A 140,900-nucleotide genomic window follows, 5' to 3' on the forward strand; every position below is an offset into this window, starting at 1 on the left:
AGGAGAGAGGCCCAAGCAAGACGTGCCCCGAGGAGCGTCTTGCCACATGTCAACAATGGGTCTGACTGAGGGCCTCCAGGAGAGAAGCCCAAGCAAGAAGCGCCCCGAGGAGCATCTTGCCACATGTCAACACTGGGTCTGACTGAGCGCCTCCAGGAGAGAGGCCCAAGCAAGACACGCCCCGAGGAGCGTCTTGACACATGTCAACACTGGGTCTGACTGAGGGCCTCCATGTGAGAAGCCCAAGCAAGACGCGCCCCGAGGAGAGTCTTGCCACATGTCAACACTGGGTCTGACAGAGGGCATCCAGGAGAGAGGCCCGAGCAATACGCGCCCCGAGGAGCGTCTTGCCACATGTCAACAATGGGTCTGACTGAGGGCCTCCAGGAGAGAAGCCCAAAGAAGACGCGCCCCGAGGAGCTTCTTGCCACATGTCAGCACTCGGTCTGACTGAGCGCCTCCAGGAGAGAGGCCAAAGCAAGATGCGCCCCGAGGAGCGTCTTGACACATGTCAACACTGGGTCTGTTTGAGCTCCTCGAGGAGAGAGGCCCAAGCAAGACGCGCCCCGAGGAGCGTCTTGCCACATGTCACTACTCGGTCTAACTGAGCGCCTCCAGGAGATGGGTCCAAGCAAGACGCGCCCCGAGGAGCGTCTTGCCACATGTCAGCATTCGGTCTGACTGAGCGCCTCCAGGAGAGAGGCCCAAGCAAGACGCGCCCCGAGGAGCGTCTTGCCACATGTCAACACTGGGTCTGATTGAGGGCCTCCAGGAGAGAGGCCCAAGCAAGACGCGCCCCAAGGAGAGTCTTGCCACATGTCAGCACTCGGTCTGACTGAGCGCCTCCAGGAGAGAGGCCCAAGCAAGACTCGCCCCGAGGAGCGTCTTGCCACATGTCAACAATGGGTCTGACTGAGGGCCTCCAGGAGAGAAGCCCAAGCAAGACGCGCCCCGAGGAGCGTCTTGCCACATGTCAGCACTCGGTCTGACTGAGCGCCTCCAGGAGAGAGGCCCAAGCAAGACGCGCCCCGAGGAGAGTCTTACCACATGTCAGCACTCGGTCTGACTGAGCGCCTCCAGGAGAGAGGCCCAAGCAAGACGCGCCCCGAGGAGCGTCTTGCCACATGTCAACATTGGGTCTGTTTGAGCGCCTCCAGGAGAGAGGCCCAAGCAAGACGCGCCCCGAGGAGCGTCTTGCAACATGTCACTACTCGGTCTAACTGAGCGCCTCCAGGAGAGAGGCCCAAGCAAGACGCGCCCCGAGGAGCGTCTTGACACATGTCTCCTCTGGGTCTGACTGAGCGCCTCCAGGAGAGAGGCCCAAGCAAGACGTGCCCCGAGGAGCATCTTGCCACATGTCATCACTCGGTCTGACTGAGCGCCTCCAGGAGAGGGGCCCAAGCAAGACGCGCCCCGAGGAGCGTCTTGCCACATGTCAACACTGGGTCTGACTGAGCGCCTCCAGGAGAGAGGCCCAAGCAAGACGCGCCCCGAGGAGCGTCTTGACACACTTCTTCTCTGGGTCTGACTGAGCGCCTCCAGGAGAGAGGCCCAAGCAAGACGTGCCCCGAGGAGCGTCTTTCCACATGTCAACACTGGGTCTGACTGAGTGCCTCCATGAGAGAAGCCCCAGCAAGACGCGCCCCGAGGAGCGTCTTGCCACATGTCAACACTGGGTCTGACTGAGCACCTCCAGGAGAGAGGCCCGAGGAGCGTCTTGACACATGTCACCTCTGGGTCTGACTGAGCGCCTCCAGGAGAGAGGCCCAAGCAAGACGCGCCCCAAGGAGCGTCTTGTCACATGTCAACACTGGGTCTGACTGAGCGCCTCCAGGAGCAAGGCCCAAGCAAGAAACGCCCGAGGAGCGTCTTGAGACATGTCAACACTGGGTCTGACTGAGCGCCTCCAGGAGAGAGGTCCAAGCAACACGCGCCCCGAGGAGCGTCTTGCCACATGTCAACACTGGGTCTGACTGAGCACCTCCAGGAGAGAGGCCCAAGCAAGACGCGCCCCGAGGAGAGTCTTGCCACATGTCAGCACTCGGTCTGACTGAGCGCCTCCAGGAGAGAGGCCCAAGCAAGACGCGCCCCGAGGAGCGTCTTGACACATTTCTCCTCTCGGTCTGACTGAGCACCTCCAGGAGAGAGGCCCAAGCAAGACGTTCCCCGAGGAGCGTCTTTCCACATGTCAACACTGGGTCTGACTGAGCGCCTCCAGGAGAGAGGTCCAAGCAACACGCGCCCCGAGGAGCGTCTTGCCACATGTCAACACTGGGTCTGACTGAGCACCTCCAGGAGAGAGGCCCAAGCAAGACGCGCCCCGAGGAGAGTCTTGCCACATGTCAGCACTCGGTCTGACTGAGCGCCTCCAGGAGAGAGGCCCAAGCAAGACGCGCCCCGAGGAGCGTCTTGACACATTTCTCCTCTTGGTCTGACTGAGCACCTCCAGGAGAGAGGCCCAAGCAAGACGTTCCCCGAGGAGCGTCTTTCCACATGTCAACACTGGGTCTGACTGAGTGCCTCCATGAGAGAAGCCCCAGCAAGACGCGCCCCAAGGAGCGTCTTGCCACATGTCAACACTGGGTCTGACTGAGCACCTCCAGGAGAGAGGCCCAAGCAAGACGCGCCCCGAGGAGCGTCTTGCCACATGTCAACACTGGGTCTGACTGAGCGCCTCCAGGAGAGAGGCCCGAGGAGCGTCGTGACACATGTCACCTCTGGGTCTGACTGAGCGCCTCCAGGAGAGAGGCCCAAGCAAGACGCGCCCCAAGGAGCGTCTTGTCACACGTCAACACTGGGTCTGACTGAGCGCCTCCAGGAGCGAGGCCCAAGCAAGAAACGCCCGAAGAGCGTCTTGACACATGTCAACACTGGGTCTGACTGAGCGCCTCCAGGAGAGAGGTCCAAGCAACACGCGCCCCGAGGAGCGTCTTGCCACATGTCAACACTGGGTCTGACTGAGTGCCTCCATGAGAGATGCCCCAGCAAGACGCGCCCCGAGGAGCGTCTTGTCACATGTCACTACTCGGTCTGACTGAGCGCCTCCAGGAGAGAGGCCCAAGCAAGACGAGCCCCGAGGAGCGTCTTGCCACATGTCAACAATGGGTCTGACTGAGGGCCTCCAGGAGAGAAGCCCAAGCAAGAAGCGCCCCGAGGAGCGTCTTGCCACATGTCAACACTGGGTCTGACTGAGCGCCTCCAGGAGAGAGGCCCAAGCAAGACACGCCCCGAGGAGCGTCTTGACACATGTTAACACTGGGTCTGACTGAGGGCCTCCATGTGAGAAGCCCAAGGAAGACGCGCCCCGAGGAGAGTCTTGCAAAATGTCAACACTGGGTCTGACAGAGGGCATCCAGGAGAGAGGCCAGAGCAAAACGCTCCCCGAGGAGCGTCTTGCCACATGTCAACAATGGGTCTGACTGAAGGCCTCCAGGAGAGAAGCCCAAGGAAGACGCGCCCCGAGGACCTTCTTGCCACATGTCAGCACTCGGTCTGACTGAGCGCCTCCAGGAGAGAGGCCAAAGCAAGATGCGCCCCGAGGAGCGTCTTGACACATGTCAACACTGGGTCTGACAGAGGGCCTCCATGAGAGAGGCCCAAGCAAGACGCGCCCCGAGGAGCGTCTTGCCACGTGTCAACACTGGGTCTGACTTAGCGCCTCCAGGAGAGAGGTCCAAGCAAGATGCGCCCCGAGGAGCGTCTTGCCATGTGTCACCACTGGGTCTGACTGAGCTCCTCCAGGAGAGAGGCCCAAGCAAGACGCGCCCCGAGGAGCGTCTTGCCACGTGTCACCACTGGGTCTGATTGAGCACCTCCAGGAGAGAGACCCCAGCAAGACGCGCCGCGAGGAGCAACTTGCCTTATGTCAGCACTCGGTCTGACTGAGCGCCTCCAGGAGAGAGGCCCAAGCAAGACCCGCCACGAGGAGCGTCTTGCCACATGTCACTACTCGGTCTAACTGAGCGCCTCCAGGAGAGAGGTCCAAGCAAGACACGCCCCGAGGAGCGTCTTGCCACATGTCACTACTCGGTCTGATTGAGCGCCTCCAGGAGGGAGGTCCAAGCAAGACGCGCCCCGAGGAGCGTCTTGCCACATGTCACTACTCGGTCTGACTGAGCGCCTCCAGGAGAGAGGCCCAAGCAAGACGTGCCCCGAGGAGCGTCTTGCCACATGTCAACACTGGGTCAGACTGAGGGCCTCCAGGAGAGAAGCCCAAGCAAGATGCACCCCGAGGAGCGTCTTGCCACATGTCAGCACTCGGTCTGACTGAGCGCCTCCAGGAGAGAGGCCCAAGCAAGACGCGCCCCGTGGAGCGTCTTGCCACATGTCAACACTGGGTCTGACTGAGCGCCTCCAGGAGAGAGGCCCAAGCAAGACGCGCCCGGAGGAGCGTCTTGCCACATGTCACTACTCGGTCTGACTGAGCGCCTCCAGGAGGGAGGTCCAAGCAAGACGCGCCCCGAGGAGCGTCTTGCCACATGTCACTACTCGGTCTGACTGAGCGCCTCCAGGAGAGAGGCCCAAGCAAGACGTGCCCCGAGGAGCGTCTTGCCACATGTCAACACTGGGTCTGACTGAGGGCCTCCAGGAGAGAAGCACAAGCAAGATGCACCCCGAGGAGCGTCTTGCCACATGTCAGCACTCGGTCTGACTGAGCGCCTCCAGGAGAGAGGCCCAAGCAAGACGTGCCCCGTGGAGCGTCTTGCCACATGTGAACACTGGGTCTGACTGAGCGCCTCCAGGAGAGAGGCCCAAGCAAGACGCGCCCCGAGGAGCGTCTTGACACATGTCTCCTATGGGTCTGACTGAGCGCCTCCAGGAGAGAGGCCCAAGCAAGACGTGCCCCGAGGAGCGTCTTTCCACATGTCAACACTGGGTCTGACTGAGTGCCTCCATGAGAGAAGCCCCAGCAAGACGCGCCCCGAGGAGCGTCTTGCCACATGTCAACACTGGGTCTGACTGAGCGCCTCCAGGAGAGAGGCCCGAGGAGCGTCTTGACACATGTCACCTCTGGGTCTGACTGAGCGCCTCCAGGAGAGAGGCCCATGCAAGACGCGCCCCGAGGAGCGTCTTGTCACATGTCAACACTGGGTCTGACTGAGCGCCTCCAGGAGCGAGGCCCAAGCAAGAAACGCCCGAGGAGCGTCTTGACACATGTCAACACTGGGTCTGACTGAGCGCCTCCAGGAGAGAGGTCCAAGCAACACGCGCCCCGAGGAGCGTCTTGCCACATGTCAACACTGGGTCTGACTGAGTGCCTCCATGAGAGAAGCCCCAGCAAGACGCGCCCCGAGGAGCGTCTTGTCACATGTCACTACTTGGTCTGACTGAGCGCCTCCAGGAGAGAGGCCCAAGCAAGACGTGCCCCGAGGAGCGTCTTGCCACATGTCAACAATGGGTCTGACTGAGGGCCTCCAGGAGAGAAGCCCAAGCAAGAAGCGCCCCGAGGAGCGTCTTGCCACATGTCAACACTGGGTCTGACTGAGGGCATCCAGGAGAGAGGCCCAAGCAATACGCGCCCCGAGGAGCGTCTTGCCACATGTCAACAATGGGTCTGACTGAGGGCCTCCAGGAGAGAAGCCCAAGGAAGACGCTCCCCGAGGAGCTTCTTGCCACATGTCAGCACTCGGTCTGACTGAGCGCCTGAAGGAGAGAGGCCAAAGCAAGATGCGCCCCGAGGAGCGTCTTGACACATGTCAACACTGGGTCTGACAGAGGGCCCCCAGGAGAGAGGCCCAAATAAGACGCGCCCCGAGGAGCGTCTTGCCACATGTCAACACTGGGTCTGACTGAGGGCCTCCAGGAGAGAAGCCCACGCAAGATGCGCCCCGAGGAGCATCTTGCCACATGTCAGCACTCTGTCTGACTGAGCGCCTCCAGGAGAGAGGCCCAAGCAAGACGCGCCCCGAGGAGCGTCTTGCCACATGTGAACACTGGGTCTGACTGAGCGCCTCCCGGAGAGAGGCCCCAGCAAGACCCGCCCCGAGGAGCGTCTTGCCACATGTCACTACTCGGTCTAACTGAGCGCCTCCAGGAGAGAGGTCCAAGCAAGACACGCCCCGAGGAGCGTCTTGCCATATGTCACTACTCGGTCTGACTGAGCGCCTCCAGGAGGGAGGTCCAAGCAAGACGTGCCCCGAGGAGCGTCTTGCCACATGTCAACAATGGGTCTGACTGAGGGCCTCCAGGAGGGAGGTCCAAGCAAGTCGTGCCCCGAGGAGCGTCTTGCCACATGTCAACAATGGGTCTGACTGAGGGCCTCCAGGAGAGAAGCCCAAGCAAGACGCGCCCCGAGGAGCGTCTTGCCACATGTCAACACTGGGTCTGACTGAGGGCCCCCAGGATAGAGTTCCAAATAAGACACGCCCCGAGGAGCGTCTTGCCACATGTCAACACTGGGTCTGACTGAGCGCCTCCAGGAGAGAGGCCCAAGCAAGACGCGCCCCGAGGAGCGTCTTTCCACATGTCAACACTGGGTCTGACTGAGTGCCTCCATGAGAGAAGCCCCAGCAAGACGCGCCCCGAGGAGCGTCTGCCACATGTCAACACTGGGTCTGACTGAGCGCCTCCAGGAGAGAGGCCCGAGGAGCGTCTTGACACATGTCACCTCTGGGTCTGACTGAGCGCCTCCAGGAGAGAGGCCCAAGCAAGACGCGCCCCAAGGAGCGTCTTGTCACATGTCAACACTGGGTCTGACTGAGCGCCTCCAGGAGCAAGGCCCAAGCAAGAAACGCCCGAGGAGCGTCTTGACACATGTCAACACTGGGTCTGACTGAGCGCCTCCAGGAGAGAGGTCCAAGCAACACGCGCCCCGAGGAGCGTCTTGCCACATGTCAACACTGGGTCTGACTGAGTGCCTCCATGAGAGAAGCCCCAGCAAGACGCGCCCCAAGGAGCGTCTTGTCACATGTCACTACTTGGTCTGACTGAGCGCCTCCAGGAGAGAGGCCCAAGCAAGACGTGCCCCGAGGAGCGTCTTGCCACATGTCAACAATGGGTCTGACTGAGGGCCTCCAGGAGAGAAGCCCAAGCAAGAAGCTCCCCGAGGAGCGTCTTGCCACATGTCAACACTGGGTCTGACTGAGCGCCTCCAGGAGAGAGGCCCAAGCAAGACACGCCCCGAGGAGAGTCTTGCCACATGTCAACACTGGGTCTGACAGAGGGCATCCAGGAGAGAGGCCCAAGCAATACGCGCCCCGAGTAGCGTCTTGCATTATGTCAACAATGGGTCTGACTGAGGGCCTCCAGGAGAGAAGCCCAAGGAAGACGCGCCCCGAGGAGCGTCTTGCCACATGTCAGCACTCTGTCTGACTGAGCGCCTCCAGGAGAGATGCCCAAGCAAGACGCGCCCCGAGGAGCGTCTTGCCACATGTGAACACTGGGTCTGACTGAGCGCCTCCAGGAGAGAGGCCCCAGCAAGACGCGCCACGAGGAGCATCTTGCCTTATGTCAGCACTCTGTCTGACTGAGCGCCTCCAGGAGAGATGCCCAAGCAAGACGCGCCCCGAGGAGCGTCTTGCCACATGTGAACACTGGGTCTGACTGAGCGCCTCCAGGAGAGAGGTCCAAACAAGACACGCCCCGAGGAGCGTCTTGCCATATGTCACTACTCGGTCTGACTGAGCGCCTCCAGGAGGGAGGTCCAAGCAAGACGTGCCCCGAGGAGCGTCTTGCCACATGTCAACAATGGGTCTGACTGAGGGCCTCCAGGAGGTAGGTACAAGCAAGACGTGCCCCGAGGAGCGTCTTGCCACATGTCAACAATGGGTCTGACTGAGGGCCTCCAGAAGAGAAGCCCAAGCAAGACGCGCCCCGAGGAGCGTCTTGCCACATGTCAACACTGGGTCTGACTGAGGGCCCCCAGGATAGAGGCCCAAATAAGACGCGCCCCGAAGAGCGTCTTGCCACATGTCAACACTGGGTCTGACTGAGCGCTTCCAGGAGAGAGGCCCAAGCAAGACGCGCCCCGAGGAGCGTCTTGCCACATGTCAACACTGGGTCTGACTGAGTGCCTCCAGGAGAGAGGCCCAAGCAAGACGCGCCCCGAGGAGCGTCTTGACACATGTCTCCTCTGGGTCTGACTGAGCGCCTCCAGGAGAGAGGCCCAAGCAAGACGTGCCCCGAGGAGCATCTTGCCACATGTCAACACTCGGTCTGACTGAGCGCCTCCAGGAGAGGGGCCCAAGCAAGACGCGCCCCGAGGAGCGTCTTGCCACATGTCAACACTGGGTCTGACTGAGCGCCTCCAGGAGAGAGGCCCAAGCAAGACGCGCCCCGAGGAGCGTCTTGACACACTTCTTCTCTGGGTCTGACTGAGCGCCTCCAGGAGAGAGGCCCAAGCAAGACGTGCCCCGAGGAGCGTCTTTCCACATGTCAACACTGGGTCTGACTGAGTGCCTCCATGAGAGAAGCCCCAGCAAGACGCGCCCCGAGGAGCGTCTTGCCACATGTCAACACTGGGTCTGACTGAGCACCTCCAGGAGAGAGGCCCGAGGAGCGTCTTGACACATGTCACCTCTGGGTCTGACTGAGCGCCTCCAGGAGAGAGGCCCAAGCAAGACGCGCCCCAAGGAGCGTCTTGTCACATGTCAACACTGGGTCTGACTGAGCGCCTCCAGGAGCAAGGCCCAAGCAAGAAACGCCCGAGGAGCGTCTTGACACATGTCAACACTGGGTCTGACTGAGCGCCTCCAGGAGAGAGGTCCAAGCAACACGCGCCCCGAGGAGCTTCTTGCCACATGTCAACACTGGGTCTGACTGAGCACCTCCAGGAGAGAGGCCCAAGCAAGACGCGCCCCGAGGAGAGTCTTGCCACATGTCAGCACTCGGTCTGACTGAGCGCCTCCAGGAGAGAGGCCCAAGCAAGACGCGCCCCGAGGAGCGTCTTGACACATTTCTCCTCTTGGTCTGACTGAGCACCTCCAGGAGAGAGGCCCAAGCAAGACGTTCCCCGAGGAGCGTCTTTCCACATGTCAACACTGGGTCTGACTGAGCGCCTCCAGGAGAGAGGTCCAAGCAACACGCGCCCCGAGGAGCGTCTTGCCACATGTCAACACTGGGTCTGACTGAGGGCCCCCAGGATAGAGGCCCAAATAAGACGCGCCCCGAAGAGCGTCTTGCCACATGTCAACACTGGGTCTGACTGAGCGCCTCCAGGAGAGAGGCCCAAGCAAGACGCGCCCCGAGGAGCGTCTTGCCACATGTCAACACTGGGTCTGACTGAGTGCCTCCAGGAGAGAGGCCCAAGCAAGACGCGCCCCGAGGAGCGTCTTGACACATGTCTCCTCTGGGTCTGACTGAGCGCCTCCAGGAGAGAGGCCCAAGCAAGACGTGCCCCGAGGAGCATCTTGCCACATGTCAACACTCGGTCTCACTGAGCGCCTCCAGGAGAGGGGCCCAAGCAAGACGCGCCCCGAGGAGCGTCTTGCCACATGTCAACACTGGGTCTGACTGAGCGCCTCCAGGAGAGAGGCCCAAGCAAGACGCGCCCCGAGGAGCGTCTTGACACACTTCTTCTCTGGGTCTGACTGAGCGCCTCCAGGAGAGAGGCCCAAGCAAGACGTGCCCCGAGGAGCGTCTTTCCACATGTCAACACTGGGTCTGACTGAGTGCCTCCATGAGAGAAGCCCCAGCAAGACGCGCCCCGAGGAGCGTCTTGCCACATGTCAACACTGGGTCTGACTGAGCACCTCCAGGAGAGAGGCCCGAGGAGCGTCTTGACACATGTCACCTCTGGGTCTGACTGAGCGCCTCCAGGAGAGAGGCCCAAGCAAGACGCGCCCCAAGGAGCGTCTTGTCACATGTCAACACTGGGTCTGACTGAGCGCCTCCAGGAGCAAGGCCCAAGCAAGAAACGCCCGAGGAGCGTCTTGACACATGTCAACACTGGGTCTGACTGAGTGCCTCCATGAGAGAAGCCCCAGCAAGACGCTCCCCAAGGAGTGTCGTGACACATGTCACCTCTGGGTCTGACTGAGCGCCTCCAGGAGAGAGGCCCAAGCAAGACGCGCCCCGAGGAGCGTCTTGTCACACGTCAACACTGGGTCTGACTGAGCGCCTCCAGGAGCGAGGCCCAAGCAAGAAACGCCCGAAGAGCGTCTTGACACATGTCAACACTGGGTCTGACTGAGCGCCTCCAGGAGAGAGGTCCAAGCAACACGCGCCCCGAGGAGCGTCTTGCCACATGTCAACACTGGGTCTGACTGAGTGCCTCCATGAGAGAAGCCCCAGCAAGACGCGCCCCGAGGAGCGTCTTGACACATGTTAACACTGGGTCTGACTGAGGGCCTCCATGTGAGAAGCCCAAGCAAGACGCGCCCCGAGGAGAGTCTTGCCAAATGTCAACACTGGGTCTGACAGAGGGCATCCAGGAGAGAGGCCAGAGCAATACGCTCCCCGAGGAGCGTCTTGCCACATGTCAACAATGGGTCTGACTGAAGGCCTCCAGGAGAGAAGCCCAAGGAAGACGCGCCCCGAGGACCTTCTTGCCACATGTCAGCACTCGGTCTGACTGAGCGCCTCCAGGAGAGAGGCCAAAGCAAGATGCGCCCCGAGGAGCGTCTTGACACATGTCAACACTGGGTCTGACAGAGGGCCTCCATGAGAGAGGCCCAAGCAAGACGCGCCCCGAGGAGCGTCTTGCCACGTGTCAACACTGGGTCTGACTTAGCGCCTCCAGGAGAGAGGTCCAAGCAAGATGCGCCCCGAGGAGCGTCTTGCCACGTGTCACCACTGGGTCTGACTGAGCTCCTCCAGGAGAGAGGCCCAAGCAAGACGCGCCCCGAGGAGCGTCTTGCCACGTGTCACCACTGGGTCTGATTGAGCACCTCCAGGAGAGAGACCCCAGCAAGACGCGCCGCGAGGAGCAACTTGCCTTATGTCAGCACTCGGTCTGACTGAGCGCCTCCAGGAGAGAGGCCCAAGCAAGACCCGCCACGAGGAGCGTCTTGCCACATGTCACTACTCGGTCTAACTGAGCGCCTCCAGGAGAGAGGTCCAAGCAAGACACGCCCCGAGGAGCGTCTTGCCACATGTCACTACTCGGTCTGATTGAGCGCCTCCAGGAGGGAGGTCCAAGCAAGACGCGCCCCGAGGAGCGTCTTGCCACATGTCACTACTCGGTCTAACTGAGCGCCTCCAGGAGAGAGGCCCAAGCAAGACGTGCCCCGAGGAGTGTCTTGCCACATGTCAACACTGGGTCAGACTGAGGGCCTCCAGGAGAGAAGCCCAAGGAAGATGCACCCCGAGGAGCGTCTTTCCACATGTCAGCACTCGGTCTGACTGAGCGCCTCCATGAGAGAGGCCCAAGCAAGACGCGCCCCGTGGAGCGTCTTGCCACATGTCAACACTGGGTCTGACTGAGCGCCTCCAGGAGAGAGGCCCAAGCAAGACGCGCCCGGAGGAGCGTCTTGCCACATGTCACTTCTCGGTCTGACTGAGCGCCTCCAGGAGGGAGGTCCAAGCAAGACGCGCCCCGAGGAGCGTCTTGCCACATGTCACTACTCGGTCTGACTGAGCGCCTCCAGGAGAGAGGCCCAAGCAAGACGTGCCCCGAGGAGCGTCTTGCCACATGTCAACACTGGGTCTGACTGAGGGCCTCCAGGAGAGAAGCCCAAGCAAGATGCACCCCGAGGAGCGTCTTGCCACATGTCAGCACTCGGTCTGACTGAGCGCCTCCAGGAGAGAGGCCCAAGCAAGACGTGCCCCGTGGAGCGTCTTGCCACATGTGAACACTGGGTCTGACTGAGCGCCTCCAGGAGAGAGGCCCAAGCAAGACGCGCCCGGAGGAGCGTCTTGCCACATTTCAGCACTCGGTCTGACTGAGCGCCTCTAGGAGAGAGGCCCAAGCAAGATGCGCCCCGAGGAGCGTCTTGACACATGTCTCCTATGGGTCTGACTGAGCGCCTCCAGGAGAGAGGCCCAAGCAAGACGTGCCCCGAGGAGCGTCTTTCCAAATGTCAACACTGGGTCTGACTGAGTGCCTCCATGAGAGAAGCCCCAGCAAGACGCGCCCCGAGGAGCGTCTTGCCACATGTCAACACTGGGTCTGACTGAGCGCCTCCAGGAGAGAGGCCCGAGGAGCGTCTTGACACATGTCACCTCTGGGTCTGACTGAGCGCCTCCAGGAGAGAGGCCCATGCAAGACGCGCCCCGAGGAACGTCTTGTCACATGTCAACACTGGGTCTGACTGAGCGCCTCCAGGAGCGAGGCCCAAGCAAGAAACGCCCGAGGAGCGTCTTGACACATGTCAACACTGGGTCTGACTGAGCGCCTCCAGGAGAGAGGTCCAAGCAACACGCGCCCCGAGGAGCGTCTTGCCACATGTCAACACTGGGTCTGACTGAGTGCCTCCATGAGAGAAGCCCCAGCAAGACGCGCCCCGAGGAGCGTCTTGTCACATGTCACTACTTGGTCTGACAGAGCGCCTCCAGGAGAGAGGCCCAAGCAAGACGTGCCCCGAGGAGCGTCTTGCCACATGTCAACAATGGGTCTGACTGAGGGCCTCCAGGAGAGAAGCCCAAGCAAGAAGCGCCCCGAGGAGCGTCTTGCCACATGTCAACACTGGGTCTGACTGAGCGCCTCCAGGAGAGAGGCCCAAGCAAGACACGCCCCGAGGAGCGTCTTGCCACATGTCAACACTGGGTCTGACAGAGGGCATCCAGGAGAGAGGCCCAAGCAATACGCGCCCCGAGGAGCGTCTTGCCACATGTCAACAATGGGTCTGACTGAGGGCCTCCAGGAGAGAAGCCCAAGGAAGACGCGCCCCGAGGAGCTTCTTGCCACATGTCAGCACTCGGTCTGACTGAGCGCCTCCAGGAGAGAGGCCAAAGCAAGATGCGCCCCGAGGAGCGTCTTGACACATGTCAACACTGGGTCTGACAGAGGGCCCCCAGGAGAGAGGCCCAAATAAGACGCGCCCCGAGGAGCGTCTTGCCACATGTCAACACTGGGTCTGACTGAGGGCCTCCAGGAGAGAAGCCCATGCAAGATGCGCCCCGAGGAGCATCTTGCCACATGTCAGCACTCTGTCTGACTTAGCGCCTCCAGGAGAGAGGCCCAAGCAAGACGCGCCCCGAGGAGCGTCTTGCCACATGTGAACACTGGGTCTGACTGAGCGCCTCCAGGAGAGAGGCCCCAGCAAGACGCGCCACGAGGAGCATCTTGCCTTATGTCAGCACTCGGTCTGACTGAGCGCCTCCAGGAGAGAGGCCCAAGCAAGACCCGCCCCGAGGAGCGTCTTGCCACATGTCACTACTCGGTCTAACTGAGCGCCTCCAGGAGAGAGGTCCAAGCAAGACACGCCCCGAGGAGCGTCTTGCCATATGTCACTACTCGGTCTGACTGAGCGCCTCCAGGAGGGAGGTCCAAGCAAGACGTGCCCCGAGGAGCGTCTTGCCACATGTCAACAATGGGTCTGACTGAGGGCCTCCAGGACGGAGGTCCAAGCAAGTCGTGCCCCGAGGAGCGTCTTGCCACATGTCAACAATGGGTCTGACTGAGGGCCTCCAGGAGAGAAGCCCAAGCAAGACGCGCCCCGAGGAGCGTCTTGCCACATGTCAACACTGGGTCTGACTGAGGGCCCCCAGGATAGAGGCCCAAATAAGACGCGCCCCGAGGAGTGTCTTGCCACATGTCAACACTGGGTCTGACTGAGCGCCTCCAGGAGAGAGGCCCAAGCAAAACGCGCCCCGAGGAGCGTCTTGCCACATGTCAACACTGGGTCTGACTGAGTGCCTCCAGGAGAGAGGCCCAAGCAAGACGCGCCCCGAGGAGCGTCTTGACACATGTCTCCTCTGGGTCTGACTGAGCGCCTCCAGGAGAGAGGCCCAAGCAAGACATGCCCCGAGGAGCATCTTGCCACATGTCAACACTCGGTCTGACTGAGCGCCTCCAGGAGAGAGGCCCAAGCAAGACGCGCCCCGAGGAGCGTCTTGCCACATGTCAACACTGGGTCTGACTGAGCGCCTCCAGGAGAGAGGCCCAAGCAAGACGCGCCCCGAGGAGCGTCTTGACACACTTCTTCTCTGGGTCTGACTGAGCGCCTCCAGGAGAGAGGCCCAAGCAAGACGTGCCCCGAGGAGCGTCTTTCCACATGTCAACACTGGGTCTGACTGAGTGCCTCCATGAGAGAAGCCCCAGCAAGACGCGCCCCGAGGAGCGTCTTGCCACATGTCAACACTGGGTCTGACTGAGCGCCTCCAGGAGAGAGGCCCGAGGAGCGTCTTGACACATGTCACCTCTGGGTCTGACTGAGCCCCTCCAGGAGAGAGGCCCAAGCAAGACGCGCCCCAAGGAGCGTCTTGTCACATGTCAACACTGGGTCTGACTGAGCGCCTCCAGGAGCAAGGCCCAAGCAAGAAACGCCCGAGGAGCGTCTTGACACATGTCAACACTGGGTCTGACTGAGCGCCTCCAGGAGAGAGGTCCAAGCAACACGCGCCCCGAGGAGCGTCTTGCCACATGTCAACACTGGGTCTGACTGAGTGCCTCCATGAGAGAAGCCCCAGCAAGACGCGCCCCGAGGAGCGTCTTGTCACATGTCACTACTTGGTCTGACTGAGCGCCTCCAGGAGAGAGGCCCAAGCAAGACGTGCCCCGAGGAGCGTCTTGCCACATGTCAACAATGGGTCTGACTGAGGGCCTCCAGGAGAGAAGCCCAAGCAAGAAGCGCCCCGAGGAGCGTCTTGCCACATGTCAACACTGGGTCTGACTGAGCGCCTCCAGGAGAGAGGCACAAGCAAGACACGCCCCGAGGAGAGTCTTGCCACATGTCAACACTGGGTCTGACAGAGGGCATCCAGGAGAGAGGCCCAAGCAATACGCGCCCCGAGGAGCGTCTTGCCTTATGTCAACAATGGGTCTGACAGAGGGCCCCCAGGAGAGAGGCCCAAATAAGACGCGCCCCGAGGAGCGTCTTGCCACATGTCAACACTGGGTCTGACTGAGGGCCTCCAGGAGAGAAGCCCATGCAAGATGCGCCCCGAGGAGCGTCTTGCCACATGTCAGCACTCTGTCTGACTGAGCGCCTCCAGGAGAGAGGCCCAAGCAAGACGCGCCCCGAGGAGCGTCTTGCCACATGTCAACACTGGGTCTGACTGAGCGCCTCCAGGAGAGAGGCCCAAGCAAGACGCGCCCTGAGGAACGTCTTGCCACATGTGAACACTGGGTCTGATTGAGCACCTCCAGGAGAGAGGCCCCAGCAAGACGCGCCACGAGGAGCATCTTGCCTTATGTCAGCACTCGGTCTGACTGAGCGCCTCCAGGAGAGAGGCCCAAGCAAGACCCGCCCCGAGGAGCGTCTTGCCACATGTCACTACTCGGTCTAACTGAGCGCCTCCAGGAGAGAGGTCCAAGCAAGACACGCCCCGAGGAGCGTCTTGCCATATGTCACTACTCGGTCTGACTGAGCGCCTCCAGGAGGGAGGTCCAAGCAAGACGTGCCCCGAGGAGCGTCTTGCCACATGTCAACAATGGGTCTGACTGAGGGCCTCCAGGAGGGAGGTCCAAGCAAGACGTGCCCCGAGGAGCGTCTTGCCACATGTCAACAATGGGTCTGACTGAGGGGCTCCAGGAGAGAAGCCCAAGCAAGACGCGCCCCGAGGAGCGTCTTGCCACATGTCAACACTGGGTCTGACTGAGGGCCCCCAGGATAGAGGCCCAAGTAAATCGCGCCCCGAGGAGCGTCTTGCCACATGTCAACACTGGGTCTGACTGAGCGCCTCCAGGAGAGAGGCCCAAGCAAGACGCGCCCCGAGGAGCGTCTTGCCACATGTCAACACTGGGTCTGACTGAGTGCCTCCAGGAGAGAGGCCCAAGCAAGACGCGCCCCGAGGAGCGTCTTGACACATGTCTCCTCTGGGTCTGACTGAGCGCCTCCAGGAGAGAGGCCCAAGCAAGACGTGCCCCGAGGAGCATCTTGCCACATGTCAACACTCGGTCTGACTGAGCGCATCCAGGAGAGAGGCCCAAGCAAGACGCGCCCCGAGGAGCGTCTTGCCACATGTCAACACTGGGTCTGACTGAGCGCCTCCAGGAGAGAGGCCCAAGCAAGACGCGCCCCGAGGAGCGTCTTGACACACTTCTTCTCTGGGTCTGACTGAGCGCCTCCAGGAGAGAGGCCCAAGCAAGACATGCCCCGAGGAGCGTCTTTCCACATGTCAACACTGGGTCTGACTGAGTGCCTCCATGAGAGAAGCCCCAGCAAGACGTGCCCCGAGGAGCGTCTTGCCACATGTCAACACTGGGTCTGACTGAGCACCTCCAGGAGAGAGGCCCAAGCAAGACGCGCCCCGAGGAGCGTCTTGCCACATGTCAACACTGGGTCTGACTGAGCTCCTCCAGGAGAGAGGCCCGAGGAGCGTCTTGACACATGTCACCTCTGGGTCTGACTGAGCGCCTCCAGGAGAGAGGTCCAAGCAACACGCGCCCCGAGGAGCGTCTTGCCACATGTCAACACTGGGTCTGACTGAGTGCCTCCATGAGAGAAGCCCCAGCAAGACGCGCCCCGAGGAGCGTCTTGTCACATGTCACTACTCGGTCTGACTGAGCGCCTCCAGGAGAGAGGCCCAAGCAATACGTGCCCCGAGGAGCGTCTTGCCACATGTCAACAATGGGTCTGACTGAGGGCCTCCAGGAGAGAAGCCCAAGCAAGAAGCTCCCCGAGGAGCGTCTTGCCACATATCAACACTGGGTCTGACTGAGCGCCTCCAGGAGAGAGGCCCAAGCAAGACAAGCCCCGAGGAGCGTCTTGACACATGATAACACTGGGTCTGACTGAGGGCCTCCATGTGAGAAGCCCAAGCAAGACGCGCCCCGAGGAGAGTCTTGCCACATGTCAACACTGGGTCTGTCAGAGGGCATCCAGGAGAGAGGCCCAAGCAATACGCGCCCCGAGGAGTGTCTTGCCACATGTCAACAATGGGTCTGACTGAGGGCCTCCAGGAGAGAAGCCCAAGGAAGACGCGCCCCGAGGAGCTTCTTGCCACATGTCAGCACTCGGTCTGACTGAGCGCCTCCAGGAGAGAGGCCAAAGCAAGATGCGCCCCGAGGAGCGTCTTGACACATGTCAACACTGGGTCTGACAGAGGGCATCCGGGAGAGAGGCCCAAGCAATACGCGCCCCGAGGAGCGTCTTGTCACATGTCAACACTGGGTCTGACTGAGCGCCTCCGTGAGAGAAGCCCCAGCAAGACGCGCCCCGAGGAGTGTCTTGCCACATGTCAACACTGGGTCTGACTGAGTGCCTCCAGGAGAGATGCCCAAGCAAGACACGCCCCGAGGAGCATCTTGTCACATGTCAACACTGGGTCTGACTGAGCGCCTCCAGGAGCGAGGCCCAAGCAAGAAACGCCCGAGGAGCGTCTTGACACATGTCAACACTGGGTCTGACTGAGCGCCTCCAGGAGAGAGGTCCAAGCAACACGCGCCCCGAGGAGCGTCTTGCCACATGTCAACACTGGGTCTGACTGAGTGCCTCCATGAGAGAAGCCCCAGCAAGACGCGCCCCGAGGAGCGTCTTGTCAAATGTCACTACTCGGTCTGACTGAGCGCCTCCAGGAGAGAGGCCCAAGCAAGACGTGCCCCGAGGAGCGTCTTGCCACATGTCAACAATGGGTCTGACTGAGGGCCTCCAGGAGAGAAGCCCAAGCAAGAAGCGCCCCGAGGAGCGTCTTGCCACATGTCAACACTGGGTCTGACTGAGCGCCTCCAGGAGAGAGGCCCAAGCAAGACACGCCCCGAGGAGCGTCTTGACACATGATAACACTGGGTCTGACTGAGGGCCTCCATGTGAGAAGCCCAAGCAAGACGCGCCCCGAGGAGAGTCTTGCCACATGTCAACACTGGGTCTGACAGAGGGCATCCAGGAGAGAGGCCCAAGCAATACGCGCCCCGAGGAGCGTCTTGCCACATGTCAACAATGGGTCTGACTGAGGGCCTCCAGGAGAGAAGCCCAAGGAAGTCGCGCCCCGAGGAGCTTCTTGCCACATGTCAACACTGGGTCTGACAGAGGGCCTCCATGAGAGAGGCCCAAGCAAGACGCGCCCCGAGGAGTGTCTTGCCACATGTCAACACTGGGTCTGACTGAGCGCCTCCAGGAGAGAGGCCCAAGCAAGACGCGCCGCGAGGAGCATCTTGCCTTATGTCAGCACTCAGTCTGACTGAGCGCCTCCAGGAGAGAGGCCCAAGCAAGACCCGCCCCGAGGAGCGTCTTGCCACATGTCACTACTCGGTCTAACTGAGCGCCTCCAGGAGAGAGGTCCAAGCAAGACACGCCCCGAGGAGCGTCTTGCCACATGTCACTACTCGGTCTGAATGAGCGCCTCCAGGAGGGAGGTCCAAGCAAGACGCGCCCCGAGGAGCGTCTTGCCACATGTCAGCACTCGGTCTGACTGAGCGCCTCCAGGAGAGAGGCCCAAGCAAGACGCGCCCTGAGGAGCGTCTTGACACATGTCGCCTCTTGGTCTGACTGAGCGCCTCCAGGAGAGAGGCCCAAGCAAGACGTGCCCCGAGGAGCATCTTGCCACATGTCAACACTGGGTCTGACTGAGTGCCTCCATGAGAGAAGCCCCAGCAAGACGCGCCCCGAGGAAAGTCTTGCCACATGTCAACACTGGGTCTGACTGAGCACCTCCAGGAGAGAGGCCCAAGCAATACGCGTCCCGAGGAGCGTCTTGCCACATGTCAACACTGGGTCTGACTGAGCGCCTCCAGGAGAAAGGCCCGAGGAGCGTCTTGCCATATGTCACCTCTGGGTCTGACTGAGCGCCTCCAGGAGATAGGCGCAAGCAAGAAACGTCCGAGAAGCGTCTTGACACATGTCAACACTGGGTCTGACTGAGTGCCTCCAGGAGAGAGGCCCCAGCAAGACGCGCCCCGAGGAGCGTCTTGCCACATGTCAGCACTCGGTCTGACTGAGCGCCTCCAGGAGAGAGGCCCAAGCAAGAAGCGCCCCGAGGAGCGTCTTGCCACATGTCAACCTTGGGTCTGACTGAGGGCCTCCAGGAGAGAAGCCCAAGCAAGACGTGCCCGAGGAGCTTCTTGCCACATGTCAACACTGGGTCTAATTGAGCGCCTCCAGGAGAGAGGCCCAAGCAAGACGCGCCCCGAGGAGCGTCTTGTCTCATGTCACTACTCGGTCTGACTGAGCGCCTCCAGGAGAGAGGTCCAAGCCACACGCGCCCCGAGGAGCGTCTTGCCACATGTCAACACTGGGTCTGACTGAGTGCCTCCATGAGAGAAGCCCCAGCAAGACGCGCCCGAGGAGCGTCTTGCCACATGTCACTACTCGGTCTGACTGAGAGCCTCCAGGAGAGAGGCCCAAGCAAGACGTGCCCCGAGGAGCGTCTTGCCACATGTCAACAATGGGTCTGACTGAGGGCCTCCAGGAGAGAAGCCCAAGCAAGAAGCGCCCCGAGGAGCGTCTTGCCACATGTCAACACTGGGTCTGACTGAGCGCCTCCAGGAGAGAGGCCCAAGCAAGACACGCCCCGAGGAGCGTCTTGACCCATGTCAACACTGGGTCTGACTGAGGGCCTCCATGAGAGAAGCCCAAGCAAGACGCGCCCCGAGGAGAGTCTTGCCACATGTCAACACTGGTTCTGACAGAGGGCATCCAGGAGAGAGGCCCAAGCAATACGCGCCCCGAGGAGCGTCTTGCCAGATGTCAACAATGGGTCTGACTGAGGGTCTCCAGGAGAGAAGCCAAAGCAAGACGCGCCCCGAGGAGCTTCTTTCCACATGTCAACAATGGGTCTTACTGAGGGCCTCCATGAGAGAAGCCCAAGCAAGACGCGCCCCGAGGAGTGTCTTGCCACATGTCAACACTGTGTCTGACTGAGCGCCTCCAGGAGAGAGGCCCAAGCAAGACGCGCACCGAGGAGCGTCCTGCCACGTGTCAACACTGGGTCTGACTTAGCGCCTCCAGGAGAGAGGCCCAAGCAAGATGCGCCCCGAGGAGCATCTTGCCTTATGTCAGCACTCGGTCTGACTGAGCGCCTCCAGGAGAGAGGCCCAAGCAAGACCCGCCACGAGGAGCGTCTTGCCACATGTCACTACTCGGTCTAACTGAGCGCCTCCAGGAGAGAGGTCCAAGCAAGACACGCCCCGAGGAGCGTCTTGCCACATGTCACTACTCGGTCTGACTGAGCGCCTCCAGGAGGGAGGTCCAAGCAAGACGCGCCCCGAGGAGCGTCTTGCCACATGTCAACACTGGTTCTGACAGAGGGCATCCAGGAGAGAGGCCCAAGCAATACGCGCCCCGAGGAGCGTCTTGCCAGATGTCAACAATGGGTCTGACTGAGGGTCTCCAGGAGAGAAGCCAAAGCAAGACGCGCCCCGAGGAGCTTCTTTCCACATGTCAACAATGGGTCTTACTGAGGGCCTCCATGAGAGAAGCCCAAGCAAGACGCGCCCCGAGGAGTGTCTTGCCACATGTCAACACTGTGTCTGACTGAGCGCCTCCAGGAGAGAGGCCCAAGCAAGACGCGCACCGAGGAGCGTCCTGCCACGTGTCAACACTGGGTCTGACTTAGCGCCTCCAGGAGAGAGGCCCAAGCAAGATGCGCCCCGAGGAGCATCTTGCCTTATGTCAGCACTCGGTCTGACTGAGCGCCTCCAGGAGAGAGGCCCAAGCAAGACCCGCCACGAGGAGCGTCTTGCCACATGTCACTACTCGGTCTAACTGAGCGCCTCCAGGAGAGAGGTCCAAGCAAGACACGCCCCGAGGAGCGTCTTGCCACATGTCACTACTCGGTCTGACTGAGCTCCTCCAGGAGGGAGGTCCAAGCAAGACGCGCCCCGAGGAGCGTCTTGCCACATGTCACTACTCGGTCTGACTGAGCGCCTCCAGGAGAGAGGCCCAAGCAAGACGTGCCCCGAGGAGCTTCTTGCCACATGTCAACACTGGGTCTGACTGAGGGCCTCCAGGAGAGAAGCCCAAGCAAGATGCGCCCCGAGGAGCGTCTTGCCACATGTCAGCACTCGGTCTGACTGAGCGCCTCTAGGAGAGAGGCCCAAGCAAGACGCGCCCCGAGGAGTGTCTTGACACATGTCTCCTCTGGGTCTGACTGAGCGCCTCCAGGAGAGAGGCCCAAGCAAGACGTGCCCCGGGGAGCATCTTGCCACATGTCAACACTCGGTCTGACTGAGCGCCTCCAGGAGAGAGGCCCAAGCAAGACGCGCCCCGAGGAGCGTCTTGCCACATGTCAACACTGGGTCTGACTGAGCGCCTCCAGGAGAGAGGCCCAAGCAAGACGCGCCCCGAGGAGAGTCTTGCCACATGTCAGCACTCGGTCTGACTGAGCGCCTCCAGGAGAGAGGCCCAAGCAAGACGCGCCCCGAGGAGCGTCTTGACACATTTCTCCTCTGGGTCTGACTGAGCGCCTCCAGGAGAGAGGCCCAAGCAAGACGTTCCCCGAGGAGCGTCTTTCCACAAGTGAACACTGGGTCTGACTGAGTGCCTCCATGAGAGAAGCCCCAGCAAGACGCGCCCCGAGGAGCGTCTTGCCACATGTCAACACTGGGTCTGACTGAGCGCCTCCAGGAGAGAGGCCCGAGGAGCGTCTTGACACATGTCACCTCTGGGTCTGACTGAGCGCCTCCAGGAGAGAGGCCAAAGCAAGACGCGCCCCGAGGAGCGTCTTGTCACATGTCAACACTGGGTCTGACTGAGCGCCTCCAGGAGTGAGGCCCAAGCAAGAAACGCCCGAGGAGCGTCTTGACACATGTCAACACTGGGTCTGACTGAGCGCCTCCAGGAGAGAGGCCCAAGCAAGACGCGCCCGGAGGAGCGTCTTGCCACATTTCAGCACTCGGTCTGACTGAGCGCCTCTAGGAGAGAGGCCCAAGCAAGACGCGCCCCGAGGAGCGTCTTGACACATGTCTCCTATGGGTCTGACTGAGCGCCTCCAGGAGAGAGGCCAAAGCAAGACGCGCCCCGAGGAGCGTCTTGTCACATGTCAACACTGGGTCTGACTGAGCGCCTCCAGGAGTGAGGCCCAAGCAAGAAACGCCCGAGGAGCGTCTTGACACATGTCAACACTGGGTCTGACTGAGTGCCTCCAGGAGAGAGGCCCAAGCAAGATGCGCCCGGAGGAGCGTCTTGCCACATTTCAGCACTCGGTCTGACTGAGCGCCTCTAGGAGAGAGGCCCAAGCAAGACGCGCCCCGAGGAGCGTCTTGACACATGTCTCCTATGGGTCTGACTGAGCGCCTCCAGGAGAGAGGCCCAAGCAAGATGTGCCCCGAGGAGCGTCTTTCCACATGTCAACACTGGGTCTGACTGAGTGCCTCCATGAGAGAAGCCCCAGCAAGACGCGCCCCGAGGAGCGTCTTGCCACATGTCAACACTGGGTCTGACTGAGCGCCTCCAGGAGAGAGGCCCGAGGAGCGTCTTGACACATGTCACCTCTGGGTCTGACTGAGCGCCTTCAGGAGAGAGGCCCAAGCAAGACGCGCCCCGAGGAGCGTCTTGTCACATGTCAACACTGGGTCTGACTGAGCGCCTCCAGGAGCGAGGCCCAAGCAAGAAACGCCCGAGGAGCGTCTTGACACATGTCAACACAGGGTCTGACTGAGCGCCTCCAGGAGAGAGGTCCAAGCAACACGCGCCCCGAGGAGCATCTTGCCACATGTCAACACTGGGTTTGACTGAGTGCCTCCATGAGAGAAGCCCCAGCAAGACGCGCCCCGAGGAGCGTCTTGTCACATGTCACTACTTGGTCTGACTGAGCGCCTCCAGGAGAGAGGCCCAAGCAAGACGTGCCCCGAGGAGCGACTTGCCACATGTCAACAATGGGTCTGACTGAGGGCCTCCAGGAGAGAAGCCCGAGCAAGACGCGCCCCGAGGAGCGTCTTGCCACATGTCAACACTGGGTTTGACTGAGCGCCTCCAGGAGAGAGGCCCAAGCAAGACACGCCCCGAGGAGAGTCTTGCCACATGTCAACACTGGGTCTGACAGAGGGCCTCCAGGAGAGAAGCCCAAGGAAGACGCGCCCCGAGGAGCTTCTTGCCACATTTCAGCACTCGGTCTAACTGAGCGCCTCCAGGAGAGAGGCCAAAGCAAGATGCGCCCCGAGGAGCGTCTTGACACATGTCAACACTGGGTCTGACAGAGGGCCCCCAGGAGAGAGGCCCAAATAAGACGCGCCCCGAGGAGCGTCTTGCCACATGTCAACACTGGGTCTGACTGAGGGCCTCCAGGAGAGAAGCCCACGCAAGATGCGCCCCGAGGAGCGTCTTGCCACATGTCAGCACTCGGTCTGACTGAGCGCCTCCAGGAGAGAGGTCCAAGCAAGACGCGCCCCGAGGAGCGTCTTGCCACATGTCACTACTCGGTCTGACTGAGCGCCTCCAGGAGAGAGGCCCAAGCAAGACGTGCCCCGAGGAGCGTCTTAACACATGTCAACAATGGGTCTGACTGAGGGCGTCCAGGAGAGAAGCCCAAGCAAGACGCGCCCCGAGGAGCGTCTTGCCACATGTCTACACTGGTTCTGACTGAGGGCCTCCAGGAGAGAGGCCCAAATAAGACGCGCCCCGAGGAGCGTCTTGCCACATGTCAACAATGTGTCTGACTGAGGGCCTCCAGGAGAGAAGCCCAAGCAAGACGCGCCCCGAGGAGCGTCTTGCCACATGTCAGCACTCGGTCTGACTGAGCGCCTCCAGGAGAGAGGCCCAAGCAAGACGCGCCCCGAGGAGCGTCTTGCCACATGTCAACACTGGGTCTGACTGAGCACCTCCAGGAGAGAGGCCCAAGCAAGACGCGCCCCGAGGAGAGTCTTGCCACATGTCAGCACTCGGTCTGACTGAGCGCCTCCAGGAGAGAGGCCCAAGCAAGACGCGCCCCGAGGAGCGTCTTGACACATTTCTCCTCTTGGTCTGACTGAGCACCTCCAGGAGAGAGGCCCAAGCAAGACGTTCCCCGAGGAGCGTCTTTCCACATGTCAACACTGGGTCTGACTGAGTGCCTCCATGAGAGAAGCCCCAGCAAGACGCGCCCCGAGGAGCGTCTTGCCACATGTCAACACTGGGTCTGACTGAGCACCTCCAGGAGAGAGGCCCAAGCAAGACGCGCCCCGAGGAGCGTCTTGCCACATGTCAACACTGGGTCTGACTGAGCGCCTCCAGGAGAGAGGCCCGAGGAGCGTCGTGACACATGTCACCTCTGGGTCTGACTGAGCGCCTCCAGGAGAGAGGCCCAAGCAAGACGCGCCCCGAGGAGCGTCTTGTCACACGTCAACACTGGGTCTGACTGAGCGCCTCCAGGAGCGAGGCCCAAGCAAGAAACGCCCGAGGAGCGTCTTGACACATGTCAACACTGGGTCTGACTGAGCGCCTCCAGGAGAGAGGTCCAAGCAACACGCGCCCCAAGGAGCGTCTTGCCACATGTCAAGACTGGGTCTGACTGAGTGCCTCCATGAGAGAAGCCCCAGCAAGACGCGCCCCGAGGAGCGTCTTGTCACATGTTACTACTCGGTCTGACTGAGCGCCTCCAGGAGAGAGGCCCAAGCAAGACGTGCCCCGAGGAGCGTCTTGCCACATGTCAACAATGGGTCTGACTGAGGGCCTCCAGGAGAGAAGCCCAAGCAAGAAGCGCCCCGAGGAGCGTCTTGCCACATGTCAACACTGGGTCTGACTGAGCGCCTCCAGGAGAGAGGCCCAAGCAAGACATGCCCCGAGGAGCGTCTTGACACATGTTAACACTGGGTCTGACTGAGGGCCTCCATGTGAGAAGCCCAAGCAAGACGCGCCCCAAGGAGAGTCTTGCCAAATGTCAACACTGGGTCTGACAGAGGGCATCCAGGAGAGAGGCCAGAGCAATACGCTCCCCGAGGAGCGTCTTGCCACATGTCAACAATGGGTCTGACTGAAGGCCTCCAGGAGAGAAGCCCAAGGAAGAAGCGCCCCGAGGACCTTCTTGCCACATGTCAGCACTCGGTCTGACTGAGCGCCTCCAGGAGAGAGGCCAAAGCAAGATGCGCCCCGAGGAGCGTCTTGACACATGTCAACACTGGGTCTGACAGAGGGCCTCCATGAGAGAGGCCCAAGCAAGACGCGCCCCGAGGAGTGTCTTGCCACATGTCAACAGTGGGTTTGACTGAGCGCCTCCAGGAGAGAGGCCCAAGCAAGACGCGCCCCGAGGAGCGTCTTGCCACGTGTCAACACTGGGTCTGACTTAGCGCCTCCAGGAGAGAGGTCCAAGCAAGATGCGCCCCGAGGAGCGTCTTGCCACGTGTCACCACTGGGTCTGACTGAGCTCCTCCAGGAGAGAGGCCCAAGCAAGACGCGCCCCGAGGAGCGTCTTGCCACGTGTCACCACTGGGTCTGATTGAGCACCTCCAGGAGAGAGACCCCAGCAAGACGCGCCGCGAGGAGCATCTTGCTTTATGTCAGCACTCGGTCTGACTGAGCGCCTCCAGGAGAGAGGCCCAAGCAAGACCTGCCACGAGGAGCGTCTTGCCACATGTCACTACTCGGTCTAACTGAGCGCCTCCAGGAGAGAGGTCCAAGCAAGACACGCCCCGAGGAGCGTCTTGCCACATGTCACTACTCGGTCTGACTGAGCGCCTCCAGGAGGGAGGTCCAAGCAAGATGCGCCCCGAGGAGCGTCTTGCCACATGTCACTACTCGGTCTGACTGAGCGCCTCCAGGAGAGAGGCCCAAGCAAGACATGCCCCGAGGAGCGTCTTGCCACATGTCAACACTGGGTCTGACTGAGGGCCTCCAGGAGAGAAGCCCAAGCAAGATGCACCCCGAGGAGCGTCTTGTCACATGTCAACACTGGGTCTGACTGAGCGCCTCCGTGAGAGAAGCCCCAGCAAGACGCGCCCCGAGGAGTGTCTTGCCACATGTCAACACTGGGTCTGACTGAGTGCCTCCAGGAGAGATGCCCAAGCAAGACACGCCCCGAGGAGCATCTTGTCACATGTCAACACTGGGTCTGACTGAGCGCCTCCAGGAGCGAGGCCCAAGCAAGAAACGCCCGAGGAGCGTCTTGACACATGTCAACACTGGGTCTGACTGAGCGCCTCCAGGAGAGAGGTCCAAGCAACACGCGCCCCGAGGAGCGTCTTGCCACATGTCAACACTGGGTCTGACTGAGTGCCTCCATGAGAGAAGCCCCAGCAAGACGCGCCCCGAGGAGCGTCTTGTCAAATGTCACTACTCGGTCTGACTGAGCGCCTCCAGGAGAGAGGCCCAAGCAAGACGTGCCCCGAGGAGCGTCTTGCCACATGTCAACAATGGGTCTGACTGAGGGCCTCCAGGAGAGAAGCCCAAGCAAGAAGCGCCCCGAGGAGCGTCTTGCCACATGTCAACACTGGGTCTGACTGAGCGCCTCCAGGAGAGAGGCCCAAGCAAGACACGCCCCGAGGAGCGTCTTGACACATGATAACACTGGGTCTGACTGAGGGCCTCCATGTGAGAAGCCCAAGCAAGACGCGCCCCGAGGAGAGTCTTGCCACATGTCAACACTGGGTCTGACAGAGGGCATCCAGGAGAGAGGCCCAAGCAATACGCGCCCCGAGGAGCGTCTTGCCACATGTCAACAATGGGTCTGACTGAGGGCCTCCAGGAGAGAAGCCCAAGGAAGTCGCGCCCCGAGGAGCTTCTTGCCACATGTCAACACTGGGTCTGACAGAGGGCCTCCATGAGAGAGGCCCAAGCAAGACGCGCCCCGAGGAGTGTCTTGCCACATGTCAACACTGGGTCTGACTGAGCGCCTCCAGGAGAGAGGCCCAAGCAAGACGCGCCCCGAGGAGCGTCTTGCCACGTGTCAACACTGGGTCTGACTTAGCGCCTCCAGGAGAGAGGCCCAAGCAAGATGCGCCCCGAGGAGCGTCTTGCCACGTGTCACCACTGGGTCTGACTGAGCTCCTCCAGGAGAGAGGCCCAAGCAAGACGCGCCCCGAGGAGCGTCTTGCCACGTGTCACCACTGGGTCTGATTGAGCACCTCCAGGAGAGAGGCCCCAGCAAGACGCGCCGCGAGGAGCATCTTGCCTTATGTCAGCACTCAGTCTGACTGAGCGCCTCCAGGAGAGAGGCCCAAGCAAGACCCGCCCCGAGGAGCGTCTTGCCACATGTCACTACTCGGTCTAACTGAGCGCCTCCAGGAGAGAGGTCCAAGCAAGACACGCCCCGAGGAGCGTCTTGCCACATGTCACTACTCGGTCTGAATGAGCGCCTCCAGGAGGGAGGTCCAAGCAAGACGCGCCCCGAGGAGCGTCTTGCCACATGTCAGCACTCGGTCTGACTGAGCGCCTCCAGGAGAGAGGCCCAAGCAAGACGCGCCCCGAGGAGCATCTTGCCACATGTCAACACTGGGTCTGACTGAGTGCCTCCATGAGAGAAGCCCCAGCAAGACGCGCCCCGAGGAAAGTCTTGCCACATGTCAACACTGGGTCTGACTGAGCACCTCCAGGAGAGAGGCCCAAGCAATACGCGTCCCGAGGAGCGTCTTGCCACATGTCAACACTGGGTCTGACTGAGCGCCTCCAGGAGAAAGGCCCGAGGAGCGTCTTGCCATATGTCACCTCTGGGTCTGACTGAGCGCCTCCAGGAGATAGGCGCAAGCAAGAAACGTCCGAGAAGCGTCTTGACACATGTCAACACTGGGTCTGACTGAGTGCCTCCAGGAGAGAGGCCCCAGCAAGACGCGCCCCGAGGAGCGTCTTGCCACATGTCAGCACTCGGTCTGACTGAGCGCCTCCAGGAGAGAGGCCCAAGCAAGAAGCGCCCCGAGGAGCGTCTTGCCACATGTCAACCTTGGGTCTGACTGAGGGCCTCCAGGAGAGAAGCCCAAGCAAGACGTGCCCGAGGAGCTTCTTGCCACATGTCAACACTGGGTCTAATTGAGCGCCTCCAGGAGAGAGGCCCAAGCAAGACGCGCCCCGAGGAGCGTCTTGTCTCATGTCACTACTCGGTCTGACTGAGCGCCTCCAGGAGAGAGGTCCAAGCCACACGCGCCCCGAGGAGCGTCTTGCCACATGTCAACACTGGGTCTGACTGAGTGCCTCCATGAGAGAAGCCCCAGCAAGACGCGCCCGAGGAGCGTCTTGCCACATGTCACTACTCGGTCTGACTGAGAGCCTCCAGGAGAGAGGCCCAAGCAAGACGTGCCCCGAGGAGCGTCTTGCCACATGTCAACAATGGGTCTGACTGAGGGCCTCCAGGAGAGAAGCCCAAGCAAGAAGCGCCCCGAGGAGCGTCTTGCCACATGTCAACACTGGGTCTGACTGAGCGCCTCCAGGAGAGAGGCCCAAGCAAGACACGCCCCGAGGAGCGTCTTGACCCATGTCAACACTGGGTCTGACTGAGGGCCTCCATGAGAGAAGCCCAAGCAAGACGCGCCCCGAGGAGAGTCTTGCCACATGTCAACACTGGTTCTGACAGAGGGCATCCAGGAGAGAGGCCCAAGCAATACGCGCCCCGAGGAGCGTCTTGCCAGATGTCAACAATGGGTCTGACTGAGGGTCTCCAGGAGAGAAGCCAAAGCAAGACGCGCCCCGAGGAGCTTCTTTCCACATGTCAACAATGGGTCTTACTGAGGGCCTCCATGAGAGAAGCCCAAGCAAGACGCGCCCCGAGGAGTGTCTTGCCACATGTCAACACTGTGTCTGACTGAGCGCCTCCAGGAGAGAGGCCCAAGCAAGACGCGCACCGAGGAGCGTCCTGCCACGTGTCAACACTGGGTCTGACTTAGCGCCTCCAGGAGAGAGGCCCAAGCAAGATGCGCCCCGAGGAGCATCTTGCCTTATGTCAGCACTCGGTCTGACTGAGCGCCTCCAGGAGAGAGGCCCAAGCAAGACCCGCCACGAGGAGCGTCTTGCCACATGTCACTACTCGGTCTAACTGAGCGCCTCCAGGAGAGAGGTCCAAGCAAGACACGCCCCGAGGAGCGTCTTGCCACATGTCACTACTCGGTCTGACTGAGCGCCTCCAGGAGGGAGGTCCAAGCAAGACGCGCCCCGAGGAGCGTCTTGCCACATGTCAACACTGGTTCTGACAGAGGGCATCCAGGAGAGAGGCCCAAGCAATACGCGCCCCGAGGAGCGTCTTGCCAGATGTCAACAATGGGTCTGACTGAGGGTCTCCAGGAGAGAAGCCAAAGCAAGACGCGCCCCGAGGAGCTTCTTTCCACATGTCAACAATGGGTCTTACTGAGGGCCTCCATGAGAGAAGCCCAAGCAAGACGCGCCCCGAGGAGTGTCTTGCCACATGTCAACACTGTGTCTGACTGAGCGCCTCCAGGAGAGAGGCCCAAGCAAGACGCGCACCGAGGAGCGTCCTGCCACGTGTCAACACTGGGTCTGACTTAGCGCCTCCAGGAGAGAGGCCCAAGCAAGATGCGCCCCGAGGAGCATCTTGCCTTATGTCAGCACTCGGTCTGACTGAGCGCCTCCAGGAGAGAGGCCCAAGCAAGACCCGCCACGAGGAGCGTCTTGCCACATGTCACTACTCGGTCTAACTGAGCGCCTCCAGGAGAGAGGTCCAAGCAAGACACGCCCCGAGGAGCGTCTTGCCACATGTCACTACTCGGTCTGACTGAGCTCCTCCAGGAGGGAGGTCCAAGCAAGACGCGCCCCGAGGAGCGTCTTGCCACATGTCACTACTCGGTCTGACTGAGCGCCTCCAGGAGAGAGGCCCAAGCAAGACGTGCCCCGAGGAGCTTCTTGCCACATGTCAACACTGGGTCTGACTGAGGGCCTCCAGGAGAGAAGCCCAAGCAAGATGCGCCCCGAGGAGCGTCTTGCCACATGTCAGCACTCGGTCTGACTGAGCGCCTCCAGGAGAGAGGCCCAAGCAAGACGCGCCCCGAGGAGCGTCTTGCCACATGTCAACACTGGGTCTGACTGAGCGCCTCCAGGATAGAGGCCCAAGCAAGACGCGCCCCGAGGAGCGTCTTGCCACATGTGAACACTGGGTCTGACTGAGCGCCTCCAGGAGAGAGGCCCAAGCAAGACGCGCCCGGAGGAGCGTCTTGCCACATGTCAGCACTCGGTCTGACTGAGCGCCTCTAGGAGAGAGGCCCAAGCAAGACGCGCCCCGAGGAGTGTCTTGACACATGTCTCCTCTGGGTCTGACTGAGCGCCTCCAGGAGAGAGGCCCAAGCAAGACGTGCCCCGGGGAGCATCTTGCCACATGTCAACACTCGGTCTGACTGAGCGCCTCCAGGAGAGAGGCCCAAGCAAGACGCGCCCCGAGGAGCGTCTTGCCACATGTCAACACTGGGTCTGACTGAGCGCCTCCAGGAGAGAGGCCCAAGCAAGACGCGCCCCGAGGAGAGTCTTGCCACATGTCAGCACTCGGTCTGACTGAGCGCCTCCAGGAGAGAGGCCCAAGCAAGACGCGCCCCGAGGAGCGTCTTTCCACAAGTGAACACTGGGTCTGACTGAGTGCCTCCATGAGAGAAGCCCCAGCAAGACGCGCCCCGAGGAGCGTCTTGCCACATGTCAACACTGGGTCTGACTGAGCGCCTCCAGGAGAGAGGCCCGAGGAGCGTCTTGACACATGTCACCTCTGGGTCTGACTGAGCGCCTCCAGGAGAGAGGCCAAAGCAAGACGCGCCCCGAGGAGCGTCTTGTCACATGTCAACACTGGGTCTGACTGAGCGCCTCCAGGAGTGAGGCCCAAGCAAGAAACGCCCGAGGAGCGTCTTGACACATGTCAACACTGGGTCTGACTGAGCGCCTCCAGGAGAGAGGCCCAAGCAAGACGCGCCCGGAGGAGCGTCTTGCCACATTTCAGCACTCGGTCTGACTGAGCGCCTCTAGGAGAGAGGCCCAAGCAAGACGCGCCCCGAGGAGCGTCTTGACACATGTCTCCTATGGGTCTGACTGAGCGCCTCCAGGAGAGAGGCCAAAGCAAGACGCGCCCCGAGGAGCGTCTTGTCACATGTCAACACTGGGTCTGACTGAGCGCCTCCAGGAGTGAGGCCCAAGCAAGAAACGCCCGAGGAGCGTCTTGACACATGTCAACACTGGGTCTGACTGAGTGCCTCCAGGAGAGAGGCCCAAGCAAGACGCGCCCGGAGGAGCGTCTTGCCACATTTCAGCACTCGGTCTGACTGAGCGCCTCTAGGAGAGAGGCCCAAGCAAGACGCGCCCCGAGGAGCGTCTTGACACATGTCTCCTATGGGTCTGACTGAGCGCCTCCAGGAGAGAGGCCCAAGCAAGATGTGCCCCGAGGAGCGTCTTTCCACATGTCAACACTGGGTCTGACTGAGTGCCTCCATGAGAGAAGCCCCAGCAAGACGCGCCCCGAGGAGCGTCTTGCCACATGTCAACACTGGGTCTGACTGAGCGCCTCCAGGAGAGAGGCCCGAGGAGCGTCTTGACACATGTCACCTCTGGGTCTGACTGAGCGCCTTCAGGAGAGAGGCCCAAGCAAGACGCGCCCCGAGGAGCGTCTTGTCACATGTCAACACTGGGTCTGACTGAGCGCCTCCAGGAGCGAGGCCCAAGCAAGAAACGCCCGAGGAGCGTCTTGACACATGTCAACACAGGGTCTGACTGAGCGCCTCCAGGAGAGAGGTCCAAGCAACACGCGCCCCGAGGAGCATCTTGCCACATGTCAACACTGGGTTTGACTGAGTGCCTCCATGAGAGAAGCCCCAGCAAGACGCGCCCCGAGGAGCGTCTTGTCACATGTCACTACTTGGTCTGACTGAGCGCCTCCAGGAGAGAGGCCCAAGCAAGACGTGCCCCGAGGAGCGACTTGCCACATGTCAACAATGGGTCTGACTGAGGGCCTCCAGGAGAGAAGCCCGAGCAAGACGCGCCCCGAGGAGCGTCTTGCCACATGTCAACACTGGGTCTGACTGAGCGCCTCCAGGAGAGAGGCCCAAGCAAGACACGCCCCGAGGAGAGTCTTGCCACATGTCAACACTGGGTCTGACAGAGGGCCTCCAGGAGAGAAGCCCAAGGAAGACGCGCCCCGAGGAGCTTCTTGCCACATTTCAGCACTCGGTCTAACTGAGCGCCTCCAGGAGAGAGGCCAAAGCAAGATGCGCCCCGAGGAGCGTCTTGACACATGTCAACACTGGGTCTGACAGAGGGCCCCCAGGAGAGAGGCCCAAATAAGACGCGCCCCGAGGAGCGTCTTGCCACATGTCAACACTGGGTCTGACTGAGGGCCTCCAGGAGAGAAGCCCACGCAAGATGCGCCCCGAGGAGCGTCTTGCCACATGTCAGCACTCGGTCTGACTGAGCGCCTCCAGGAGAGAGGTCCAAGCAAGACGCGCCCCGAGGAGCGTCTTGCCACATGTCACTACTCGGTCTGACTGAGCGCCTCCAGGAGAGAGGCCCAAGCAAGACGTGCCCCGAGGAGCGTCTTAACACATGTCAACAATGGGTCTGACTGAGGGCGTCCAGGAGAGAAGCCCAAGCAAGACGCGCCCCGAGGAGCGTCTTGCCACATGTCTACACTGGGTCTGACTGAGGGCCTCCAGGAGAGAGGCCCAAATAAGACGCGCCCCGAGGAGCGTCTTGCCACATGTCAACAATGTGTCTGACTGAGGGCCTCCAGGAGAGAAGCCCAAGCAAGACGCGCCCCGAGGAGCGTCTTGCCACATGTCAGCACTCGGTCTGACTGAGCGCCTCCAGGAGAGAGGCCCAAGCAAGACGCGCCCCGAGGAGCGTCTTGCCACATGTCAACACTGGGTCTGACTGAGCACCTCCAGGAGAGAGGCCCAAGCAAGACGCGCCCCGAGGAGAGTCTTGCCACATGTCAGCACTCGGTCTGACTGAGCGCCTCCAGGAGAGAGGCCCAAGCAAGACGCGCCCCGAGGAGCGTCTTGACACATTTCTCCTCTTGGTCTGACTGAGCACCTCCAGGAGAGAGGCCCAAGCAAGACGTTCCCCGAGGAGCGTCTTTCCACATGTCAACACTGGGTCTGACTGAGTGCCTCCATGAGAGAAGCCCCAGCAAGACGCGCCCCGAGGAGCGTCTTGCCACATGTCAACACTGGGTCTGACTGAGCACCTCCAGGAGAGAGGCCCAAGCAAGACGCGCCCCGAGGAGCGTCTTGCCACATGTCAACACTGGGTCTGACTGAGCGCCTCCAGGAGAGAGGCCCGAGGAGCGTCGTGACACATGTCACCTCTGGGTCTGACTGAGCGCCTCCAGGAGAGAGGCCCAAGCAAGACGCGCCCCGAGGAGCGTCTTGTCACACGTCAACACTGGGTCTGACTGAGCGCCTCCAGGAGCGAGGCCCAAGCAAGAAACGCCCGAGGAGCGTCTTGACACATGTCAACACTGGGTCTGACTGAGCGCCTCCAGGAGAGAGGTCCAAGCAACACGCGCCCCAAGGAGCGTCTTGCCACATGTCAAGACTGGGTCTGACTGAGTGCCTCCATGAGAGAAGCCCCAGCAAGACGCGCCCCGAGGAGCGTCTTGTCACATGTTACTACTCGGTCTGACTGAGCGCCTCCAGGAGAGAGGCCCAAGCAAGACGTGCCCCGAGGAGCGTCTTGCCACATGTCAACAATGGGTCTGACTGAGGGCCTCCAGGAGAGAAGCCCAAGCAAGAAGCGCCCCGAGGAGCGTCTTGCCACATGTCAACACTGGGTCTGACTGAGCGCCTCCAGGAGAGAGGCCCAAGCAAGACACGCCCCGAGGAGCGTCTTGACACATGTTAACACTGGGTCTGACTGAGGGCCTCCATGTGAGAAGCCCAAGCAAGACGCGCCCCGAGGAGAGTCTTGCCAAATGTCAACACTGGGTCTGACAGAGGGCATCCAGGAGAGAGGCCAGAGCAATACGCTCCCCGAGGAGCGTCTTGCCACATGTCAACAATGGGTCTGACTGAAGGCCTCCAGGAGAGAAGCCCAAGGAAGAAGCGCCCCGAGGACCTTCTTGCCACATGTCAGCACTCGGTCTGACTGAGCGCCTCCAGGAGAGAGGCCAAAGCAAGATGCGCCCCGAGGAGCGTCTTGACACATGTCAACACTGGGTCTGACAGAGGGCCTCCATGAGAGAGGCCCAAGCAAGACGCGCCCCGAGGAGTGTCTTGCCACATGTCAACAGTGGGTTTGACTGAGCGCCTCCAGGAGAGAGGCCCAAGCAAGACGCGCCCCGAGGAGCGTCTTGCCACGTGTCAACACTGGGTCTGACTTAGCGCCTCCAGGAGAGAGGTCCAAGCAAGATGCGCCCCGAGGAGCGTCTTGCCACGTGTCACCACTGGGTCTGACTGAGCTCCTCCAGGAGAGAGGCCCAAGCAAGACGCGCCCCGAGGAGCGTCTTGCCACGTGTCACCACTGGGTCTGATTGAGCACCTCCAGGAGAGAGACCCCAGCAAGACGCGCCGCGAGGAGCATCTTGCTTTATGTCAGCACTCGGTCTGACTGAGCGCCTCCAGGAGAGAGGCCCAAGCAAGACCTGCCACGAGGAGCGTCTTGCCACATGTCACTACTCGGTCTAACTGAGCGCCTCCAGGAGAGAGGTCCAAGCAAGACACGCCCCGAGGAGCGTCTTGCCACATGTCACTACTCGGTCTGACTGAGCGCCTCCAGGAGGGAGGTCCAAGCAAGATGCGCCCCGAGGAGCGTCTTGCCACATGTCACTACTCGGTCTGACTGAGCGCCTCCAGGAGAGAGGCCCAAGCAAGACGCGCCCCGAGGAGCGTCTTGCCACATGTCAACACTGGGTCTGACTGAGGGCCTCCAGGAGAGAAGCCCAAGCAAGATGCACCCCGAGGAGCGTCTTGCCACATGTCAGCACTCGGTCTGACTGAGCGCCTCCAGGAGAGAGGCCCAAGCAAGACGCGCCCCGTGGAGCGTCTTGCCACATGTCAACACTGGGTCTGACTGAGCGCCTCCAGGAGAGAGGCCCAAGCAAGACGCGCCCCGAGGAGCGTCTTGCCACATGTGAACACTGGGTCTGACTGAGCGCCTCCAGGAGAGAGGCCCAAGCAAGACGCGCCCGGAGGAGCGTCTTGCCACATTTCAGCACTCGGTCTGACTGAGCGCCTCTAGGAGAGAGGCCCAAGCAAGACGTGCCCCGAGGAGCGTCTTTCCACATGTCAACACTGGGTCTGACTGAGTGCCTCCATGAGAGAAGCCCCAGCAAGACGCGCCCCGAGGAGCGTCTTGCCACATGTCAACACTGGGTCTGACTGAGCGCCTCCAGGAGAGAGGCCCGAGGAGCGTCTTGACACATGTCACCTCTGGGTCTGACTGAGCGCCTCCAGGAGAGAGGCCCAAGCAAGACGCGCCCCGAGGAGCGTCTTGTCACATGTCAACACTGGGTCTGACTGAGCGCCTCCAGGAGCGAGGCCCAAGCAAGAAACGCCCGAGGAGCGTCTTGACACATGTCAACACTGGGTCTGACTGAGCGCCTCCAGGAGAGAGGTCCAAGCAACACGCGCCCCGAGGAGCGTCTTGCCACATGTCAACACTGGGTCTGACTGAGTGCCTCCATGAGAGAAGCCCCAGCAAGACGCGCCACGAGGAGCGTCTTGTCACATGTCACCATTTGGTCTGACTGAGCGCCTCCAGGAGAGAGGCCCAAGCAAGACGTGCCCCGAGGAGCGTCTTGCCACATGTCAACAATGGGTCTGACTGAGGGCCTCCAGGAGAGAAGCCCAAGCAAGAAGCACCCCGAGGAGCGTCTTGCCACATGTCAACACTGGGTCTGACTGAGCGCCTCCAGGAGAGAGGCCCAAGCAAGACACGCCCCGAGGAGAGTCTTGCCACATGTCAACACTGGGTCTGACAGAGGGCATCCAGGAGAGAGGCCAGAGCAATACGCGCCCCGAGGAGCGTCTTGCCACATGTCAACAATGGGTCTGACTGAGGGCCTCCAGGAGAGAAGCCCAAGGAAGACGCGCCCCGAGGAGCTTCTTGCCACATGTCAGCACTCGGTCTGACTGAGCGCCTCCAGGAGAGAGGCCAAAGCAAGATGCGCCCCGAGGAGCGTCTTGACACATGTCAACACTGGGTCTGACAGAGGGCCCCCAGGAGAGAGGCCCAAATAAGACGCGCCCCGAGGAGCGTCTTGCCACATGTCAACACTGGGTCTGACTGAGGGCCTCCAGGAGAGAAGCCCACGCAAGATGCGCCCCGAGGAGCGTCTTGCCACATGTCAGCACTCTGTCTGACCGAGCGCCTCCAGGAGAGAGGCCTAAGCAAGACGCGCCCCGAGGAGCATCTTGCCACATGTCAACACTGGGTCTAACTGAGCGCCTCCAGGAGAGAGGCCCAAGCAAGACGCGCCCCGAGGAGCGTCTTGCCACATGTGAACACTGGGTCTGATTGAGCACCTCCAGGAGAGAGGCCCCAGCAAGACGCGCCACGAGGAGCATCTTGCCTTATGTCAGCACTCGGTCTGACTGAGCGCCTCCAGGAGAGAGGCCCAAGCAAGACCCGCCCCGAGGAGCGTCTTGCCACATGTCACTACTCGGTCTAACTGAGCGCCTCCAGGAGAGAGGTCCAAGCAAGACACGCCCCGAGGAGCGTCTTGCCATATGTCACTACTCGGTCTGACTGAGCGCCTCCAGGAGGGAGGTCCAAGCAAGACGTGCCCCGAGGAGCGTCTTGCCACATGTCAACAATGGGTCTGACTGAGGGCCTCCAGGAGGGAGGTCCAAGCAAGACGTGCCCCGAGGAGCGTCTTGCCACATGTCAACAATGGGTCTGACTGAGGGCCTCCAGGAGAGAAGCCCAAGCAAGACGCGCCCCGAGGAGCGTCTTGCCACATGTCAACACTGGGTCTGACTGAGGGCCCCCAGGATAGAGGCCCAAATAAGACGCGCCCCGAGGAGCGTCTTGCCACATGTCAACACTGGGTCTGACTGAGCGCCTCCAGGAGAGAGGCCCAAGCAAGACGCGCCCCGAGGAGCGTCTTGCCACATGTCAACACTGGGTCTGACTGAGCGCCTCCAGGAGAGAGGCCCAAGCAAGACGCGCCCAGAGGAGCGTCTTGACACATGTCTCCTCTGGGTCTGACTGAGCGCCTCCAGGAGAGAGGCCCAAGCAAGACGTGCCCCGAGGAGCATCTTGCCACATGTCAACACTCGGTCTGACTGAGCGCCTCCAGGAGAGAGGCCCAAGCAAGACGCGCCCCGAGGAGCGTCTTGCCACATGTCAACACTGGGTCTGACTGAGCGCCTCCAGGAGAGAGGCCCAAGCAAGACGCGCCCCGAGGAGTGTCTTGACACACTTCTTCTCTGGGTCCGACTGAGCGCCTCCAGGAGAGAGGCCCAAGCAAGACGTGCCCCGAGGAGCGTCTTTCCACATGTCAACACTGGGTCTGAATGAGTGCCTCCATGAGAGAAGCCCCAGCAAGACGCGCCCCGAGGAGCGTCTTGCCACATGTCAACACTGGGTCTGACTGAGCACCTCCAGGAGAGAGGCCCAAGCAAGACGCGCCCCGAGGAGCGTCTTGCCACATGTCAACACTGGGTCTGACTGAGTGCCTTCATGAGAGAAGCCCCAGCAAGACGCGCCCCGAGGAGCGTCTTGTCACATGTCACTACTCGGTCTGACTGAGCGCCTCCAGGAGAGAGGCCCAAGCAAGACGTGCCCCGAGGAGCGTCTTGCCACATGTCAACAATGGGTCTGACTGAGGGCCTCCAGGAGAGAAGCCCAAGCAAGAAGCGCCCCGAGGAGCGTCTTGCCACATGTCAACACTGGGTCTGACTGAGCGCCTCCAGGAGAGAGGCCCAAGCAAGACACGCCCCGAGGAGCGTCTTGACACATGATAACACTGGGTCTGACTGAGGGCCTCCATGTGAGAAGCCCAAGCAAGACGCGCCCCGAGGAGAGTCTTGCCACATGTCAACACTGGGTCTGACAGAGGGCATCCAGGAGAGAGGCCCAAGCAATACGCGCCCCGAGGAGCGTCTTGCCACATGTCAACAATGGGTCTGACTGAGGGCCTCCAGGAGAGAAGCCCAAGGAAGACGCGCCCCGAGGAGCTTCTTGCCACATGTCAGCACTGGGTCTGACTGAGCGCCTCCAGGAGAGAGGTCCAAGCAACACGCGCCCCGAGGAGCGTCTTGCCACATGTCAACACTGGGTCTGACTGAGTGCCTCCATGAGAGAAGCCCCAGCAAGACGCGCCACGAGGAGCGTCTTGTCACATGTCACCATTTGGTCTGACTGAGCGCCTCCAGGAGAGAGGCCCAAGCAAGACGTGCCCCGAGGAGCGTCTTGCCACATGTCAACAATGGGTCTGACTGAGGGCCTCCAGGAGAGAAGCCCAAGCAAGAAGCACCCCGAGGAGCGTCTTGCCACATGTCAACACTGGGTCTGACTGAGCGCCTCCAGGAGAGAGGCCCAAGCAAGACACGCCCCGAGGAGAGTCTTGCCACATGTCAACACTGGGTCTGACAGAGGGCATCCAGGAGAGAGGCCAGAGCAATACGCGCCCCGAGGAGCGTCTTGCCACATGTCAACAATGGGTCTGACTGAGGGCCTCCAGGAGAGAAGCCCAAGGAAGACGCGCCCCGAGGAGCTTCTTGCCACATGTCAGCACTCGGTCTGACTGAGCGCCTCCAGGAGAGAGGCCAAAGCAAGATGCGCCCCGAGGAGCGTCTTGACACATGTCAACACTGGGTCTGACAGAGGGCCCCCAGGAGAGAGGCCCAAATAAGACGCGCCCCGAGGAGCGTCTTGCCACATGTCAACACTGGGTCTGACTGAGGGCCTCCAGGAGAGAAGCCCACGCAAGATGCGCCCCGAGGAGCGTCTTGCCACATGTCAGCACTCTGTCTGACCGAGCGCCTCCAGGAGAGAGGCCTAAGCAAGACGCGCCCCGAGGAGCATCTTGCCACATGTCAACACTGGGTCTAACTGAGCGCCTCCAGGAGAGAGGCCCAAGCAAGACGCGCCCCGAGGAGCGTCTTGCCACATGTGAACACTGGGTCTGATTGAGCACCTCCAGGAGAGAGGCCCCAGCAAGACGCGCCACGAGGAGCATCTTGCCTTATGTCAGCACTCGGTCTGACTGAGCGCCTCCAGGAGAGAGGCCCAAGCAAGACCCGCCCCGAGGAGCGTCTTGCCACATGTCACTACTCGGTCTAACTGAGCGCCTCCAGGAGAGAGGTCCAAGCAAGACACGCCCCGAGGAGCGTCTTGCCATATGTCACTACTCGGTCTGACTGAGCGCCTCCAGGAGGGAGGTCCAAGCAAGACGTGCCCCGAGGAGCGTCTTGCCACATGTCAACAATGGGTCTGACTGAGGGCCTCCAGGAGGGAGGTCCAAGCAAGACGTGCCCCGAGGAGCGTCTTGCCACATGTCAACAATGGGTCTGACTGAGGGCCTCCAGGAGAGAAGCCCAAGCAAGACGCGCCCCGAGGAGCGTCTTGCCACATGTCAACACTGGGTCTGACTGAGGGCCCCCAGGATAGAGGCCCAAATAAGACGCGCCCCGAGGAGCGTCTTGCCACATGTCAACACTGGGTCTGACTGAGCGCCTCCAGGAGAGAGGCCCAAGCAAGACGCGCCCCGAGGAGCGTCTTGCCACATGTCAACACTGGGTCTGACTGAGCGCCTCCAGGAGAGAGGCCCAAGCAAGACGCGCCCAGAGGAGCGTCTTGACACATGTCTCCTCTGGGTCTGACTGAGCGCCTCCAGGAGAGAGGCCCAAGCAAGACGTGCCCCGAGGAGCATCTTGCCACATGTCAACACTCGGTCTGACTGAGCGCCTCCAGGAGAGAGGCCCAAGCAAGACGCGCCCCGAGGAGCGTCTTGCCACATGTCAACACTGGGTCTGACTGAGCGCCTCCAGGAGAGAGGCCCAAGCAAGACGCGCCCCGACGAGCGTCTTGACACACTTCTTCTCTGGGTCCGACTGAGCGCCTCCAGGAGAGAGGCCCAAGCAAGACGTGCCCCGAGGAGCGTCTTTCCACATGTCAACACTGGGTCTGAATGAGTGCCTCCATGAGAGAAGCCCCAGCAAGACGCGCCCCGAGGAGCGTCTTGCCACATGTCAACACTGGGTCTGACTGAGCACCTCCAGGAGAGAGGCCCAAGCAAGACGCGCCCCGAGGAGCGTCTTGCCACATGTCAACACTGGGTCTGACTGAGTGCCTTCATGAGAGAAGCCCCAGCAAGACGCGCCCCGAGGAGCGTCTTGTCACATGTCACTACTCGGTCTGACTGAGCGCCTCCAGGAGAGAGGCCCAAGCAAGACGTGCCCCGAGGAGCGTCTTGCCACATGTCAACAATGGGTCTGACTGAGGGCCTCCAGGAGAGAAGCCCAAGCAAGAAGCGCCCCGAGGAGCGTCTTGCCACATGTCAACACTGGGTCTGACTGAGCGCCTCCAGGAGAGAGGCCCAAGCAAGACACGCCCCGAGGAGCGTCTTGACACATGATAACACTGGGTCTGACTGAGGGCCTCCATGTGAGAAGCCCAAGCAAGACGCGCCCCGAGGAGAGTCTTGCCACATGTCAACACTGGGTCTGACAGAGGGCATCCAGGAGAGAGGCCCAAGCAATACGCGCCCCGAGGAGCGTCTTGCCACATGTCAACAATGGGTCTGACTGAGGGCCTCCAGGAGAGAAGCCCCAGCAAGACGCGCCCCGAGGAGCGTCTTGCCACATGTCAACACTGGGTCTGACTGAGCGCCTCCAGGAGAGAGGCCCAAGCAAGACGTGCCCCGAGGAGCGTCTTGCCACATGTCAACAATGGGTCTGACTGAGGGCCTCCAGGAGAGAAGCCCAAGCAAGAAGCGCCCCGAGGAGCGTATTGCCACATGTCAACACTGGGTCTGACTGAGCGCCTCCAGGAGAGAGGCCCAAGCAAGACACGCCCCGAGGAGCGTCTTGACACATGATAACACTGGGTCTGACTGAGGGCCTCCATGTGAGAAGCCCAAGCAAGACGCGCCCCGAGGAGAGTCCTGCCACATGTCAACACTGGGTCTGAAAGAGGGCATCCAGGAGAGAGGCCCAAGCAACATGCGCCCCGAGGAGCGTCTTGCCACATGTCAACAATGGGTCTGACTGAGGGCCTCCAGGAGAGAAGTCCAAGGAAGTCGCGCCCCGAGGAGCTTCTTGCCACATGTCAGCACTCGGTCTGACTGAGCGCCTCCAGGAGAGAGGCCAAAGCAAGATGCGCCCCGAGGAGCGTCTTGACACATGTCAACACTGGGTCTGACAGAGGGCCTCCATGAGAGAGGCCCAAGCAAGACGCGCCCCGAGGAGTGTCTTGCCACATGTCAACACTGGGTCTGACTGAGCGCCTCCAGGAGAGAGGCCCAAGCAAGACGCGCCCCGAGGAGCGTCTTGCCACGTGTCAACACTGGGTCTGACTTAGCGCCTCCAGGAGAGAGGCCCAAGCAAGATGCGCCCCGAGGAGCGTCTTGCAACGTGTCACCACTGGGTCTGACTGAGCTCCTCCAGGAGAGAGGCCCAAGCAAGACGCGCCCCGAGGAGCGTCTTGCCACGTGTCACCACTGGGTCTGATTGAGCACCTCCAGGAGAGAGGCCCCAGCTAGACGCGCCGCGAGGAGCATCTTGCCTTATGTCAGCACTCGGTCTGACTGAGCGCCTCCAGGAGAGAGGCCCAAGCAAGACCCGCCCCGAGGAGCGTCTTGCCACATGTCACTACTCGGTCTAACTGAGCGCCTCTAGGAGAGAGGTCCAAGCAAGACACGCCCCGAGGAGCGTCTTGCCACATGTCACTACTCGGTCTGACTGAGCGCCTCCAGGAGGGAGGTCCAAGCAAGACGCGCCCCTAGGAGCGTCTTGCCACATGTCAGCACTCGGTCTGACTGAGCGCCTCCAGGAGAGAGGCCCAAGCAAGACGCGCCCTGAGGAGCGTCTTGACACATGTCTCCTCTTGGTCTGACTGAGCGCCTCCAGGAGAGAGGACCAAGCAAGACGTGCCCCGAGGAGCATCTTGCCACATGTCAACACTGGGTCTGACTGAGTGCCTCCATGAGAGAAGCCCCAGCAAGACGCGCCCCGAGGAAAGTCTTGCCACATGTCAACACTGGGTCTGACTGAGCGCCTCCAGGAGAGAGGCCCGAGGAGCGTCTTGCCACATGTCACCTCTGGGTCTGACTGAGCGCCTCCAGGAGAGAGGCGCAAGCAAGAAACGCCCGAGAAGCGTCTTGACACATGTCAACACTGGGTCTGACTGAGCGCCTCCAGGAGAGAGGCCCCAGCAAGACGCGCCCCGAGGAGCGTTTTGCCACATGTCAGCACTCGGTCTGACTGAGCGCCTCCAGGAGAGAGGCCCAAGCAAGAAGCGCCCCGAGGAGCGTCTTGCCACATGTCAACAATGGGTCTGACTGAGGGCCTCCAGGAGAGAAGCCCAAGCAAGACGCGCCCCGAGGAGCTTCTTGCCACATGTCAGCACTCGGTCTGACTGAGCGCCTCCAGGAGAGAGGCCAAAGCAAGATGCGCCCCGAGGAGCGTCTTGACACATGTCAACACTGGGTCTGACAGAGGGCATCCAGGAGAGAGGCCCAAGCAATACGCGCCCCGAGGAGCGTCTTGTCACATGTCAACAATGGGTCTGACTGAGGGCCTCCAGGAGAGAAGCCCAAGCAAGAAGCGCCCCGAGGAGCGTATTGCCACATGTCAACACTGGGTCTGACTGAGCGCCTCCAGGAGAGAGGCCCAAGCAAGACACGCCCCGAGGAGCGTCTTGACACATGATAACACTGGGTCTGACTGAGGGCCTCCATGTGAGAAGCCCAAGCAAGACGCGCCCCGAGGAGAGTCCTGCCATATGTCAACACTGGGTCTGACAGAGGGCATCCAGGAGAGAGGCCCAAGCAACATGCGCCCCGAGGAGCGTCTTGCCACATGTCAACAATGGGTCTGACTGAGGGCCTCCAGGAGAGAAGTCCAAGGAAGTCGCGCCCCGAGGAGCTTCTTGCCACATGTCAGCACTCGGTCTGACTGAGCGCCTCCAGGAGAGAGGCCAAAGCAAGATGCGCCCCGAGGAGCGTCTTGACACATGTCAACACTGGGTCTGACAGAGGGCCTCCATGAGAGAGGCCCAAGCAAGACGCGCCCCGAGGAGTGTCTTGCCACATGTCAACACTGGGTCTGACTGAGCGCCTCCAGGAGAGAGGCCCAAGCAAGACGCGCCCCGAGGAGCGTCTTGCCACGTGTCAACACTGGGTCTGACTTAGCGCCTCCAGGAGAGAGGCCCAAGCAAGATGCGCCCCGAGGAGCGTCTTGCCACGTGTCACCACTGGGTCTGACTGAGCTCCTCCAGGAGAGAGGCCCAAGCAAGACGCGCCCCGAGGAGCGTCTTGCCACGTGTCACCACTGGGTCTGATTGAGCACCTCCAGGAGAGAGGCCCCAGCTAGACGCGCCGCGAGGAGCATCTTGCCTTATGTCAGCACTCGGTCTGACTGAGCGCCTCCAGGAGAGAGGTCCAAGCAAGACACGCCCCGAGGAGCGTCTTGCCACATGTCACTACTCGGTCTGACTGAGCGCCTCCAGGAGGGAGGTCCAAGCAAGACGCGCCCCTAGGAGCGTCTTGCCACATGTCACTACTCGGTCTAACTGAGCGCCTCTAGGAGAGAGGTCCAAGCAAGACACGCCCCGAGGAGCGTCTTGCCACATGTCACTACTCGGTCTGACTGAGCGCCTCCAGGAGGGAGGTCCAAGCAAGACGCGCCCCTAGGAGCGTCTTGCCACATGTCAGCACTCGGTCTGACTGAGCGCCTCCAGGAGAGAGGCCCAAGCAAGACGCGCCCTGAGGAGCGTCTTGACACATGTCTCCTCTTGGTCTGACTGAGCGCCTCCAGGAGAGAGGACCAAGCAAGACGTGCCCCGAGGAGCATCTTGCCACATGTCAACACTGGGTCTGACTGAGTGCCTCCATGAGAGAAGCCCCAGCAAGACGCGCCCCGAGGAAAGTCTTGCCACATGTCAACACTGGGTCTGACTGAGCGCCTCCAGGAGAGAGGCCCGAGGAGCGTCTTGCCACATGTCACCTCTGGGTCTGACTGAGCGCCTCCAGGAGAGAGGCGCAAGCAAGAAACGCCCGAGAAGCGTCTTGACACATGTCAACACTGGGTCTGACTGAGCGCCTCCAGGAGAGAGGCCCCAGCAAGACGCGCCCCGAGGAGCGTTTTGCCACATGTCAGCACTCGGTCTGACTGAGCGCCTCCAGGAGAGAGGCCCAAGCAAGAAGCGCCCCGAGGAGCGTCTTGCCACATGTCAACAATGGGTCTGACTGAGGGCCTCCAGGAGAGAAGCCCAAGCAAGACGCGCCCCGAGGAGCTTCTTGCCACATGTCAGCACTCGGTCTGACTGAGCGCCTCCAGGAGAGAGGCCAAAGCAAGATGCGCCCCGAGGAGCGTCTTGACACATGTCAACACTGGGTCTGACAGAGGGCATCCAGGAGAGAGGCCCAAGCAATACGCGCCCCGAGGAGCGTCTTGTCACATGTCAACAATGGGTCTGACTGAGGGCCTCCAGGAGAGAAGCCCAAGCAAGAAGCGCCCCGAGGAGCGTATTGCCACATGTCAACACTGGGTCTGACTGAGTGCCTCCATGAGAGAAGCCCCAGCAAGACGCGCCCCGAGGAGCGTCTTGTCACATGTCACTACTCGGTCTGACTGAGCGCCTCCAGGAGAGAGGCCCAAGCAAGACGTGCCCCGAGGAGCGTCTTGCCACATGTCAACAATGGGTCTGACTGAGGGCCTCCAGGAGAGAAGCCCAAGCAAGAAGCGCCCCGAGGAGCGTCTTGCCACATGTCAACACTGGGTCTGACTGAGCGCCTCCAGGAGAGAGGCCCAAGCAAGACACGCCCCGAGGAGCGTCTTGACACATGATAACACTGGGTCTGACTGAGGGCCTCCATGTGAAAAGCCCAAGCAAGACGCGCCCCGAGGAGAGTCCTGCCACATGTCAACACTGGGTCTGACAGAGGGCATCCAGGAGAGAGGCCCAAGCAACATGCGCCCCGAGGAGCGTCTTGCCACATGTCAACAATGGGTCTGACTGAGGGCCTCCAGGAGAGAAGTCCAAGGAAGTCGCGCCCCGAGGAGCTTCTTGCCACATGTCAGCACTCGGTCCGACTGAGCGCCTCCAGGAGAGAGGCCAAAGCAAGATGCGCCCCGAGGAGCGTCTTGACACATGTCAACACTGGGTCTGACAGAGGGCCTCCATGAGAGAGGCCCAAGCAAGACGCGCCCCGAGGAGTGTCTTGCCACATGTCAACACTGGGTCTGACTGAGCGCCTCCAGGAGAGAGGCCCAAGCAAGACGCGCCCCGAGGAGCGTCTTGCCACGTGTCAACACTGGGTCTGACTTAGCGCCTCCAGGAGAGAGGCCCAAGCAAGATGCGCCCCGAGGAGCGTCTTGCCACGTGTCACCACTGGGTCTGACTGAGCTCCTCCAGGAGAGAGGCCCAAGCAAGACGCGCCCCGAGGAGCGTCTTGCCACGTGTCACCACTGGGTCTGATTGAGCACCTCCAGGAGAGAGGCCCCAGCTAGACGCGCCGCGAGGAGCATCTTGCCTTATGTCAGCACTCGGTCTGACTGAGCGCCTCCAGGAGAGAGGCCCAAGCAAGACCCGCCCCGAGGAGCGTCTTGCCACATGTCACTACTCGGTCTAACTGAGCGCCTCTAGGAGAGAGGTCCAAGCAAGACACGCCCCGAGGAGCGTCTTGCCACATGTCACTACTCGGTCTGACTGAGCGCCTCCAGGAGGGAGGTCCAAGCAAGACGCGCCCCTAGGAGCGTCTTGCCACATGTCAGCACTCGGTCTGACTGAGCGCCTCCAGGAGAGAGGCCCAAGCAAGACGCGCCCTGAGGAGCGTCTTGACACATGTCTCCTCTTGGTCTGACTGAGCGCCTCCAGGAGAGAGGACCAAGCAAGACGTGCCCCGAGGAGCATCTTGCCACATGTCAACACTGGGTCTGACTGAGTGCCTCCATGAGAGAAGCCCCAGCAAGACGCGCCCCGAGGAAAGTCTTGCCACATGTCAACACTGGGTCTGACTGAGCGCCTCCAGGAGAGAGGCCCGAGGAGCGTCTTGCCACATGTCACCTCTGGGTCTGACTGAGCGCCTCCAGGAGAGAGGCGCAAGCAAGAAACGCCCGAGAAGCGTCTTGACACATGTCAACACTGGGTCTGACTGAGCGCCTCCAGGAGAGAGGCCCCAGCAAGACGCGCCCCGAGGAGCGTTTTGCCACATGTCAGCACTCGGTCTGACTGAACGCCTCCAGGAGAGAGGCCCAAGCAAGAAGCGCCCCGAGGAGCGTCTTGCCACATGTCAACAATGGGTCTGACTGAGGGCCTCCAGGAGAGAAGCCCAAGCAAGACGCGCCCCGAGGAGCTTCTTGCCACATGTCAACACTGGGTCTAATTGAGCGCCTCCAGGAGAGAGGCCCAAGCAAGACGCGCCCCGAGGAGCGTCTTGCCTCATGTCACTACTCGGTCTGACTGAGCGCCTCCAGGAGAGAGGTCCAAGCCACACGCGCCCCGAGGAGCGTCTTGCCACATGTCAACACTGGGTCTGACTGAGTGCCTCCATGAGAGAAGCCCCAGCAAGACGCGCCCCGAGGAGCGTCTTGCCACATGTCACTACTCGGTCTGACTGAGCGCCTCCAGGAGAGAGGCCCAAGCAAGACGTGCCCCGAGGAGCGTCTTGCCACATGTCAACAATGGGTCTGACTGAGGGCCTCCAGGAGAGAAGCCCAAGCAAGAAGCGCCCCGAGGAGCGTCTTGCCACATGTCAACACTGGGTCTGACTGAGCGCCTCCAGGAGAGAGGCCCAAGCAAGACACGCCCCGAGGAGCGTCTTGACCCATGTCAACACTGGGTCTGACTGAGGGCCTCCATGAGAGAAGCCCAAGCAAGACGCGCCCCGAGGAGAGTCTTGCCACATGTCAACACTGGGTCTGACAGAGGGCATCCAGGAGAGAGGCCCAAGCAATACGCGCCCCGAGGAGCGTCTTGCCACATGTCAACAATGGGTCTGACTGAGGGCCTCCAGGAGAGAAGCCAAAGCAAGACGCGCCCCGAGGAGCTTCTTTCCACATGTCAACAATGGGTCTTACTGAGGGCCTCCATGAGAGAAGTCCAAGCAAGACGCGCACCGAGGAGCGTCCTGTCACGTGTCAACACTGGGTCTGACTTAGCGCCTCCAGGAGAGAGGCCCAAGCAAGATGCGCCCCGAGGAGCATCTTGCCTTATGTCAGCACTCGGTCTGACGGAGCGCCTCCAGGAGAGAGGCCCAAGCAAGATCCGCCACGAGGAGCGTCTTGCCACATGTCACTACTCGGTCTAACTGAACGCCTCCAGGAGAGAGGTCCAAGCAAGACACGCCCCGAGGAGCGTCTTGCCACATGTCACTACTCGGTCTGACTGAGCGCCTCCAGGAGGGAGGTCCAAGCAAGACGCGCCCCGAGGAGCGTCTTGCCACATGTCACTACTCGGTCTGACTGAGCGCCTCCAGGAGAGAGGCCCAAGCAAGACGTGCCCCGAGGAGCGTCTTGCCACATGTCAACACTGGGTCTGACTGAGGGCCTCCAGGAGAGAAGCCCAAGCAAGATGCACCCCGAGGAGCGTCTTGCCACATGTCAGCACTCGGTCTGACTGAGCGTCTCCAGGAGAGAGGCCCAAGCAAGACGCGCCCCGAGGAGCGTCTTGCCACATGTCAACACTGGGTCTGACTGAGCGCCTCCAGGATAGAGGCCCAAGCAAGACGTGCCCCGAGGAGCGTCTTGCCACATGTGAACACTGGGTCTGACTGAGCGCCTCCAGGAGAGAGGCCCAAGCAAGACGCGCCCGGAGGAGTGTCTTGCCACATGTCAGCACTCGGTCTGACTGAGCGCCTCTAGGAGAGAGGCCCAAGCAAGACGCGCCCCGAGGAGTGTCTTGACACATGTCTCCTCTGGGTCTGACTGAGCGCCTCCAGGAGAGAGGCCCAAGCAAGACGTGCCCCGAGGAGCATCTTGCCACATGTCAACACTCGGTCTGACTGAGCGCCTCCAGGAGAGAGGCCCAAGCAAGACGCGCCCCGAGGAGCGTCTTGCTACATGACATCACTGGGTCTGACTGAGCGCCTCCAGGACAGAGGCCCAAGCAAGACGCGCCCCGAGGAGAGTCTTGCCACATGTCAGCACTCGGTCTGACTGAGCGCCTCCAGGAGAGAGGCCCAAGCAAGACGCGCCCCGAGGAGCGTCTTGACACATTTCTCCTCTGGGTCTGACTGAGCGCCTCCAGGAGAGAGGCCCAAGCAAGACGTTCCCCGAGGAGCGTCTTTCCACATGTCAACACTGGGTCTGACTGAGTGCCTCCATGAGAGAAGCCCCAGCAAGACGCGCCCCGAGGAGCGTCTTGCCACATGTCAACACTGGGTTTGACTGAGCGCCTCCACGAGAGATGCCCGAGGAGCGTCTTGACACATGTCACCTCTGGGTCTGACTGAGCGCCTCCAGGAGAGAGGCCAAAGCAAGACGCGCCCCGAGGAGCGTCTTGTCACATGTCAACACTGGGTCTGACTGAGCGCCTCCAGGAGCGAGGCCCAAGCAAGAAACGCCCGAGGAGCGTCTTGACACATGTCAACACTGGGTCTGACTGAGCGCCTCCAGGAGAGAGGCCCAAGCAAGACGCTCCCGGAGGAGCGTCTTGACACATGTCTCCTATGGGTCTGACTGAGCGCCTCCAGGAGAGAGGCCCAAGCAAGACGTGCCCCGAGGAGCGTCTTTCCACATGTCAACACTGGGTCTGACTGAGTGCCTCCATGAGAGAAGCCCCAGCAAGACGCGCCCCGAGGAGCGTCTTGCCACATGTCAACACTGGGTCTGACTGAGCGCCTCCAGGAGAGAGGCCCGAGGAGCGTCTTGACATATGTCACCTCTGGGTCTGACTGAGCGCCTCCAGGAGAGAGGCCCAAGCAAGACGCGCCCCGAGGAGTGTCTTGTCACATGTCAACACTGGGTCTGACTGAGCGCCTCCAGGAGCGAGGCCCAAGCAAGAAACGCCCGAGGAGCGTCTTGACACATGTCAACACAGGGTCTGACTGAGCGCCTCCAGGAGAGAGGTCCAAGCAACACGCGCCCCGAGGAGCGTCTTGCCACATGTCAACACTGGGTCTGACTGAGTGCCTCCATGAGAGAAGCCCCAGCAAGACGCACCCCGAGGAGCGTCTTGTCACATGTCACTACTTGGTCTGACTGAGCGCCTCCAGGAGAGAGGCCCAAGCAAGACGTGCCCCGAGGAGCGACTTGCCACATGTCAACAATGGGTCTGACTGAGGGCCTCCAGGAGAAAAGCCCAAGCAAGACGCGCCCCGAGGAGCGTCTTGCCACATGTCAACACTGGGTCTGACTGAGCGCCTCCAGGAGAGAGGCCCAAGCAAGACACGCCCCGAGGAGAGTCTTGCCACATGTCAACACTGGGTCTGACAGAGGGCATCCAGGAGAGAGGCCCAAGCAATACGCGCCCCGAGGAGCGTCTTGCCACATGTCAACAATGGGTCTGACTGAGGGCCTCCAGGAGAGAAGCCCAAGGAAGACGCGCCCCGAGGAGCTTCTTGCCACATGTCAGCACTCGGTCTGACTGAGCGCCTCCAGGAGAGAGGCCAAAGCAAGATGCGCCCCGAGGAGCGTCTTGACACATGTCAACACTGGGTCTGACAGAGGGCCCCCAGGAGAGAGGCCCAAATAAGACGCGCCCCGAGGAGCGTCTTGCCACATGTCAACACTGGGTCTGACTGAGGGCCTCCAGGAGAGAAGCCCACGCAAGATGCGCCCCGAGGAGCGTCTTGACACATGTCAACACTGGGTCTGACTGAGGGCCTCCATGTGAGAAGCCCAAGCAAGACGCGCCCCGAGGAGAGTCTTGCCACATGTCAACACTGGGTCTGACAGAGGGCATCCAGGAGAGAGGCCCAAGCAACATGCTCCCCGAGCAGCGTCTTGCCACATGTCAACAATGGGTCTGACTGAGGGCCTCCAGGAGAGAAGTCCAAGGAAGTAGCGCCCCGAGGAGCTTCTTGCCACATGTCAGCACTCGGTCTGACTGAGCGCCTCCAGGAGAGAGGCCAAAGCAAGATGCGCCCCGAGGAGCGTCTTGACACATGTCAACACTGGGTCTGACAGAGGGCCTCCATGAGAGAGGCCCAAGCAAGACGCACCCCGAGGAGTGTCTTGCCACATGTCAACACTGGGTCTGACTGAGCGCCTCCAGGAGAGAGGCCCAAGCAAGACGCGCCCCGAGGAGCGTCTTGCCACGTGTCAACACTGGGTCTGACTTAGCGCCTCCAGGAGAGAGGCCCAAGCAAGATGCGCCCCGAGGAGCGTCTTGCCACGTGTCACCACTGGGTCTGACTGAGCTCCTCCAGGAGAGAGGCCCAAGCAAGACGCGCCCCGAGGAGCGTCTTGCCACGTGTCACCACTGGGTCTGATTGAGCACCTCCAGGAGAGAGGCCCCAGCTAGACGCGCCGCGAGGAGCATCTTGCCTTATGTCAGCACTCGGTCTGACTGAGCGCCTCCAGGAGAGAGGCCCAAGCAAGACCCGCCCCGAGGAGCGTCTTGCCACATGTCACTACTCGGTCTAACTGAGCGCCTCCAGGAGAGAGGTCCAAGCAAGACACGCCCCGAGGAGCGTCTTGCCACATGTCACTACTCGGTCTGACTGAGCGCCTCCAGGAGGGAGGTCCAAGCAAGACGCGCCCCTAGGAGCGTCTTGCCACATGTCAGCACTCGGTCTGACTGAGCGCCTCCAGGAGAGAGGCCCAAGCAAGACGCGCCCTAAGGAGCGTCTTGACACATGTCTCCTCTTGGTCTGACTGAGCGCCTCCAGGAGAGAGGACCAAGCAAGACGTGCCCCGAGGAGCATCTTGCCACATGTCAACACTGGGTCTGACTGAGTGCCTCCATTAGAGAAGCCCCAGCAAGACGCGCCCCGAGGAAAGTCTTGCCACATGTCAACACTGGGTCTGACTGAGCGCCTCCAGGAGAGAGGCCCGAGGAGCGTCTTGCCACATGTCACCTCTGGGTCTGACTGAGCGCCTCCAGGAGAGAGGCGCAAGCAAGAAACGCCCGAGAAGCGTCTTGACACATGTCAACACTGGGTCTGACTGAGCGCCTCCAGGAGAGAGGCCCCAGCAAGACGCGCCCCGAGGAGCGTTTTGCCACATGTCAGCACTCGGTCTGACTGAGCGCCTCCAGGAGAGAGGCCCAAGCAAGAAGCGCCCCGAGGAGCGTCTTGCCACATGTCAACAATGGGTCTGACTGAGGGCCTCCAGGAGAGAAGCCCAAGCAAGACGCGCCCCGAGGAGCTTCTTGCCACATGTCAACACTGGGTCTAATTGAGCGCCTCCAGGAGAGAGGCCCAAGCAAGACGCGCCCCGAGGAGCGTCTTGCCTCATGTCACTACTCGGTCTGACTGAGCGCCTCCAGGAGAGAGGTCCAAGCCACACGCGCCCCGAGGAGCGTCTTGCCACATGTCAACACTGGGTCTGACTGAGTGCCTCCATGAGAGAAGCCCCAGCAAGACGCGCCCCGAGGAGCGTCTTGCCACATGTCACTACTCGGTCTGACTGAGCGCCTCCAGGAGAGAGGCCCAAGCAAGACGTGCCCCGAGGAGCGTCTTGCCACATGTCAACAATGGGTCTGACTGAGGGCCTGCAGGAGAGAAGCCCAAGCAAGAAGCGCCCCGAGGAGCGTCTTGCCACATGTCAACACTGGGTCTGACTGAGCGCCTCCAGGAGAGAGGCCCAAGCAAGACACGCCCCGAGGAGCGTCTTGACCCATGTCAACACTGGGTCTGACTGAGGGCCTCCATGAGAGAAGCCCAAGCAAGACGCGCCCCGAGGAGAGTCTTGCCACATGTCAACACTGGGTCTGACAGAGGGCATCCAGGAGAGAGGCCCAAGCAATACGCGCCCCGAGGAGCGTCTTGCCACATGTCAACAATGGGTCTGACTGAGGGCCTCCAGGAGAGAAGCCAAAGCAAGACGCGCCCCGAGGAGCTTCTTTCCACATGTCAACAATGGGTCTTACTGAGGGCCTCCATGAGAGAAGTCCAAGCAAGACGCGCACCGAGGAGCGTCCTGTCACGTGTCAACACTGGGTCTGACTTAGCGCCTCCAGGAGAGAGGCCCAAGCAAGATGCGCCCCGAGGAGCATCTTGCCTTATGTCAGCACTCGGTCTGACTGAGCGCCTCCAGGAGAGAGGCCCAAGCAAGACCCGCCACGAGGAGCGTCTTGCCACATGTCACTACTCGGTCTAACTGAGCGCCTCCAGGAGAGAGGTCCAAGCAAGACACGCCCCGAGGAGCGTCTTGCCACATGTCACTACTCGGTCTGACTGAGCGCCTCCAGGAGGGAGGTCCAAGCAAGACGCGCCCCGAGGAGCGTCTTGCCACATGTCACTACTCGGTCTGACTGAGCGCCTCCAGGAGAGAGGCCCAAGCAAGACGTGCCCCGAGGAGCGTCTTGCCACATGTCAACACTGGGTCTGACTGAGGGCCTCCAGGAGAGAAGCCCAAGCAAGATGCGCCCCGAGGAGCGTCTTGCCACATGTCAGCACTCGGTCTGACTGAGCGTCTCCAGGAGAGAGGCCCAAGCAAGACGCGCCCCGAGGAGCGTCTTGCCACATGTCAACACTGGGTCTGACTGAGCGCCTCCAGGATAGAGGCCCAAGCAAGACGTGCCCCGAGGAGCGTCTTGCCACATGTGAACACTGGGTCTGACTGAGCGCCTCCAGAAGAGAGGCCCAAGCAAGACGCGCCCGGAGGAGTGTCTTGCCACATGTCAGCACTCGGTCTGACTGAGCGCCTCTAGGAGAGAGGCCCAAGCAAGACGCGCCCCGAGGAGTGTCTTGACACATGTCTCCTCTGGGTCTGACTGAGCGCCTCCAGGAGAGAGGCCCAAGCAAGACATGCCCCAAGGAGCATCTTGCCACATGTCAACACTCGGTCTGACTGAGCGCCTCCAGGAGAGAGGCCCAAGCAAGACGCGCCCCGAGGAGCGTCTTGCCACATGTCAACACTGGGTCTGACTGAGCGCCTCCAGGACAGAGGCCCAAGCAAGACGCGCCCCGAGGAGAGTCTTGCCACATGTCAGCACTCGGTCTGACTGAGCGCCTCCAGGAGAGAGGCCCAAGCAAGACGCGCCCCGAGGAGCGTCTTGACACATTTCTCCTCTGGTTCTGACTGAGCGCCTCCAGGAGAGAGGCCCAAGCAAGATGTTCCCCGAGGAGCGTCTTTCCACATGTCAACACTGGGTCTGACTGAGTGCCTCCATGAGAGAAGCCCCAGCAAGACGCGCCCCGAGGAGCGTCTTGCCACATGTCAACACTGGGTTTGACTGAGCGCCTCCACGAGAGAGGCCCGAGGAGCGTCTTGACACATGTCAACTCTGGGTCTGACTGAGCGCCTCCAGGAGAGAGGCCAAAGCAAGACGCGCCCCGAGGAGCGTCTTGTCACATGTCAACACTGGGTCTGACTGAGCGCCTCCAGGAGCGAGGCCCAAGCAAGAAACGCCCGAGGAGCGTCTTGACACATGTCAACACTGGGTCTGACTGAGCGCCTCCAGGAGAGAGGCCCAAGCAAGACACGCCCGGAGGAGCGTCTTGACACATGTCTCCTATGGGTCTGACTGAGTGCCTCCAGGAGAGAGGCCCAAGCAAGACGTGCCCCGAGGAGCGTCTTTCCAGATGTCAACACTGGGTCTGACTGAGTGCCTCCATGAGAGAAGCCCCAGCAAGACGCGCCCCGAGGAGCGTCTTGCCACATGTCAACACTGGGTCTGACTGAGCGCCTCCAGGAGAGAGGCCCGAGGAGCGTCTTGACATATGTCACCTCTGGGTCTGACTGAGCGCCTCCAGGAGAGAGGCCCAAGCAAGACGCGCCCCGAGGAGCGTCTTGTCACATGTCAACACTGGGTCTGACTGAGCGCCTCCAGGAGCGAGGCCCAAGCAAGAAACGCCCGAGGAGCGTCTTGACACATGTCAACACAGGGTCTGACTGAGCGCCTCCAGGAGAGAGGTCCAAGCAACACGCGCCCCGAGGAGCGTCTTGCCACATGTCAACACTGGGTCTGACTGAGTGCCTCCATGAGAGAAGCCCCAGCAAGACGCGCCCCGAGGAGCGTCTTGTCACATGTCACTACTTGGTCTGACTGAGCGCCTCCAGGAGAGAGGCCCAAGCAAGACGTGCCCCGAGGAGCGACTTGCCACATGTCAACAATGGGTCTGACTGAGGGCCTCCAGGAGAGAAGCCCAAGCAAGACGCGCCCCGAGGAGCGTCTTGCCACATGTCAACACTGGGTCTGACTGAGCGCCTCCAGGAGAGAGGCCCAAGCAAGACACGCCCCGAGGAGAGTCTTGCCACATGTCAACACTGGGTCTGACAGAGGGCATCCAGGAGAGAGGCCCAAGCAATACGCGCCCCGAGGAGCGTCTTGCCACATGTCAACAATGGGTCTGACTGAGGGCCTCCAGGAGAGAAGCCCAAGGAAGACGCGCCCCGAGGAGCTTCTTGCCACATGTCAGCACTCGGTCTGACTGAGCGCCTCCAGGAGAGAGGCCAAAGCAAGATGCGCCCCGAGGAGCGTCTTGACACATGTCAACACTGGGTCTGACAGAGGGCCCCCAGGAGAGAGGCCCAAATAAGACGCGCCCCGAGGAGCGTCTTGCCACATGTCAACACTGGGTCTGACTGAGGGCCTCCAGGAGAGAAGCCCACGCAAGATGCGCCCCGAGGAGCGTCTTGCCACATGTCAGCACTCGGTCTGACTGAGCGCCTCCAGGAGAGAGGCCCAAGCAAGACGCGCCCCGAGGAGCGTCTTGCCACATGTCAACACTGGGTCTGACTGAGCGCCTCCAGGAGAGAGGCCCAAGCAAGACGCGCCCCGAGGAGCGTCTTGCCACATGTGAACACTGGGTCTGATTGAGCAACTCCAGGAGAGGCCCCAGCAAGACGCGCTGCGAGGAGCATCTTGCCTTATGTCAGCACTCGGTCTGACTGAGCGCCTCCAGGAGAGAGGCCCAAGCAAGACCCGCCCCGAGGAGCGTCTTGCCACATGTCACTACTCGGTCTAACTGAGCGCCTCCAGGAGAGAGGTCCAAGCAAGACACGCCCCGAGGAGCGTCTTGCCATATGTCACTATTCGGTCTGACTGAGCGCCTCCAGGAGGGAGGTCCAAGCAAGACGTGCCCCGAGGAGCCTCTTGCCACATGTCAACAATGGGTCTGACTGAGGGCCTCCAGGAGAGAAGCCCAAGCAAGACGCGCCCCGAGGAGCGTCTTGCCACATGTCAACACTGGGTCTGACTGAGGGCCCCCAGGATAGAGGCCCAAATAAGACGCGCCCCGAGGAGCGTCTTGCCACATGTCAACACTGGGTTTGACTGAGGGCCTCCAGGAGAGAAGCCCAAGCAAGATGCGCCCCGAGGAGCGTCGTGCCACATGTCAGCACTCGGTCTGACTGAGCGCCTCCAGGAGAGAGGCCCAAGCAAGACGCGCCCCGAGGAGCGTCATCGCCACATGTCAACACTGGGTCTGACTGAGCGCCTCCAGGAGAGAGGCCCAAGCAAGACGCGCCCCGAGGAGCGTCTTGACACATGTCTCCTCTGGGTCTGACTGAGCGCCTCCAGGAGAGAGGCCCAAGCAAGACGTGCCCCGAGGAGCATCTTGCCACATGTCAACACTCGGTCTGACTGAGCGCCTCCAGGAGAGAGGCCCAAGCAAGACGCGCCCCGAGGAGCGTCTTGCCACATGTCAACACTGGGTCTGACTGAGCGCCTCCAGGAGAGAGGCCCAAGCAAGACGCGCCCCGAGGAGAGTCTTGCCACACTTCTTCTCTGGGTCTGACTGAGCGCTTCCAGGAGAGGCCCAAGCAAGACGTTCCACGAGGAGCGTCTTTCCACATGTCAACACTGGGTCTGAATGAGTGCCTCCATGAGAGAAGCCCCAGCAAGACGCGCCCCGAGGAGCGTCTTGCCACATGTCAACACTGGGTCTGACTGAGCGGCTCCAGGAGAGAGGCCCGAGGAGCGTCTTGACACATGTCACCTCTGGGTCTGACTGAGCGCCTCCAGGAGAGAGGCCCAAGCAAGACGCGCCCCGAGGAGCGTCTTGTCACATGTCAACACTGGGTCTGACTGAGCGCCTCCAGGAGCGAGGCCCAAGCAAGAAACGCCCGAGGAGCGTCTTGACACATGTCAACACTGGGTCTGACTGAGCGCCTCCAGGAGAGAGGTCCAAGCAACATGCGCCCCGAGGAGTGTCTTGCCACATGTCAACACTGGGTCTGACTGAGTGCCTCAATGAGAGAAGCCCCTGCAAAACGCGCCCCGAGGAGCGTCTTGTCACATGTCACTACTCGGTCTGACTGAGCGCCTCCAGGAGATAGGCCCAAGCAAGACGTGCCCCGAGGAGTGTCTTGCCACATGTCAACAATGGGTCTGACTGAGGGCCTCCAGGAGAGAAGCCCAAGCAAGAAGCGCCCCGAGGAGCGTCTTGCCACATGTCAACACTGGGTCTGACTGAGCGCCTCCAGGAGAGAGGCCCAAGCAAGACACGCCCCGAGGAGTGTCTTGACACATGATAACACTGGGTCTGACAGAGGGCCTCCATGTGAGAAGCCCAAGCAAGACGCGCCCCGAGGAGAGTCTTGCCACATGTCAACACTGGGTCTGACAGAGGGCATCCAGGAGAGAGGCCCAAGCAATACGCGGCCCGAGGAGCGTCTTGTCACATGTCAACAATGGGTCTGACTGAGGGCCTCCAGGAGAGAAGCCCAAGGAAGACGCGCCCCGAGGAGCTTCTTGCCACATGTCAGCACTCGGTCTGACTGAGCGCCTCCAGGAGAGAGGCCAAAGCAAGATGCGCCCCGAGGAGCGTCTTGACACATGTCAACACTGGGTCTGAAAGAGGGCCTCCATGAGAGAGGCCCAAGCAAGACGCGCCCCGAGGAGTGTCTTGCCACTTGTCAACACTGGGTCTGACTGAGCGCCTCCAGGAGAGAGGCCCAAGCAAGACGCGCACCGAGGAGCGTCTTGCCACGTGTCAACACTGGGTCTGACTTAGCGCCTCCAGGAGAGAGGCCCAAGCAAGATGCGCCCCGAGGAGCGTCTTGCCACGTGTCACCACTGGGTCTGACTGAGCTCCACCAGGAGAGAGGCCCAAGCAAGACGCGCCCCGAGGAGCGTCTTGCCACGTGTCACCACTGGGTCTGATTGAGCACCTCCAGGAGAGAGGCCCCAGCAAGACGCGCCGCGAGGACCATCTTGCCTTATGTCAGCACTCGGTCTGACTGAGCGCCTCCAGGAGAGAGGCCCAAGCAAGACGCGCCCCGAGGAGAGTCTTGCCATACTTCTTCTCTGGGTCTGACTGAGCGCCTCCAGGAGAGAGGTCCAAGCAAGACGTTCCACGAGGAGCGTCTTTCCACAGGTCAACAATGGGTCTGAATGAGTGCCTCCATGAGAGAAGCCCCAGCAAGACGCGCCCCGAGGAGCGTCTTGCCACATGTCAACACTGGGTCTGACTGAGCGCCTCCAGGAGAGAGGCGTGAGGAGCGTCTTGACACATGTCACCTCTGGGTCTGACTGAGCGCCTCCAGGAGAGAGGCCCAAGCAAGACGCGCCCCGAGGAGCGTATTGTCACATGTCAACACTGGGTCTGACTGAGCGCCTCCAGGAGCGAGGCCCAAGCAAGAAACGCCCGAGGAGCGTCTTGACACATGTCAACACTGGGTCTGACTGAGCGCCTCCAGGACAGAGGCCCAAGCAAGACGCGCCCCGAGGAGAGTCTTGCCACATGTCAGCACTCGGTCTGACTGAGCGCCTCCAGGAGAGAGGCCCAAGCAAGACGCGCCCCGAGGAGCGTCTTGACACATTTCTCCTCTGGTTCTGACTGAGCGCCTCCAGGAGAGAGGCCCAAGCAAGATGTTCCCCGAGGAGCGTCTTTCCACATGTCAACACTGGGTCTGACTGAGTGCCTCCATGAGAGAAGCCCCAGCAAGACGCGCCCCGAGGAGCGTCTTGCCACATGTCAACACTGGGTTTGACTGAGCGCCTCCACGAGAGAGGCCCGAGGAGCGTCTTGACACATGTCACCTCTGGGTCTGACTGAGCGCCTCCAGGAGAGAGGCCAAAGCAAGACGCGCCCCGAGGAGCGTCTTGTCACATGTCAACACTGGGTCTGACTGAGCGCCTCCAGGAGCGAGGCCCAAGCAAGAAACGCCCGAGGAGCGTCTTGACACATGTCAACACTGGGTCTGACTGAGCGCCTCCAGGAGAGAGGCCCAAGCAAGACGCGCCCGGAGGAGCGTCTTGACACATGTCTCCTATGGGTCTGACTGAGTGCCTCCAGGAGAGAGGCCCAAGCAAGACGTGCCCCGAGGAGTGTCTTTCCACATGTCAACACTGGGTCTGACTGAGTGCCTCCATGAGAGAAGCCCCAGCAAGACGCGCCCCGAGGAGCGTCTTGCCACATGTCAACACTGGGTCTGACTGAGCGCCTCCAGGAGAGAGGCCCGAGGAGCGTCTTGACATATGTCACCTCTGCGTCTGACTGAGCGCCTCCAGGAGAGAGGCCCAAGCAAGACGCGCCCCGAGGAGCGTCTTGTCACATGTCAACACTGGGTCTGACTGAGCGCCTCCAGGAGCGAGGCCCAAGCAAGAAACGCCCGAGGAGCGTCTTGACACATGTCAACACAGGGTCTGACTGAGCGCCTCCAGGAGAGAGGTCCAAGCAACACGCGCCCCGAGGAGCGTCTTGCCACATGTCAACACTGGGTCTGACTGAGTGCCTCCATGAGAGAAGCCCCAGCAAGACGCGCCCCGAGGAGCGTCTTGTCACATGTCACTACTTGGTCTGACTGAGCGCCTCCAGGAGAGAGGCCCAAGCAAGACGTGCCCCGAGGAGCGACTTGCCACATGTCAACAATGGGTCTGACTGAGGGCCTCCAGGAGAGAAGCCCAAGCAAGACGCGCCCCGAGGAGTGTCTTGCCACATGTCAACACTGGGTCTGACTGAGCGCCTCCAGGAGAGAGGCCCAAGCAAGACACGCCCCGAGGAGAGTCTTGCCACATGTCAACACTGGGTCTGACAGAGGGCATCCAGGAGAGAGGCCCAAGCAATATGCGCCCCGAGGAGCATCTTGCCACATGTCAACAATGGGTCTGACTGAGGGCCTCCAGGAGAGAAGCCCAAGGAAGACGCGCCCCGAGGAGCTTCTTGCCACATGTCAGCACTCGGTCTGACTGAGCGCCTCCAGGAGAGAGGCCAAAGCAAGATGCGCCCCGAGGAGCGTCTTGACACATGTCAACACTGGGTCTGACAGAGGGCCCCCAGGAGAGAGGCCCAAATAAGACGCGCCCCGAGGAGCGTCTTGCCACATGTCAACACTGGGTCTGACTGAGGGCCTCCAGGAGAGAAGCCCACGCAAGATGCGCCCCGAGGAGCGTCTTGCCACATGTCAGCACTCGGTCTGACTGAGCGCCTCCAGGAGAGAGGCCCAAGCAAGACGCGCCCCGAGGAGCGTCTTGCCACATGTCAACACTGGGTCTGACTGAGCGCCTCCAGGAGAGAGGCCCAAGCAAGACGCGCCCCGAGGAGCGTCTTGCCACATGTGAACACTGGGTCTGATTGAGCAACTCCAGGAGAGGCCCCAGCAAGACGCGCTGCGAGGAGCATCTTGCCTTATGTCAGCACTCGGTCTGACTGAGCGCCTCCAGGAGAGAGGCCCAAGCAAGACCCGCCCCGAGGAGCGTCTTGCCACATGTCACTACTCGGTCTAACTGAGCGCCTCCAGGAGAGAGGTCCAAGCAAGACACGCCCCGAGGAGCGTCTTGCCATATGTCACTATTCGGTCTGACTGAGCGCCTCCAGGAGGGAGGTCCAAGCAAGACGTGCCCCGAGGAGCCTCTTGCCACATGTCAACAATGGGTCTGACTGAGGGCCTCCAGGAGAGAAGCCCAAGCAAGACGCGCCCCGAGGAGCGTCTTGCCACATGTCAACACTGGGTCTGACTGAGGGCCCCCAGGATAGAGGCCCAAATAAGACGCGCCCCGAGGAGCGTCTTGCCACATGTCAACACTGGGTTTGACTGAGGGCCTCCAGGAGAGAAGCCCAAGCAAGATGCGCCCCGAGGAGCGTCGTGCCACATGTCAGCACTCGGTCTGACTGAGCGCCTCCAGGAGAGAGGCCAAAGCAAGACGCGCCCCGAGGAGCGTCATCGCCACATGTCAACACTGGGTCTGACTGAGCGCCTCCAGGAGAGAGGCCCAAGCAAGACGCGCCCCGAGGAGCGTCTTGACACATGTCTCCTCTGGGTCTGACTGAGCGCCTCCAGGAGAGAGGCCCAAGCAAGACGTGCCCCGAGGAGCATCTTGCCACATGTCAACACTCGGTCTGACTGAGCGCCTCCAGGAGAGAGGCCCAAGCAAAACGCGCCCCGAGGAGCGTCTTGCCACATGTCAACACTGGGTCTGACTGAGCGCCTCCAGGAGAGAGGCCCAAGCAAGACGCGCCCCGAGGAGAGTCTTGCCACACTTCTTCTCTGGGTCTGACTGAGCGCCTCCAGGAGAGGCCCAAGCAAGACGTTCCACGAGGAGCGTCTTTCCACATGTCAACACTGGGTCTGAATGAGTGCCTCCATGAGAGAAGCCCCAGCAAGACGCGCCCCGAGGAGCGTCTTGCCACATGTCAACACTGGGTCTGACTGAGCGCCTCCAGGAGAGAGGCCCGAGGAGCGTCTTGACACATGTCACCTCTGGGTCTGACTGAGCGCCTCCAGGAGAGAGGCCCAAGCAAGACGCGCCCCGAGGAGCGTCTTGTCACATGTCAACACTGGGTCTGACTGAGCGCCTCCAGGAGCGAGGCCCAAGCAAGAAACGCCCGAGGAGCGTCTTGACACATGTCAACACTGGGTCTGACTGAGCGCCTCCAGGAGAGAGGTCCAAGCAACACGCGCCCCGAGGAGCGTCTTGCCACATGTCAACACTGGGTCTGACTGAGTGCCTCAATGAGAGAAGCCCCTGCAAAACGCGCCCCGAGGAGCGTCTTGTCACATGTCACTACTCGGTCTGACTGAGCGCCTCCAGGAGATAGGCCCAAGCAAGACGTGCCCCGAGGAGTGTCTTGCCACATGTCAACAATGGGTCTGACTGAGGGCCTCCAGGAGAGAAGCCCAAGCAAGAAGCGCCCCGAGGAGCGTCTTGCCACATGTCAACACTGGGTCTGACTGAGCGCCTCCAGGAGAGAGGCCCAAGCAAGACACGCCCCGAGGAGTGTCTTGACACATGATAACACTGGGTCTGACAGAGGGCCTCCATGTGAGAAGCCCAAGCAAGACGCGCCCCGAGGAGAGTCTTGCCACATGTCAACACTGGGTCTGACAGAGGGCATCCAGGAGAGAGGCCCAAGCAATACGCGGCCCGAGGAGCGTCTTGTCACATGTCAACAATGGGTCTGACTGAGGGCCTCCAGGAGAGAAGCCCAAGGAAGACGCGCCCCGAGGAGCTTCTTGCCACATGTCAGCACTCGGTCTGACTGAGCGCCTCCAGGAGAGAGGCCAAAGCAAGATGCGCCCCGAGGAGCGTCTTGACACATGTCAACACTGGGTCTGACAGAGGGCCTCCATGAGAGAGGCCCAAGCAAGACGCGCCCCGAGGAGTGTCTTGCCACTTGTCAACACTGGGTCTGACTGAGCGCCTCCAGGAGAGAGGCCCAAGCAAGACGCGCACCGAGGAGCGTCTTGCCACGTGTCAACACTGGGTCTGACTTAGCGCCTCCAGGAGAGAGGCCCAAGCAAGATGCGCCCCGAGGAGCGTCTTGCCACGTGTCACCACTGGGTCTGACTGAGCTCCACCAGGAGAGAGGACCAAGCAAGACGCGCCCCGAGGAGCGTCTTGCCACGTGTCACCACTGGGTCTGATTGAGCACCTCCAGGAGAGAGGCCCCAGCAAGACGCGCCGCGAGGAGCATCTTGCCTTATGTCAGCACTCGGTCTGACTGAGCGCCTCCAGGAGAGAGGCCCAAGCAAGACGCGCCCCGAGGAGAGTCTTGCCATACTTCTTCTCTGGGTCTGACTGAGCGCCTCCAGGAGAGAGGCCCAAGCAAGACGTTCCACGAGGAGCGTCTTTCCACAGGTCAACAATGGGTCTGAATGAGTGCCTCCATGAGAGAAGCCCCAGCAAGACGCGCCCCGAGGAGCGTCTTGCCACATGTCAACACTGGGTCTGACTGAGCGCCTCCAGGAGAGAGGCGTGAGGAGCGTCTTGACACATGTCACCTCTGGGTCTGACTGAGCGCCTCCAGGAGAGAGGCCCAAGCAAGACGCGCCCCGAGGAGCGTATTGTCACATGTCAACACTGGGTCTGACTGAGCGCCGCCAGGAGCGAGGCCCAAGCAAGAAACGCCCGAGGAGCGTCTTGACACATGTCAACACTGGGTCTGACTGAGCGCCTCCAGGAGAGAGGTCCAAGCAACACGCGCCCCGAGGAGCGTCTTGCCACATGTCAACACTGGGTCTGACTGAGTGCCTCCATGAGAGAAGTCCCAGCAAGACGCGCCACGAGGAGCGTCTTGTCACATGTCACTACTTGGTCTGACTGAGCGCCTCCAGGAGAGAGGCCCAAGCAAGACGTGCCCCGAGGAGCGACTTGCCACATGTCAACAATGGGTCTGACTGAGGGCCTCCAGGAGAGAAGCCCAAGCAAGAAGCGCCCCGAGGAGCGTCTTGCCACATGTCAACACTGGGTCTGACTGAGCGCCTCCAGGAGAGAGGCCCAAGCAAGACACGCCCCGAGGAGAGTCTTGCCACATGTCAACACTGGGTCTGACAGAGGGCATCCAGGAGAGAGGCCCAAGCAATACGCGCCCCGAGGAGCGTCTTGCCACATGTCAACAATGGGTCTGACTGAGGGCCTCCAGGAGAGAAGCCCAAGGAAGACGCGCCCCGAGGAGCTTCTTGCCACATGTCAGCACTCGGTCTGACTGAGCGCCTCCAGGAGAGAGGCCAAAGCAAGATGCGCCCCGAGGAGCGTCTTGACACATGTCAACACTGGGTCTGACAGAGGGCCCCCAGGAGAGAGGCCCAAATAAGACGCGCCCCGAAGAGCGTCTTGCCACATGTCAACACTGGGTCTGACTGAGGGCCTCCAGGAGAGAAGCCCACGCAAGATGCGCCCCGAGGAGCGTCTTGCCACATGTCAGCACTCGGTCTGACTGAGCGCCTCCAGGAGAGAGGCCCAAGCAAGACGCGCCCCGAGGAGCGTCTTGCCACATGTCAACACTGGGTCTGACTGAGCGCCTCCAGGAGAGAGGCCCGAGGAGCGTCTTGACACATGTCACCTCTGGGTCTGACTGAGCACGTCCAGGAGAGAGGCCCAAGCAAGAAACGCCCGAGGAGCGTCTTGACACATGTCAACACTGGGTCTGACTGAGCGCCTCCAGGAGAGAGGGCCAAGCAACACGCGCCCCGAGGAGCGTCTTGCCACATGTCAACACTGGGTCTGACTGAGTGCCTCCATGAGAGAAGCCCCAGCAAGACGCGCCCCGAGGAGCGTCTTGTCACATGTCACTACTCGGTCTGACTGAGCGCCTCCAGGAGAGAGGCCCAAGCAAGACGTGCCCCGAGGAGCGTCTTGCCACATGTCAACAATGGGTTTGACTGAGGGCCTCCAGGAGAGAAGCCCAAGCAAGAAGCGCCCCGAGGAGCGTCTTGCCACATGTCAACACTGGGTCTGACTGAGTGCCTCCAGGAGAGAGGCCCAAGCAAGACATGCCCCGAGGAGCGTCTTGACACATGATAACACTGGGTCTGACTGAGGGCCTCCATGTGAGAAGCCCAAGCAAGACGCGCCCCGAGGAGAGTCTTGCCACATGTCAACACTGGGTCTGACAGAGGGCATCCAGGAGAGAGGCCCAAGCAATACGCGCCCCGAGGAGCGTCTTGCCACATGTCAACAATGGGTCTGACTGAGGGCCTCCAGGAGAGAAGCCCAAGGAAGACAAGCCCCGAGGAGCTTCTTGCCACATGTCAGCACTCGGTCTGACTGAGCGCCTCCAGGAGAGAGGCCAAAGCAAGATGCGCCCCGAGGAGCGTCTTGACACATGTCAACACTGGGTCTGACAGAGGGCCTCCATGAGAGAGGCCCAAGCAAGACGCGCCCCGAGGAGTGTCTTGCCACATGTCAACAATGGGTCTGACTTAGCGCCTCCAGGAGAGAGGCCCAAGCAAGATGCGCCCCGAGGAGCGTCTTGCCACGTGTCACCACTGGGTCTGATTGAGCACCTCCAGGAGAGAGGCCCCAGCAAGACGCGCCGCGAGGAGCATCTTGCCTTATGTCAGCACTCGGTCTGACTGAGCGCCTCCAGGAGAGAGGCCCAAGCAAGACGCGCCCCGAGGAGTGTCTTGCCACACTTCTTCTCTGGGTCTGACTGAGCGCCTCCAGGAGAGAGGCCCAAGCAAGACGTTCCACGAGGAGCGTCTTTCCACATGTCAACACTGGGTCTGAATGAGTGCCTCCATGAGAGAAGCCCCAGCAAGACGCGCCCCGAGGAGCGTCTTGCCACATGTCAACACTGGGTCTGACTGAGCGCCTCCAGGAGAGAGGCCCGAGGAGCGTCTTGACACATGTCACCTCTGGGTCTGACTGAGCGCCTCCAGGAGAGAGGCCCAAGCAAGACGCGCCCCGAGGAGCGTCTTGTCACATGTCAACACTGGGTCTGACTGAGCGCCTCCAGGAGCGAGGCCCAAGCAAGAAACGCCCGAGGAGCGTCTTGACACATGTCAACACTGGGTCTGACTGAGCGCCTCCAGGAGAGAGGTCCAAGCAACACGCGCCCCGAGGAGCGTCTTGCCACATGTCAACACTGGGTCTGACTGAGTGCCTCCATGAGAGAAGCCCCAGCAAGACGCGCCCCGAGGAGCGTCTTGTCACATGTCACTACTTGGTCTGACTGAGCGCCTCCAGGAGAGAGGCCCAAGCAAGACGTGCCCCGAGAAGCGACTTGCCACATGTCAACAATGGGTCTGACTGAGGGCCTCCAGGAGAGAAGCCCAAGCAAGAAGCACCCCGAGGAGCGTCTTGCCACATGTCAACACTGGGTCTGACTGAGCCCCTCCAGGAGAGAGGCCCAAGCAAGACACGCCCCGAGGAGAGTCTTGCCACATGTCAACACTGGGTCTGACAGAGGGCATCCAGGAGAGAGGCCCAAGCAAGAAGCGCCCCGAGGAGCGTCTTGCCACATGTCAACACTGGGTCTGACTGAGGGCCTCCAGGAGAGAAGCCCACGCAAGATGCGCCCCGAGGAGCGTCTTGCCACATGTCAGCACTCGGTCTGACTGAGCGCCTCCAGGAGAGAGGCCCAAGCAAGACGCGCCCCGAGGAGCTTCTTTCCACATGTCAACAATGGGTCTTACTGAGGGCCTCCATGAGAGAAGCCCAAGCAAGACGTGCCCCGAGGAGTGTCTTGCCACATGTCAACACTGTGTCTGACTGAGCGCCTCCAGGAGAGAGGCCCAAGCAAGACGCGCACCGAGGAGCGTCTTGCCACGTGTCAACACTGGGTCTGACTTAGCGCCTCCAGGAGAGAGGCCCAAGCAAGATGCGCCCCGAGGAGCATCTTGCCTTATGTCAGCACTCGGTCTGACTGAGCGCCTCCAGGAGAGACGCCCAAGCAAGACCCGCCACGAGGAGCGTCTTGCCAAATGTCACTACTAAGTCTAACTGAGTGCCTCCAGGAGAGAGGTCCAAGCAAGACACGCCCCGAGGAGCGTCTTGCTACATGTCACTACTCGGTCTGACTGAGCGCCTCCAGGAGGGAGGTCCAAGCAAGACGCGCCCCGAGGAGCGTCTTGCCACATGTCACTACTCGGTCTGACTGAGCGCCTCCAGGAGAGAGGCCCAAGCAAGACGTGCCCCGAGGAGCGTCTTGCCACATGTCAACACTGGGTCTGACTGAGGGCCTCCAGGAGAGAGGCCCAAGCAAGACGTGCCCCGAGGAGCGTCTTGCCACATGTCAACACTGGGTCTGACTGAGGGCCTCCAGGAGAGAAGCCCAAGCAAGATGTGCCCCGAGGAGCGTCTTGCCACATGTCACTACTCGGTCTGACTGAGCGCCTCCAGGAGAGAGGCCCAAGCAAGACGTGCCCCGAGGAGCGTCTTGTTGGGGCTTCTCTCATGGAGGCACTCAGTCAGACCCAGTGTTGACATGTGGCAAGACGCTCCTCGGGGCGCGTGTTGCATGGACCTCTCTCCTGGAGGCGCTCAGTCAGACCCAGTGTTGACATGTGTCAAGACGCTCCTCGGGCGTTTCTTCCTTGGGCCTCGCTCCTGGAGGCGCTCAGTCAGACCCAGTGTTGACATGTGACAAGACGCTCCTCGGGGCGCGTCTTGCTTGGGCCTCTCTCCTGGAGGCGCTCAGTCAGACCCAGTGTTGACATGTGTCAAGACGCTCCTCGGGCGTTTCTTGCTTGGGCCTCGCTCCTGGAGGCGCTCAGTCAGACCCAGTGTTGACATGTGACAAGACGCTCCTCGGGGCGCGTCTTGCTTGGGCCTCTCTCCTGGAGGCGCTCAGTCAGACCCAGTGTTGACATGTGGCAAGACGCTCCTCGGGGCGCATCTTGCTTGGGCTTCTCTCCTGGAGGCCCTCAGTCAGACCCATTGTTGACATGTGGCAAGAAGCTCCTCGGGGCGCGTCTTGCTTGGGCTTCTCTCCTGGAGGCCCTCAGTCAGACCCATTGTTGACATGTGGCAAGACGCTCCTCGGGGCATGTATTGCTTGGGCCTCTCTCCTGGATGCCCTCTGTCAGACCCAGTGTTGACATGTGGCAAGACTCTCCTCGGGGCGCGTCTTGCTTGGGCTTCTCACATGGAGGCCCTCAGTCGGACCCAGTGTTAACATGTGTCAAGACGCTCCTCGGGGCGCGTCTTGCTTGGGCCTCTCTCCTGGAGGCGCTCAGTCAGAACGAGTGCTGACATGTGGCAAGACGCTCCTCCGGGTGCGTCTTGCTTGGGCCTCTCTCCTGGAGGCGCTCAGTCAGACCCAGTGTTGACATGTGTCAAGACGCTCCTCGGGCGTTTCTTGCTTGCGCCTCTCTCCTGGCGGCGCTCAGTCAGACCCAGAGGTGACATGTGGCAAGACGCTCCTCGGGGCGCGTCTTGCTTGGGCCTCTCTCCTGGAGGTGCTCAGTCAGACCCAGTGTTGACATGTAGCAAGACGCTCCTCGGGGCGCGTCTTGCTGGGGCTTCTCTCATGGAGGCACTCAGTCAGACCCAGTGTTGACATGTGGCAAGACGCTCCTCGGGGCGCGTCTTGCTTGGGCCTCTCTCCTGGAGGCGCTCAGTCAGACCGAGTGCTGACATGTGGCAAGACGCTCCTCCGGGCGCGTCTTGCTTGGGCCTCTCCCCTGGAGGCGCTCAGTCAGACCCAGTGTTCACATGTGGCAAGACGCTCCTCGGGGCGCGTCTTGCTTGGGCCTCTCTCCTGGAGGCGCTCAGTCAGACCCAGTGTTGACATGTGGCAAGACGCTCCTCGGGGCGCATCTTGCTTGGGCTTCTCTCCTGGAGGCCCTCAGTCAGACCCAGTGTTGACATGTGGCAAGACGCTCCTCGGGGCGCGTCTTATTTGGGCCTCTCTCCTGGGGGCCCTCAGTCAGACCCAGTGTTGAAATGTGGCAACACGCTCATCGGGGCGCGTCTTGCTTGGGCTTCTCTCCTGGAGGCCCTCAGTCAGACCTATTGTTGACATGTGGCAAGACGCTCCTCACGGCACGTCTTGCTTGGGCCTCTCTCCTGGAGGCGCTCAGTAAGACCGAGTAGTGACATGTGGCAAGACGCTCCTCGGGGCGCGTCTTGCTTGGACCTCCCTCCTGGAGGCGCTCAGTCAGACCGACTAGTGACATGTGGCAAGACGCTCCTCGGGGCGTGTCTTGCTTGGACCTCTTTCCTGGAGGCGCTCAGTTAGACCGAGTAGTGCCATGTGGCAAGACGCTCCTCGCGGCGGGTCTTGCTTGGGCCTCTCTCCTGGAGGCGCTCAGTCAGACCGAGTGCTGACATAAGGCAAGATGCTCCTCGGGGCGCGTCTTGCTGGGGCCTCTCTCCTGGAGGAGCTCAGTCAGACCCAGTGGTGACATGTGGCAAGATGCTCTTCGGGGCACATCTTGCTTGGGCCTCTCTCCTGGAGGCGCTAAGTCAGACCCAGTGTTGACACGTGGCAAGACGCTCCTCGGGGCGCGTCTTGCTTGGGCCTCTTTCCTGGAGGCCCTCAGTCAGACCCAGTGTTGACATGTGGCAAGACACTCCTCGGGGCGCGTCTTGCTTGGGCCTCTCTCATGGAGGCCCTCTGTCAGACCCAGTTTTGACATGTGTCAAGACGCTCCTCGGGGCGTGTCTTGCTTTGGCCTCTCTCCTGGAGGCGCTCAGTCAGACCCAGTGTTGACATGTGTCAAGACGCTCCTCGGGCGTTTCTTGCTTGTGCCTCGCTCCTGGAGGCACTCAGTCAGACCCAGTGTTGACATGTGACAAGACGCTCCTTGGGGCGCGTCTTGCTTGGGCCTCTCTCCTGGAGGCGCTCAGTCAAACCCAGTGTTGACCTGTGTCAAGACGCTCCTCGGGCGTTTCTTGCTTGGTCCTCGCTCCTGGAGGCGCTCAGTCAGACCCAGTGTTGACATGTGACAAGACGCTCCTCGGGGCGCGTCTTGCTTGGGCCTCTCTCCTGGAGGCGCTCAGTCAGACCCAGTGTTGACATGTGGCAAGACGCTCCTCGGGGCGCGTCTTGCTTGGGCTTCTCTCCTGGAGGCCCTCAGTCAGACCCATTGTTGACATGTGGCAAGAAGCTCCTCGGGGCGCGTCTTGCTTGGGCTTCTCTCCTGGAGGCCCTCAGTCAGACCCATTGTTGACATGTGGCAAGACGCTCCTCGGGGCACGTATTGCTTGGGCCTCTCTCCCGGATGCCCTCTGTCAGACCCAGTGTTGACATGTGGCAAGACTCTCCTCGGGGCGCGTCTTGCTTGGGCTTCTCACATGGAGGCCCTCAGTCAGACCCAGTGTTAACATGTGTCAAGACGCTCCTCGGGGCGCGTCTTGCTTGGGCCTCTCTCCTGGAGGCGCTCAGTCAGAACGAGTGCTGTCATGTGGCAAGACGCTCCTCCGGGCGCGTCTTGCTTGGGCCTCTCTCCTGGAGGCGCTCAGTCAGACCCAGTGTTGACATGTGTCAAGACGCTCCTCGGGCGTTTCTTGCTTGCGCCTCTCTCCTGGAGGCGCTCAGTCAGACCCAGAGGTGACATGTGGCAAGACGCTCCTCGGGGCGCGTCTTGCTTGGGCCTCTCTCCTGGAGGTGCTCAGTCAGACCCAGTGTTGACATGTGGCAAGACGCTCCTCGGGGCGCGTCTTGCTGGGGCTTCTCTCATGGAGGCACTCAGTCAGACCCAGTGTTGACATGTGGCAAGACGCTCCTCGGGGCGCGTCTTGCTTGGGCCTCTCTCCTGGAGGCGCTCAGTCAGACCGAGTGCTGACATGTGGCAAGATGCTCCTCCGGGCGCGTCTTGCTTGGGCCTCTCCCCTGGAGGCGCTCAGTCAGACCCAGTGTTCACATGTGGCAAGACGCTCCTCGGGGCGCGTCTTGCTTGGGCATCTCTCCTGGAGGCGCTCATTCAGACCCAGTGTTGACATGTGGCAAGACGCTCCTCGGGGCGCGTCTTGCTTGGGCCTCTCTCCAGGAGGCGCTCAGTCAGACCGAGTGCTGACATGTGGCAAGACGCTCCTCGGGGCGCATCTTGCTTGGGCTTCTCTCCTGGAGGCCCTCAGTCAGACCCAGTGTTGACATGTGGCAAGACGCTCCTCGGGGCGCATCTTATTTGGGCCTCTCTCCTGGGGGCCCTCAGTCAGACCCAGTGTTGAAATGTGGCAAGACGCTCATCGTGGCGCGTCTTGCTTGGGCTTCTCTCCTGGAGGCCCTCAGTCAGACCCATTGTTGACATGTGGCAAGACGCTCCTCAGGGCACGTCTTGCTTGGGCATCTCTCCTGGAGGCACTCAGTCAGACCGAGTAGTGACATGTGGCAAGACGCTCCTCGGGGCGCGTCTTGCTTGGACCTCCGTCCTGGAGGCGCTCAGTCAGACCGACTAGTGACATGTGGCAAGACGCTCCTCGGGGCATGTCTTGCTTGGACCTCTTTCCTGGAGGCGCTCAGTTAGACCGAGTAGTGACATGTGGCAAGACGCTCCTCGGGGCGGGTCTTGCTTGGGCCTCTCTCCTGGAGGCGCTCAGTCAGACCGAGTGCTGACATAAGGCAAGATGCTCCTCGGGGCGCGTCTTGCTGGGGCCTCTCTCCTGGAGGTGCTCAATCAGACCCAGTGGTGACACGTGGCAAGACGCTCCTCGGGGCGCGTCTTGCTTGGGCCTCTCTCCTGGAGGAGCTCAGTCAGACCCAGTGGTGACATGTGGCAAGACGCTCCTCGGGGCACATCTTGCTTGGGCCTCTCTCCTGGAGGCGCTAAGTCAGACCCAGTGTTGACACGTGGCAAGACGCTCCTCGGGGCGCGTCTTGCTTGGGCCTCTCTCCTGGAGGCGCTCAGTCAGACCCAGTGTTGACATGTGGCAAGACACTCCTCGGGGCGCGTCTTGCTTGGGCCTCTCTCATGGAGGCCCTCTGTCAGACCCAGTGTTGACATGTGTCAAGACGCTCCTCGGGGTGTGTCTTGCTTTGGCCTCTCTCCTGGAGGCGCTCAGTCAGACCGAGTGCTGACATGTGGCAAGAAGCTCCTCGGGGCGCGTCTACCTTGGGCTTCTCTCCTGGAGGCCCTTAGTCAGACCCATTGTTGACATGTGGCAAGACGCTCCTCGGGGCGCGTATTGCTTGGGCCTCTCTCCTGGATGCCCTCTGTCAGACCCAGTGTTGACATGTGTCAAGATGCTCCTCGGGGCGTGTCTTGCTTTGGCCTCTCTCCTGGAGGCGCTCAGTCAGACCGATTGCTGACATGTGGCAAGAAGCTCCTCGGGGCGCGTCTACCTTGGGCTTCTCTCCTGGAGGCCCTCAGTCAGACCCATTGTTGACATGTGGCAAGACGCTCCTCGGGGCGCGTATTGCTTGGGCCTCTCTCCTGGATGCCCTCTGTCAGACCCAGTGTTGACATGTGGCAAGACTCTTCTCGGGGCGCGTCTTGCTTGGGCTTCTCTCCTGGAGGCCCTCAGTCAGACCCATTGTTGACATGTGGCAAGACGCTCCTCGGGGCGCGTCTTATTTGGGCCTCTCTCCTGGAGGCCCTCAGTCAGACCCAGTGTTGACATGTGGCAAGACGCTCCTCGGGGCGCGTCTTGCTTGGGCCTCTCTCCTGGAGGCGCTCAGTCAGACCCAGTGGTGACATGTGGAAAGACGCTCCTCGGGGCGCGTCTTGCTTGGGCCTCTCTCCTGGAGGCGCTGAGTCAGACCCAGTGTTCACATGTGGCAAGACGCTCCTCGGGGCGCGTCTTGCTTGGGCCTCTCTCCTGGAGGCGCTCAGTCAGACCCAGTGTTCGCATGTGGGAGGACATTCCTCGGGGCGCGTCTTGGTTGGGCGTCTCTCCTGGAGGCGCTCATTCAGACCCAGTGGTGACATGTGGCAAGACGCTCCTCGGGGCGCGTATTGCGTGGGCCTCTCTCCTGAATGCCCTCTGTCAGACCGACTGTTGACATGTGGCAAGACTCTCCTCGGGGCGCGTCTTGCTTGGGCTTCTCTCATGGAGGCCCTCAGTCCGACCCAGTGTTGACATGTGTCAAGACACGCCTCGGGGCGTGTCTTGCTTGGGCCTCTCTCCTGGAGGCGCTCAGTCAGACCCAGTGTTGACATGTGGCAAGACGCTCCTCTGGGCGCGTCTTGCTTGGGCTTCTCTCCTGGAGGCCCTCAGTAAGACCCATTGTTGACATGTGGCAAGACGCTCCTCGGGGCACGTCTTGCTTGGGCCTCTCTCCTGGAGGCGCTCAGTCAGACCGAGTAGTGACATGTGGCAAGACGCTCCTCGGGGCGCGTCTTGCTTGGACCTCTCTCCTGGAGGCGCTCAGTTAGACCGAGTAGACACATGTGGCAAGACGCTCCTCGGGGCGCGTCTTGCTGGGGCCTCTCTCCTGGAGGTGCTCAATCAGACCCAGTGGACACACGTGGCAAGACGCTCCTCTGGGCGCGTCTTGCTTGGGCCTCTCTCCTGGAGGAGCTCAGTCAGACCCAGTGGTGACACGTGGCAAGGCGCTCCTCGGGGCGCATCTTGCTTGGGCCACTCTCCTGGAGGCGCTAAGTCAGACCCAGTGTTGACACGTGGCAAGACGCTCCTCGGGGCGCGTCTTGCTTGGGCCTCTATCCTGGAGGCGCTCAGTCAGACACAGTGTTGACATGTGGCAAGACACTCCTCGGGGCGCGTCTTGCTTGGGCTTCTCTCAAGGAGGCCCTCAGTAAGACCCATTGATGACATGTGGAAAGAAGCTCCTCGGGGCACGTCTTGCTTTGGCTTCTCTCCTGGAGGCCCTCAGTCAGACCCATTGTTGACATGTGGCAAGACGCTCCTCGGGGTGCGTATTGCTTGGGCCTCTCTCCTGGATGCCCTCTTTCAGACCCAGTGTTGACATGTGGCAAGACTCTCCTCGGGGCGCGTCTTGCTTGGGCTTCTCTCATGGAGGCCCTCAGTCAGACCCAGTGTTGACATGTGTCAAGACGCTCCTCGGGGCGTGTCTTGCTTGGCCCTCTCTCCTGGAGGTGCTCAGTCAGACCCAGTGTTGACATGTGGCAAGACGCTCCTCGGGGCGCTACTTGCTTGGGCTTCTCTCCTGGAGGCCCTCAGTAAGACCCATTGTTGACATGTGGAAAGAAGCTCCTCGGGGCGCTTCTTGCTTTGGTTTCTCTCCTGGAGGCGCTCAGTCAGACCGAGTAATGACATGTGGCAAGACGCTCCTCGGGGCGCGTCTTGCTGGGGCTTCTCTCATGGAGGCACTCAGTCAGACCCACTGTTGACATGTGGCAAGACGCTCCTCGGGGCGCGTGTTGCTTGGACCTCTCTCCTGGATGCGCTCAGTCAGACCGAGTAGTGACATGTGGCAAGACGCTCCTCGGGGCACGTCTTGCTTGGGCCTCTCTCCTGGAGGCGCTCAGTAGGACCGAGTAGTGACATGTGACAAGACGCTCCTCGGGGCGCGTCTTGCTGGGGCTTCTCTCATGGAGGCACTCAGTCAGACCCAGTGTTGACATGTGGCAAGACGCTCCTCGGGGTGCTTCTTGCTTGGACCTCTCTCCTGGAGGTGCTCAGTCAGACCCAGTGTTGACATGTGTCAAGACGCTCCTCGGGCGATTCTTGCTTGGGCCTCGCTCCTGGAGGCGCTCAGTCAGACCCAGTGTTGACATGTGACAAGACGCTCCTCGGGGCGCGTCTTGCTTGGGCCTCTCTCCTGGAGGTGCTCAGTCAGACCCAGAGGTGACATGTGTCAAGACGCTCCTCGGGGCGCGTCTTGCTTGGGCCTCTCTCCTGGAAGTGCTCATTCAGACCCAGTGTTGACATGTGGCAAGACTCTCCTCGGGGCGCGTCTTGCTGGGGCTTCTCTCATGGAGGCACTCAGTCAGACCCAGTGTTGACATGTGGAAAGACGCTCCTCGGGGCACGTCTTGCTTGGGCCTCTCTCCTGGAGGCGCTCAGTCAGACCCAGAGGAGAAATGTGTCAAGACGCTCCTCGGGGCACGTCTTGCTTGGGCGTCTCTCCTGGAGGCGCTCAGTCAGACCGAGTGCTGACATGTGGCAAGACTCTCCTCGGGGCGCGTCTTGCTTGGGCCTCTCTCCTGGAGGGACTCAGTCAGACCCAGTGTTGACATGTGGCAAGACGCTCCTCGGGGCGCGTCTTGCTTGGGCCTCTCTCCTGGAGGCGCTCAGTCAGACCGAGTGCTGACATGTGGCAAGACGCTCCTCGGGGCGCGTCTTGCTTGGGCTTCTCTCCTGGAGGCCCTCAGTCAGACCCATTGTTGACATGTGGCAAGACGCTCCTCGGGGCGTGTCTTATTTGGGCCTCTCTCCTGGAGGCCCTCAGTCAGACCCAGTGTTGACATGTGGCAAGATGCTCCTCGGGGCGCGTCTTGCTTGGGCTTCTCTCCTGGAGGCCCTCAGTCAGACCCATTGTTGACATGTGGCAAGATGCTCCTCGGGGTACGTCTTGCTTGGGCCTCTCTCCTGGAGGCGCTCAATCGGACCGAGTAGTGACATGTGGCAAGACGCTCCTCGGGGCGCGTCTTGCTTGGACCTCTCTCCTAGAGGCTCTCAGTTAGACCGAGTAGTGACATGTGTCAAGACGCTCTTCGGGCCTCTCTCCTGGAGGCGCTCAGTCAGACCCAGTGTTGACATGTGGCAAGACGCTCCTCGGGGCGCGTCTTAATTGGGCCTCTCTCCTGGAGGTGCTCAGTCAGACCCAGAGTTGACATGTGGCAAGACGCTCCTCGGGGCGCGTCTTGCTGGGGCTTCTCTCATGGAGGCACTCAGTCAGACCCAGTGTTGACATGTGGAAAGACGCTCCTCGGGGCACGTCTTGCTTGGGCCTCTCTCCTGGAGGCGCTCAGTCAGACCCAGAGGAGAAATGTGTCAAGACGCTCCTCGGGGCACGTCTTGCTTGGGATTCTCTCCTGGAGGCGCTCAGTCAGACCGAGTGCTGAGATGTGGCAAGACGCTCCTCGGGGCGCGTATTGCTTGGGCCTCTCTCCTGAATGCACTCTGTCAGACCGACTGTTGACATGTGGCAAGACTCTCCTCGGGGCGCGTCTTGCTTGGGCTTCTCTCATGGAGGCCCTCAGTCCGACCCAGTGTTGACATGTGTCAAGACGCTCCTCGGGGCGTGTCTTGCTGGGCCTCTCTCCTGGAGGCGCTCAGTCAGACCCAGTGTTGACATGTGGCAAGACGGTCCTCTGGGCGCGTCTTGCTTTGGCTTCTCTCCTGGAGGCCCTCAGTAAGACCCATTGTTGACATGTGGCAAGACGCTCCTCGGGGCACGTCTTGCTTGGGCCTCTCTCCTGGAGGCGCTCAGTCAGACCGAGTAGTGACATGTGGCAAGACGCTCCTCGGGGCGCTTCTTGGTTGGACCTCTCTCCTGGAGGCGCTCAGTTAGACCGAGTAGTGACATGTGGCAAGACGCTCCTCGGGGCGCGTCTTGCTGGGGCCTCTCTCCTGGAGGTGCTCAATCGGACCCAGTGGTGACACATGGCAAGACGCTCCTCTGGGCGCGTCTTGCTTGGGCCTGTCTCCTGGAGGGGCTCAGTCAGACCCAGTGGTGACACGTGGCAAGACGCTCCTCGGGGCGCATCTTGCTTGGGCCACTCTCCTGGAGGCGCTAAGTCAGACCCAGTGTTGACACGTGGCAAGACGCTCCTCGGGGCGCGTCTTTCTTGGGCCTCTCTCCTGGAGGCGCTCAGTCAGACACAGTGTTGACATGTGGCAAGACACTCCTCGGGGCGCGTCTTGCTTGGGCTTCTCTCATGGAGGCCCTCAGTAAGACCCATTGTTGACATGTGGAAAGAAGCTCCTCGGGGCGCGTCTTGCTTTGGCTTCTCTCCTGGAGGCGCTAAGTCAGACCCAGTGTTGACACGTGGCAAGACGCTCCTCGGGGCACGTCTTGCTTGGGCCTCTCTCCTGGAGGCGCTCAGTGAGACACAGTGTTGACATGTGGCAAGACACTCCTCGGGGAGCGTCTTATTTGGGCCTCTCTCCTGGAGGCCCTCAGTCAGACCCAGTGTTGACATGTGGCAAGATGCTCCTCGGGGCGCATCTTGCTTGGGCTTCTCTCCTGGAGGCCCTCAGCCAGACCCATTGTTGACATGTGGCAAGATGCTCCTCGGGGTACGTCTTGCTTGGGCCTCTCTCCTGGAGGCGCTCAATCGGACCGAGTAGTGACATGTGGCAAGACGCTCCTCGGGGCGCGTCTTGCTTGGACCTCTCTCCTGGAGGCGCTCAGTTAGACCGAGTAGTGACATGTGTCAAGACGCTCCTCGGGCCTCTCTCCTGGAGGCGCTCAGTCAGACCCAGTGTTGACATGTGGCAAGACGCTCCTCGCGCGCGTCTTAATTGGGCCTCTCTCCTGGAGGTGCTCAGTCAGACCCAGATTTGACATGTGGCAAGACGCTCCTCGGGGCGCGTCTTGCTGGGGCTTCTCTCATGGAGGCACTCAGTCAGACCCAGTGTTGACATGTGGAAAGACGCTCCTCGGGGCACGTCTTGCTTGGGCCTCTCTCCTGGAGGCGCTCAGTCAGACCCAGAGGAGAAATGTGTCAAGACGCTCCTCGGGGCACGTCTGGCTTGGGCGTCTCTCCTGGAGGTGCTCAGTCAGACCGAGTGCTGACATGTGGCAAGACTCTCCTCGGGGCGCGTATTGCTTGGGCCTCTCTCCTGAATGCACTCTGTCAGAACGACTGTTGACATGTGGCAAGACTCTCCTCGGGGCGCGTCTTGCTTGGGCTTCTCTCATGGAGGCCCTCAGTCCGACCCAGTGTTGACATGTGTCAAGACGCTCCTCGGGGCGTGTCTTGCTTGGGCCTCTCTCCTGGAGGCGCTCAGTCAGACCCAGTGGTGACATGTGGCAAGACGCTCCTCTGGAAGCGTCTTGCTTGGGCTTCTCTCCTGGAGGCCCTCAGTAAGACCCATTGTTGACATGTGGCAAGACGCTCCTCGGGGCACGTCTTGCTTGGGCCTCTCTCCTGGAGGCGCTCAGTCAGACCGAGTAGTGACATGTGGCAGGACGCTCCTCGGGGCGCGTCTTGCTTGGACCTCTCTCCTGGAGGCGCTCAGTTAGACCGAGTAGTGACATGTGGCAAGACGCTCCTCGGGGCGCGTCTTGCTGGGGCCTCTCTCCTGGAGGTGCTCAATCAGACCCAGTGGTGACACGTGGCAAGACGCTCCTCTGGGCGCGTCTTGCTTGGGCCTGTCTCCTGGAGGAGCTCAGTCAGACCCAGTGGTGACACGTGGCAAGACGCTCCTCGGGGCGCATCTTGCTTGGGCCACTCTCCTGGAGGCTCTAAGTCAGACACAGTGTTGACACGTGGCAAGACGCTCCTCGGGGCGCGTCTTGCTTGGGCCTCTCTCCTGGAGGCGCTCAGTCAGACACAGTGTTGACATGTGGCAAGACACTCCTCGGGGCGCGTCTTGCTTGGGCTTCTCTCATGGAGGCCCTCAGTAAGACCCATTGTTGACATGTGGAAAGAAGCTCCTCGGGGCGCGTCTTGCTTTGGCTTCTCTCCTGGAGGCCCTCAGTCAGACCCATTGTTGACATGTGGCAAGACGCTCCTCGGGGCGCGTATTGCTTGGGCCTCTCTCCTGGATGCCCTCTGTCAGACCCAGTGTTGACATGTGGCAAGACTCTCCTCGGGGCGCGTCTTGCTTGGGCTTCTCTCATGGAGGCCCTCAGTCAGACCCAGTGTTGAAATATGTCAAGACGCTCCTCGGGGCGTGTCTTGCTTGGCCCTCTCTCCTGGAGGCGCTCAGTCAGACCCAGCGTTGACATGTGGCAAGACGCTCCTCGGGGCGCTTCTTGCTTGGGCTTCTCTCCTGGAGGCCCTCAGTAAGACCCATTGTTGACATGTGGAAAGAAGCTCCTCGGGGCGCGTCTTGCTTTGGTTTCTCTCCTGGAGGCCCTCAGTCAGACCCATTGTTGACATGTGGCAAGACGCTCCTCGGGGCGCGTATTGCTTGGGCCTCTCTCCTGGAGGCGCTCAGTCAGACCGAGTAGTGACATGTGGCAAGACGCTCCTCTGGGCGCGTCTTGCTGGGGCTTCTCTCATGGAGGCACTCAGTCAGACCCAGTGTTGACATGTGGCAAGACGCTCCTCGGGGCGCGTGTTGCTTGGACCTCTCTCCTGGAGGCGCTCAGTCAGACCGAGTAGTGACATGTGGCAAGACGCTCCTCGGGGCACGTCTTGCTTGGGCCTCTCTCCTGGAGGCGCTCAGTCAGACCGAGTAGTGACATGTGACAAGACGCTCCTCGGGGCGCGTCTTGCTGGGGCTTCTCTCATGGAGGCACTCAGTCAGACCCAGTGTTGACATGTGGCAAGACGCTCCTCGGGGTGCTTCTTGCTTGGACCTCTCTCCTGGAGGTGCTCAGTCAGACCCAGTGTTGACATGTGTCAAGACGCTCCTCGGGGCGCGTCTTGCTTGGGCCTCTCTCCTGGAGGTGCTCAGTCAGACCCAGAGGTGACATGTGTCAAGACGCTCCTCGGGCCTCTCTCCTGGAGGCGCTCAGTCAGACCCAGTGTTGACATGTGGCAAGACGCTCCTCGGGGCGCGTCTTGCTTGGGCCTCTCTCCTGGAGGTGCTCATTCAGACCCAGTGTTGACATGTGGCAAGACTCTCCTCGGGGCACGTCTTGCTGGGGCTTCTCTCATGGAGGCACTCAGTCAGACCCAGTGTTGACATGTGGAAAGACGCTCCTCGGGGCACGTCTTGCTTGGGCCTCTCTCCTGGAGGCGCTCAGTCAGACCCAGAGGAGAAATAAGTCAAGACGCTCCTCGGGGCACGTCTTGCTTGGGCGTCTCTCCTGGAGGCGCTCAGTCAGACCGAGTGCTGACATGTGGCAAGACTCTCCTCGGGGCGCGTCTTGCTTGGGCCTCTCTCCTGGAGGCGCTGAGTCAGACCCAGTGTTGACATGTGGCAAGACGCTCCTCGGGGCGCGTCTTGCTTGGGCCTCTCTCCTGGAGGCGCTCAGTCAGACCGAGTGCTGACATGTGGCAAGACGCTCCTCGGGGCGCGTCTTGCTTGGGCTTCTCTCCTGGAGGCCCTCAGTCAGACCCATTGTTGACATGTGGCAAGACGCTCCTCGGGGCGCGTCTTATTTGGGCATCTCTCCAGGAGGCCCTCAGTCAGACCCAGTGTTGACATGTGGCAAGACGCTCCTCGGGGCGCGTCTTGCTTGGGCTTCTCTCCTGGAGGCCCTCAGTCAGACCCATTGTTGACATGTGGCAAGATGCTCCTCGGGGTACGTCTTGCTTGGGCCTCTCTCCTGGAGGCGCTCAATCAGAGCGAGTAGTGACATGTGGCAAGACGCTCCTCGGGGCGCGTCTTGCTTGGACCTCTCTCCTGGAGGCGCTCAGTTAGACCGAGTAGTGACATGTGTCAAGACGCTCCTCGGGCCTCTCTCCTGGAGGCGCTCAGTCAGACCCAGTGTTGACATGTGGCAAGACGCTCCTCGGGGCGCGTCTTAATTGGGCCTCTCTCCTGGAGGTGCTCAGTCAGACCCAGTGTTGACATGTGGCAAGACGCTCCTCGGGGCGCGTCTTGCTGGGGCTTCTCTCATGGAGGCACTCAGTCAGACCCAGTGTTGACATGTGGAAAGACGCTCCTCGGGGCACGTCTTGCTTGGGCCTCTCTCCTGGAGGCGCTCAGTCAGACCCAGAGGAGAAATGTGTCAAGACGCTCCTCGGGGCACGTCTTGCTTGCGCGTCTCTCCTGGAGGCGCTCAGTCAGACCGAGTGCTGACATGTGGCAAGACTCTCCTCGGGGCGCGTCTTGCTTGGGCCTCTCTCTTGGAGGCGCTCAGTCAGACCGAGTGCTGACATGTGGCAAGACACTCCTCGGGGCGCGTCTTGCTTGAACTTCTCTCCTGGAGGCCCTCAGTCAGACCCATTGTTGACATGTGGCAAGACGCTCATCGGGGCGCGTCTTGCTTGGACCTCTCTCCTGGAGGCGCTCAGTTAGACCGAGTAGTGACATGTGTCAAGACGCTCCTCCGACCTCTCTCCTGGAGGCGCTCAGTCAGACCCAGTGTTGACATGTGGCAAGACGCTCCTCGGGGCGCGTCTTAATTGGGCCTCTCTCCTGGAGGCCCTCAGTCAGACCCAGTGTTGACATGTGGCAAGACGCTCCTCGGGGCGCGTCTTGCTTGGGCTTCTCTCCTGGAGGCCCTCAGTCAGACCCATTGTTGACATGTGGCAAGACGCTCCTCGGTGCAAGTCTTGCTTGGGCCTCTCTCCTGGAGGCGCTCAGTCAGACCGAGTAGTGACATGTGGCAAGACGCTCCTCGGGGCGCTTCTTGCTTGGACATCTCTCCTGGAGGCGCTCAGTTAGACCGAGTAGTGACATGTGGCAAGACGCTCCTCGGGGCGCGTCTTGCTGGGGCCTCTCTCCTGGAGGTGCTCACTCAGACCCAGTGTTGACATGTGTCAAGACGCTCTTCGGGGCGCGTCTTGCTTGGGCTTCTCTCCTGGAGGCCCTCAGTCAGACCCATTGTTGACATGTGGCAAGACGCTCCTCGGGGCGCGTCTTGCTTGGGCCTCTCTCCAGAAGGCCCTCAATCAGACCCAGTGTTGACACGTGGCAAGACGCTCCTCGGGGCGCTTCTTGCTTGGGCCTCTCTCCTGGAGGCGCTCAGTCAGACCCAGTGGTGACTTGTGGCAAGACGCTCCTCGGGGCGCGTATTGCTTGGGCCTCTCTCCTGGATGCCCTCTGTCAGACCCAGCGTTGACATGTGGCAAGACTCTCCTCGGGGTGCGTCTTGCTTGGGCTTCTCTCATGGAGGCCCTCAGTCAGACCCAGTGTTGAACTGTGGCAAGACGCTCCTCGGGGCGCTTCTTGCTTGGGCTTCTCTCCTGGAGGCCCTCAGTCAGACCCATTGTTGACATGTGGCAAGACGCTCCTCGGGGCACTTCTTGCTTGGGCCTCTCTCCTGGAGGCGCTCAGTCAGACCGAGTAGTGACATGTGACAAGACGCTCCTCGGGGCTCGTCTTGCTAGGGCCTCTCTCCTGGAGGCGCTCAGTCAGACCGAGTAGTGACATGTGGCAAGACGCTCCTCGGGGCGCTTCTTGCTTGGACATCTCTCCTGGAGGCGCTCAGTTAGACCGAGTAGTGACATGTGGCAAGACGCTCCTCGGGGCGCGTCTTGCTGGGGCCTCTCTCCTGGAGGTGCTCACTCAGACCCAGTGTTGACATGTGTCAAGATGCTCCTCGGGGCGCGTCTTGCTTGGGCTTCTCTCCTGGAGGCCCTCAGTCAGACCCATTGTTGACATGTGGCAAGACGCTCCTCGGGGCGCGTCTTGCTTGGGCCTCTCTCCAGAAGGCCCTCAATCAGACCCAGTGTTGACACGTGGCAAGACGCTCCTTGGGGCGCTTCTTGCTTGGGCCTCTCTCCTGGAGGCGCTCAGTCAGACCCAGTGGTGACTTGTGGCAAGACGCTCCTCGGGGCGCGTATTGCTTGGGCCTCTCTCCTGGATGCCCTCTGTCAGACCCAGCGTTGACATGTGGCAAGACTATCCTCAGGGTGCGTCTTGCTTGGGCTTCTCTCATGGAGGCCCTCAGTCATACCCAGTGTTGACATGTGTCAAGACGCTCCTCGGGGCATGTCTTGCTTGGGCCTCTCTCCTGGAGGCGCTCAGTCAGACCCAGTGTTGAACTGTGGCAAGACGCTCCTCGGGGCGCGTCTTGCTTGGGCCTCTCTCCTGGAGGTTCTCAGTCAGACCCAGTGTTGACATGTGGCAAGATGCTCCTCGGGGCGCGTCTTGCTGGGGCTTCTCTCATGGAGGCACTCAGTCAGACCCAGTGTTGACATGTGGCAAGACGCTCCTCGGGGCACGTCTTGCTTGGGCCTCTCTCCTGGAGGCGCTCAGTCAGACCCAGAGGAGACATGTGTCAAGATGCTCCTCGGGGCGCGTCTTGCTTGGGCCTCTATCCTGGAGGCGCTCAGGCAGACCCAGTGGTGACATGTGGCAAGACGCTCCTCGGGGCGCGTATTGCTTGGGCCTCTCTCCTGGAGGCGCTCAGTCAGACCGAGTGCTGACATGTGGCAAGACGCTCCTCGGGGCGCTTCTTGCTTGGGCCTCTCTCCTGGAGGCGCTCAGTCAGACCCAGTGGTGACATGTGGCAAGACGCTCCTCGGGGCGCGTATTGTTTGGGCCTCTCTCCTGGATGCCCTCTGTCAGACCCAGTGTTGACATGTGGCAAGACTCTCCTCGGGGCGCGTCTTGCTTGGGCTTCTCTCATGGAGGCCCTCAGTCAGACCCATTGTTGACATGTGGCAAGACGCTCCTCGGGGCGCGTCTTATTTGGGCCTCTCTCCTGGAGGCCCTCAGTCAGACCCAGTGTTGACATGTGGCAAGACGCTCCTCGGGGCGTGTCTTGCTTGGGCTTCTCTCCTGGAGGCCCTCAGTCAGAACCATTGTTGACATGTGGCAAGACGCTCCTCGGGGCACGTCTGGCTTGGGCCTCTCTCCTGGAGGCGCTCAGTCAGACCAAGTAGTGACATGTGGCAAGACGCTCCTCGGGGCGCGTCTTGCTTGGACCTCTCTCCTGGAGGCACTCAGTTAGACCGAGTAGTGACATGTGGCAAGACGCTCCTCGGGGCGCGTCTTGCTGGGGCCTCTCTCCTGGAGGTGCTCACTCAGACCCAGTGGTGACATGTGGCAAGACGCTCCTCGGGGCGTGTCTTGCTTGGGCCTCTCTCCTGGAGGAGCTCAGTCAGACACAGTGGTGACACGTGGCAAGACGCTCCTCGGGGCGCATCTTGCTTGGGCCTCTCTCCTGGAGGCGCTAAGTCAGACCCAGTGTTGACACGTGGCAAGACGCTCCTCGGGGCGCGTCTTGATTGGGCCTCTCTCCTGGAGGCGCTCAGTCAGACCCAGTGTTGACATGTGGCAAGACACTCCTCGGGGCGCGTCTTGCTTGGGCCTCTCTCATGGAGGCCCTCTGTCAGACCCAGTGTTGACATGTGTCAAGACGCTCCTCGTGGCGCGTCTTGCTTTGGCCTCTCTCCTGGAGGCGCTCAGTCAGACCGAGTGCTGACATGTGGCAAGAAGCTCCTCGGGGCGCGTCTTGCTTGGGCTTCTCTCCTGGAGGCCCTCAGTCAGACCCATTGTTGACATGTGGCAAGACGCTCCTCGGGACGCGTCTTGCTTGGGCCTCTCTCCAGAAGGCCCTCAATCAGACCCAGTGTTGACACGTGGCAAGACACTCCTCGGGGCGCTTCTTGCTTGGGCCTCTCTCCTGGAGGCGCTCAGTCAGACCCAGTGGTGACTTGTGGCAAGACGCTCCTCGGGGCGCGTATTGCTTGGGCCTCTCTCCTGGATGCCCTCTGTCAGACCCAGCGTTGACATGTGGCAAGACTCTCCTCTGGGCGCGTCTTGCTTGGGCTTCTCTCATGGAGGCCCTCAGTCAGACCCAGTGTTGACATGTGTCAAGACGCTCCTCGGGGCGTGTCTTGCTTGGGCCTCTCTCCTGGAGGCGCTCAGTCAGACCCAGTGTTGAACTGTGGCAAGACGCTCCTCGGGGCGCTTCTTGCTTGGGCTTCTCTCCTGGAGGCCCTCAGTCAGACCCATTGTTGACATGTGGCAAGACGCTCCTCGGGGCACTTCTTGCTTGGGCCTCTCTCCTGGAGGCGCTCAGTCAGACCGAGTAGTGACATGTGACAAGACGCTCCTCGGGGCTCGTCTTGCTTGGGCCTCTCTCCTGGATGCCCTCTGTCAGACCCAGCGTTGACATGTGGCAAGACTCTCCTCTGGGCGCGTCTTGCTTGGGCTTCTCTCATGGAGGCCGTCAGTCAGACCCAGTGTTGACATGTGTCAAGACGCTCCTCGGGGCGTGTCTTGCTTGGGCCCTCTCCTGGAGGCGCTCAGTCAGACCCAGTGTTGAACTGTGGCAAGACGCTCCTCGGGGCGCTTCTTGCTTGGCCTTCTCTCCTGGAGGCCCTCAGTCAGACCCATTGTTGACATGTGGCAAGACGCTCCTCGGGGCACTTCTTGCTTGGGCCTCTCTCCTGGAGGCGCTCAGTCAGACCGAGTAGTGACATGTGACAAGACGCTCCTCGGGGCTCGTCTTGCTTGGGCCTCTCTCCTGGATGCCCTCTGTCAGACCCAGCGTTGACATGTGGCAAGACTCTCCTCTGGGCGCGTCTTGCTTGGGCTTCTCTCATGGAGGCCCTCAGTCAGACCCAGTGTTGACATGTGTCAAGACGCTCCTCGGGGCGTGTCTTGCTTGGGCCTCTCTCCTGGAGGCCCTCAGTCAGACCCATTGTTGACATGTGGCAAGACGCTCCTCGGGGCACTTCTTGCTTGGGCCTCTCTCCTGGAGGCCCTCAGTCAGACCCATTGTTGACATGTGACAAGACGCTCCTCGGGGCTCGTCTTGCTTGGGCCTCTCTCCTGGAGGCGCTCAGTCAGACCCAGTGTTGACATGTGGCAAGACGCTCCTCGGGGCGTGTCTTGCTTGGGCCTCTCTCCTGGAGGTTCTCAGTCAGACCCAGTGTTGACATGTGGCAAGATGCTCCTCGGGGCGCGTCTTGCTGGGGCTTTTCTCATGGAGGCACTCAGTCAGACCCAGTGTTGACATGTGGCAAGATGCTCCTCGGGGCACGTCTTGCTTGGGCCTCTCTCCTGGAAGCGCTCAGTCAGACCCAGAGGAGACATGTGTCAAGATGCTCCTCGGGGCGCGTCTTGCTTGGGCCTCTCTCCTGGAGGCGCTCAGTCAGACCCAGTGTTGACATGTGGCAAGACGCTCCTCGGGGCACGTCTTACTTGGGCCTCTCTCCTGGAGGCGCTCAGTCAGACCGAGTGCTGATATGTGGCAAGACGCTCCTCGGGGCGCTTCTTGCTTGGGCCTCTCTCCTGGAGGCGCTCAGGCAGACCCAGTGGTGACATGTGGCAAGACGCTCCTCGGGGCGCGTACTGCTTGGGCCTCTCTCCTGGAGGCGCTCAGTCAGACCGAGTGCTGACATGTGGCAAGACGCTCCTCGGGGTGCTTCTTGCTTGGGCCTCTCTCCTGGAGGCGCTCAGTCAGACCCAGTGGTGACATGTGGCAAGACCCTCCTCGGGGCGCGTATTGCTTGGGCCTCTCTCCTGGATGACCACTGTCAGACCCAGTGTTGACATGTGGCAAGACTCTCCTCGGGGCGCGTCTTGCTTGGGCTTCTCTCATGGAGGCCCTCAGTCAGACCCAGTGTTGACATGTGTCAAGATGCTCCTCGGGGCGTGTCTTGCTTGGGCCTCTCTCCTGGAGGCGCTCAGTCAGACCCAGTGTTGACATGTGGCAAGACGCTCCTCGGGGCGCTTCTTGCTTGGGCTTCTCTCCTGGAGGCCCTCAGTCAGACCCATTGTTGACATGTGGCAAGACGCTCCTCGGGGCGCGTCTTGCTGGGGCCTCTCTCCTGGAGGCGCTCAGTCAGACCCAGTGCTGACATGTGGCAAGACACTCCTCGAAGCACGTCTTGCTTGGGCCTCTCTCCTGGAGGCGCTCAGTCAGACCCAGTGTTGACATGTGGCAAGACGCTCCTCGGGGCGCGTCTTGCTTGGGCCTCTCTCCTGGAGGCGTTCAGTCAGACCCAGTGTTGACATGTGGCAAGACGCTCCTCGGGGCGCGTCTTGCTTGGGCCTCTCTCCTGGAGGCGCTCAGTCAGACCCAGTGGTGACACGTGGAAAGACTCTCCTCGGGGCGCGTGTTGCTTGGGCCTCTCTCCTGGAGGCGCTCAGTCAGACCCAGTGGTGACACGTGGAAAGACGCTCCTCGGGGCGCGTGTTGCATGGGCCTCTCTCCTGGAGGCGCTCAGTCAGACCCAGTGTTGACACGTGGCAAGAAGCTCCTCGGGGCGCGTCTTGCTTGGGCCTCTCTCCTGGAGGCGCTCAGTCAGACCCAGTGTTGGCATGTGGCAAGACACTCCTCGGGGCGTGTCTTGGATGGGCCTCTCTCCTGGAGGCGCTCATTCAGACCCAGTGGTGACATGTGGCAAGACGCTCCTCGGGGCGCGTATTGCTTGGGCCTCTCTCCTGAATGCCCTCTGTCAGACCGAGTGTTGACATGTGGCAAGACTCTCCTCGGGGCGCGTCTTGCTTGGGCTTCTCTCATGGAGGCCCTCAGTCCGACCCAGTGTTGACATGTGTCAAGACGCTCCTCGGGGCGTGTCTTGCTTGGGCCTCTCTCCTGGAGGCGCTCAGTCAGACCCATTGTTGACATGTGGCAAGACGCTCCTCGGGGCACGTCTTGCTTGGGCCTCTCTCCTGGAGGCGCTCAGTCAGACCGAGTAGTGACATGTGGCAAGACGCTTCTCGGGGCGCTTCTTGCTTGGACCTCCCTCCTGGAGGCTCTCAGTCAGACCGAGTAGTGACATTTGGCAAGACGCTCCTCGGGGCGCGTCTTGCTTGGACCTCTCTCCTGGAGGCGCTCAGTCAGACCGAGTAGTGACATGTGGCAAGACGCTCCTCGGGGCGCGTCTTGCTTGGACCTCCCTCCTGGAGGCGCTAAGTCAGACCGAGTAGTGACATGTGGCAAGACGCTCCTCGGGGCACATCTTGCTTGGGCCTCTCTCCTGGAGGCGCTCAGTCAGACCCAGTGGTGACATGTGGCAAGACACTCCTCGGGGCGCATCTTGCTTGGGCCTCTCTCGTGGAGGCCCTCTGTCAGACCCAGTGTTGACATGTGTCAAGACGCTCCTCGGGGCGCGTCTTGCTTGGGCTTCTCTCCTGGAGGCCCTCAGTCAAACCCATTGTTGACATGTGGCAAGACGCTCCTCGGGGCGCGTCTTGCTTGGGCTTCTCTCCTGGAGGCGCTCAGACAGACCCAGTGTTGACATGTGACAAGACGCTCCTCGGGGCGCGTCTTGCTTGGGCCTCTCTCCTGGAGGCGCTCAGTCAGAACCAGAGGTGACATGTGGCAAGACGCTCCTCGGGGGGCGTCTTGCTTGGGCCTCTCTCCTGGAGGCCCTCTGTCAGACCCAGTGTTGACATGTGGTAAGACGCTCCTCCGGGCGCATCTTGCTTGGGCCTCTCTCCTGGAGGCCCTCAGTCAGACCCATTGTTGACATGTGGCAAGACGCTCCTCGGGGCGCTACTTGCTTGGGCCTCTCTCCTGGAGGCGCTCAGTCAGACCAAGTGCTGACATAAGGCAAGACGCTCATCGGGGCGCGTCTTGCTGGGGCCTCTCTCCTGGAGGCGCTCAGTCAGACCCAGTGCTGACATGTGGCAAGACACTCCTCGGGGCACGTCTTGCTTTGGCCTCTCTCCTGGAGGCGCTCAGTCAGACCCAGTGTTGACATGTGGCAAGACGCTCCTCGGGGCGCGTCTTGCTTGGGCCTCTCTCCTGGAGGCGCTCAGTCAGACCCAGTGTTGACATGTGGCAAGACGCTCCTCGGGGCGCGTCTTGCTTGGGCCTTTCTCCTGGAGGCGCTCAGTCAGACCCAGTGGTGACACGTGGAAAGACGCTCCTCGGGGCGCGTGTTGCTTGGGCCTCTCTCCTGGAGGCGCTCAGTCAGACCCAGTGGTGACACGTGGAAAGACGCTCCTCGGGGCGCGTGTTGCATGGGCCTCTCTCCTGGAGGCGCTCAGTCAGACCCAGTGTTGGCATGTGGCAAGACACTCCTCGGGGCGCGTCTTGGTTGGGCCTCTCTCCTGGAGGCGCTCATTCAGACCCAGTGGTGACATGTGGCAAGACGCTCCTCGGGGCGCGTATTGCTTGGGCCTCTCTCCTGAATGCCCTCTGTCAGACCGAGTGTTGACATGTGGCAAGACTCTCCTCGGGGCGCGTCTTGCTTGGGCTTCTCTCATGGAGGCCCTCAGTCCGACCCAGTGTTGACATGTGTCAAGACGCTCCTCGGGGCGTGTCTTGCTTGGGCCTCTCTCCTGGAGGCGCTCAGTCAGACCCATTGTTGACATGTGGCAAGACGCTCCTCGGGGCACGTCTTGCTTGGGCCTCTCTCCTGGAGGCGCTCAGTCAGACCGAGTAGTGACATGTGGCAAGACGCTCCTCGGGGCGCTTCTTGCTTGGACCTCCCTCCTGGAGGCTCTCAGTCAGACCGAGTAGTGACATTTGGCAAGACGCTCCTCGGGGCGCGTCTTGCTTGGACCTCTCTCCTGGAGGCGCTCAGTCAGACCGAGTAGTGACATGTGGCAAGACGCTCCTCGGGGCGCGTCTTGCTTGGACCTCCCTCCTGGAGGCGCTCAGTCAGACCGAGTAGTGACATGTGGCAAGACGCTCCTCGGGGCGTGTCTTGCTTGGACCTCTCTCCTGGAGGTGCTCAGTTAGACCGAGTAGTGACATGTGGCAAGACGCTCCTCGGTGCGGGTCTTGCTTGGGCCTCTCTCCTGGAGGTGCTCAGTCAGACCGAGTGCTGACATAAGGCAAGATGCTCCTCGGGGCGCGTCTTGCTGGGGCCTCTCTCCTGGAGGTGCTCAATCAGACCCAGTGGTGACACGTGGCAAGACGCTCCTCGGGGCGCGTCTTGCTTGGGCCTCACTCCTGGAGGAGCTCAGTCAGACCCAGTGGTGACACGTGGCAAGACGCTCCTTGGGGCGCATCTTGCTTTGGCCTGTCTCCTGGAGGCGCTAAGTCAGACCCAGTGTTGACACGTGGCAAGACGACCTCGGGCCGCGTCTTGCTTGGGCCTCTCTCCTGGAGGCGCTCAGTCAGACCCAGTGTTGACATGTGGCAAGACACTCCTCGGGGCGCGTCTTGCTTGGGCCTCTCTCATGGAGGCCCTCTGTCAGACCCAGTGTTGACATGTGTCAAGACGCTCCTCGGGGCGCATCTTGCTTGGGCCTCTCTCCTGGAGGCGCTCAGTCAGACCGAGTGCTGACATGTGGCAAGAAGCTCCTCGGGGCGCGTCTTCCTTGGGCTTCTCTCCTGGAGGCCCTCAGTCAGACCCATTGTTGACATGTGGCAAGACTCTCCTCGGGGCGCGTATTGCTTGGGCCTCTCTCCTGGATGCCCTCTGTCAGACCCAGTGTTGACATGTGGCAAGACTCTCCTCGGGGCACGTCTTGCTTGGGCTTCTCACATGGAGGCCCTCAGTCAGACCCAGTGTTAACATGTGTCAAGACGCTCCTCGGAGCGTGTCTTGCTTGGGCCTCTCTCCTGGAGGCGCTCAGTCAGACACATTGTTGACATGTGGCAAGACGCTCCTCGGGGCACGTCTTGCTTGGGCCTCTCTCCTGGAGGTGCTCAGTCAGACCGAGTAGTGACATGTGACAAGATGCTCCTCGGGGCGCGTCTTGCTGGGGCTTCTCTCATGGAGGCACTCAGTCAGACCCAGTGTTGACATGTGGCAAGACGCTCCTCGGGGCGCGTGTTGCTTGGACCTCTCTCCTGGAGGCGCACAGTCAGACCCAGTGTTGACATGTGTCAAGACGCTCCTCGGGCGTTTCTTGCTTGGGCCTCGCTCCTGGAGGCGCTCAGTCAGACCCAGTGTTGACATGTGACAAGACGCTCCTCGGGGCGCGTCTTGCTTGGGCCTCTCTCCTGGAGGCGCTCAGTCAGACCCAGAGGTGACATGTGTCAAGACGCTCCTCGGTTCTCTCTCCTGGAGGCGCTCAGTCAGACCCAGTGTTGACATGTGGCAAGACGCTCCTCGGGGCGCGTCTTGCTGGGGCTTCTCTCATGGAGGCACTCAGTCAGACCCAGTGTTGACAAGTGGAAAGACGCTCTTCGGGGCACGTCTTGCTTGGGCCTCTCTCCTGGAGGCGCTCAGTCAGACCAAGAGGAGAAATGTGTCAAGATGCTCCTCGGGGCGCGTCTTGCTTGGGCGTCTCTCCTGGAGGCGCTCAGTCAGACCGAGTGCTGACATGTGGCAAGACTCTCCTCGGGGCGCTTCTTGCTTGGGCCTCTCTCCTGGAGGCGCTCAGTCAGACCCAGTGTTGACATGTGGCAAGACGGTCCTTGGGGCGCGTCTTATTTGGGCCTCTCTCCTGGAGGCCCTCAGTCAGACCCAGTGTTGACATGTGGCAAGACGCTCCTCGGGGCGCGTCTTGCTTGGGCCTCTCTCCTGGAGGCGCTCAGTCAGACCGAGTGCTGACATGTGGCAAGACGCTCCTCGGGGCGCGTCTTGCTTGGGCTTCTCTCCTGGAGGCCCTCAGTCAGACCCATTGTTGACATGTGGCAAGACGCTCCTCGGGGCGCGTCTTGTTTGGGCCTCTCTCCTGGAGGCCCTCAGTCAGACCCAGTGTTGACATGTGGCAAGACGCTCCTCGGGGCGCGTTTTGCTTGGGCTTCGCTCCTGGAGGCCCTCAGTCAGACCCATTGTTGACATGTGGCAAGACGCTCCTCGGGGCACGTCTTGCTTGGGCCTCTCTCCTGGAGGCGCTCAGTCAGACCGAGTAGTGACATGTGGCAAGACGCTCCTCGGGGCGCGTCTTGCTTGGGCCTCTCTCCTGGAGGCGCTCAGTCAGACCCAGTGGTGACACGTGGCAAGACGCTCCTCGGGGCGCGTCTTGCTGGGGCCTCTCTCCTGGAGGTGCTCAATCAGACCCAGTGGTGACACGTGGCAAGACGCTCCTCGGGGCGCATCTTGCTTGGGCCTCTCTCCTGGAGGCGCTAAGTCAGACCCAGTGTTGACACGTGGCCAGACGCTCCTCGGGGCGCGTCTTAATTGGGCCTCTCTCCTGGAGGCGCTCAGTCAGACCCAGTGTTGACATGTAGCAAGACGCTCCTCGGGGCGCGTCTTGCTTGGGCCTCTCTCCTGGAGGCGCTCAGTCAGACCCAGTGTTGACATGTGGCAAGACGCTCCTCGGGGTGCGTCTTGCTTGGGCCTCTCTCCTGGAGGCGCTCAGTCAGACCGAGTGCTGACATGTGGCAAGACGCTCCTCGGGGCGCATCTTGCTTGGGCTTCTCTCCTGGAGGCCCTCAGTCAGACCCAGTGTTGACATGTGGCAAGACGCTCCTCGGGGCGCGTCTTATTTGGGCCTCTCTCCTGGGGGCCCTCAGTCAGACCCAGTGTTGACATGTGGCAAGACGCTCCTCGGGCCTCTCTCCTGGAGGCGCTCATTCAGACCCAGTGTTGACATGTGGCAAGACGCTCCTCGGGGCGCGTCTTGCTTGGGCCTCTCTCCTGGAGGTGCTCAGTCAGACCCAGTGTTGACATGTGGCAAGACGCTCCTCGGGGCGCGTCTTGCTGGGGCTTCTCTCATGGAGGCACTCAGTCAGACCCAGTGTTGACATGTGGCAAGATGCTCCTCGGGGCACGTCTTGCTTGGGCCTCTCTCCTGGAAGCGCTCAGTCAGACCCAGAGGAGACATGTGTCAAGACGCTCCTCGGGGCGCGTCTTGCTTGGGCCTCTCTCCTGGAGGCGCTCAGTCAGACCGAGTGCTGACATGTGGCAAGACGCTCCTCCGGGCGCGTCTTGCTTGGGCCTCTCTCCTGGAGGCGCTCAGTCAGACCCAGTGTTCACATGTGGCAAGACGCTCCTCGGGGCGCGTCTTGCTTGGGCCTCTCTCCTGGAGGCGCTCAGTCAGACCCAGTGTTGACATGTGGCAAGACGCTCCTCGGGGCACATCTTGCTTGGGCTTCTCTCCTGGAGGCCCTCAGTCAGACCCAGTGTTGACATGTGGCAAGACGCTCCTCGGGGCGCGTCTTATTTGGGCCTCTCTCCTGGGGGCCCTCAGTCAGACCCAGTGTTGACATGTGGCAAGACGCTCCTCGGGGCGCGTCTTGCTTGGGCCTCTCTCCTGGAGGCGCTCAGTCAGACCGAGTAGTGACATGTGGCAAGACGCTCCTCGGGGATCGTCTTGCTTGGACCTCCCTCCTGGAGGCGCTCAGTCAGACCGAGTAGTGACATGTGGCAAGACGCTCCTCGGGGCGTGTCTTGCTTGGGCCTCTCTCCTGGAGGCGCTCAGTCAGACCCAGTGTTCACATGTGGCAAGACGCTCCTCGGGGCGCGTCTTGCTTGGGCCTCTCTCCTGGAGGCGCTCAGTCAGACCCAGTGTTGACATGTGTCAAGACGCTCCTCGGGGCGCGTCTTGCTGGGGCTTCTCTCATGGAGGCACTCAGTCAGACCCAGTGTTGACATGTGGCAAGACGCTCCTCGGGGTGCATCTTGCTTGGGCCTCTCTCCTGGAGGCGCTCAGTCAGACCGAGTAGTGACATGTGGCAAGACGCTCCTCGGGGCGCGTCTTGCTTGGACCTCCCTCCTGGAGGCGCTCAGTCAGACCGAGTAGTGACATGTGGCAAGACGCTCCTCGGGGCGTGTCTTGCTTGGACCTCTCTCCTGGAGGCGCTCAGTTAGACCGAGTAGTGATGTGTGGCAAGACGCTCCTCGGTGCGGGTCTTGCTTGGGCCTCTCTCCTGGAGGCGCTCAGTCAGACCGAGTGCTGACATAAGGCAAGATGCTCCTCGGGGCGCGTCTTGCTGGGGCCTCTCTCCTGGAGGTGCTCAATCAGACCCAGTGGTGACACGTGGCAAGATGCTCCTCGGGGCACGTCTTGCTTGGGCCTCTCTCCTGGAGGCGCTCAGTCAGACCCAGAGGAGATATGTGTCAAGACGCTCCTCGGGTCGCGTCTTGCTTGGGCCTCTCTCCTGGAGGCGCTCAGTCAGACCGAGTGCTGACATGTGGCAAGACGCTCCTCCGGGCGCGTCTTGCTTGGGCCTCTCTCCTGGAGGCGCTCAGTCAGACCCAGTGTTCACATGTGGCAAGACGCTCCTCGGGGCGCGTCTTGCTTGGGCCTCTCTCCTGGAGGCGCTCAGTCAGACCCAGTGTTGACATGTGGCAAGACGCTCCTCGGGGCGTGTCTTGCTTGGGCCTCTCTCCTGGAGGCGCTCAGTCAGACCCATTTTTGACATGTTGCAAGACGCTCCTCGGGGCACGTCTTGCTTGGGCCTCTCTCCTGGAGGCGCTCAGTCAGACCGAGTAGTGACATGTGGCAAGACGCTCCTCGGGGCGCTTCTTGCTTGGACCTCCCTCCTGGAGGCTCTCAGTCAGACCGAGTAGTGACATTTGGCAAGACGCTCCTCGGGGCGCGTCTTGCTTGGACCTCTCTCCTGGAGGCGCTCAGTCAGACCGAGTAGTGACATGTGGCAAGACGCTCCTCGGGGCGCGTCTTGCTTGGACCTCCCTCCTGGAGGCGCTCAGTCAGACCGAGTAGTGACATGTGGCAAGACGCTCCTCGGGGCACATCTTGCTTGGGCCTCTCTCCTGGAGGCGCTCAGTCAGACCCAGTGGTGACATGTGGCAAGACACTCCTCGGGGCGCATCTTGCTTGGGCCTCTCTCGTGGAGGCCCCTCATTCAGACCCAGTGTTGACATGTGTCAAGACACTCCTCGGGGCGCGTCTTGCTTGGGCTTCTCTCCAGGAGGCCCTCAGTCAAACCCATTGTTGACATGTGGCAAGACGCTCCTCGGGGCGCGTCTTGCTTGGGCTTCTCTCCTGGAGGCGCTCAGACAGACCCAGTGTTGACATGTGACAAGACGCTCCTCGGGGCGCGTCTTGCTTGGGCCTCTCTCCTGGAGGCGCTCAGTCAGAACCAGAGGTGACATGTGGCAAGACGCTCCTCGGGGCGCGTCTTGCTTGGGCCTCTCTCCTGGAGGCCCTCTGTCAGACCCAGTGTTGACATGTGGTAAGACGCTCCTCCGGGCGCATCTTCCTTGGGCCTCTCTCCTGGAGGCCCTCAGTCAGACCCATTGTTGACATGTGGCAAGACGCTCCTCGGGGCGCTACTTGCTTGGGCCTCTCTCCTGGAGGCGCTCAGTCAGACCAAGTGCTGACATAAGGCAAGACGCTCATCGGGGCGCGTCTTGCTGGGGCCTCTCTCCTGGAGGCGCTCAGTCAGACCCAGTGCTGACATGTGGCAAGACACTCCTCGGGGCACGTCTTGCTTTGGCCTCTCTCCTGGAGGCGCTCAGTCAGACCGAGTAGTGACATGTGGCAAGACGCTCCTCGGGGCGTGTCTTGCTTGGACCTCTCTCCTGGAGGTGCTCAGTTAGACCGAGTAGTGACATGTGGCAAGACGCTCCTCGGTGCGGGTCTTGCTTGGGCCTCTCTCCTGGAGGTGCTCAGTCAGACCGAGTGCTGACATAAGGCAAGATGCTCCTCGGGGCGCGTCTTGCTGGGGCCTCTCTCCTGGAGGTGCTCAATCAGACCCAGTGGTGACACGTGGCAAGACGCTCCTCGGGGCGCGTCTTGCTTGGGCCTCACTCCTGGAGGAGCTCAGTCAGACCCAGTGGTGACACGTGGCAAGACGCTCCTTGGGGCGCATCTTGCTTTGGCCTGTCTCCTGGAGGCGCTAAGTCAGACCCAGTGTTGACACGTGGCAAGACGACCTCGGGCCGCGTCTTGCTTGGGCCTCTCTCCTGGAGGCGCTCAGTCAGACCCAGTGTTGACATGTGGCAAGACACTCCTCGGGGCGCGTCTTGCTTGGGCCTCTCTCATGGAGGCCCTCTGTCAGACCCAGTGTTGACATGTGTCAAGACGCTCCTCGGGGCGCATCTTGCTTGGGCCTCTCTCCTGGAGGCGCTCAGTCAGACCGAGTGCTGACATGTGGCAAGAAGCTCCTCGGGGCGCGTCTTCCTTGGGCTTCTCTCCTGGAGGCCCTCAGTCAGACCCATTGTTGACATGTGGCAAGACTCTCCTCGGGGCGCGTATTGCTTGGGCCTCTCTCCTGGATGCCCTCTGTCAGACCCAGTGTTGACATGTGGCAAGACTCTCCTCGGGGCACGTCTTGCTTGGGCTTCTCACATGGAGGCCCTCAGTCAGACCCAGTGTTAACATGTGTCAAGACGCTCCTCGGAGCGTGTCTTGCTTGGGCCTCTCTCCTGGAGGCGCTCAGTCAGACACATTGTTGACATGTGGCAAGACGCTCCTCGGGGCACGTCTTGCTTGGGCCTCTCTCCTGGAGGTGCTCAGTCAGACCGAGTAGTGACATGTGACAAGATGCTCCTCGGGGCGCGTCTTGCTGGGGCTTCTCTCATGGAGGCACTCAGTCAGACCCAGTGTTGACATGTGGCAAGACGCTCCTCGGGGCGCGTGTTGCTTGGACCTCTCTCCTGGAGGCGCACAGTCAGACCCAGTGTTGACATGTGTCAAGACGCTCCTCGGGCGTTTCTTGCTTGGGCCTCGCTCCTGGAGGCGCTCAGTCAGACCCAGTGTTGACATGTGACAAGACGCTCCTCGGGGCGCGTCTTGCTTGGGCCTCTCTCCTGGAGGCGCTCAGTCAGACCCAGAGGTGACATGTGTCAAGACGCTCCTCGGTTCTCTCTCCTGGAGGCGCTCAGTCAGACCCAGTGTTGACATGTGGCAAGACGCTCCTCGGGGCGCGTCTTGCTGGGGCTTCTCTCATGGAGGCACTCAGTCAGACCCAGTGTTGACAAGTGGAAAGACGCTCTTCGGGGCACGTCTTGCTTGGGCCTCTCTCCTGGAGGCGCTCAGTCAGACCAAGAGGAGAAATGTGTCAAGATGCTCCTCGGGGCGCGTCTTGCTTGGGCGTCTCTCCTGGAGGCGCTCAGTCAGACCGAGTGCTGACATGTGGCAAGACTCTTCTCGGGGCGCTTCTTGCTTGGGCCTCTCTCCTGGAGGCGCTCAGTCAGACCCAGTGTTGACATGTGGCAAGACGGTCCTTGGGGCGCGTCTTATTTGGGCCTCTCTCCTGGAGGCCCTCAGTCAGACCCAGTGTTGACATGTGGCAAGACGCTCCTCGGGGCGCGTCTTGCTTGGGCCTCTCTCCTGGAGGCGCTCAGTCAGACCGAGTGCTGACATGTGGCAAGACGCTCCTCGGGGCGCGTCTTGCTTGGGCTTCTCTCCTGGAGGCCCTCAGTCAGACCCATTGTTGACATGTGGCAAGACGCTCCTCGGGGCGCGTCTTGTTTGGGCCTCTCTCCTGGAGGCCCTCAGTCAGACCCAGTGTTGACATGTGGCAAGACGCTCCTCGGGGCGCGTTTTGCTTGGGCTTCGCTCCTGGAGGCCCTCAGTCAGACCCATTGTTGACATGTGGCAAGACGCTCCTCGGGGCACGTCTTGCTTGGGCCTCTCTCCTGGAGGCGCTCAGTCAGACCGAGTAGTGACATGTGGCAAGACGCTCCTCGGGGCGCGTCTTGCTTGGGCCTCTCTCCTGGAGGCGCTCAGTCAGACCCAGTGGTGACACGTGGCAAGACGCTCCTCGGGGCGCGTCTTGCTGGGGCCTCTCTCCTGGAGGTGCTCAATCAGACCCAGTGGTGACACGTGGCAAGACGCTCCTCGGGGCGCATCTTGCTTGGGCCTCTCTCCTGGAGGCGCTAAGTCAGACCCAGTGTTGACACGTGGCCAGACGCTCCTCGGGGCGCGTCTTAATTGGGCCTCTCTCCTGGAGGCGCTCAGTCAGACCCAGTGTTGACATGTAGCAAGACGCTCCTCGGGGCGCGTCTTGCTTGGGCCTCTCTCCTGGAGGCGCTCAGTCAGACCCAGTGTTGACATGTGGCAAGACGCTCCTCGGGGTGCGTCTTGCTTGGGCCTCTCTCCTGGAGGCGCTCAGTCAGACCGAGTGCTGACATGTGGCAAGACGCTCCTCGGGGCGCATCTTGCTTGGGCTTCTCTCCTGGAGGCCCTCAGTCAGACCCAGTGTTGACATGTGGCAAGACGCTCCTCGGGGCGCGTCTTATTTGGGCCTCTCTCCTGGGGGCCCTCAGTCAGACCCAGTGTTGACATGTGGCAAGACGCTCCTCGGGCCTCTCTCCTGGAGGCGCTCATTCAGACCCAGTGTTGACATGTGGCAAGACGCTCCTCGGGGCGCGTCTTGCTTGGGCCTCTCTCCTGGAGGTGCTCAGTCAGACCCAGTGTTGACATGTGGCAAGACGCTCCTCGGGGCGCGTCTTGCTGGGGCTTCTCTCATGGAGGCACTCAGTCAGACCCAGTGTTGACATGTGGCAAGATGCTCCTCGGGGCACGTCTTGCTTGGGCCTCTCTCCTGGAAGCGCTCAGTCAGACCCAGAGGAGACATGTGTCAAGACGCTCCTCGGGGCGCGTCTTGCTTGGGCCTCTCTCCTGGAGGCGCTCAGTCAGACCGAGTGCTGACATGTGGCAAGACGCTCCTCCGGGCGCGTCTTGCTTGGGCCTCTCTCCTGGAGGCGCTCAGTCAGACCCAGTGTTCACATGTGGCAAGACGCTCCTCGGGGCGCGTCTTGCTTGGGCCTCTCTCCTGGAGGCGCTCAGTCAGACCCAGTGTTGACATGTGGCAAGACGCTCCTCGGGGCACATCTTGCTTGGGCTTCTCTCCTGGAGGCCCTCAGTCAGACCCAGTGTTGACATGTGGCAAGACGCTCCTCGGGGCGCGTCTTATTTGGGCCTCTCTCCTGGGGGCCCTCAGTCAGACCCAGTGTTGACATGTGGCAAGACGCTCCTCGGGGCGCGTCTTGCTTGGGCCTCTCTCCTGGAGGCGCTCAGTCAGACCGAGTAGTGACATGTGGCAAGACGCTCCTCGGGGATCGTCTTGCTTGGACCTCCCTCCTGGAGGCGCTCAGTCAGACCGAGTAGTGACATGTGGCAAGACGCTCCTCGGGGCGTGTCTTGCTTGGGCCTCTCTCCTGGAGGCGCTCAGTCAGACCCAGTGTTCACATGTGGCAAGACGCTCCTCGGGGCGCGTCTTGCTTGGGCCTCTCTCCTGGAGGCGCTCAGTCAGACCCAGTGTTGACATGTGTCAAGACGCTCCTCGGGGCGCGTCTTGCTGGGGCTTCTCTCATGGAGGCACTCAGTCAGACCCAGTGTTGACATGTGGCAAGACGCTCCTCGGGGTGCATCTTGCTTGGGCCTCTCTCCTGGAGGCGCTCAGTCAGACCGAGTAGTGACATGTGGCAAGACGCTCCTCGGGGCGCGTCTTGCTTGGACCTCCCTCCTGGAGGCGCTCAGTCAGACCGAGTAGTGACATGTGGCAAGACGCTCCTCGGGGCGTGTCTTGCTTGGACCTCTCTCCTGGAGGCGCTCAGTTAGACCGAGTAGTGATGTGTGGCAAGACGCTCCTCGGTGCGGGTCTTGCTTGGGCCTCTCTCCTGGAGGCGCTCAGTCAGACCGAGTGCTGACATAAGGCAAGATGCTCCTCGGGGCGCGTCTTGCTGGGGCCTCTCTCCTGGAGGTGCTCAATCAGACCCAGTGGTGACACGTGGCAAGATGCTCCTCGGGGCACGTCTTGCTTGGGCCTCTCTCCTGGAGGCGCTCAGTCAGACCCAGAGGAGATATGTGTCAAGACGCTCCTCGGGTCGCGTCTTGCTTGGGCCTCTCTCCTGGAGGCGCTCAGTCAGACCGAGTGCTGACATGTGGCAAGACGCTCCTCCGGGCGCGTCTTGCTTGGGCCTCTCTCCTGGAGGCGCTCAGTCAGACCCAGTGTTCACATGTGGCAAGACGCTCCTCGGGGCGCGTCTTGCTTGGGCCTCTCTCCTGGAGGCGCTCAGTCAGACCCAGTGTTGACATGTGGCAAGACGCTCCTCGGGGCGTGTCTTGCTTGGGCCTCTCTCCTGGAGGCGCTCAGTCAGACCCATTTTTGACATGTTGCAAGACGCTCCTCGGGGCACGTCTTGCTTGGGCCTCTCTCCTGGAGGCGCTCAGTCAGACCGAGTAGTGACATGTGGCAAGACGCTCCTCGGGGCGCTTCTTGCTTGGACCTCCCTCCTGGAGGCTCTCAGTCAGACCGAGTAGTGACATTTGGCAAGACGCTCCTCGGGGCGCGTCTTGCTTGGACCTCTCTCCTGGAGGCGCTCAGTCAGACCGAGTAGTGACATGTGGCAAGACGCTCCTCGGGGCGCGTCTTGCTTGGACCTCCCTCCTGGAGGCGCTCAGTCAGACCGAGTAGTGACATGTGGCAAGACGCTCCTCGGGGCACATCTTGCTTGGGCCTCTCTCCTGGAGGCGCTCAGTCAGACCCAGTGGTGACATGTGGCAAGACACTCCTCGGGGCGCATCTTGCTTGGGCCTCTCTCGTGGAGGCCCCTCATTCAGACCCAGTGTTGACATGTGTCAAGACACTCCTCGGGGCGCGTCTTGCTTGGGCTTCTCTCCAGGAGGCCCTCAGTCAAACCCATTGTTGACATGTGGCAAGACGCTCCTCGGGGCGCGTCTTGCTTGGGCTTCTCTCCTGGAGGCGCTCAGACAGACCCAGTGTTGACATGTGACAAGACGCTCCTCGGGGCGCGTCTTGCTTGGGCCTCTCTCCTGGAGGCGCTCAGTCAGAACCAGAGTTGACATGTGGCAAGACGCTCCTCGGGGCGCGTCTTGCTTGGGCCTCTCTCCTGGAGGCCCTCTGTCAGACCCAGTGTTGACATGTGGTAAGACGCTCCTCCGGGCGCATCTTCCTTGGGCCTCTCTCCTGGAGGCCCTCAGTCAGACCCATTGTTGACATGTGGCAAGACGCTCCTCGGGGCGCTACTTGCTTGGGCCTCTCTCCTGGAGGCGCTCAGTCAGACCAAGTGCTGACATAAGGCAAGACGCTCATCGGGGCGCGTCTTGCTGGGGCCTCTCTCCTGGAGGCGCTCAGTCAGACCCAGTGCTGACATGTGGCAAGACACTCCTCGGGGCACGTCTTGCTTTGGCCTCTCTCCTGGAGGCGCTCAGTCAGACCCAGTGTTGACATGTGGCAAGACGCTCCTCGGGGCGCGTCTTGCTTGGGCCTCTCTCCTGGAGGCGCTCAGTCAGACCCAGTGTTGACATGTGGCAAGACGCTCCTCGGGGCGCGTCTTGCTTGGGCCTTTCTCCTGGAGGCGCTCAGTCAGACCCAGTGGTGACACGTGGAAAGACGCTCCTCGGGGCGCGTGTTGCTTGGGCCTCTCTCCTGGAGGCGCTCAGTCAGACCCAGTGGTGACACGTGGAAAGACGCTCCTCGGGGCGCGTGTTGCATGGGCCTCTCTCCTGGAGGCGCTCAGTCAGACCCAGTGTTGACACGTGGCAAGAAGCTCCTCGGGGCGCGTCTTGCTTGGGCCTCTCTCCTGGAGGCGCTCAGTCAGACCCAGTGTTGGCATGTGGCAAGACACTCCTCGGGGCGCGTCTTGGTTGGGCCTCTCTCCTGGAGGCGCTCATTCAGACCCAGTGGTGACATGTGGCAAGACGCTCCTCGGGGCGCGTATTGCTTGGGCCTCTCTCCTGAATGCCCTCTGTCAGACCGAGTGTTGACATGTGGCAAGACTCTCCTCGGGGCGCGTCTTGCTTGGGCTTCTCTCATGGAGGCCCTCAGTCCGACCCAGTGTTGACATGTGTCAAGACGCTTCTCGGGGCGTGTCTTGCTTGGGCCTCTCTCCTGGAGGCGCTCAGTCAGACCCATTGTTGACATGTGGCAAGACGCTCCTCGGGGCACGTCTTGCTTGGGCCTCTCTCCTGGAGGCGCTCAGTCAGACCGAGTAGTGACATGTGGCAAGACGCTCCTCGGGGCGCTTCTTGCTTGGACCTCCCTCCTGGAGGCTCTCAGTCAGACCGAGTAGTGACATTTGGCAAGACGCTCCTCGGGGCGCGTCTTGCTTGGACCTCTCTCCTGGAGGCGCTCAGTCAGACCGAGTAGTGACATGTGGCAAGACGCTCCTCGGGGCGCGTCTTGCTTGGACCTCCCTCCTGGAGGCGCTCAGTCAGACCGAGTAGTGACATGTGGCAAGACGCTCCTCGGGGCGTGTCTTGCTTGGACCTCTCTCCTGGAGGTGCTCAGTTAGACCGAGTAGTGACATGTGGCAAGACGCTCCTCGGTGCGGGTCTTGCTTGGGCCTCTCTCCTGGAGGTGCTCAGTCAGACCGAGTGCTGACATAAGGCAAGATGCTCCTCGGGGCGCGTCTTGCTGGGGCCTCTCTCCTGGAGGTGCTCAATCAGACCCAGTGGTGACACGTGGCAAGACGCTCCTCGGGGCGCATCTTGCTTGGGCCTCACTCCTGGAGGAGCTCAGTCAGACCCAGTGGTGACACGTGGCAAGACGCTCCTTGGGGCGCATCTTGCTTTGGCCTGTCTCCTGGAGGCGCTAAGTCAGACCCAGTGTTGACACGTGGCAAGACGACCTCGGGCCGCGTCTTGCTTGGGCCTCTCTCCTGGAGGCGCTCAGTCAGACCCAGTGTTGACATGTGGCAAGACACTCCTCGGGGCGCGTCTTGCTTGGGCCTCTCTCATGGAGGCCCTCTGTCAGACCCAGTGTTGACATGTGTCAAGACGCTCCTCGGGGCGCATCTTGCTTGGGCCTCTCTCCTGGAGGCGCTCAGTCAGACCGAGTGCTGACATGTGGCAAGAAGCTCCTCGGGGCGCGTCTTCCTTGGGCTTCTCTCCTGGAGGCCCTCAGTCAGACCCATTGTTGACATGTGGCAAGACTCTCCTCGGGGCGCGTATTGCTTGGGCCTCTCTCCTGGATGCCCTCTGTCAGACCCAGTGTTGACATGTGGCAAGACTCTCCTCGGGGCACGTCTTGCTTGGGCTTCTCACATGGAGGCCCTCAGTCAGACCCAGTGTTAACATGTGTCAAGACGCTCCTCGGAGCGTGTCTTGCTTGGGCCTCTCTCCTGGAGGCGCTCAGTCAGACACATTGTTGACATGTGGCAAGACGCTCCTCGGGGCACGTCTTGCTTGGGCCTCTCTCCTGGAGGTGCTCAGTCAGACCGAGTAGTGACATGTGACAAGATGCTCCTCGGGGCGCGTCTTGCTGGGGCTTCTCTCATGGAGGCACTCAGTCAGACCCAGTGTTGACATGTGGCAAGACGCTCCTCGGGGCGCGTGTTGCTTGGACCTCTCTCCTGGAGGCGCACAGTCAGACCCAGTGTTGACATGTGTCAAGACGCTCCTCGGGCGTTTCTTGCTTGGGCCTCGCTCCTGGAGGCGCTCAGTCAGACCCAGTGTTGACATGTGACAAGACGCTCCTCGGGGCGCGTCTTGCTTGGGCCTCTCTCCTGGAGGCGCTCAGTCAGACCCAGAGGTGACATGTGTCAAGACGCTCCTCGGTTCTCTCTCCTGGAGGCGCTCAGTCAGACCCAGTGTTGACATGTGGCAAGACGCTCCTCGGGGCGCGTCTTGCTGGGGCTTCTCTCATGGAGGCACTCAGTCAGACCCAGTGTTGACAAGTGGAAAGACGCTCTTCGGGGCACGTCTTGCTTGGGCCTCTCTCCTGGAGGCGCTCAGTCAGACCAAGAGGAGAAATGTGTCAAGATGCTCCTCAGGGCGCGTCTTGCTTGGGCGTCTCTCCTGGAGGCGCTCAGTCAGACCGAGTGCTGACATGTGGCAAGACTCTCCTCGGGGCGCTTCTTGCTTGGGCCTCTCTCCTGGAGGCGCTCAGTCAGACCCAGTGTTGACATGTGGCAAGACGGTCCTTGGGGCGCGTCTTATTTGGGCCTCTCTCCTGGAGGCCCTCAGTCAGACCCAGTGTTGACATGTGGCAAGACGCTCCTCGGGGCGCGTCTTGTTTGGGCCTCTCTCCTGGAGGCCCTCAGTCAGACCCAGTGTTGACATGTGGCAAGACGCTCCTCGGGGCGCGTTTTGCTTGGGCTTCGCTCCTGGAGGCCCTCAGTCAGACCCATTGTTGACATGTGGCAAGACGCTCCTCGGGGCGCGTCTTGCTTGGGCCTCTCTCCTGGAGGCGCTCAGTCAGACCCAGTGGTGACACGTGGCAAGACGCTCCTCGGGGCGCGTCTTGCTGGGGCCTCTCTCCTGGAGGTGCACAATCAGACCCAGTGGTGACACGTGGCAAGACGCTCCTCGGGGCGCATCTTGCTTGGGCCTCTCTCCTGGAGGCGCTAAGTCAGACCCAGTGTTGACACGTGGCCAGACGCTCCTCGGGGCGCGTCTTAATTGGGCCTCTCTCCTGGAGGCGCTCAGTCAGACCCAGTGTTGACATGTAGCAAGACGCTCCTCGGGGCGCGTCTTGCTTGGGCCTCTCTCCTGGAGGCGCTCAGTCAGACCCAGTGTTGACATGTGGCAAGACGCTCCTCGGGGTGCGTCTTGCTTGGGCCTCTCTCCTGGAGGCGCTCAGTCAGACCGAGTGCTGACATGTGGCAAGACGCTCCTCGGGGCGCATCTTGCTTGGGCTTCTCTCCTGGAGGCCCTCAGTCAGACCCAGTGTTGACATGTGGCAAGACGCTCCTCGGGGCGCGTCTTATTTGGGCCTCTCTCCTGGGGGCCCTCAGTCAGACCCAGTGTTGACATGTGGCAAGACGCTCCTCGGGCCTCTCTCCTGGAGGCGCTCATTCAGACCCAGTGTTGACATGTGGCAAGACGCTCCTCGGGGCGCGTCTTGCTTGGGCCTCTCTCCTGGAGGTGCTCAGTCAGACCCAGTGTTGACATGTGGCAAGACGCTCCTCGGGGCGCGTCTTGCTGGGGCTTCTCTCATGGAGGCACTCAGTCAGACCCAGTGTTGACATGTGGCAAGATGCTCCTCGGGGCACGTCTTGCTTGGGCCTCTCTCCTGGAAGCGCTCAGTCAGACCCAGAGGAGACATGTGTCAAGACGCTCCTCGGGGCGCGTCTTGCTTGGGCCTCTCTCCTGGAGGCGCTCAGTCAGACCGAGTGCTGACATGTGGCAAGACGCTCCTCCGGGCGCGTCTTGCTTGGGCCTCTCTCCTGGAGGCGCTCAGTCAGACCCAGTGTTCACATGTGGCAAGACGCTCCTCGGGGCGCGTCTTGCTTGGGCCTCTCTCCTGGAGGCGCTCAGTCAGACCCAGTGTTGACATGTGGCAAGACGCTCCTCGGGGCACATCTTGCTTGGGCTTCTCTCCTGGAGGCCCTCAGTCAGACCCAGTGTTGACATGTGGCAAGACGCTCCTCGGGGCGCGTCTTATTTGGGCCTCTCTCCTGGGGGCCCTCAGTCAGACCCAGTGTTGACATGTGGCAAGACGCTCCTCGGGGAGCGTCTTGCTTGGGCCTCTCTCCTGGAGGCGCTCAGTCAGACCGAGTAGTGACATGTGGCAAGACGCTCCTCGGGGATCGTCTTGCTTGGACCTCCCTCCTGGAGGCGCTCAGTCAGACCGAGTAGTGACATGTGGCAAGACGCTCCTCGGGGCGTGTCTTGCTTGGGCCTCTCTCCTGGAGGCGCTCAGTCAGACCCAGTGTTCACATGTGGCAAGACGCTCCTCGGGGCGCGTCTTGCTTGGGCTTCTCTCATGGAGGCACTCAGTCAGACCCAGTGTTGACATGTGGCAAGACGCTCCTCGGGGCGCATCTTGCTTGGGCCTCTCTCCTGGAGGCGCTCAGTCAGACCCAGTGTTGACATGTGGCAAGACGCTCCTCGGGGCGCGTCTTGCTGGGGCTTCTCTCATGGAGGCACTCAGTCAGACCCAGTGTTGACATGTGGCAAGACGCTCCTCGGGGCGCATCTTGCTTGGGCCTCTCTCCTGGAGGCGCTCAGTCAGACCGAGTAGTGACATGTGGCAAGACGCTCCTCGGGGCGCGTCTTGCTTGGACCTCCCTCCTGGAGGCGCTCAGTCAGACCGAGTAGTGACATGTGGCAAGACGCTCCTCGGGGCGTGTCTTGCTTGGACCTCTCTCCTGGAGGCGCTCAGTTAGACCGAGTAGTGATGTGTGGCAAGACGCTCCTCGGTGCGGGTCTTGCTTGGGCCTCTCTCCTGGAGGCGCTCAGTCAGACCGAGTGCTGACATAAGGCAAGATGCTCCTCGGGGCGCGTCTTGCTGGGGCCTCTCTCCTGGAGGTGCTCAATCAGACCCAGTGGTGACACGTGGCAAGATGCTCCTCGGGGCACGTCTTGCTTGGGCCTCTCTCCTGGAGGCGCTCAGTCAGACCCAGAGGAGATATGTGTCAAGACGCTCCTCGGGTCGCGTCTTGCTTGGGCCTCTCTCCTGGAGGCGCTCAGTCAGACCGAGTGCTGACATGTGGCAAGACGCTCCTCCGGGCGCGTCTTGCTTGGGCCTCTCTCCTGGAGGCGCTCAGTCAGACCCAGTGTTCACATGTGGCAAGACGCTCCTCGGGGCGCGTCTTGCTTGGGCCTCTCTCCTGGAGGCGCTCAGTCAGACCCAGTGTTGACATGTGGCAAGACGCTCCTCGGGGCATATCTTGCTTGGGCTTCTCTCCTGGAGGCCCTCAGTCAGACCCAGTGTTGACATGTGGCAAGACGCTCCTCGGGGCGCGTCTTGCTTGGGCCTCCCTCCTGGAGGTGCTCAGTCAGACCCAGTGTTGACATGTGGCAAGACGCTCCTCGGGGCGTGTCTTGCTGGGCTTCTCTCATGGAGGCACTCAGTCAGACCCAGTGTTGACATGTGGCAAGATGCTCCTCGGGGCACGTCTTGCTTGGGCCCCTCTCCTGGAGGCGCTCAGTCAGACCCAGAGGAGACATGTGTCAAGACGCTCCTCGGGGCGCGTCTTGCTTGGGCCTCTCTCCTGGAGGCGCTTAGTCAGACCGAGTGCTGACATGTGGCAAGACGCTCCTCCGGGCGCGTCTTGCTTGGGCCTCTCTCCTGGAGGCGCTCAGTCAGACCCAGTGTTCACATGTGGCAAGACGCTCCTCGGGGCGCGTCTTTCTTGGGCCTCTCTCCTGGAGGCGCTCAGTCACACCCAGTGTTGACATGTGGCAAGACGCTCCTCGGGGCGCATCTTGCTTGGGCTTCTCTCCTGGAGGCCCTCAGTCAGACCCAATGTTGACATGTGGCAAGACGGTCCTCGGGGCGCGTCTTATTTTGGCCTCTCTCCTGGGGGCCCTCAGTCAGACCCAGTGTTGACATGTGGCAAGACGCTCCTCGGGGCGCGTCTTGCTTGGGCCTCTCTCCTGGAGGCGCTCAGTCAGAACGAGTAGTGACATGTGGCAAGACGCTCCTCGGGGCGCATCTTGCTTGGGCTTCTCTCCTGGAGGCCCTCAGTCCGACCCAGTGTTGACATGTGGCAAGACGCTCCTCGGGGCGCGTCCTGCTTGGGCCTCTCTCCTGGAGGCGCTCAGTCAGACCGAGTAGTGACATGTGGCAAGACGCTCCTCGAGGCGCGTCTTGCTTGGACCTCCCTCCTGGAGGCGCTCAGTCAGACCGAATAGTGACATGTGGCAAGACGCTCCTCGGGGCGTGTCTTGCTTGGACCTCTCTCCTGGAGGCGCTCAGTTAGACCGAGTAGTGACATTTGGCAAGACGCTCCTCGTTGCGGGTCTTGCTTGGGCCTCTCTCCTGGAGGCGCTCAGTCAGACCGAGTGCTGACATAAGGCAAGATGCTCCTCGGGGCGCGTCTTGCTGGGGCCTCTCTCCTGGAGGTGCTCAATCAGACCCAGTGGTGACACGTGGCAAGACGCTCCTCGGGGCGCGTCTTGCTTGGGCCTCTCTCCTGGAGGAGCTCAGTCAGACCCAGTGGTGACACGTGGCAAGACGCTCCTCGGGGCGCATCTTGCTTTGGCCTGTCTCCTGGAGGCGCTAAGTCAGACCCAGTGTTGACACGTGGCAAGACGCTCCTCGGGGCACGTCTTGCTTGGGCCTCTCTCCTGGAGGCGCTCAGTCAGACCGAGTGCTGACATGTGGCAAGACGCTCCTCCGGGCGCGTCTTGCTTGGGCCTCTCTCCTGGAGGCGCTCAGTCAGACCCAGTGTTCACATGTGGCAAGACGCTCCTCGGGGCGCGTCTTGCTTGGGCCTCTCTCCTGGAGGCGCTCAGTCAGACCCAGTGTTGACATGTGGCAAGACGCTCCTCGGGGCATATCTTGCTTGGGCTTCTCTCCTGGAGGCCCTCAGTCAGACCCAGTGTTGACATGTGGCAAGACGCTCCTCGGGGCGCGTCTTGCTTGGGCCTCTCTCCTGGAGGTGCTCAGTCAGACCCAGTGTTGACATGTGGCAAGACGCTCCTCGGGGCGCGTCTTGCTGGGGCTTCTCTCATGGAGGCACTCAGTCAGACCCAGTGTTGACATGTGGCAAGATGCTCCTCGGGGCACGTCTTGCTTGGGCCCCTCTCCTGGAGGCGCTCAGTCAGACCCAGAGGAGACATGTGTCAAGACGCTCCTCGGGGCGCGTCTTGCTTGGGCCTCTCTCCTGGAGGCGCTCAGTCAGACCGAGTGCTGACATGTGGCAAGACGCTCCTCCGGGCGCGTCTTGCTTGGGCCTCTCTCCTGGAGGCGCTCAGTCAGACCCAGTGTTCACATGTGGCAAGACGCTCCTCGGGGCGCGTCTTGCTTGGGCCTCTCTCCTGGAGGCGCTCAGTCAGACCCAGTGTTGACATGTGGCAAGACGCTCCTCGGGGCGCATCTTGCTTGGGCTTCTCTCCTGGAGGCCCTCAGTCAGACCCAGTGTTGACATGTGGCAAGACGCTCCTCGGGGCGCATCTTATTTGGGCCTCTCTCCTGGGGGCCCTCAGTCAGACCCAGTGTTGACATGTGGCAAGACGCTCCTCGGGGCGCGTCTTGCTTGGGCCTCTCTCCTTGAGGCGCTCAGTCAGACCGAGTAGTGACATGTGGCAAGACGCTCCTCGGGGCGCATCTTGCTTGGGCTTCTCTCCTGGAGGCCCTCAGTCAGACCCAGTGTTGACATGTGGCAAGACGCTCCTCGGGGCGCGTCTTGCTTGGGCCTCTCTCCTGGAGGCGCTCAGTCAGACCGAGTGCTGACATGTGGCAAGACGCTCCTCCGGGCGCGTCTTGCTTGGGCCTCTCTCCTGGAGGCGCTCAGTCAGACCCAGTGTTCACATGTGGCAAGACGCTCCTCGGGGCGCGTCTTGCTTGGGCCTCTCTCCTGGAGGAGCTCAGTCAGACCCAGTGGTGACACGTGGCAAGACGCTCCTCGGGGCGCATCTTGCTTTGGCCTGTCTCCTGGAGGCGCTAAGTCAGACCCAGTGTTGACACGTGGCAAGACGCTCCTCGGGGCACGTCTTGCTTGGGCCTCTCTCCTGGAGGCGCTCAGTCAGACCGAGTGCTGACATGTGGCAAGACGCTCCTCCGGGCGCGTCTTGCTTGGGCCTCTCTCCTAGAGGCGCTCAGTCAGAACCAGTGTTCACATGTGGCAAGACGCTCCTCGGGGCGCGTCTTGCTTGGGCCTCTCTCCTGGAGGCGCTCAGTCAGACCCAGTGTTGACATGTGGCAAGATGCTCCTCGGGGCATATCTTGCTTGGGCTTCTCTCCTGGAGGCCCTCAGTCAGACCCAGTGTTGACATGTGGCAAGACGCTCCTCGGGGCGCGTCTTGCTTGGGCCTCTCTCCTGGAGGTGCTCAGTCAGACCCAGTGTTGACATGTGGCAAGACGCTCCTCGGGGCGCGTCTTGCTGGGGCTTCTCTCATGGAGGCACTCAGTCAGACCCAGTGTTGACATGTGGCAAGATGCTCCTCGGGGCACGTCTTGCTTGGGCCCCTCTCCTGGAGGCGCTCAGTCAGACCCAGAGGAGACATGTGTCAAGACGCTCCTCGGGGCGCGTCTTGCTTGGGCCTCTCTCCTGGAGGCGCTCAGTCAGACCGAGTGCTGACATGTGGCAAGACGCTCCTCCGGGCGCGTCTTGCTTGGGCCTCTCTCCTGGAGGCCCTCAGTCAGACCCAGTGTTCACATGTGGCAAGACGCTCCTCGCGGCGCGTCTTGCTTGGGCCTCTCTCCTGGAGGCGCTCAGTCAGACCCAGTGTTGACATGTGGCAAGACGCTCCTCGGGGCGCATCTTGCTTGGGCTTCTCTCCTGGAGGCCCTCAGTCAGACCCAGTGTTGACATGTGGCAAGACGCTCCTCGGGGCGCGTCTTATTTGGGCCTCTCTCCTGGGGGCCCTCAGTCAGACCCAGTGTTGACATGTGGCAAGACGCTCCTCGGGGCGCGTCTTGCTTGGGCCTCTCTCCTGGAGGCGCTCAGTCAGACCGAGTAGTGACATGTGGCAAGACGCTCCTCGGGGCGCATCTTGCTTGGGCTTCTCTCCTGGAGGCCCTCAGTCAGACCCAGTGTTGACATGTGGCAAGACGCTCCTCGGGGCGCGTCTTGCTTGGGCCTCTCTCCTGGAGGCGCTCAGTCAGACCGAGTGCTGACATAAGGCAAGATGCTCCTCGGGGCGCGTCTTGATGGGGCCTCTCTCCTGGAGGTGCTCAATCAGACCCAGTGGTGACACGTGGCAAGATGCTCCTCGGGGCACGTCTTGCTTGGGCCTCTCTCCTGGAGGCGCTCAGTCAGACCCAGAGGAGATATGTGTCAAGACGCTCCTCGGGTCGCGTCTTGCTTGGGCCTCTCTCCTGGAGGCGCTCAGTCAGACCGAGTGCTGACATGTGGCAAGACGCTCCTCCGGGCGCGTCTTGCTTGGGCCTCTCTCCTGGAGGCGCTCAGTCAGACCCAGTGTTCACATGTGGCAAGACGCTCCTCGGGGCGCGTCTTGCTTGGGCCTCTCTCCTGGAGGCGCTCAGTCAGACCCAGTGTTGACATGTGGCAAGACGCTCCTCGGGGCATATCTTGCTTGGGCTTCTCTCCTGGAGGCCCTCAGTCAGACCCAGTGTTGACATGTGGCAAGACGCTCCTCGGGGCGCGTCTTGCTTGGGCCTCCCTCCTGGAGGTGCTCAGTCAGACCCAGTGTTGACATGTGGCAAGACGCTCCTCGGGGCGCGTCTTGCTGGGGCTTCTCTCATGGAGGCACTCAGTCAGACCCAGTGTTGACATGTGGCAAGGTGCTCCTCGGGGCACGTCTTGCTTGGGCCCCTCTCCTGGAGGCGCTCAGTCAGACCCAGAGGAGACATGTGTCAAGACGCTCCTCGGGGCGCGTCTTGCTTGGGCCTCTCTCCTGGAGGCGCTCAGTCAGACCGAGTGCTGACATGTGGCAAGACGCTCCTCCGGGCGCGTCTTGCTTGGGCCTCTCTCCTGGAGGCGCTCAGTCAGACCCAGTGTTCACATGTGGCAAGACGCTCCTCGGGGCGCGTCTTGCTTGGGCCTCTCTCCTGGAGGCGCTCAGTCAGACCCAGTGTTGACATGTGGCAAGACGCTCCTCGGGGCGCATCTTGCTTGGGCTTCTCTCCTGGAGACCCTCAGTCAGACCCAGTGTTGACATGTGGCAAGACGCTCCTAGGGGCGCGTCTTATTTTGGCCTCTCTCCTGGGGGCCCTCAGTCAGACCCAGTGTTGACATGTGGCAAGACGCTCCTCGGGGCGCGTCTTGCTTGGGCCTCTCTCCTGGAGGCGCTCAGTCAGACCGAGTAGTGACATGTGGCAAGACGCTCCTCGGGGCGCATCTTGCTTGGGCTTCTCTCCTGGAGGCCCTCAGTCAGACCCAGTGTTGACATGTGGCAAGACGCTCCTCGGGGCGCGTCTTGCTTGGGCCTCTCTCCTGGAGGCGCTCAGTCAGACCGAGTAGTGACATGTGGCAAGACGCTCCTCGAGGCGCGTCTTGCTTGGACCTCCCTCCTGGAGGCGCTCAGTCAGACCGAGTAGTGACATGTGGCAAGACGCTCCTCGGGGCGTGTCTTGCTTGGACCTCTCTCCTGGAGGCGCTCAGTTAGACCGACTAGTGACATGTGGCAAGACGCTCCTCGTTGCGGGTCTTGCTTGGGCCTCTCTCCTGGAGGCGCTCAGTCAGACCGAGTGCTGACATAAGGCAAGATGCTCCTCGGGGCGCGTCTTGCTGGGGCCTCTCTCCTGGAGGTGCTCAATCAGACCCAGTGGTGACACGTGGCAAGACGCTCCTCGGGGCGCGTCTTGCTTGGGCCTCTCTCCTGGAGGAGCTCAGTCAGACCCAGTGGTGACACGTGGCAAGACGTTCCTCAGGGCGCATCTTGCTTTGGCCTGTCTCCTGGAGGCGCTAAGTCAGACCCAGTGTTGACACGTGGCAAGACGCTCCTCGGGGCACGTCTTGCTTGGGCCTCTCTCCTGGAGGCGCTCAGTCAGACCGAGTGCTGACATGTGGCAAGACGCTCCTCCGGGCGCGTCTTGCTTGGGCCTCTCTCCTGGAGGCGCTCAGTCAGACCCAGTGTTCACATGTGGCAAGACGCTCCTCGGGGCGCGTCTTGCTTGTGCCTCTCTCCTGGAGGCGCTCAGTCAGACCCAGTGTTGACATGTGGCAAGACGCTCCTCGGGGCATATCTTGCTTGGGCTTCTCTCCTGGAGGCCCTCAGTCAGACCCAGTGTTGACATGTGGCAAGACGCTCCTCGGGGCGCGTCTTGCTTGGGCCTCTCTCCTGGAGGTGCTCAGTCAGACCCAGTGTTGACATGTGGCAAGACGCTCCTCGGGGCGCGTCTTGCTGGGGCTTCTCTCATGGAGGCACTCAGTCAGACCCAGTGTTGACATGTGGCAAGATGCTCCTCGGGGCACGTCTTGCTTGGGCCCCTCTCCTGGAGGCGCTCAGTCAGACCCAGAGGAGACATGTGTCAAGACGCTCCTCGGGGCGCGTCTTGCTTGGGCCTCTCTCCTGGAGGCGCTCAGTCAGACCGAGTGCTGACATGTGGCAAGACGCTCCTCCGGGCGCGTCTTGCTTGGGCCTCTCTCCTGGAGGCGCTCAGTCAGACCCAGTGTTCACATGTGGCAAGACGCTCCTCGGGGCGCGTCTTGCTTGGGCCTCTCTCCTGGAGGCGATCAGTCAGACCCAGTGTTGACATGTGGCAAGACGCTCCTCGGGGCGCATCTTGCTTGGGCTTCTCTCCTGGAGGCCCTCAGTCAGACCCAGTGTTGACATGTGGCAAGACGCTCCTCGGGGCGCGTCTTATTTGGGCCTCTCTCCTGGGGGCCCTCAGTCAGACCCAGTGTTGACATGTGGCAAGACGCTCCTCGGGGCGCGTCTTGCTTGGGCCTCTCTCCTGGAGGCGCTCAGTCAGACCGAGTAGTGACATGTGGCAAGACGCTCCTCGGGGCGCATCTTGCTTGGGCTTCTCTCCTGGAGGCCCTCAGTCAGACCCAGTGTTGACATGTGGCAAGACGCTCCTCGGGGCGCGTCTTAATTGGGCCTCTCTCCTGGAGGCGCTCAGTCAGACCGAGTAGTGACATGTGGCAAGACGCTCCTCGGGGCGCGTCTTGCTTGGACCTCCCTCCTGGAGGCGCTCAGTCAGACCGAGTAGTGACATGTGGCAAGACGCTCCTCGGGGCGTGTCTTGCTTGGACCTCTCTCCTGGAGGCGCTCAGTTAGACCGAGTAGTGACATGTGGCAAGACGCCTCTCGTTGCGGGTCTTGCTTGGGCCTCTCTCCTGGAGGCGCTCAGTCAGACCGAGTGCTGACATAAGGCAAGATGCTCCTCGGGGCGCGTCTTGCTGGGGCCTCTCTCCTGGAGGTGCTCAATCAGACCCAGTGGTGACACGTGGCAAGACGCTCCTCGGGGCGCGTCTTGCTTGGGCCTCTCTCCTGGAGGAGCTCAGTCAGACCCAGTGGTGACACGTGGCAAGACTCTGCTCGGGGCGCATCTTGCTTTGGCCTGTCTCCTGGAGGCGCTAAGTCAGACCCAGTGTTGACACGTGGCAAGACGCTCCTCGGGGCACGTCTTGCTTGGGCCTCTCTCCTGGAGGCGCTCAGTCAGACCGAGTGCTGACATGTGGCAAGACGCTCCTCCGGGCGCGTCTTGCTTGGGCCTCTCTCCTGGAGGCGCTCAGTCAGACCCAGTGTTCACATGTGGCAAGACGCTCCTCGGGGCGCGTCTTGCTTGGGCATCTCTCCTGGAGGCGCTCAGTCAGACCCAGTGTTGACATGTGGCAAGACGCTCCTCGGGGCATATCTTGCTTGGGCTTCTCTCCTGGAGGCCCTCAGTCAGACCCAGTGTTGACATGTGGCAAGACGCTCCTCGGGGCGCGTCTTGCTTGGGCCTCTCTCCTGGAGGTGCTCAGTCAGACCCAGTGTTGACATGTGGCAAGACGCTCCTCGGGGCGCGTCTTGCTGGGGCTTCTCTCATGGAGGCACTCAGTCAGACCCAGTGTTGACATGTGGCAAGATGCTCCTCGGGGCACGTCTTGCTTGGGCCCCTCTCCTGGAGGCGCTCAGTCAGACCCAGAGGAGACATGTGGCAAGACGCTCCTCCGGGCGCGTCTTGCTTGGGCCTCTCTCCTGGAGGCGCTCAGTCAGACCCAGTGTTCACATGTGGCAAGACGCTCCTCGGGGCGCGTCTTGCTTGGGCCTCTCTCCTGGAGGCGCTCAGTCAGACCCAGTGTTGACATGTGGCAAGACGCTCCTCGGGGCGCATCTTGCTTGGGCTTCTTTCCTGGAGGCCCTCAGTCAGACCCAGTGTTGACATGTGGCAAGACGCTCCTCGGGGCGCGTCTTATTTGGGCCTCTCTCCTGGGGGCCCTCAGTCAGACCCAGTGTTGACATGTGGCAAGACGCTCCTCGGGGCGCGTCTTGCTTGGGCCTCTCTCCTGGAGGCGCTCAGTCAGACCGAGTAGTGACATGTGGCAAGACGCTCCTCGGGGCGCATCTTGCTTGGGCTTCTCTCCTGGAGGCCCTCAGTCAGACCCAGTGTTGACATGTGGCAAGACGCTCCTCGGGGCGCGTCTTGCTTGGGCCTCTCTCCTGGAGGCGCTCAGTCAGACCGAGTAGTGACATGTGGCAAGACGCTCCTCGGGGCGCGTCTTGCTTGGACCTCCCTCCTGGAGGCGCTCAGTCAGACCGAGTAGTGACATGTGGCAAGACGCTCCTCGGGGCGCGTCTTGCTTGGACCTCTCTCCTGGAGGCGCTCAGTTAGACCGAGTAGTGACATGTGGCAAGACGCCTCTCGTTGCGGGTCTTGCTTGGGCCTCTCTCCTGGAGGCGCTAAGTCAGACCCAGTGTTGACACGTGGCAAGACGCTCCTCGGGGCGCATCTTGCTTTGGCCTGTCTCCTGGAGGCGCTAAGTCAGACCCAGTGTTGACACGTGGCAAGACGCTCCTCGGGGCGCGTCTTGCTTGGGCCTCTCTCCTGGAGGCGCTCAGTCAGACCCAGTGTTGACACGTGGCAAGACACTCCTCGGGGCGCGTCTTGCTTGGGCCTCTCTCATGGAGGCCCTCTGTCAGACCCAGTGTTGACATGTGGCAAGACGCTCCTCGGGGCGCTTCTTGCTTGGGCTTCTCTCCTGGAGGCCCTCAGTCAGACACATTGTTGACATGTGGCAAGACGCTCCTCGGGGCACGTCTTGCTTGGGCCTCTCTCCTGGAGGCGCTCAGTCAGACCGAGTAGTGACATGTGACAAGATGCTCCTCGGGGCGCGTCTTGCTGGGGCTTCTCTCATGGAGGCACTCAGTCAGACCCAGTGTTGACATGTGGCAAGATGCTCCTCGGGCGTTTCTTGCTTGGGCCTCGTTCCTGGAGGCGCTCAGTCAGACCCAGTGTTGACATGTGACAAGACGCTCCTCGGGGAGCATCTTGCTTGGGCCTCTCTCCTGGAGGCGCTCAGTCAGACCCAGAGGTGACATGTGTCAAGACGCTCCTCGGTTCTCTCTCCTGGAGGCGCTCAGTCAGACCCCGTGTTGACATGTGGCAAGACGCTCCTCGGGGCGCGTCTTGCTGGGGCTTCTCTCATGGAGGCACTCAGTCAGACCCAGTGTTGACAAGTGGAAAGACGCTCTTCGGGGCACGTCTTGCTTGGGCCTCTCTCCTGGAGGCGCTCAGTCAGACCAAGAGGAGAAATGTGTCAAGATGCTCCTCGGGGCGCGTCTTGCTTGGGCGTCTCTCCTGGAGGCGCTCAGTCAGACCGAGTGCTGACATGTGGCAAGACTCTCCTCGGGGCGCTTCTTGCTTGGGCCTCTCTCCTGGAGACGGGGCGCGTCTTGCTTGGGCCTCTCTCCTGGAGGCGCTCAGTCAGACCGAGTGCTGACATTTGGCAAGACGCTCCTCGGGGCGCGTCTTGCTTGGGCTTCTCTCCTGGAGGCCCTCAGTAAGACCCATTGTTGACATGTGGCAAGACGCTCCTCGGGGCGCGTCTTATTTGGGCCTCTCTCCTGGAGGCCCTCAGTCAGACCCAGTGTTGACATGTGGCAAGACGCTCCTCGGGGCGCGTCTTGCTTGGGCTTCGCTCCTGGAGGCCCTCAGTCAGACCCATTGTTGACATATGGCAAGACGCTCCTCGGGGCACGTCTTGCTTGGGCCTCTCTCCTGGAGGCGCTCTGTCAGACCGAGTAGTGACATGTGGCAAGACGCTCCTCGGGGCGCGTCTTGATTGGGCCTCTCTCCTGGAGGCGCTCAGTCAGAGCCAGTGGTGACACGTGGCAAGACGCTCCTCGGGGCGCGTCTTGCTGGGGCCTCTCTCCTGGAGGTGCTCAATCAGACCTAGTGGTGACACGTGGCAAGACGCTCCTCCGGGCGCGTCTTGCTTGGGCCTCTCTCCTGGAGGCGCTCAGTCAGACCCAGTGTTCACATGTGGCAAGACGCTCCTCGGGGCGCGTCTTGCTTGGGCATCTCTCCTGGAGGCGCTCAGTCAGACCCAGTGTTGACATGTGGCAAGACGCTCCTCGGGGCATATCTTGCTTGGGCTTCTCTCCTGGAGGCCCTCAGTCAGACCCAGTGTTGACATGTGGCAAGACGCTCCTCGGGGCGCGTCTTGCTTGGGCCTCTCTCCTGGAGGTGCTCAGTCAGACCCAGTGTTGACATGTGGCAAGACGCTCCTCGGGGCGCGTCTTGCTGGGGCTTCTCTCATGGAGGCACTCAGTCAGACCCAGTGTTGACATGTGGCAAGATGCTCCTCGGGGCACGTCTTGCTTGGGCCCCTCTCCTGGAGGCGCTCAGTCAGACCCAGAGGAGACATGTGGCAAGACGCTCCTCCGGGCGCGTCTTGCTTGGGCCTCTCTCCTGGAGGCGCTCAGTCAGACCCAGTGTTCACATGTGGCAAGACGCTCCTCGGGGCGCGTCTTGCTTGGGCCTCTCTCCTGGAGGCGCTCAGTCAGACCCAGTGTTGACATGTGGCAAGACGCTCCTCGGGGCGCATCTTGCTTGGGCTTCTTTCCTGGAGGCCCTCAGTCAGACCCAGTGTTGACATGTGGCAAGACGCTCCTCGGGGCGCGTCTTATTTGGGCCTCTCTCCTGGGGGCCCTCAGTCAGACCCAGTGTTGACATGTGGCAAGACGCTCCTCGGGGCGCGTCTTGCTTGGGCCTCTCTCCTGGAGGCGCTCAGTCAGACCGAGTAGTGACATGTGGCAAGACGCTCCTCGGGGCGCATCTTGCTTGGGCTTCTCTCCTGGAGGCCCTCAGTCAGACCCAGTGTTGACATGTGGCAAGACGCTCCTCGGGGCGCGTCTTGCTTGGGCCTCTCTCCTGGAGGCGCTCAGTCAGACCGAGTAGTGACATGTGGCAAGACGCTCCTCGGGGCGCGTCTTGCTTGGACCTCCCTCCTGGAGGCGCTCAGTCAGACCGAGTAGTGACATGTGGCAAGACGCTCCTCGGGGCGCGTCTTGCTTGGACCTCTCTCCTGGAGGCGCTCAGTTAGACCGAGTAGTGACATGTGGCAAGACGCCTCTCGTTGCGGGTCTTGCTTGGGCCTCTCTCCTGGAGGCGCTCAGTCAGACCGAGTGCTGACAGAAGGCAAGATGCTCCTCGGGGCGCGTCTTGCTGGGGCCTCTCTCCTGGAGGTGCTCAATCAGACCCAGTGGTGACACGTGGCAAGACGCTCCTCGGGGCGCGTCTTGCTTGGGCCTCTCTCCTGGAGGAGCTCAGTCAGACCCAGTGGTGACACGTGGCAAGACGCTCCTCGGGGCGCATCTTGCTTTGGCCTGTCTCCTGGAGGCGCTAAGTCAGACCCAGTGTTGACACGTGGCAAGACGCTCCTCGGGGCGCGTCTTGCTTGGGCCTCTCTCCTGGAGGCGCTCAGTCAGACCCAGTGTTGACACGTGGCAAGACACTCCTCGGGGCGCGTCTTGCTTGGGCCTCTCTCATGGAGGCCCTCTGTCAGACCCAGTGTTGACATGTGGCAAGACGCTCCTCGGGGCGCTTCTTGCTTGGGCTTCTCTCCTGGAGGCCCTCAGTCAGACACATTGTTGACAAGTGGCAAGACGCTCCTCGGGGCACGTCTTGCTTGGGCCTCTCTCCTGGAGGCGCTCAGTCAGACCGAGTAGTGACATGTGACAAGATGCTCCTCGGGGCGCGTCTTGCTGGGGCTTCTCTCATGGAGGCACTCAGTCAGACCCAGTGTTGACATGTGGCAAGATGCTCCTCGGGCGTTTCTTGCTTGGGCCTCGTTCCTGGAGGCGCTCAGTCAGACCCAGTGTTGACATGTGACAAGGCGCTCCTCGGGGCGCATCTTGCTTGGGCCTCTCTCCTGGAGGCGCTCAGTCAGACCCAGAGGTGACATGTGTCAAGACGCTCCTCGGTTCTCTCTCCTGGAGGCGCTCAGTCAGACCCCGTGTTGACATGTGGCAAGACGCTCCTCGGGGCGCGTCTTGCTGGGGCTTCTCTCATGGAGGCACTCAGTCAGACCCAGTGTTGACAAGTGGAAAGACGCTCTTCGGGGCACGTCTTGCTTGGGCCTCTCTCCTGGAGGCGCTCAGTCAGACCAAGAGGAGAAATGTGTCAAGATGCTCCTCGGGGCGCGTCTTGCTTGGGCGTCTCTCCTGGAGGCGCTCAGTCAGACCGAGTGCTGACATGTGGCAAGACTCTCCTCGGGGCGCTTCTTGCTTGGGCCTCTCTCCTGGAGACGGGGCGCGTCTTGCTTGGGCCTCTCTCCTGGAGGCGCTCAGTCAGACCGAGTGCTGACATTTGGCAAGACGCTCCTCGGGGCGCGTCTTGCTTGGGCTTCTCTCCTGGAGGCCCTCAGTAAGACCCATTGTTGACATGTGGCAAGACGCTCCTCGGGGCGCGTCTTATTTGGGCCTCTCTCCTGGAGGCCCTCAGTCAGACCCAGTGTTGACATGTGGCAAGACGCTCCTCGGGGCGCGTCTTGCTTGGGCTTCGCTCCTGGAGGCCCTCAGTCAGACCCATTGTTGACATATGGCAAGACGCTCCTCGGGGCACGTCTTGCTTGGGCCTCTCTCCTGGAGGCGCTCTGTCAGACCGAGTAGTGACATGTGGCAAGACGCTCCTCGGGGCGCGTCTTGATTGGGCCTCTCTCCTGGAGGCGCTCAGTCAGAGCCAGTGGTGACACGTGGCAAGACGCTCCTCGGGGCGCGTCTTGCTGGGGCCTCTCTCCTGGAGGTGCTCAATCAGACCTAGTGGTGACACGTGGCAAGACGCTCCTCGGGGCGCATCTTGCTTGGGCCTCTCTCCTGGAGGCGCTAAGTCAGACCCAGTGTTGACACGTGGCAAGACGCTCCTCGGGGCGCGTATTGCTTGGGCCTCTCTCCTGGATGCCCTCTGTCAAACCCAGTGTTGACATGTGGCAAGACTCTCCTCGGGGCGCGTCTTGCTTGGGCTTCTCTCATGGAGGCCCTCAGTCAGACCCAGTGTTGACATGTGGCAAGACGCTCCTCGGGGCGCGTCTTGCTTGGGCCTCTCTCCTGGAGGCGCTCAGTCAGACCCAGTGTTGACACTTGGCAAGACGCTCCTCGGGGCGCGTCTTGCTTGGGCCTCTCTCCTGGAGGAGCTCAGTCAGACCCAGTGGTGACACGTGGCAAGACGCTCCTCGGGGCGCATCTTGCTTGGGCCTCTCTCCTGGAGGCGCGAAGTCAGACCCAGTGTTGACACGTGGCAAGACGCTCCTCGGGGCGCGTCTTAATTGGGCCTCTCTCCTGGAGGCGCTCAGTCAGACCCAGTGTTGACATGTGGCAAGACACTCCTCGGGGCGCGTCTTGCTTGGGCCTCTCTCATGGAGGCCCTCTGTCAGACCCAGTGTTGACATGTGTCAAGATGCTCCTCGGGGCGCGTCTTGCTTTGGCCTCTCTCCTGGAGGCGCTCAGTCAGACCGAGTGCTGACATGTGGCAAGAAGCTCCTCGGGGCGGGTCTTGCTTGGGCTTCTCTCCTGGAGGCCCTCAGTCAGACCCATTGTTGACATGTGGCAAGACGCTCCTCGGGGCGCGTCTTGCTTGGGCCTCTCTCCAGAAGGCCCTCAATCAGACCCAGTGTTGACACGTGGCAAGACGCTCCTCGGGGCACTTCTTGCTTGGGCCTCTCTCCTGGAGGCGCTCAGTCAGACCCAGTGGTGACATGTGGCAAGACGCTCCTCGGGGCGCGTATTGCTTGGGCCTCTCTCCTGGAGGCGCTCAGTCAGACCCAGTGTTGACATGTGGCAAGACGCTCCTCGGGGCAAATCTTGCTTGGGCTTCTCTCCTGGAGGCCCTCAGTCAGACCCAGTGTTGACATGTGGCAAGACGCTCCTCGGGGCGCGTCTTGCTTGGGCCTCTCTCCTGGAGGTGCTCAGTCAGACCCAGTGTTGACATGTGGCAAGACGCTCCTCGGGGCGCGTCTTGCTGGGGCTTCTCTCATGGAGGCACTCAGTCAGACCCAGTGTTGACATGTGGCAAGATGCTCCTCGGGGCACGTCTTGCTTGGGCCCCTCTCCTGGAGGCGCTCAGTCAGACCCAGAGGAGACATGTGTCAAGACGCTCCTCGGGGCGCGTCTTGCTTGGGCCTCTCTCCTGGAGGCGCTCAGTCAGACCGAGTGCTGACATGTGGCAAGACGCTCCTCCGGGCGCGTCTTGCTTGGGCCTCTCTCCTGGAGGCGCTCAGTCAGACCCAGTGTTCACATGTGGCAAGACGCTCCTCGGGGCGCGTCTTGCTTGGGCCTCTCTCCTGGAGGCGCTCAGTCAGACCCAGTGTTGTCATGTGGCAAGACGCTCCTCGGGGCGCATCTTGCTTGGGCTTCTCTCCTGGAGGCCCTCAGTCAGACCCAGTGTTGACATGTGGCAAGACGCTCCTCGGGGCGCGTCTTATTTGGGCCTCTCTCCTGGGGGCCCTCAGTCAGACCCAGTGTTGACATGTGGCAAGACGCTCCTCGGGGCGCGTCTTGCTTGGGCCTCTCTCCTGGAGGCGCTCAGTCAAACCGAGTAGTGACATGTGGCAAGACGCTCCTCGGGGCGCATCTTGCTTGGGCTTCTCTCCTGGAGGCCCTCAGTCAGACCCAGTGTTGACATGTGGCAAGACGCTCCTCGGGGCGCGTCTTGCTTGGGCCTCTCTCCTGGAGGCGCTCAGTCAGACCGAGTAGTGACATGTGGCAAGACGCTCCTCGGGGCGCGTCTTGCTTGGACCTCCCTCCTGGAGGCGCTCAGTCAGACCGAGTAGTGACATGTGGCAAGACGCTCCTCGGGGCGTGTCTTGCTTGGACCTCTCTCCTGGAGGCGCTCAGTTAGACCGAGTAGTGACATGTGGCAAGACGCCTCTCGTTGCGGGTCTTGCTTGGGCCTCTCTCCTGGAGGCGCTCAGTCAGACCGAGTGCTGACAGAAGGCAAGATGCTCCTCGGGGCGCGTCTTGCTGGGGCCTCTCTCCTGGAGGTGCTCAATCAGACCCAGTGGTGACACGTGGCAAGACGCTCCTCGGGGCGCGTCTTGCTTGGGCCTCTCTCCTGGAGGAGCTCAGTCAGACCCAGTGGTGACACGTGGCAAGACGCTCCTCGGGGCGCATCTTGCTTTGGCCTGTCTCCTGGAGGCGCTAAGTCAGACCCAGTGTTGACACGTGGCAAGACGCTCCTCGGGGCGCGTCTTGCTTGGGCCTCTCTCCTGGAGGCGCTCAGTCAGACCCAGTGTTGACACGTGGCAAGACACTCCTCGGGGCGCGTCTTGCTTGGGCCTCTCTCATGGAGGCCCTCTGTCAGACCCAGTGTTGACATGTGGCAAGACGCTCCTCGGGGCGCTTCTTGCTTGGGCTTCTCTCCTGGAGGCGCTCAGTCAGACCGAGTAGTGACATGTGACAAGATGCTCCTCGGGGCGCGTCTTGCTGGGGCTTCTCTCATGGAGGCACTCAGTCAGACCCAGTGTTGACATGTGGCAAGATGCTCCTCGGGCGTTTCTTGCTTGGGCCTCGTTCCTGGAGGCGCTCAGTCAGACCCAGTGTTGACATGTGACAAGACGCTCCTCGGGGCGCATCTTGCTTGGGCCTCTCTCCTGGAGGCGCTCAGTCAGACCCAGAGGTGACATGTGTCAAGACGCTCCTCGGTTCTCTCTCCTGGAGGCGCTCAGTCAGACCCCGTGTTGACATGTGGCAAGACGCTCCTCGGGGCGCGTCTTGCTGGGGCTTCTCTCATGGAGGCACTCAGTCAGACCCAGTGTTGACAAGTGGAAAGACGCTCTTCGGGGCACGTCTTGCTTGGGCCTCTCTCCTGGAGGCGCTCAGTCAGACCAAGAGGAGAAATGTGTCAAGATGCTCCTCGGGGCGCGTCTTGCTTGGGCGTCTCTCCTGGAGGCGCTCAGTCAGACCGAGTGCTGACATGTGGCAAGACTCTCCTCGGGGCGCTTCTTGCTTGGGCCTCTCTCCTGGAGACGGGGCACGTCTTGCTTGGGCCTCTCTCCTGGAGGCGCTCAGTCAGACCGAGTGCTGACATTTGGCAAGACGCTCCTCGGGGCGCGTCTTGCTTGGGCTTCTCTCCTGGAGGCCCTCAGTAAGACCCATTGTTGACATGTGGCAAGACGCTCCTCGGGGCGCGTCTTATTTGGGCCTCTCTCCTGGAGGCCCTCAGTCAGACCCAGTGTTAACATGTGGCAAGACGCTCCTCGGGGCGCGTCTTGCTTGGGCTTCGCTCCTGGAGGCCCTCAGTCAGACCCATTGTTGACATATGGCAAGACGCTGCTCGGGGCACGTCTTGCTTGGGCCTCTCTCCAGAAGGCCCTCAATCAGACCCAGTGTTGACACGTGGCAAGACGCTCCTCGGGGCACTTCTTGCTTGGGCCTCTCTCCTGGAGGCGCTCAGTCAGACCCAGTGGTGACATGTGGCAAGACGCTCCTCGGGGCGCGTATTGCTTGGGCCTCTCTCCTGGATGCCCTCTGTCAGACCCAGTGTTGACATGTGGCAAGACTCTCCTCGGGGCGCGTCTTGCTAGGGCTTCTCTCATAGAGGCCCTCAGTCAGACCCAGTGTTGACATGTGACAAGACGCTCCTCGGGGCCTGTCTTGCTTGGGCCTCTCTCCTGGAGGCGCTCAGTCAGACACAGTGTTCACATGTGGCAAGACGCTCCTCGGTGCGCTTCTTGCTTGGGCTTCTCTCCTGGAGGCCCTCAGTCAGACCCATTGTTGACATGTGGCAAGACGCTCCTCGGGGCGCGTCTTATTTGGGCCTCTCTCCAGGAGGCCCTCAGTCAGACCCAGTGTTGACATGTGGCAAGACGCTCCTCGGGGCGCGTCTTGCTTGGGCTTCGCTCCTGGAGGCCCTCAGTCAGACCCATTGTTGACATATGGCAAGACGCTCCTCGGGGCACGTCTTGCTTGGGCCTCTCTCCTGGAGGCGCTCAGTCAGACCGAGTAGTGACATGTGGCAAGACGCTCCTCGGGGCGCGTCTTGCTTGGGCCTCTCTCCTGGAGGCGCTCAGTCAGAGCCAGTGGTGACACGTGGCAAGACGCTCCTCGGGGCGCGTCTTGCTGGGGCCTCTCTCCTGGAGGTGCTCAATCAGACCTAGTGGTGACACGTGGCAAGACGCTCCTCAGGGCGCATCTTGCTTGGGCCTCTCTCCTGGAGGCGCTAAGTCAGACCCAGTGTTGACACGTGGCAAGACGCTCCTCGGGGCGCGTATTGCTTGGGCCTCTCTCCTGGATGCCCTCTGTCAAACCCAGTGTTGACATGTGGCAAGACTCTCCTCGGGGCGCGTCTTGCTTGGGCTTCTCTCATGGAGGCCCTCAGTCAGACCCAGTGTTGACATGTGGCAAGACGCTCCTCGGGGCGCGTCTTGCTTGGGCCTCTCTCCTGGAGGCGCTCAGTCAGACCCAGTGTTGACACGTGGCAAGACGCTCCTCGGGGCGCGTCTTGCTTGGGCCTCTCTCCTGGAGGAGCTCAGTCAGACCCAGTGGTGACACGTGGCAAGACGCTCCTCGGGGCGCATCTTGCTTGGGCCTCTCTCCTGGAGGCGCGAAGTCAGACCCAGTGTTGACACGTGGCAAGACGCTCCTCGGGGCGCGTCTTAATTGGGCCTCTCTCCTGGAGGCGCTCAGTCAGACCCAGTGTTGACATGTGGCAAGACACTCCTCGGGGCGCGTCTTGCTTGGGCCTCTCTCATGGAGGCCCTCTGTCAGACCCAGTGTTGACATGTGTCAAGACGCTCCTCGGGGCGCGTCTTGCTTTGGCCTCTCTCCTGGAGGCGCTCAGTCAGACCGAGTGCTGACATGTGGCAAGAAGCTCCTCGGGGCGCGTCTTGCTTGGGCTTCTCTCCTGGAGGCCCTCAGTCAGACCCATTGTTGACATGTGGCAAGACGCTCCTCGGGGCGCGTCTTGCTTGGGCCTCTCTCCAGAAGGCCCTCAATCAGACCCAGTGTTGACACGTGGCAAGACGCTCCTCGGGTCACTTCTTCCTTGGGCCTCTCTCCTGGAGGCGCTCAGTCAGACCCAGTGGTGACATGTGGCAAGACGCTCCTCGGGCCGCGTATTGCTTGGGCCTCTCTCCTGGATGCCCTCTGTCAGACCCAGTGTTGACATTTGGCAAGACTCTCCTCGGGGCGCGTCTTGCTTGGGCTTCTCTCATAGAGGCCCTCAGTCAGACCCAGTGTTGACATGTGACAAGACGCTCCTCGGGGCCTGTCTTGCTTGGGCCTCTCTCCTGGAGGCGCTCAGTCAGACACAGTGTTCACATGTGGCAAGACGCTCCTCGGGGCGCTTCTTGCTTGGGCTTCTCTCCTGGAGGCCCTCAGTCAGACCCATTGTTGACATGTGGCAAGACGCTCCTCGGGGCACATCTTGCTTGGGCCTGTCTCCTGGAGGCGCTCAGTCAGACCCAGAGTTGACATGTGGCAAGACGCTCCTCGGGGTGCGTCTTGCTTGGGCCTCTCTCCTGGAGGTTCTCAGTCAGACCCAGTGTTGACATGTGGCAAGATGCTCCTCGGGGCACGTCCTGCTTAGGCTTCTCTCATGGAGGCCCTCAGTCAGACCCAGTGTTGACATGTGTCAAGACGCTCCTCGGGGCGTGTCTTGCTTGGGCCTCTCTCCTGGAGGCGCTCAGTCAGACCCAGTGTTGACATGTGGCAAGACGCTCCTCGGGGTGCTTCTTGCTTGGGCTTCTCTCCTGGAGGCCCTCAGTCAGACCCATTGTTGACATGTGGCAAGACGCTCCTCGGGGCACGTCTTGCTTCGGCCTCTCTCCTGGAGGCGCTCAGTCAAACCCAGTGTTGACATGTGGCAAGACGCTCCTCGGGGCGCGTCTTGCTTGGGCCTCTCTCCTGGAGGTTCTCAGTCAGACCCAGTGTTGACATGTGGCAAGATGCTCCTCGGGGCGCGTCCTACTGGGGCTTCTCTCATGGAGGCACTCAGTCAGACCCAGTGTTGACATGTGGCAAGACGCTCCTCGGGGCACGTCTTGCTTGGGCCTCTCTCCTGGAGGCGCTCAGTCAGACCCAGAGGAGACATGTGTCAAGATGCTCCTCGGGGCGCGTCTTGCTTGGTCCTCTCTCCTGGAGGCGCTCAGTCAGACCGAGTGCTGACATGTGGCAAGACGCTCCTCCGGGCGCGTCTTGCTTGGGCCTCTCTCCTGGAGGCGCTCAGTCAGACCCAGTGTTGACATGTGGCAAGACGCTCCTCGGGGCACGTCTTGCTTGGGCCTCTCTCCTGGAGGCGCTCAGTCAGACCGAGTGCTGACATGTGGCAAGACGCTCCTCGGGGCGCGTCTTGCTTGGGCCTGTCTCCTGGAGGCGCTCAGTCAGACCCAGAGTTGACATGTGGCAAGACGCTCCTCGGGGTGCGTCTTGCTTGGGCCTCTCTCCTGGAGGGTCTCAGTCAGACCCAGTGTTGACATGTGGCAAGATGCTCCTCGGGGCACGTCCTGCTTAGGCTTCTCTCATGGAGGCCCTCAGTCAGACCCAGTGTTGACATGTGTCAAGACGCTCCTCGGGGCGTGTCTTGCTTGGGCCTCTCTCCTGGAGGCGCTCAGTCAGACCCAGTGTTGACATGTGGCAAGACGCTCCTCGGGGTGCTTCTTGCTTGGGCTTCTCTCCTGGAGGCCCTCAGTCAGACCCATTGTTGACATGTGGCAAGACGCTCCTCGGGGCACGTCTTGCTTCGGCCTCTCTCCTGGAGGCGCTCAGTCAAACCCAGTGTTGACATGTGGCAAGACGCTCCTCGGGGCGCGTCTTGCTTGGGCCTCTCTCCTGGAGGTTCTCAGTCAGACCCAGTGTTGACATGTGGCAAGATGCTCCTCGGGGCGCGTCCTACTGGGGCTTCTCTCATGGAGGCGCTCAGTCAGACCGAGTGCTGACATGTGGCAAGACGCTCCTCCGGGCGCGTCTTGCTTGGGCCTCTCTCCTGGAGGCGCTCAGTCAGACCCAGTGTTGACATGTGGCAAGACGCTCCTCGGGGCACGTCTTGCTTGGGCCTCTCTCCTGGAGGCGCTCAGTCAGACCGAGTGCTGACATGTGGCAAGACGCTCCTCGGGGCGCGTCTTGCTTGGGCTTCTCTCCTGGAGGCCCTCAGTCAGACCCATTGTTGACATGTGGCAAGACGCTCCTCCGAGCGCGTCTTGCTTGGGCCTCTCTCCAGAAGGCCCTCAATCAGACCCAGTGTTGACATGTGGCAAAACGCTCCTCCAGGCGCGTCTTGCTTGGGCCTCTCTCCTGGGGAGGCGCTCCGTCAGACCGAGTGCTGACATGTGGCAAGACGCTCCTCGGGGCACGTCTTGCTGGGGCTTCTCTCCTGGAGGCGCTCAGTCAGACCCAGTGTTGACATGTGACAAGACGCTCCTCGGGGCGCGTCTTGCTTGGGCCTCTCTCATGGAGGCACTCAGTCAGACCCAGAGGTGACATGTGGCAAGACGCTCCTCGGGGCGCGTCTTGCTTGGGGCTCTCTCCTGGAGGCGCTCAGTCAGACCCAGTGTTGACATGTGGCAAGACGCTCCTCGGGGCACGTCTTGCTTGGGCCTTGCTCCTGGAGGCGCTCAGTCAGACCCTGAGGAGACATGTGTCAAGATGCTCCTCGGGCCGCGTCTTGCTTGGGCCTCTCTCCTGGAGGCGCTCAGTCAGACCGAGTGCTGACATGTGGCAAGACGCTCCTCCGGGCGCGTCTTGCTTGGGCCTCTCTCCTGGAGGCGCTCAGTTAGACCCAGTGTTCACATGTGTCAAGACGCTCCTCGTGGCGCGTCTTGCTTGGGCCTCTCTCCTGGAGGCGCTCAGTCAGACCCAGTGTTGACATGTGGCAAGACGCTCCTCGGGGCGCGTCTTGCTTGGGCTTCTCTCCTGGAGGCCCTCAGTCAGACCCAATGTTGACATGTGGCAAGACGCACCTCGGGGTGCATCTTGCTTGGGCCTCTCTCGAGAAGGCCCTCAATCAGACCCAGTGTTGACATGTGGCAAAACGCTCCTCCAGGCGCGTCTTGCTTGGGCCTCTCTCCTGGAGGCGCTCAGTCAGACCCAGTGGTTACATGTGGCAAGACGCTCCTTGGGGCGCGTCTTGCTGGGGCTTCTCTCATGGAGGTACTCAGTCAGACCCAGTGTTGACCTGTGGCAAGACGCTCCTCAGGGCGCGTCTTGCTTGGGCCTCTCTCCTGGGGAGGCGCTCAGTCAGAACGAGTTCTGACATGTGGCAAGACGCTCCTCGGGGCACGTCTTGCTGGGGCTTCTCTCCTGGAGGCGCTCAGTCAGACCCAGTGTTGACATGTGACAAGACGCTCCTCGGGGCGCGTCTTGCTTGGGCCTCTCTCCTGGAGGCGCTCAGTCAGACCCAGAGGTGACATGTGGCAAGACGCTCCTCGGGGCGCGTCTTGCTTTGGCCTCTCTCCTGGAGGCGCTCAGTCAGACCCAGTGTTGACATGTGGCAAGACGCTCCTCGGGGCGCGTCTTGATTGGGCCTCTCTCCTGGAGGCGCTCAGTCAGTCCTAGTGCTGACATAGCAAGACGCTCCTCGGAGCGCGTCTTGCATGGGCTTCTCTCCTGGAGGCCCTCAGTCAGACCCTTCATTGACATGTGGCAAGACGCTCCTCGGGGCGCGTCTTGCTTGGCCCTCTCTACTGGAGGCGCTCAGTCAGACCGAGTGCTGACATGTGGCAAGACGCTCCTCGGGGCGCATCTTGCTTGGGCTTCTCTCCTGGAGGCCCTCAGTCAGACCCATTGTTGACATGTGGCAAGTTGCTCCTCAGGGCGCATCTTGCTTGGGCCTCTCTCCTGGAGGCGCTCAGTCAGACCGAGTGCTGACATGTGGCGAGACGCTCCTCGGGTCACGTAATGCTGGGGCTTCTCTCCTGGAGGCGCTCAGTCAGACCCAGTGTTGACATGTGACAAGACGCTCCTCGGGGCGCGTCTTGCTTGGGCCTCTCTCCTGGAGGCGCTCAGTCAGACCCAGAGGTGACATGTGGCAAGACGCTCCTAGGGGCGCGTCTTGCTTGGGCCTCTCTCCTGGAGGCCCTCTGTCAGACCCAGTGTTGACATGTGGTAAGGACACGATCACGCCGACCCTATTGTTGGAGAACCTGCTGAGTTCGTCGAACAAGTAGATGCCGGATTGGGCGCGGGCACGCGCTTGTTTTAGAGGCGTTTTCGCGCAGCCTCTACCCTGCACGACCGCTCGTGGCCGCACTAGCTATATTTATCTTTATTTGTTTCACACACACACACACACACACACACACACACACACACACACACACACACACACACACACACACACACACACACACACACACACACACACACACACACACACACACACACACACACACACACACACACACACACACACACACACACAGGCCCTTGCGTGCAAACCCCGGTCAGGCCTGCAAGGTACACATCAGAGACATGATGTTCTTTCACAGAACTGAGGTTGTTCATTACTAAATGACTTTTACAGGAATATTGTTATTATACTATTCAACAGGTTGATCATAATAATGTGTATTAAACCCACAACCTAGCACTGAGGACAGAGGGACCTTATTTAAATTAGTACTTATTGGAAACGATACATAATGATACATAAGAGCCATGTCATACATTCAGCCTAGGAATAGTAGCATTGTGCAATATTAAAAATATACACATCAATTGCTCGAATCCCATTGTTGCAAGGTAAAACTCTAATAAAACTCTAGTCTGACATCAACAGAGAAGACTTAGTGTATGTACTACAAATACAGCATTAGGATTTCGAGTGGACCGTGCACCTTGTGAACCATCAGAGGCTTATGACGCAATATATCTTCCAGTTGCTATTAGACAAGTTATCACAATTACGTTGATTAATAAATCCAGTGTTTTAGCGACTGCAGCCAGCGCCGTCGCGCAACTCGTGTCGGTGTTATCTCTCGATACTTTCATTCGTATCCGAGCGTATGCAGAATCTACGGATCTGGTGAAGTTGCTTGTCACTAGCTTGCGCACATTTGATATGGCACTTTGCTCGTGAGTCACACAACCTGCAGTGGCGACCGTCGCGTCAGTGCAAAGTTTTTCCGATATATCGCTCGCAACATCGTTTGTCATTTGCTGTACACTGCGCACAATGGCCGCGAGGTCGCGGAGAGGGTCTTCGTTACGAGTTGTGTAATATCCGCTGACTTGCCGATTCAATTCTGGTGGCGCTGACCCAAACGAGAACGCTTTTAAGGTGCATGTCGTGGTAACTCTAGTAGCACCGTGGTTGACGAGGACGATTATCTTTAGCAATAGTTCATCTCGAAGCGCAACGATGGTGAGGGCGACGGGTTGGCCGGTTCCGCCTTCAGGCCACTCGGTTGCCGCTAGATTGCCCAATGCCACACACGCAGACGAACCCTGTACACACTCAATGACCCGTGTGCAATCGTTGATTACTGCTAGAACGTTTGCTAGTTCTATGTGCTTCCACGGATCGGGCGTGGGCACGCGCTTGTTTTAGAGGCGTTTTCGCGCAGCCTCTACCCTGCACGACCGCTCGTGGCCGCACTAGCTATATTTATCTTTATTTGTTTCACACACACACACACACACACACACACACACACACACACACACACACACACACACACACACACACACACACCCGCCCGATCCGCGGAAGCACGTAGAACTAGCAAACGTACTAGCAGAAATCAACGATCGCACACGGGTCATTGAGTGTGTACAAGGTTCGTCTGCGTGTGTGGCATTGGGCAATCTAGTGGCAACCGAGTGGCCTGAAGGCGGAACTGGCCAACCCGTCGCCCTCACCATCGTTGTACTTCGAGATGAACTATTGCTAAAGATGATCGTCCTCGTCAACCACGGCGCTACCAGAGTTACCATGACATGCGCCTTAAAAGCGTTCTCGTTTGGGTCAGCGCCACCAGAATTGAATCGGCAAGTCAGCGGATATTACACAACTTGTAATGAAGACCCTCTCTGCGACCTCGCGGCCAGTGTGCACAGTGTACAGCAAATGACAAACGATGTTGCGAGCGATATATCGGAAAAACTTTGCACTGACGCGACGGTCGCCACTGCAGGTTGTGTGAGTCTCGCGCAAAGTGCCATATCAAACGTGCGCAAGCTAGTGACAAGCAACTTCACCAGATCCTCAGATTCTGCATACGCTTGGATACGAATGAAAGTATCGAGAGATAACACCGACACGAGTTGCGCGACGGCGCTGGCTGCAGTTGCTACAACACTGGATTTATTAATCAACGTAATTGTGATCGTAATGGTGTATCGAGTGTGCACCAGAAACTACAACCAGTACTACAGAAAACTGGCATGAGGGTCGCGGTCTAACGTTATGTTGGTGTCTCGCATCGACCGTCGACGGCCGTTTGCCAGCGGCTGAAAATGGCACAGTTGACGAAATGGAAACGCCGACCGTCGATAGTGCACTCTCGCAAGTTCCAACCGCACCATCTCAGGAGACAGACCACAGAGTCATATTAGCGGAGGGTAGATAGAAAATGCGCAAACCGCCGCAACCGCCCATATACATACTATACGAGTTCAACATAGAGTGGAGTAAGAAGTTACTACCGATTGTATTTCCAACGTGCAAGCAGCTGGTGTGTGACGCTTTACTTGATTATCACAGAGGTTGCGATGTCCTGTGTTCCACGAGCGCATGGAAACAAGTGAACAAACCTCTACGGACCGTACTGTCGGGGTGTGAGCGAGCTGTAAAATCAATACACGCTAGACACGCGGACTTTGCCGCGTTACTGGACACGCATATCGCCACAACAAAACCGGGTCAAGTGTTCGGGGCGTCACCGCGCTCGACTATACACGTCTTGGCCTACCACGAGTACATGAGCCCACAAGATCCTAAGCGAGGTCGAAGCCGTTGTGTCTACCCAACGCAAATTCAGCACAGCCGTGCGCGCTAAGACAAGTCCCTCTAGACTGCTGGAAACTTTGGAAACGTGGAAGGCTGGCGTGTACGTGCTTTCTACACATCTCAACGGTATGATCACGATACTCTCGGCCGCACAACGACTAATGGTCATGTGTTCGGAAGGTCTGATCAGGTCTGACATGACCGGTTGTCAATCGATGTCGAGCGTGCACTCACACGCGGATATCCTGGCATACAGTAAAGCGACAGCGACCTCTACGCTCACGTTGATCGCCGATGTTTCGAAGGACAATCGAGTGTGTTGGCTGATGAAAGCTATGGTGACCGACGGTCGCGTCGACTACAATGTGCCTCATTGCGACTGGAGAGGCGTATGTGATCCTTTGCAAATCGACAACACCACCGCGGTCGAGTGCGAAGTCACGGTCGGCGGCGTGTTGTCCTTACTGTGCCCCATACAATGTGACGGTCCGTGTCACGGACCGGTGTGTTACGACCCGACTAACGAAACGTACCAGGTGATAACATTGCATCTGCCCATTACAGCGGAGCGAGCGTTTCGCCACACTCCCAAACCAAGGTTAATAGTTGTAGCGCAGCCCTTTCGGACTTCGGTGTACGCGAAACACTGGCGTAGCCTCACAACATCACGCAGCATGCAGGAGACAACGCTACCACATACATATGATCAAGCGTTACGCGAAACAAAGGACGTGTTCAAATCCATAGAGAATATACGTTCTTTAGCGTATGCGTATATAAAGAAAGTCGATGACATTTACAGACCCGGCGGCGTGGGCACCACAGTAGAACAACAAGGTGCTCTCAAGCGCACACAGACACTGGCCGCATTATCACTCGTGATGTCTATCCTGACATGCCCGTTTCTGATTTCTATGTATATTAAATTATGACAAGAGCTACGGTGGTTACGATTACACTCTGACCACGTGCCTTAGTTTCTGCTAGTGACCTATAAATACATTTGACCACTTGCTCTCACTGCCATTAAAGCGGCTGTACCCACACGTACAACACCCAAGAAAAAAAATGATCTCGCTGTCTGTACTGGGTGTACTCTCAGTAGTCGCAGTTGCTCAGGCCATGATGGTACGCTCACATAACGCCTCTGAGATACGTCCCATCACACCACCTCCTAGACTACTCGCGAAGGAGTATTCAACACCCCCTTTGTACGAAGACAACCATTATAACGAGCACAGCACAACGCTTGCCGCACGCGAAGACAACATGCAGGAGACAACGCTACCACCTGTCGTGAGAACAACGGATTCGAGTGACAACGATCGCGACTATGACGAGCACATTACAACACCCTCTGTGCACGAAGACCAGGTGCAGGAGACAACGCTACCACCTGTCGTGAGAAACAAGAGTTTGGTTAACAATGATCATCGTCGTGTCCCATTGTAAACGGGCGCGCCATTGCACACATCGTACATGTGTGTTAACCCACCTGTATGTGACAGACTTTGTGTGTTGCATGACATTGAGATGTATTGACGTCTGTGTCAATACAGGACTCTCTATTAGCCAGGAGCTGGACGCTAACGACCCGTGCATGCGCCACACAAAAGGTATCGTACATGTGTTAAACCACCTGTATGCGACAGACTTTGTGTGTTGCATGACATCGAGATGTATTGACATCGGTGTCAATACAGGACTCTCTACGCTGGGAGCTGGACGCTAATGACCCGTGCATGCGCCACACAAAATGTAACTCGACTAACTACAAAACGAATATTGTGATGTAGAAAGTTGGCTCGACTGTTTGAATCAGCTGCAGCTGCGGTTTACTCACGAAGTTAATCGCACGCTTGTTAGAAGTACATTCGGAGCACTTAAAAAATACATCGCTCTCATCGAGTTCCGTCTCAGCGTTCACCGGCTGATGGGCAAGAGCGTGACATGGGATCGCCAGGAACTTACTTAAGGACTATCATCTCATTTGGCATTTACTCACGGACCCAAGAAACCAGTTCCGAAAAATGGTCGAGAATTATAACTTGTCTAATAGCAACTGGAAGATATGTTGCGTCATAAGCCTCTGATGGTTCACAAGGTGCACGGTCCACTCGAAATCCTAATGCTGTATTTGTAGTACATACACTAAGTCTTCTCTGTTGATGTCAGACTAGAGTTTTATTAGAGTTTTACTTTGAAACAATGGGATTCGAGCAATTGATGTGTATATTTTTAATAGTGCACGATGCTACTATTCCTAGGCTGAATGTATGACATGGCTCTTATGTATCATTATGTATCGTTTCCTTTAAGTACTAATTTCAATAAGGTCCCTCTGTCCTCAGTGCTAGGTTGTGGGTTTAATACACATTATTATGATCAACCTGTTGAATAGTATAATAACAATATTCCTGTAAAAGTCATTTAGTAATGAACAACCTCAGTTCTGTGAAAGAACATCATGTCTCTGATGTGTTCACTGCAGGCCTTACTGGGGTTTGCACGCAAGGGCCTGTGTGTGTGTGTGTGTGTGTGTGTGTGTGTGTGTGTGTGTGTGTGTGTGTGTGTGTGTGTGTGTGTGTGTGTGTGTGTGAAACAAATAAAGATAAATATAGCTAGTGCGGCCACTAGTGGTCGTGCAGGGTAGAGGCTGCGCGAAAATGCCTCTAAAACAAGCACGTGCCCACGCCCGATCCGTGGAAGCACGTAGAACTAGCAAACGTACTAGCAGAAATCAACGATCGCACACGGGTCATTGAGTGTGTACAGGGTTCGTCTGCGTGTGTGATATTGGGCAATCTAGCGGCAACAAGGTGGCCTGAAGGCGGAACTGGACAACCCGTCGCCCTCACCATCGTTGCGCTTCGAGATGAACTATTGCTAAAGATGATTGTCCTCGTCAACCACGGCGCTACCAGAGTTACCACGACATGCGCCTTAAAAGCGTTCTCGTTTGGGTCAGCGCCACCAGAATTGAATCGGCAAGTCAGCGGATATTACACAACTCGTAACGAAGACGCTCTCCGCGACCTCGCGGCCAGTGCGCGCAGTGTACAGCAAATGACAAACGATGTTGCGAGCGATATATCGGAAAAACTTTGCACTGACGCGACGGTCGCCACTGCAGGTTGTGTGAGTCTCGCGCAAAGTGCCATATCAAACGTGCGCAAGCTAGTGACAAGCAACTTCACCAGATCCGTAGATTCTGCATACGCTCGGATACCAATGAAAGTATCGAGAGATAACACCGACACGAGTTGCGCGACGGCGCTGGCTGCAGTCGCTACAACACTGGATTTATTAATCAACGTAATTGTGATCGTAATGGCGTTTCGAGTGTGCACCAGAAACTACAACCAGTACTACAGAAAACTGGCATGAGGGTCACGGTCTAACTTTATGTTGGTGTCTCGCATCGACCGTCGACGGCCGTTTGCCAGCGGCTGAAAATGGCACAGTTGACGAAATGGAAACGCCGACCGTCGATAGCGCACTTTCGCAAGTTCCAACCACACCATCTCAGGAGACAGACCACAGAGTCATATTAGCGGAGGGTAGATAGAAAATGCGCAAACCGCCGCAACCGCCCATATACATACTATACGAGTTCAACATAGAGTGGAGTAAGAAGTTACTACCGATTGTATTTCCAACGTGCAAGCAGCTGGTGTGTGACGCTTTACTTGAGTATCACAGAGGTTGCGATGTCATGTGTTCCACGAGTGCATGGAAACAAGTGATTGAAATTCTACGGACCGTACTGTTGGGGTATGAGCGAGCTGTAAAATCAATACACGCTAGACACGCGGACTTTGCCGCGTTACTGGACACGCATATCGCCACAACAAAACCGGGTCACGTGTTCGGGGCGTCACCGCGCTCGACTATACACGTCTTGGCCTACCACGAGTACATGAGCCCACAAGATCCTAAGCGAGGTCGAAGCCTTTGTGTCTACCCAACGCAAATTCAGCACAGCCGTGCGCGCTAAGACAAGTCCCTCTAGACTGCTGGAAACTTTGGAAACGTGGAAGGCTGGCGTGTACGCGCTTTCTACACATCTCAACGGTATGATCGCGATACTCTCGGCCGCACAACAACTAATGGTCATGTGTTCGGAAGGTCTGATCAGGTCTGACATGACCGGTTGTCAATCGACGTCGAGCGTGCACTCACACACGGATATCCTGGTGTACAGTAAAGCGACGGCGACCTCTACGCTCACGTTGATCGCCAATGTTTCGAAGGGCAATCGAGTGTGTTGGCTGACGGAAGCTATGGTGACCGACGGTCGCGTCGACTACAATGTGCCTCATTGCGACTGGAGAGGCGTATGTGATCCTTTGCAAATCGACAACACCACCGCGGTCGAGTGCGAAGTCACGGTCGGCGGCGTGTTGTCCTTACTGTGCCCCATACAATGTGAGGGTCCGTGTCACGGACCGGTGTGTTACGACCCGACTAATGAAACATACCAGGTGATAACATTGCATCTGCCCATTACAGCGGAGCGAGCGTTTCACCACACTCCCAAACCAAGGTTAATAGTTGTAGCGCACGCCCTTTCAGACCTCGGTGGATGCGAAACACTGGCGTACACTCACAACATCACGCTCGAGACAGCTCAAGCGTTCCGCGACACAAAGGACGTGTTCAAATCCATAGAGAATATACGGTCTTTAGCGTATGCGTATATAAAGAAGGTTGATTGCATTTACAGACCCGGCGGCGTGGGCACCACAGTAGAACAACAAGGTGCTCTCAAGTGCACACAGATACTGGCCGCATTATCACTCACGATGTCTATCCTGACACGCCCGTTTCTGATTTCTATGTATATTAAATTATGACAAGAGCTACTTTAGGTGGTTACGATTGCACTCTGACCACGTGCCTTAGTTTCTGCAAGTGACCTATAAATACATTTGCCCACTTGCTCTCACTGCCATTAAAGCGGCTGTACCCACACGTACAACACCCAAGAAAAAAAATGATCTCGCTGTCTGTACTGGGTGTACTCTCAGTAGTCGCAGTTGCTCAGGCCATGGTGGTACGCTCACATAACGCCTCTGAGATACGTCCCATCACACCACCTCCTAGACTACTCGCGAAGGAGTATTCAACACCCCCTTTGTACGAAGACAACCATTATAACGAGCACAGCACAACGCTTGCCGCACGCGAAGACAACATGCAGGAGACAACGCTACCACCTGTCGTGAGAACAACGGATTTGAGTGACAACGATTGCAACTATGACGAGCACATTACAACACCCTCTGTGCACGAAGACCAGGTGCAGGAGACAACGCTACCACCTGTCGTGAGAAACAAGAGTTTGGTTAACAATGATCATCGTCGTGTCCCATTGTAAACGGGCGCGCATCGTACATGTGTGTTAACCCACCTGTATGGGACAGACTTTGTGTGTTGCATGACATCGAGATGTATTGACGTCTGTGTCAATACAGGACTCTCTATAAGCCGGGAGCTGGACGCTAACGACACGTGCATGCGTCACACAAAAGGTATCGTACATGTGTTAACCCACCTGTATGCGACAGACTTTGTGTGTTGCATGACATCGAGATGTATTGACGTCTGTGTCAATACAGGACTCTCTATAAGCCGGGAGCTGGACGCTAACGACCCGTGCATGCGCCACACAAAAGGCATCGTACATGTGTTAACCCACCTGTATGCGACAGACTTTGTGTGTTGCATGACATCGAGATGGATTGACGTCTGTGTCAATACAGGACTCTCTAAGCTGGGAGCTGGACGCTAACGACCCGTGCATGCGCCACACAAAAGGTAACTCGACTAACTACAAAACGCATATTGTGATGTAGAAAGTTGGCTCGACTGTTTGAATCAGCTGCAGCTGCGGTTTACTCACGAAGTGAATCGCACGCTTGTTAGAAGTACATTCGGAGCACTTAAAAAATACATCGCTCTCATCGAGTTCCGTCTCAGCGTTCACCGGCTGATGGGCAAGAGCGTGACATGGGATCGCCAGGAACTTACTTAAGGACTATCATCTCATTTGGCATTTACTCACGGACCCAAGAAACCAGTTCCGAAAAATGGTCGAGAATTATAACTTGTCTAATAGCAACTGGAAGATATGTTGCGTCATAAGCCTCTGATGGTTCACAAGGTGCACGGTCCACTCGAAATCCTAATGCTGTATTTGTAGTACATACACTAAGTCTTCTCTGTTGATGTCAGACTAGAGTTTTATTAGAGTTTTACTTTGCAACAATGGGATTCGAGCAATTGATGTGTATATTTTTAATAGTGCACAATGCTACTATTCCTAGGCTGAATGTATGACATGGCTCTTATGTATCATTATGTATCGTTTCCATTAAGTACTAATTTAAATAAAGTCCCTCTGTCCTCAGTGCTAGGTTGTGGGTTTAATACACATTATTATGATCAACCTGTTGAATAGTATAATAACAATATTCCTGTAAAAGTCATTTAGTAATGAACAACCTCGGTTCTGTGAAAGAACATCATGTCTCTGATGTGTACACTGCAGGCCTGACCGGGGTTTGCACGCAAGGGCCTGTGTGTGTGCGTGTCTGTGTGTGTGTGTATGTGTGTGTGTGTGTGTGTGTGTGTGTGTGTGTGTGTGTGTGTGTGTGTGTGTGTGTGTGTGTGTGTGTGTGTGTGTGTGTGTGTGTGTGTGTGTGTGTGTGAAACAAATAAAGATAAATATAGCTAGTGCGGCCACGAGCGGTCGTGCAGGGTAGAGGCTGCGCGAAAACGCCTCTAAAACAAGCGCGTGCCCACGCCCGATCCATGGAAGCACGTAGAACTAGCAAACGTACTAGCAGAAATCAACGATCGCACACGGGTCATTGAGTGTGTACAGGGTTCGTCTGCGTGTGTGGCATTGGGCAATCTAGCGGCAACCGAGTGGCCTGAAGGCGGAACCGGCCAACCCGTCGCCCTCACCATCGTTGTGCTTCGAGATGAACTATTGCTAAAAATGATCGTCCTCGTCAACCACGGCGCTACCAGAGTTACCACGACATGCGCCTTAAAAGCGTTCTCGTTTGGGTCAGCGCCACCAGAATTGAATCGGCAAGTCAGCGGATATTACACAACTCGTAACGAAGACCCTCTCCGCAACCTCGCGGCCAGTGTACGTAGTGTACAGCAAATGACAAACGATGTTGCGAGCGATATATCGGAAAAACTTTGCACTGACGCGACGGTCGCCACTGCAGGTTGTGTGAGTCTCGCGCAAAGTGCCATATCAAACGTGCGCAAGCTAGAGACAAGCAACTTCACCAGATCCGTAGATTCTGCATACGCTTGGATACGAATGAAAGTATCGAGAGATAACACCGACACGAGTTGCGCGACGGCGCTGGCTGCAGTCGCTACAACACTGGATTTATTAATCAACGTAATTGTGATTGTAATGGCGTATCGAGTGTGCACCAGAAACTACAACCCGTACTACAGAAAACTGGCATGAGGGTCGCGGTCTAACGTTATGTTGGTGTCTCGCATCGACCATCGACGGCCGTTTGCCAGCGGCTGAAAATGGCACAGTTGACGAAATGGAAACGCCGACCGTCGATAGCGCACTCTCGCAAGTTCCAACCGCACCATCTCAGGAGACAGACCACAGAGTCATATTAGCGGAGGGTAGATAGAAAATGCGCAAACCGCCGCAACCGCCCATATACATACTATACGAGTTCAACATAGAGTGGAGTAAGAAGTTACTACCGATTGTATTTCCAACGTGCAAGCAGCTGGTGTGTGACGCTTTACTTGAGTATCACAGAGGTTGCGATGTCCTGTGTTTCACGAGCGCATGGAAACAAGTGAACGAACTTCTACGGACCGTACTGTTGGGGTATGAGCGAGCTGTAAAATCAATACACGCTAGACACGCGGACTTTGCCGCCTTACTGGACACGCATATCGCCACAAAACAAAACCGGGTCAAGTGTTCGGGGCGTCACCGCGCTCGACTATACACGTCTTGGCCTACCACGAGTACATGAGCCCACAGATCCTAAGCGAGGTCGAAGCCGTTGTGTCTACCCAACGCAAATTCAGCACAGCCGTGCGCGCTAAGACAAGTCCCTCTAGACTGCTGGAAACTTTGGAAACGTGGAAGGCTGGCGTGTACGCGCTTTCTACACATCTCAACGGTATGATCGTGATACTCTCGGCCGCACAACGACTAATGGTCATGTGTTCGGAAGGTCTGATCAGGTCTGACATGACCGGTTGTCAATCGATGTCGAGCGTGCACTCACACACAGATATCCTGGCGTACAGTAAAGCGACGGCGACCTCTACGCTCATGTTGATCGCCGATGTTTCGAAGGGCAATCGAGTGTGTTGGCTGACGAAAGCTATGGTGACCGACAGTCGCGTCGACTACATTGTGCCTCACTGCGACTGGAGAGGCGTATGTGATCCTTTGCAAATCGACAACACCACTGCGGTCGAGTGCGAAGTCACGGTCGGCGGCGTGTTGTCCTTACTGTGCCCCATACAATGTGATGGTCCGTGTCACGGACCGGTGTGTTACGACCCGACTAACGAAACGTACCAGGTGATAATATTGCATCCGCCCATTACAGCGGAGCGAGCGTTTCGCCACACTCCCAAACCAAGGTTAATAGTTGTAGCGCACGCCCTTTCGGACCTCGGTGCACGCGAAACACTGGCGTACACTCACAACATCACGCTCGAGACAGCTCAAGCGTTACGCGAAACAAAGGACGTGTTCAAATCCATAGAGAATATACGGTCTTTAGCGTATGCGTATATAAAGAAGGTCGATGACATTTGCAGACCCGGTGGCGTGGGCACCACAGTAGAACAACAAGGTGCTCTCAAGTGCACACAGATACAGGCCGCATTATCACTCGTGATGTCTATCCTGACATGCCCGTTTCTGATTTCTATGTATATTAAATTATGACAAGAGCTACTTTAGGTGGTTACGATTACACTCTGACCACGTGCCTTAGTTTCTGCTAGTGACCTAAAAATACATTTGCCCACTTGCTTTCGCTGCCATTAAAGCGGCTGTACCCACACGTACAACACCCAAGAAAAAAAATGATCTCGCTGTCTGTACTGGGTGTACTCTCAGTAGTCGCAGTTGCTCAGGCCATGGTGGTACGCTCACATAATGCCTCTGAGATACGTCCCATCACACCACCTCCTAGACTACTCGCGAAGGAGTATTCAACACCCCCTTTGTACGAAGACAACCATTATAACGAGCACAGCACAACGTTTGCCGCATGCGAAGACAACATGCAGGAGACAACGCTACCACCTGTCGTGAGAACAACGGATTCGAGTGACAACGATCGCGACTATGACGAGCACATTACAGCACCCTCTGTGCACGAAGACCAGGTGCAGGAGACAACGCTACCACCTGTCATGAGAAACAAGAGTTTGGTTAACAGTGATCATCGTCGTGTCCCATTGTAAATGGGCGCACCATCGCACACATCGTCCATGTGTGTTAACCCACCTGTATGCGACAGACTTTGTGTGTTGCATGACATCGAGATGTATTGACGTCTGTGTCAATACAGGACTCTATAAGCCGGGAGCTGGACGCTAACGACCCGTGCATGCGCCACACAAAAGGTATCGTACATGTGTTAACCCACCTGTATGCGACAGACTTTGTTTGTTGCATGACATCGAGATGTATTGACATCTGTGTCAATACAGGACTCTCTAAGCTGGGAGCTGGACGCTGACGACCCGTGCATGCCCCACACAAAAGGTAAGTCGACCAACTACAAAACGCATATTGTGATGTAGAAAGTTGGCTCGACTGTTTGAATAAGCTGCAGCTGCAGTTTACTCACGAAGTGAATCGCACGCTTGTTAGAAGTACATTCGGAGCACTTAAAAAATACATCGCTCTCATCGAGTTCCGTCTCAGCGTTCACCGGCTGATGGGCAAGAGCGTGACATGGGATCGCCAGGAACTTACTTAAGGACTATCATCTCATTTGGCATTTACTCACGGACCCAAGAAACCAGTTCCGAAAAATGGTCGAGAATTATAACTTGTCTAATAGCAACTGGAAGATATGTTGCGTCATAAGCCTCTGATGGTTCACAAGGTGCACGATCCACTCGAAATCCTAATGCTGTATTTGTAGTACATACACTAAGTCTTCTCTGTTTATGTCAGACTAGAGTTTTATTAGAGTTTTACTTTGCAACAATGGGATTCGAGCAATTGATGTGTATATTTTTAATAGTGCACAATGCTACTATTCCTAGGCTGAATGTATGACATGGCTCTTATGTATCAGTATGTATCGTTTCCATTAAGTACTAATTTAAATAGAGTCCCTCTGTCCTCAGTGCTAGGTTGTGGGTTTAATACACATTATTATGATCAACCTGTTGAATAGTATAATAACAATATTCCTGTAAAAGTCATTTAGTAATGAACAACCTCAGTTCTGTGAAAGAACATCATGTCTCTGATGTGTACCTTGCAGGCCTGACCAGGGTTTGCACACAAGGGCCTGTGTGTGTGTGTGTGTGTGTGTGTGTGTGTGTGTGTGTGTGTGTGTGTGTGTGTGTGTGTGTGTGTGTGTGTGTGTGTGTGTGTGTGTGTGTGTGTGTGTGTGTGTGTGTGTGTGTGTGTGTGTGTGTGTGGTGTATATTTTTAATAGTGCACAATGCTACTATTCCTATGGTGAATGTATGACATGGCTCTTATGTATCATTATGTATCGTTTCCATTAAGTACTAATTTAAATAAAGTCCCTCTGTCCTCAGTGCTAGGTTGTGGGTTTAATACACATCATTATGATCAACCTGTTGAATAGTATAATAACAATATTCCTGTAAAAGTCATTTAGTAATGAACAACCTCAGTTCTGTGAAAGAACATCATGTCTCTGATGTGTACACTGCAGAACTGACTGGGGTTTGCACGCAAGGGCCTGTGTGTGTGTGTGTGCGTGTGTGTGCGTGTGTGTGTGTGTGTGTGTGTGTGTGTGTGTGTGTGTGTGTGTGTGTGTGTGTGTGTGTGTGTGTGTGTGTGTGTGTGTCTGTGTGTGTGTGTGTGTGTGTGAAACAAATAAAGATAAATATAGCTAGTGCGGCCACGAGCGGTCATGCAGGGTAGAGGCTGCGCGAAAACGCCTCTAAAACAAGCGCGTGCCCACGCCTGATCCGTGGAAGCACGTAGAACTAGCAAACGTACTAGCAGAAATCAACGATCGCACACGGGTCATTGAGTGTGTACAGGGTTCGTCTGCGTGTGTGGCATTGGGCAATCTAGCGGCAACCGA

This window comes from Nothobranchius furzeri, chromosome 17, assembly GCF_043380555.1.
Source record: "Nothobranchius furzeri strain GRZ-AD chromosome 17, NfurGRZ-RIMD1, whole genome shotgun sequence".
Taxonomy (NCBI): Eukaryota; Metazoa; Chordata; class Actinopteri; order Cyprinodontiformes; family Nothobranchiidae; genus Nothobranchius; species Nothobranchius furzeri.